The 144,179-nt window shown below is 38.6% G+C and overlaps 1 protein-coding gene and 3 long non-coding RNA genes across 6 annotated transcripts; 2 read left to right on the top strand and 2 right to left on the bottom strand.

Annotated features, from left to right (window-relative positions):
* The first annotated feature begins 69,051 nt into the window (after positions 1-69,051).
* On the top strand, positions 69,052-73,546 carry LOC127970095 (uncharacterized). The gene is made up of 2 exons (XR_008156521.1): positions 69,052-69,180; positions 73,219-73,546. It is a non-coding gene; the product is annotated as an uncharacterized LOC127970095 (long non-coding RNA).
* Positions 70,731-131,830, bottom strand: meis1b (Meis homeobox 1 b). Of its 2 annotated transcripts, XM_052572352.1 has the most exons (13): positions 131,183-131,830; positions 129,521-129,741; positions 128,266-128,407; positions 128,007-128,057; positions 127,561-127,611; positions 126,504-126,650; positions 118,358-118,469; positions 103,395-103,540; positions 87,665-87,741; positions 76,918-76,980; positions 75,929-76,014; positions 75,325-75,418; positions 71,718-71,867 (listed from the first exon to the last, which is right to left on the bottom strand). In XM_052572352.1, the coding sequence occupies exons 1-12, from the start codon at positions 131,192-131,194 to the stop codon at positions 75,360-75,362; spliced, it is 1,167 nt and encodes a 388-aa protein (XP_052428312.1). In that variant the 5' UTR covers positions 131,195-131,830; the 3' UTR covers positions 71,718-71,867; positions 75,325-75,359. The 2 variants fall into 2 exon arrangements, with proteins under 2 accessions (XP_052428311.1, XP_052428312.1); XM_052572351.1 differs by lacking the exon at positions 75,325-75,418 and having other exon boundaries at positions 70,731-71,867.
* Positions 131,831-132,532: 702 nt separating this feature from the next.
* LOC127969924 (uncharacterized) lies at positions 132,533-137,958 on the top strand. The gene is made up of 3 exons (XR_008156414.1): positions 132,533-133,465; positions 134,357-134,515; positions 137,823-137,958. It is a non-coding gene; the product is annotated as an uncharacterized LOC127969924 (long non-coding RNA).
* A 477-nt stretch (positions 137,959-138,435) lies between these two features.
* On the bottom strand, positions 138,436-143,082 carry LOC127969925 (uncharacterized). Of its 2 annotated transcripts, none has more exons than XR_008156415.1 (3): positions 142,854-143,082; positions 141,488-141,598; positions 138,436-138,554 (listed from the first exon to the last, which is right to left on the bottom strand). It is a non-coding gene; the product is annotated as an uncharacterized LOC127969925 (long non-coding RNA). The 2 variants fall into 2 exon arrangements; XR_008156416.1 differs by lacking the exon at positions 138,436-138,554 and adding an exon at positions 141,256-141,364.
* Positions 143,083-144,179: the final 1,097 nt, after the last annotated feature.

Raw genomic sequence — 144,179 nt, 5'->3', positions numbered from 1 at the left:
TTGTAATGTAAGCCTGAGTAAGTGGGGACTTAGCTAGTCCAAGTCTCAGCTACTCAAATGACCAGCTCAACTTATTCAATTTGTGGAGGTCAAAAGTTGATAGCACTGCTTCTCCTTTCTAATGGGAGATTTCTTCTTATAGCTTTGAATAGGCTTAACTTCATATCGCTGGCTCATTAAACAGATCCTAGCTAATCAAATAAGCCACTAATTAGCGGAAACACAAAAGCAGAAAATTTGGCGAAGGCATAGCTTGGCATTAGAGAGCTCAATTTGACACTTTAATGACAACATTTTATGAACAGGCATCCCAAGTCCCTAAGGATATCTATAATAAGACCTACTCACATTTTCTAATTACTCTTACAGGTCTCAAAGTCATCACAACAAATATGTGAACATGCTACAACGTGCCACTATCGAGGACTTGTTATTTTCATCCTTTTGGTGCGGGTTCAACGCGTCTTCATTAATTCCTTTTAATTGCAAATTACTAGTGCAAGGAATATTGATAATTGGACTTAATGTAATGCATTTTTTGCTGTATATTTACCATTATTCAATAGCTTCCTAAAAATGACCTTGTGGATGAAGTGGATGTCAAGAGAATGCTTTGGGAAGTAGGTGATGGCGATGGTGATGGTTCATCCCCAGTATCTCAGCATCCATATGCCCTTCTGGAAGCCTGGCTGTCCAGGCAGATGGTATGGACCAGGAATTCGTTTCTGGTGTTTAATTACGCTCATAATCAGGGGAAATAAAGATCAATTAAAACAAAAGAGAAATTAATGAAACGAGAAAGCCATAAGCATTGCACAGTTGTCTGGGCAGTCTTGAAATTTAACAGCACAACATAATGCTGGTGAAAATTCACATTCTCTGTAAGGATGAGTTATAAATTACGTTACAGTGTAGATACTGGCTACTTTTACAGTGGAAGGCCTTATGCACAGATCTTATGTCTGAACACATGCTGTGTATCATTTTTTGTTCCATTGTGCCATTTGACTGTGTTTCCATTAACACCCATCACTGCATACTTGCAAATGGTCTACTCTTAAACTACACACGGGATCACAGATATATTGATGATTTTTTTTTTTGATTTTTTATGTTCTTTACTACATCATAACAAAATGAAACTGTAAGACAACAATATAGAGTATTTGGTAATTTGTGAGGTATATGCAAGCACCTTTAACCTTCAAAAATGTAAATGGAAAAAATTTTAATAAATAAAAAAATCCCATTACCATACCTGAGTACCAAACCAAACTTTCAAATGAGCAGATATCTGATATATACTAAATTTAGAATCACATCTCAAAGAGGCCCAAATCAGTGTAATGCGGTTTGCTATCATGTATCAAGATCAGATTCGTACCAGATATTGATGAAATAAACAGAACTGGGAGGCAGTGTACATATGGGCATTCATTCTTGAAATGAATTCAACAGTGAATTAATGCAATTGCTGTTCAGCGTGCATTTGGAAAGACAAACATCATCTTCCTTATTACAACATGTTTTGATCTGGATATTAGCCACACTTATTGCTACAGACCTTGTAAGTCATCCCAGTGATATGATCAGCAAACACAGAACCCTGTCAAGTGATTTATGATGAATGTTCTGATGGAGTGCTTGCAGAATGACATCATTCTAAGGTATAATTCTTGGGAAAAGAAGGGGGGATTGGGGTTACAGTGAATAGTAATTAAAGGTGTCATTTTTGTGCAATCAGCAGCACCAAACAGAACTACAGAAATCGCAATTGTTTTCAAGTTTTTCTGACACATTAAGATGATATCAGCAAATATCTAACAATTATAATAATCACACATTAAGTGTTTGCAGGAAAACATTAAACATGCCATGCAAACACCTATATAGTAGCTGTTCTGTTCATTGCCACTTGTCTTTTGGATGCCTGGCACAGGTTCAGCTGCCCTCTACCAAGCTGTGTTTGTCATACGGTAGGGCCGTGACACCCACCTGAGCCAGAGAGACTGTCAGAGAGCTGTGAGCGCTTGGCCTGGCACACAGATGCCACCACACCGACTGCTATCTCGTCAGTTATAAATAGACCTTGAGCCATGCTGTGCAAACCTTCATCTAAACAGCAGAATCAAGAAACAAGGGAAGAAGACAGATTGAGAAGAGGTTTTATTGTTTAACCCAGATCACAAGAAACACCCTTTGACTTCATTCCACAGTGGAATAAATCTAATCAGATGGTTTCACGTATAGTCTGGCACTGTAGGAGTAAAGGCCAGAAAAGAATATAGTAGATTATAAAAGTAAATACCATATGCTTGGCAGGCCATTTTTTAATTGCATTAGCATAATTCCACCTTTACTCGGCTAATGCAATTTTTCACAGTGAACATTTAAAAGGATTGCAGATAACCACAGATCATTAAACAGATGAGGTGTTGAAGCTGCACATGGAGTTTTATTGTACTGCTGTACTGGCTGTGATAAATTGAAAGCAAATAAAAGGAATAGTTCATCCCCCCTAAAAATTCTGTCATTATGCACGCACCCTCATTTAATTTCAAACTGCTGTGTTTTACATTAAACATAAAGCATACATTTTTGAGTTATCTTCAAGAATACTAAGAATGCTTCATGTTGGCATAAGGCACAAGTGCACCATTTTAAATCTGATGCTTGAATAAGAAAGATGTAAGACGGACAACAACATTTTACCTCCACAAATGCCATCATATGTTTTCAGAAGACACATTAGAGCCTCTAATGGACTACTTTTAGGGTACTTTCGTGCTATCTTTGTCACTGTTTTCTTTGTTTTATTTTATCTTTGTCACTGTCTCTCTTTTTCATTGCATCATTTGTTTATCAAAATCATATTTAATAATTATTTTTAATTTGTTACACGCTTAATTTAATAACTATAAGGCCACTTCGGAAATGTAGCGATTACCTAACTGTTGTGTTTTAGCCTCAGGAAAAAAACGTGTGGGTTGAGTACGTTGGACATGTGCTCGCTAATGTCAAGCTAAACATGCTGCGATGAATGATTCAGTGTCTTCGACAACAGACTGCTAATCGTTCAAATGGTCTCCATGGCTACCAATTTCAAACAAAGGAACTGCAAAGGAACTATTTTCTTTTCACAACCCTGTGCTTCTGATCTTAGTCGCTTTGTCCATAATAAACAGTAACTGCAGCACGTCAACCCTCTGAAATCCCGCGGCCTTGGCTCGTCTTTACATACTCTCTGTTTTACTAAATAAAGCTTAAAGCTGTAGTCTCGCTCCTCCCTCGGCGGTATAAAAGAGGGTTTACATTATGGCTTTCGGCCTCTCTGATGTGCCTCGGAGGACTCGCTTGCACCGCACTAAAACTCTGCACACACTGTCAGGCCTATCCACTGCTCCGTCTAAATAATTCATTCATGCATCACTGCTCCTCAGACACTGTTTTTCAAATGGCGTAATGAGAAAAGCTGTAAAAGGGTTGATGGTGAAAAAGGCGGATCAAGAAGCTGAAAGACAAGCTGGCCCACGCAGTCTTTCCCATAGACTTAAGTGCTAAAAAAACAAGCGACTTCAAAAGGCTGACCTGCATTCCTCTGCGCAATTAGATATTTCTAATGTTACTTGTAAGGTGCGATGTTCAGTCAACCTTGCTGCGGTGAACAAAAGGCAAGGCAAAGGGGGACAAGAAGACTCTCCTTGATTGTCGATGTTTAAAGGTGAAAACATAAGGCTGTGCAGGGATGAATTATTTGGATGGAAGGAGCTGGCACGAGTTCAGAGGGCTTTTTTAAAGTAAACCAGATTGATTCTGGAGGACCGCGAATGGTTTATTTTCCTAGTCCCCGTGGTCTTTACACTAGGCCCACTTGTAATTGTCCTCGTGTTTCAGCTAATTCTCCATTTCCAGAGAGGAGATCGGGAAATAATTTTTTTACTAAAATACTATGCTTCCTTTTAGACAAGGATTCATCTGGTTCATCTGGTTTGTATTGCAAAACAACTCTGCTGCTATTGAGGTGGAATATTGGGTAAAGTCAAGGACAGATTTGGTGCTGTGGGTAGGTTTAAGGGTGGGTTAAGATGTAAGGGGTGGGTCAACAGTCTAATTATAAATGTAAAGCGTTTGTCTTTCAAACACATTAAAATGCACAAATTCTACTTTTTTTGTCATCTGATCCTTTTTCGCCTAATATATTTTTTTATTTGAAGTACCTTTGAGATTTTAAAATACATATTTTAATAATGAAGTATCATATTTCCATGTTCATGATTATCTGACATTGGTTATGGTCACATGACACGCAACTAAACAAATATAATATTCCTTTTTTTCAGTAAGTGTTTTATTTTTATTCATTTTAGGGTTAGGGTTAGGGTTTTAACAAAAAAAAAAAAAAAAAAAAAAAAATATATATATATATATATATATATATATATATATATATATATATATATATATACATTCATTACTTACTGATCAGTGGCAAGTGAGATTAAAGGGAAGTATTTTTTCAAAACTGCATGCAGTGCAGAATGCAGAAAGAAAGACCAGTGACCTCAAATCTAATAGAAACAAAAATAAAAAGTTATGTTTATGAAAATGATTTTTTTTACAGTGAAATCTTTGGGTTCCGCTTATAGTGTGGTATAAAAGAAAACAGAAAAAAAAAAACAAGAGTGTGAGTATTTCTAATTCAAGCGAGACATGCTTCGAAATGAAGCCAAGGGGAACAGCACTAGAATGTCACAAAACTTTAAAGATCGTCTATCTTTGGTTTCCTTTGTTCATCTCTGCTTAGCAAACGCCTGAACATGAAACCCAATGAGCCGTAGGAGCAGGTCTGTCAAATAGAGAGCCAAACCTTTCATGACAATTGTTGTAGACATGATGTAATAAGCGTATTAGAAGGACAGTTTTTTATATAATAGATGGTATAAGGCTTATCAACTGCGAAACACTTGGTGTTGCTTGAAAGGACTCCAGCAATTAACACATTGGTTGATCTTCCCATGCTGATGCAATGTAACAGCATACGCGCTTGAGAATATTGTGTTGCCAATGACCCATCGCTACATTTCCACGGTGTCTACTTTAATGTGTGTAATTGACTCTTATTAAAATTTCATCACTGGCTAATACGCTATGCAAATGCGAGTTTGGACACATAATGACGTCATAATAACTTTTAAAGTTAGCATTCGCTCACATGCACACTTTGCTTTCCCTGCTTTACCCAACAACGTTCTTGGTAGGGGGATGTTAGAAAGCATTTAATGCCACTGACTGTTAGATTGTAATCTATGTCAGATGTCTGGACTGCTTTTGTGTTGTAAGTAATATGTGTGATCATCAGTGTGCCAGAAGGTTCCAATCTGCACTGTGCCTCATGGGAAGAGGTTGGAGTAGTCAAACCCTCACATCTCCATCCTCAGTCTGGGGTAACAGCGCCTTTAAAGAGCTCTCCAACTGTCCTTAAGCTAACGGCCTTTAGATTGGTTCAAGCCCTGAGTCCAGGCAATTGCATCATTACAGACTGCGTTTGGTTTGGCCGAGGGGAAATGCATGTTAAGATTGAGCTGACCATGTGCAGTACACTAGTTTGTACTAGGCTAAACTATTCTACTTTCATGCTATTGCACATATAAGTTAAGTTTTTGTTAATTATATATATATATATATATATATATATATATATATATATATATATATATATATATATATATATATATATATATATATATAATTTATTTTTTTTTGTATAAAATGAGTAAAATTTTCTGTGATTTAAGTGATGTCATATGTCACACTGCAGCTGTGTACAACACTGGTTTCCTGGAATGGTCAGATTAGTGGTCAGTATACAAAACTATTTGAATGAATGCAGGCACTGACCAGTCAGAGCCAAGTATTTCAAGAAAGTATCTTAATAAATCTTGGTACTGGATGAATGTTCATATACCACAGTATTTGCATGGTACTCCAATCGGTTAATGTCTAAAACATAGTATTATCATAAATGGGCACAACACATTTGGTCCCATGGGTGGCCTTAACTTAACTATCATTACAAGACATGCCCTCTTACTGTTGATTGGCTACAAGTGCATTTTGGGACTTGGTCCGATGCTGTGGTCAAAAGCATTTTTTTTTTCCAAAATCGCTTAGTGCAACTTTAAGGCCACCAAATATAAAGTGGGACCTTTTTTTGTGTGTGTGTGCGCATGTTTACTATGGTTTTTCTTTTGCGCTCTGACACTGTGCTGTAGCTTCATTCAACCCATATGTGAAGGAAGGCCTTAGCATGTTCATGAATGTGTCTTATTTAAATGCATATTAAATGCAGCTTGATACAGTATGACATAGAAACAGAGAAATTTTGGATGGTTGAAATTAGCATCTCTGCGCTATAACCCACAGAGCTAATCCCTCCGGGTGTGTGGGCATCAGGAGACGCAGACAAGAGCGTACACACCAAGAGAGGATTACATATGTTAACGCTCATTATGAGCTGTTTTTGGCAGTTTTTAGCATATGAACAAGGAGATGAGAAAGCTGGTGGTGAGGTCATTTCAATCATGCTAGGATTTGCAGTACAGTCTTTTCTTTAATCTTCCAGAGATTCTTTGGCTTTTAAAAGCTGAAAGCGATTTCAGATGTTTCGCTAACTTCCTCCATTGTGCTAATTTCATCCTTACTCCCTCTCTTTATAACCCCGCTTTCTAAATACATGTCAACATGCTCAAAGTCAGCGAGTATGAACACTTAATAATTGACAGGCAAAGAGCATTTTTGATTAGTTAGTTTTCTGTTTGCATGCTTCCTTCAAGGCGTGTCCGAATTATCAAGACAAGCACACATGAACAGCACAACAATGTCAAAATTAGTAGTGGGCAAACTGGATTTGATTTGACTTCCAGATTTTATTTATTTGAGATGATTTTTGTACTGCTGATGAAGAACACTGATAAAGGTTGTAAGAAAATAATGAGTAATATATAAATGAATGATAAAATACATGAACTAAACATAAATTAAACACCTAATGTTTATATTTGCTTCTTTAATATATAGGGTGAAAACAGTATAGGAAATGCTGTTATATGTCTGAATTTATAGAAGCTAAGCACAGGACATCAATATAATGTCAGGGTTACTCTGGACATGATGTCGCACAGATGTTGCATTTTGGTTGAGAATGAAAATTGGGTTGATGTCAGTATTTGACGCCAATTTGATGTCGACTTAACATTGGATTTTGGTTGCACAGCCTAAAATCAACAAATATTAACAACGTCAGCTGACGTCGGTATTGGCCATCAAAATAACATTGACATTAGACATTGAATTGACATTGAATTTTGGCCACTCGATATCGCAAGTGAAATTTAGACTCACTGCGACGTGTTGTTGGTTACTGCTACTTACCTATCGTTTCTTTGTATTCTAGTTTAGTCTGTTCCCATGTTTTGACCTATTGTCTATGTTCGGATTACTCTTTTGTCTTGTCCTCCTGATCCTACCCTGCCTACACAACCTTATTATTACAGTCTTATGACGTGTGCCTGGTGGGTATAGTGACAGAATCAATAAATTGGCAACTAAACCCTGGGTAAATTTTATTATTTACAAATCTGTACTGTCAGTGTCATTGACTGGTCAAACGAAGCAAACAACGTGTTTACATAATGGCTCTAGCATTGCACATCATGTACCAAACGCACTATTAAAGTTTCCAGAATGGACTATAAAGTTAAGAATTCACTTGTTTGCTGCAATGACTGTTTATACAACACGCTGTGTTCCTAATGGGGAGTCGTGGCCTAATGGTTAGAGAGTCGGACTCACAACCGGAGGGTTGTGGATTCGAGTCTTGGGCCGGCCGGAATTGTGGGTGGGGGGAGTGCATGTACAGAGCTCTCTCCACTCTCAGTACCATGACTGAGGTGCCCTTGAGCAATGCACTGAACCCCCAACTACTCCCCGGGTGCCGCAGCATAAATGGCTGCCCAATGCTCTGGGTGTGTGTTCACGGTGTGTGTGTGCACTTTGGATGGGTTAAAATCAGAGCATGAATTCTGAGTATGGATCACCATACTTGGCTGTATTTCATTTCACTTTCACTTTTTTTCACTTTCACTGTTTCCATGTCTGTCCAAAGCATGGGAATGTGAGAGAGTATGTGATTTTGGATGCCATATTCCCAGACACGGTGTTGCCAACTTAGCAAATTTGTTGCTAAATTTTCAGACTAAAGTTTATTTAACTTTTGCAACTTTTGATAAGTGACTCAGACAATAAAAAGGCACACATTTTCCATCCAAATTACACAAAAAGAGGAAACCACAGATGCCTGGAAGCAGACACGTTCATTGTATTTCTTGCTCATAACTAGGAGCTTCCCGTAAAAACATGGGGTGAATTTTTAAGATAGCAAGATATCTTATATTTACACATTATCTCATTAAAAAAAAAATAAGCAGCTTAAATTAAGATTGTTCTGCTTCAAAATATGCTTGATTTTATTATACAATAAAGCTCTGGTATATGTGCTTCGATATTTGACGTTTTTGTCCTGCTTGACCTAGTAAACAACAGTGGAGGAGCCTTCGAGTAAAAAGCTCCCTAAATTTGCATGCTGCCCCATGTGTGTTTTCTGTATGAGGCTGTTTATTTGCAGAAGGTCAGGCTTTTGTAGAGAAAAACTTCTTGCCCGATGAGATAAGAAAGCAAATTGATCTATCATTTCTCCACGTCTCTCTTGCTGTCTCTCTGCTCCTGTGCGGTGTTGACTAGCAGGGACTCTCGTGTGAAATCAGCGGAATAGCGGCTGCTTGACTTGATTTATGACTCACTCTGGGCCCGGCCTTATCAGGTGCACACAAGCCCCTCTTTCTGATGCAGCTTGTGTCTGAATGACAATAGAGGACCAGCAGCATTATACTCCAGATTTTCCCCCAGCTTTCTGGACACCGCAGATTACATCTAGTTTATTGATTTACGGCGGCCATCTTGAGTCGCACACAGACCGAGTAGCTCTGTGCCATTGCGGCTATAGACTCATTTTCAACTTGGCAAACAGCATTTTTATGTGAACTTGCTCTAAACAATAAAAGCAACATTTGCAAGGGCATTCTCGCTGTAGTTATAAGCTCTTGTAAAGAACGGCCGTGGGTGGCTGTTTTCGAAACAGAAGGTTGGAAATTTTAGCGATAAAACGGCAGTCTCGGTACCATCCCGTGAGACGAAACGTTAATGTTTGATGATGGAACGGGGAAAAGCAAGAGAGAGAGAGAGAGAAAAAATAAAAGTGAAATCTGGGGCAAAGAGGTTTATTCTAAAAGCTCTGAAGGGGGAAGCAGTGCTCCACATTACTAAAGTGTTTCTTCCACTTTTTCCCCCACTCCTTGCTGTAATTGAATCATTGCCATCTGTATCTCTAGAGATAAGATATGTTATTTGGGAAAATTATTTAAATTTAAGAAATGTGTTAGCTAATGTAATTAAGTTGAAATTACCACAGCTGCACTTCTTTGTTGGAAGTGTAATTATGTAATCTAACACATTAAATGATGGAAATGAGCATCATTCTGGCGGACTTAAACATCGAACGCCTTTTGCACCCAGCTGAATGTGAATCTGCTTCTTTTCCGAAGATCGAATGGGGATGACTGGAGCAATTACTTTGCTATTAGGGAAAAACTGTAAAATCTGGCATAGCATTGTACTAGTAATGCAAGGATCATGGGTTTGAGTCTATGGAAACACATGTATACCAGTGGAGGTGAGAAAATTCCCCTTTTGTAGTTCATTTTAGTAATAAACTGACGTCCAGTTCTGTTTGATTTAATCATATGTACTATATATGAATATCTGACATACTTTTCAAAAAGCAACTGATACTGTAAAAAAAAAAAAAAGTTTGTTAATGCTCTGTTAATGCTCTAATAATTGAGTTGCACTGCAGGTGATTTGTATGTTCCACAATACTTTTGTGTTTTGTAATTGTGTTCAAGTTTATGTTTATTTTTGCATGCATTTAAACAAAAATACTGTAATGCAGTAATAATTAACTACAACAATACAGTTCCAATAATATTTCATGCAACCTTTTTATGTGACAAAATATACACAGAGTTTGGCTATTTTTAACATTAATGGTCACCTTCTTTCCCTCCATTATTCATGAAATCTTCTGTAAACACTTCAATGATCATTAAGGCTACAGAATCAAAGTTATGATTTAGACTGGCAGCGGTGAAGTTTTGTAATTACTCCATTTCCACCAGTTTGAGCCATTTATGTAAATTTGCGGACTAGTTATGATCGTGATCAAATTAGCAGTTTGATGAATTATAGTATTTGCCTTTACATATAGACAAAGTGGCTTTAATGTCTACTGATAAAATGTATATTGTACTTTTAATGCAGTGGATGTCCCATTAGAAACATCTTCCATGTTGAAAACAGCTGTCAATTATTACAATTATATACTTTTTTTTTTAAGGATTCTTTCAAAATAGAATTAGAATATAATAGAAAGTTGTGTCCTTGCTGAATAAGGGTAATTATTTGCTTGTTTGCATGTTTACTCTTTATTTGTTAATTGTATACGTTTTAATGCTATTTTATCATAGTTTCCAAATATTAAGCACCAACAATTTTTGAGCCCCAAATAAGCATTAGGATGATTTCTGAAGAAGCCTAGCGCATTTTTGCAGACGAAACTGACCTGTTTTGTTCTTTAAAAAAAAAGTCTCTGTGCTATATAGTTGTGAGTCTTTAACCGTCTTAAATGACACTGAAGAGTGCCTTTATTTATTAATAAAGACAGGGAGAGAGCATGCAAGCTGTTCACAGATCGCATCTCTCTCTCTCTCTCTGCAGGCATTGTTTGTTTGTGTAAGCACTGACACAGGCATCTTGCAACACTTCCTTCGGCATGCCATATTTGCAAACTCCCCGGCTCCCAGTTGCGTATGTCAAGTGTAACCCAATCTAATATGCCTGGCTGCCTGTGTTCAGATGGTCTGTTAGTGTGTGTGTGTGTGTGTGTGTGGGTGGGTGGGTGGGTGTCTGGGCGGCTGCCCGCTCTGCGCAGGCTGTGTGAAGGGCTGTCAGGGCTGGCTTCTCCTTCCAGCTCCCCCTTGGCTAAAGGAAATCACCCACACCTCTGCCACAAGTCCTGGACGCCGGCCGAGACACTGTCATGGATACGCACGTCAAATTGCCCTAGGATTAAACAACAACAACAACAACAACATATGGGCCGTATAACAGCTCCGAGAGGGAGTGGAGCTCCCCAGAGGGAAAGTGAATAACAGGAGACAAGTGACCGGTGCCTTGGCAGCCAGGGCCAGAGGAAGCTGGAAGAGAAAGCTCAATAGCGAGGGATTAGAGCGCAGCGGAGTGGGGATTAGCCACTGTGAATACAACAGAGGCTGCTGCGCTAATGTCCTCCTCACGACACACGTCGCAAAACGCACGCGCTCTCTCGTCGAGACGTATAGAACGAGCTCTTGTGAGCGGTCGGCTGAGTGGGAGGGTTAGCCTGCAGCAGATGTTGTTGGTTTAAGTGGGGGCATGTGGTGGTTTGAGAGGCATAACCCCATTATGAGCACAAAGAGTCCATAAAGAGAATACACTGACTCGCTTCAGAGCTCTGTTTTGAGCAAGGCCCGAAACCTGCGCTGATTTAGATGAGCGCATGTGGACGCCATCATACTTACCAGTGGGGAACTCAAAACATGGTGGAAGCACCATTTTATTCTCGAATGTCTTAGTGAATTTGGTGGTTGTGACTTCATATTTTTATAAGAGCCACCAATAATCTCAAGTGTCTCCTCAGCTCAATTTTTTTTTCTTTTTTTTTTCATAAAATTCCTTCAAGGACCAATTGTCTATGCTATATTAATTGTATAACTCCATACTCTTACTGTATGACAACAATTGTCATATTTGCGTAAATTCTGTTTTTATTTGTGTAAGGAATATGGCGATGAAGCAGAAGTAGCAAGAGTAATCTTTTTGCCTGCATTGAGATGTACATCTGATTGAATTAGATTATCGGCAGTCAACTTCTACGATTGGAGAAATCCAGCATACAGTACTTCAACAGAGATGCAATACACCGTCATAGTACAATATTTCAGGTTTCGTTTATATATTTAAAAAAAAAACAATGAGAGTGAGACTGAAGTCTAGCTGACACTGGTCTCCCACATTGGTCAGACTTTACCCAGTTTTCAGAAACTAAGAGACAGTAGGAAACGGAAAGGAGAACAAAAAGGGTGAGTGAAACGCTCCGACCGTAATTGCAGCTTGTAAATGTAATGAATTGCAGTATTGCTGTCAGCAGAAGGTCAGTGTGGTGGGCCTTCTTCACTCCTGTTGACATGTCTGCCGGGACATTGTGGAATAGATCCCAACTGCGCTGTTTGGCTTTGAGGCCTGGGGTTTTGGCAACCCTGGAGACATCTCTCCCTAGAGCGCCAAAGAGAGCTTACACAGAGCTCTCCAGACCAGAAAACAGAACATAGCAGTATTGTGAACATAGCAGTATTGTGCAGCCGTCCAGCTCCTTGTCCAATGTCCAGCGATCTTGTCAAAAACTAGCTTATCATCATCATCAGCCGTTTTCTTAGAACAATCCAAGAGTTATTCTTCTTGAATGATCTTTACAATTAATATAAGACCAGTTTAGCTTTTAATGTAACATATACACAACAAACTTACTGATCATCAATAGGGAAAAAAGGAAATAATTTTAATATTTCAGTTTCTCCTATAGACAGCAATGAGATTAAATGGGAAGCGATTGGGAAAAAAGCCCCTTGGTCCTCAAACTGTTCTCTTCAGAAAAAAGAAAAAAAAAAGAAAAAGATAAAAAAAAAAACATTAATATAAACAATGTCTCAAATTTTGCTCTTTCCAAGATACCAAAGACTATCAACAGCCAGTGATCACAAACTCATTTTCCCACTTCATACATTCATAAGAAGAAGAAGAAAAAATGAGATCTGTTGAATATCTCAATCGTTTCTCCTCGCTGAGATTATATTAAAAGGGAGAGTGAACTGAGACATTTGCTTAAATCTTTATTGATTCTCCTTTAGAAGAGATCTCAAACTATTTTTAAACTGTACTTTCATCTGAAATATTCCAGTGATCAAGAAGTCAGAAATCTCTATATGAAATCTCGGCAACACTATTAACTAGTTGCTTATTAGCATGCATATTACGAGCATTTTGGCCATTTACTAAGACTTATAAAGAAGATATAAATGCTTTATTCTGAATGACCACATCCCTTAACCCTACCAAAGACCTAAACATAACTACTATGTTACTAACAATAAATAAAGAGTCATTAGGAGTTTATTGAGGGAAAACTCTTGAATAACAGCGAATATATGTTCCCTAATGTAAAGCATTACCAAATTCTCAAATGACCATTATTTTGAGCCTGTCCTCCAACAAAAAACGACCATATACGTTGTTTGTTTAAGCACCTTATTACGACCTATATTTACGTTTTAAAGTTAAGCGCCCTCTAGCGGGTGTAAAAATAATGACAGCATCACGTTGCGTCTGTCGTCATGACATGATGTACAATGTCATTACTAATCAAAATGTTTATTTAAATGCAATGTGTGGGCTTTTTACACCGATCTCACAGTATTTCCTACATATTTTACTAGATGGCTTATTGTGGCTTATTCGTTCGAATGACCACACCTAACCCCACTCCTAAGCCTAACCCTCACAGAAATCATGCTTAATTATTATTTATTGGGCATATACATTTTCGTGCAGGTCTGTTCCCTGGGATCAAACCCATGATAGCATGATTACATATTAAGGTATAACGCAATAAACTACCAACTGAGCTACACAAAATGCAAATCAGAGTGCAAATAAAAGAGTACAAATCATTAAAATGAAAACGACCTTATGCCGATAGGGGCGCAATTGTAGTATACGCTCTGATGGGTCGTATTTCAGGGATTTGGACAAATTACTTATACGAGCGTATTGGTTGGAGGACAGGTTGATTCTTTTAAACACTTTGTAGGACAACAGTTGTCTTATTTGTACTTCTGTTCTACTTCTATACTTCTAATTTTGGGCTATGAAACATTTAAAGTGAGGCGATGTGATTAAGCTATTCTGAGCGATGAAAGAGTATCTGAGTGATAAAATTTCCTCTGGGCAGCTTTCAAACTGGAAAATATAAACCATCATGTGACGCTAAACTTTCATGAAGCACCTGCTGCTCGTTTGATACGCCAGCAAACAGTCATTCTTGATTTCAGTCTATTTTCGCCGTGTCTGTCCCTCCCGTAAATCAAATACTTTCATTCGGCTGTGTCCTTCATCGTCCTGACCCCTCTACTATCATCTGTCTTCGGTTTTACAATGCACCTTTATGCGTGTTTGTGTTTGCTGATAATGAGAATCCCCCTCCCCTCTAAATATGAGCGTTGACAAACAAAAGGCAGGAGCGTGTTCCTAAATTTCCTGCAGGGCCATCAGATGGGGATTATTATTGTTTATGTCTCTGTCCTGCTCGGGCCGCTCTGCCGAGCTGGACCTCGCCTCGCCCTGCCTCGCGCACCTCCATGATGGATGACCATTAAGGCAGCTTATTGAAAATAGCTTGATTTATAGCCTACCGCTGCCTCAGTCTAATGGCTTCATTTCTTTCTACTGGCACATGATGTCACAGCCAAGGTCATTGTAGAAACAGCCCCTTTGTTGTGTTTTTTTGCTCGCTGATGACCAGAAGAGGACAGGAGGTGGGTTATGGAGTGCATATGCTTTATTTGCATTTTTTTGCAGCGAGGTTGAGTAAAAACAAGGTATATTTTACTGTGTGCAGAATGTACAGTATGTATCAATGCATTTAATCATTCAGACTTTTTTCTTTTCTGTTTTCGATCACCTGACCTCTCTTCGCCTGCATGAGCTGTAGATGAAATCTTTTTCTTCCTGACTGAGGCTTTATGGTCTGGTTTGATTTGTCTATTACTCACGTCCCCTTTGAATGAGCAGCATTAAATATGCCCTGCTCCCATTAAGAGTCCGGTCAATAAAAACGCCATTAGTACCGTAAAACCGGCTGATATTATTGAAGTCCAAACAAAATATTTCATTTTCTAGATAGTTGGATCAGGCTTTATCAGGGCTCGATTATTCATCCAGGTCATTCATGTGAGTCGTTTGTTTTGTTTTTTGCAAAAAATCTCCCCCTCAGTTACTTCCTGAATTACATAATGAATATTCATGTTTTATTTGTAATAGTATTGCTGGTGATATAAAACTGAGAAACACTGTAATATTTAGAATACACTATTTGGCCACTAAGTTCGAGAAGTTTTGTGACTGTAAATATGAGTTGAGCTTGTAAGATTAAGTTAAACTAATTCTATGATCCAATGAATCAAACCAAAACTCTGATGGACTCTACATTTCTTCATGTATTAAAATGTGTATATGTGTGTGTTTGTGTGTGTGTGTGTGTGTGTGTGCGTGTGTGTGTGTGTGTGTGTATTAAGATTGCCAACAGACATTATCGGAATAGCCAATTATATCACACAGACTAATTCTCACTCTTAACTAGTTACAAATTAGCATGCCTTTTATTTTATTAATATTAGCTGTTTATAAGTACTTATAAAGCACATATTCTGCATGACCATATTCTACATAACTAATCCTACCCAATACCTAAACTTAACAACTACAAAACTAACTACTAATAAGAGGCAAATTAGAAGTTTATTGTGAGAATTTGATCTTAATTTCAAGTGTGACTGTTTTTTTTTTCTGTCTACGTTATTTGTACCAATCCAGTTTCATACTGTATGTTAACAACTGTATGAAAGTCCTCTTGATAAAGCTATTTTAAAGCAGTATAAGTCTTAACAAGGTGTCAGACGCATTGTGTTATCTGGTGTCAGTTTTAATGTGCATGCTGTTACAAATGAGGATCTTCATTAGCGCACAATTATCTTATTATCAAAGAGCATTAAAATAGCACCAGTTCACCAAGTGCACTTGTCATTTGGCACAGCCCTCAATTATAAACTTGACATATCCACCTAATCGCCACCCACATGCACACTGTTTAATTTGGCATCGTTTGTTATGATATGTATTGGCAAGTATTTAATGAGTTTCTTGAACTCTTTAATAGTTGGAATAGTTTCAGAGTGTGCGCAGAGGTGACTGTGTGGGCGATACTTGTGGATTCCCACATGGTGGGCAGTTTAGTAGCGAGTAAATCATTAACGGGTCTCGATGGTGTCCCGTCTCATTAGGTTTTTGTCAACCTTGGCTTAGCACTCTTCCTGGTGCTTTTTAATCACTGAATAAATACAGAAGCTCAGGCAGGGCTTGATTTATGGCAGGGTTTGTGCTGATGTTTGCTGGGAATGTCTAGCTCACAGACAGTTGTCCAACTGATCAGGGTCAAGGCCATGGCCACACTACCACCAGCTAGTGTTTTTACCTACACACCGGTTTAAACATATGTTAAAGGGACTAGATACAGACATATCTGAAATCTCTGAAAGTACAAAACATCTACAGAATACTAAAACTAAAGTCCTTCATTTATGTGACTACACACACACACACACACAAATTTAACAAAATATTTCTATGAAAAATAGGGCATAAAATGCCACCTAGGGATTTCAGTACAGACATTCAAATGAAAAGATGGGTCTGATTCACTGAAATGAATCTTTCCAATATTGTATGGTATAATGCCTGTATTGTAATGACTCGCTACAATAATACCATCTTATAATGTCTGTGTACTATGGTATCACCACACAGTACTTCTTGAAAGATGCATTTAAGCAGATATATAAATAAATAACAACAAGTTCACAGTAGAACATATAAACTGCTGGTTGTCATCTGTGCATTGTTCTCTACACAACAGACTGTGTGAGCAGAAGTGTGAAGCAGCGCTGGGATTTTGTTGTTTCCCGGGGGATGGAAGAGTGGAGCTGTAGCCCGAACCCACTCTTAAATCATGTCTGCTCACCAGGCAATTCCTCTGCCGGCAGGAGAACACTGCTGCTGATTTATGAGAATTCCCCATCTCAATTTATCTCTGACGCCAGGAATGTAGAATTCAAAACACTTTTTATTTACAAAAATGCCTTTGTGTTTGTTTTTAAAGTGTGGTGTGTGCATACAGAAAGGCACAACTACTAATTGCATGTTGTGCCAGTTTACAGATGCAATAGTATTTATTTCAACTATACAGTCATTGCCAGAAGGTTCATGCTGGTGGATGGCAGATGTAAAACTTTGCCCAGTTGGAATTTAAGTTAAATTGAAGTGTATTACATATAACGGTTAAGGTAAATGTGCACATATAAAATGGGCACATTAGAAAAATAATATATATATATATATATATATATATATATATAAAATGTGAATATTTAGAAAATTGCCTTTAAAGTTGTCCAAATTAGGTCCTTAGCATAAAACTAATTACTGTAGAATTAACCATAAATTAAGTTTTCATATATTTAAGGTAGGACATGAATATAATATCTTCCTGGAATATGATCTTTACTTAATATGCTAATGATTTGTGTAAAATAATAAAAGAAAAACTGACCATTTTGACCAATACAGCACACACACACATATACATACAATATGTATGTATATATATATATATATATATATATATATATATATATATATATATATATATATATATATATATATATATATATATATATAATACTGTAGTATTTGGTAGTGTCCCTTTTATTTTTAAGAAAATAAAAACACTGAATTTCAGTAAAACAAATCAAAATGCTATTACTAAGAATAAAGGCAGTTTATTAAAATTTCTTAAAATAAATGGGGGGGAGAAACTCAAAAGAAAAATATATTGACATGATGCAAAACTAATCTTATTGTTCATAAAAGTAAATAAAAGTGATTGCCTTTATTAACAATAGAATAAATCAATGAATATTTATTTGTAATACAAATTTGACCTGCTTGTGTTTTCATTTTATGTGAATAGCTGCACGTTGTTTTTACATGCGAGCTGAGACCCCTCCTCAGACATACAGCCACGGCGTAATGGCGAGCTTAAGATTGATGCTGTTCATCTGTTTGAATGGGCAGTAAAAAGCAGACTGCACGGTGACTGCCCTACCATCACTGCTCTCATCTCTCTCAGATGCTGTAAAAGCAGCGTAACACTCTCAGAGGTGAACGCTGATCTCATCCAGGCTCTTTGTGTCATTAACACTGCCCCAAACAAACACCTGCAGTGTTAAGTGCCTCTGCGAGAACCCCCACCCTCCACCTTTACATCTCTCATCTGCATGAGCCATCATCATCATCATCACTAACCTCCCGGTATCTGACAGACGGCAGCAGAGGAAGTAACTACTGCACTGCAGTGCTGTTTCTTTCTATAAAAACCCAGTTGACTAGTTTATGGTTGGTTAAAAGTACAAGGCATTTTTCTCTTCTCTCATAGTGGTTTAAGCTGGTCAGATGGGTTTATCTGCAAAAACAACCAGGGGTGCATTTCCCAAAAGCAGTGTTAGTCAATTATGGTTGCAGGTTCTCGTTAACAACATCACCTGAAACCACAGTTCCAACAAAAATTTGCGAACAACATAAAAAACATACATGGTTGGAACTAGATTTATTGTAAAACTCATGTTGACTAGTTTGTTATTGTCTCCAAAGATGAATTGAACTACGATGTGTGTTATATCAAATACACATGAGGTCTATATGAATAAGAGACCAGCATTGCCCATCTAAATCCAGTTAAGACCATCATGGAATTTAGGCTGGATTTCTCCAGCAGGACAGAGGTTTTGGATTATTAAAGAAGCAATAAGTGGTCTTGTCCTTTGTAAAGGAAGAGTGGCAACATAAAAAAGCAAATCATTACGAGCAAAACAAAAGAAAGGAATAATGTCAGACAGGAGGAAACGAGTTCGGAAGCTGTTTATTTCCCCTGGTAGCTGATGGGTCAGTTGCCAGTGGGCTTTCCTGGGAGCGGTCCAGCCTGGGCTCGTTTTGCATCTTTTAATATTGCATGCAGTTCATTTAGTGGATGGGCAGAAGCCCAGAGCCACTCCTCTCAGGGGCGTACTTCACCACACAGGGGAGCTCGGGATTGATGGCTCTCCACTCCCTGCAAGCTGCACGAGGCTACGTCTCCCCCACCTCTCCCCCCTAAAATGCTGCAAACATCCTTTCCCTTGGCTGCTAAGTCATCAATCACACTGCCACTTTAATTTATGTGCCACTTCTTGTTTCGGTATCATTTATTTCTGGGCCAGAATTTTGCAAGCTACCACACAGTCTTAGAGGGAGATGTTCCTGCTAGTAGCTAGAAAGAAATTGTAACCCTTCATTCTTAAAAATAAAGGTTTTTTATTGGTGTCCGGTTCAATGAAGAACCTTTAGCATTCATGTAATTCATCCATCCATGCTTTCCATTGTGCAAACGGTTCCGTAGAGTGGAAAAAAAGTTATGAAATGTTGAAAATATAAAGTTATGAAAGCACACTAGAAAAAGAAAAAGAAAAATAAGAATATGTTTTTTTTTTTTACTCTTCCCGAAAACCACCCCACCTCCACCTTTCCAGTATTGAGGCTCATAACAAATACAAATAAATAAAAAATAATACAATTTGTAATTGTAATACAGTTTGGTTGTATTGGCATGTATACATTTTAGAGACTATATACAAACAAATGCACACAAATGAATTAATTAATGAATAGAGTTTAAAAACAATAAATAAATAAAGGTCTTTAAGACTAAATAAATACTTTCAAATGTAAAGAAGCATAAATAAACAGCCAATTCTACTTCCTTAACTCATAGAATTAGAATCAGAAACAGATACTTAAATTGCAAACCTTTCTCACCACTGTTTTTACTTTTTACTTTTTAAAACTCATTTAGTAAAGCAAAGCAAGGTTATTGGTTTGATTCTCAGTAAGCACAAACTATTAAAATTCATACACTGAATGCACTGCATGAAAAAAATTTAGTCAGAATTCCAATAATTCTTCTCTGTTAGAAATTCCTTCACAAGCCTTTATTTTATACTGTTATGTCCATATTGGAAATAGTGTTTTAAATCTTGCAAGGGTATTAACATTGCATCCACTTGACAGGTTTCTGGTTATTTTGTTTCACATTCATGTTCTTTAAACTACAATACTGTATTTTTGGTCAACAAGTGGCCAAAATGTAGCTGTACACTGTTACTAGCCCATTAGTGGAAAAACAGAAAATTTGTATGTAGGCCTACTATTATATATAACTCATAATGAGTTGGGATTTTATTTTTTTCAGCGCTGTTTTCATTCTTCAAACACTAATTGTGTGGATCGGCCAGGGTCCATGCAGGGTCACTGTAATGTAAAGTCAGTGTGGGGTAACGTTTGCTTGCACTTCACTGATTTGGGGGGCATTCCAAGCCTCCCTGTGGGGTAACCTCAGTCTCGTTCCACTGCCGGCAAAGTCACGACCCCGACTCGGACCCTGTTGACTGAACTGCCTCAGTTCCATAAACACACACACAGATATGGCACCTCCTTCTCAGCTCCATGGGTGGCAGAGAACTGAATTTACCCACAGGCAAAACACCAAACTCTTACAACGTAATAAAACGTGACAGCTGTTTTACCTCATTAAAGCTCACCTCAGAGTGAGCAGCGCAAGGCTGCGTTTCTGAAGCTAAAGCTGGTGTTACTAAACGACTTCTTTTCACCAAAATGTAACCCCCATCTTCCGAGGTTCACATTATAATATCAGGAATACCCTTCCATTTGGCCGAGTTTGCAGTAAACACCATTGCCTGATACCAGCACTCAGCTCTATTAACTCCACTGACTTCCAAATACAGATGAGAAAGCTGTGGACAGCAGACACTGGAGGCTGTGAGACGGTATGAGTAACAAGGTAGCGTAATTCTAGGTGCTATCGAGATGTAAAACGTGGCTGCTCTAATCTGTAGAAAGGTCGGCCAGTGGCCGCAGGCTGCTCTTTTAGTTTACAGAGTCACAGGCACAATCAGCCTCCATGCCAAAAGAGCCTCGTCGTTAGCTTCTAATCTCCCGTGAGTCAAACCAGATAGTGAACAAAGCCGATTTCTGCACCCTGTTCTCTGGATCCATCTTCGGAGCACGATTCAATTATTTCCTTACTCAGCTGCTGGAATTAAGTTACAAGAGCCTGTAATGCAGTTCCAGAGACTGTTCCTGTCCAGAAAACACCACCAATCATCATGTCACAGCCTGCGAGTTTGTGTTGTAAAACTCACTTTGTGAGCAAAGGGTTCATTTCGGAGGCGGAAGAGTGACACCAACTTTTTAGATGCACGCTAAATGAGTGTTTTCTCTTTAAGCTGTATTGATTTTCATGTACGGTACATGGCGCCGCGAAAATGAGTTCTGTCCTGTGGTTTTGTGTTCCCTACCAATCGAATGGAAACTTGAGTAGAGGTACGACCAGGCCGTCTGGTAGACGTTTGACTGAAATGTTTGAAAACCGAGTCGACGAATTTCATGGAAGGACGCAGAGCCCTCGCAAGGACACTGTCACTCTCTCCTGAAGTCCACCACATCTGCTTCTGCTTGATTAGGAAAGGGTAAGGGGTTTCTGTAAACCATAAATACAGAGCCATGACTGAACGGGGAGTGCTGGATCAGCTGGATCATCCCCTTATCTGTTTAAAAATTTATCTGTGCAGTTTATCTGTAATTCTTTTGCACAGAGTGTCATAATCTCTCATTGCGCTATGTAGATCTTAGCGATAATAAGCTAGCTCAGAGTCCAAGTACTTGTTTGGCTGTGACTCCCACCGAGTAGGGGCTTCCTGTCCAGGGGCCTGGGATAGAGAGGCTATGAACTGACGATGACACTGAGCCGGACCGGTCCGCGTTCACCTCCACGCAGCCCATCGTGAAATATAGTCTGTACATAGACAGTCACTCTGAATAATAGGCCTGGTTGCTGTAAATGTCAGCTCTTTAAATCACGTCAGAGCTTGGCGGCCAAGCACAGAATGCTTCATCACTGCTTAAACTACAGACGGCCATTTATTATGTGTATGTTTATAAATCACTAAGGAGACCCCGCGTTCCTCTCGCCCGTAAAAGAGAAAGAGTGAACAGAGAGAGGGAGAGGAATAACATATAGGACTGGGTCTTTGGGGCTGAATGTCAAAGGAAATATGAGCGGGCTGGCTGTGAGAAAGATAACAAGCGCTGCATATTGGACATTGCCGGAGCACCACCTGGTAAAAGTTGATTAAGTGGCCGCCTCCGAGAGACAGCAGTGCGATGGAAGAATCCATTCTCCTCCTCCTAGAACCCCATTCTTTTCTGTTTTCTCCCATTAAAGGACTCATATCAAAAGGAATCAAGTTTTCTTGGCTACAATAAGAATTCTTTCTAAAAATGAATATTAATTTTGTTAATTAAAGTTTTTAGGTTGACTTAGTAATAGTTAATATTTTGACTAGTTAATTTAGATGATACCATTTTTTTTTTAGATAATATTTGATGAGTATTAAAGAAAATGGCTAATGCTTGCCCACATTTTCACTTTATTCAATGTTCATAGAGAGAAAATAGGGATAAAGTACAATGTACTGTATATTATTATTATATACTATATAATTATATATTATATTCTTTCATGAATCTGTCGCAATGTAAAAAAATGTTTTATTTTTATTTATTTTTCTACAGTATCCCTGAAATTCCCTTTTTTCCAGAGGTCTGCTTTCATCATTTTCTTTGCTCATTTTGGGGACACATCTGCAGATTTCTAGATTTAAGCATGGAAAAGAGCAGTTAAGTGGCTGTTTTAATTAGACATCAAAATTGACCCTATAGAGTTTCTGAATACACATGTCCTGTTTTGGCACAATTCATCAGTGCATGTTATTATGGGTATTTAAAGGGGCATTTATCTTGGTAATATTTCAATATATAACATAACTTGCTTCACCTCTAAAACAATATACATTTTTTGGCTGACATGGTTACTGGATAATGTTTTAGTAGCCATTTAATATCTATTTAATCATTCTTTTAGCGTAGCTAATGCACCCTTTCTATAGTAAACACACAGATTTAATGTCGGTTAACTTTACTGTAATAATACCACAATAATAGCAAACAGCAGTGTATTTGAAAAGCAGCATTAACATAGAGATGATTATTTTGTTTTCTCTTTCAGCCAGAATGGAATGAAGTCCCCTACATTTCCCCCCACTGATTATCCCGTTTCACTCTTAAATGTGCCATATCATAGAAATAAAACTTTTGTGAATGCCTTCTCATTTGACATAGTTTCTGAATTCATCAAATGTTTCAAAATAGTGGCTGTTTTTAAATCGGCGTCCCAAACAAGACAAACAGATAGTCCCACCCCAGAATCACGTCATTGCTAGAGTCAATGTCGCTCTCTCAGGCCGCTCAAACAAACAGCGTGCACCACAAAGCCACAGTGTTTACAGTCTATGGGGAAGTCACCCTACAAATGACTTAGTTTAACCCTTCCCTGCACATACAATACTAGTATAGAAGAAAGTATTTTAACATCAAAAACGCTTTAAGAATCTATGTTTTTGTAAAAGGATGCCAGCTGCAGACCCTCTGTGACTTCATAGCATTACCACAAATGAATGTATCCGTCTCTGCAATGCCACAGACATCTTAAAGTGCTTATGGTTTCTTTATAGTTATAGCTTTCCATTGCAACGTTTCTCCCTTTCTCCATCTCTTTTTTCGTCTTTTGGTAAGAACTGACTTGTGTGTGTGTTTTTGGTGCACAATTACACCAAACCAAACTTCCTCCATTTCCCTTCAAATCACGCCCCCATTTATTCTCTGCACGAACCGTGTTCTTTGTGCCCTTGGACCGGGGGAAAATAGCTGTCCATTCAAGGGGCAGGAAAGATGAAGTACACAAGTGAACACTGTGGCCACCATGTCATGTTTGTAAATGATCCTCTCCGGTCCACCAGGAAAAAATGCTGAGCGGCGCAGAAAGCCAGCGAGATCTGGAGCAGTGATATACAGTCCTCCACGTCTGAGAATTAATACACAGTTTAGTTCTGCAAGCCCAGAGAGTCTGTAATTAATAAAGGGGAAGAGATGTGCCAAGAAACAAGTTTATAATTAATCTCAATGTTAATACATCATGGCTCAACACTTAGCCTGTTTTTTGTCATTTTTATCTCTGCTTTTCGCTACGGGTGGTTCTGTAAATCTGAACCACCTTCGGGAAGCCCACCTTAACCCGTGAGCTCCACCCCTGAGAGCTCCTGGTTGAGACTTAATTGAGACGTATCTGTATTGACTGATGCAATCTACAAGTCGCTCATTGAATATGAAAAATTGAGTTTGGAAGGAGGAGGAAAAATCAATCATATGGATCAACATGTACAGGTTACGCCAGCATCTCCCTCCCCTCCCACGGTCTTTATTGGATATCTGCATGAATAATGGACTCCTCACAGACGGCAATTACCACCGCTGCTTCTTTATTAAAGGAGGAAGGATGGCTGCAATATCTGCCAGCCAGGATAGCCGCTGACCAATCAGAGAGCATGCTGAGGTCACCATGGTCACCGCGGTCAGTGTCCTCATTGTGGATGCAGCATTCAAGTTATCCTCTTTTCCGCTGTTCTACACCTTGCTTAGTGTCTTGTGTGACAATTCTTCTAAAACGGGATTTATGGTGAATAATAAAATTCCCTTGAACTATAATTGACTGTAATTTCTTACATCAGACATACAAGATCACACAGAACAATAAGTCGGAAAATGGATGCATTTCTTGAATGTCTTGTTTCTTATTATTAACTGTAGCTTTTGCCTCAATATAAACTTGTAATTTGCTGTTTATTTATAGTTAGTAGGGTATAGTTGTTACGTGTAGGTGCTGGGTAGGATTAGTGGATCTAAAATATGATCATGCTTAATAATACATTAATATGTGCTTTATACATACAAATAAACAGCCAATATGCATGCTAATAAGAAACAGTTAATAGTGAGAATTGGTCCCTATACTAAAGTATTAAAAAAAAAAAATTATGTTATTTCATAAAAATAACATGAATTATTGTTTTTTTATATATATATGTAAAAAAAAAGTGTCAACTGTGTCTGGTAAGAAAGTTTAGGGTTGCACTTTATTTTACAGTACGTGTACTAACATGTACTTATAGTGTATTTACAGTGTATTTATCTTAGAAAGTTCTGGTAACACAGGGTAACTACATGGGGTAGGGTTAGGTTTAGGGGTAGGTTCAGGGTTAGTACCTAGTTATTACATAGTTATTGTAATTACTATAATAGGTACATAGTATGTAAATGAGGAACAGGACTGTAACATAAAGTGCTACAAAGTTTAGGATAAACATCTGATAATATCTATTATAAGAATATATTGTCTGTTTAATTTTTAAGGTCAGAGAGAGGGTGAACAATGGGGATAAAACTACATTGTAACAGTTTTTGGTGAAATCAACTGAATTAAAATAAATAATTCAGTAATACAAAAAGTATGAAATGTGTGCTATAAAAAGTCACAGTGCAGTGCTCCGGACAGCAAGCTAACTAAATGTTTGAATTGTCTGGCTAGACTTGTCCTTGAGACTATACCTCACTTTTTTTTTCCAACCCTGTGTCTTTCCTCTCATTCTGTCCTCATGGCTAAACTCTAAAGAAAATATCTGCAGTATTTCAGCTTTGGTGAGAATCAGTCATCGGCCCCCACTGATCAATGGGAAAGAAAACAAATCTTGTCCAGAGGAATTTGGCTGTCCGACACCACTGCCTTTAGTGAGTTGCTCGGCTAATCATAAATGTCATAGCGCTGCAGAGGAATAAGTGTGAAATAACTGGTCTGTGACAAGCTAACGGATGGGTCGCGGGAGTCTGCTTGCATGGCCTTGCCCATTTGAACTCTGCACTTCCTGTGTGCACCCCTCTATTACTAATGGCCAAACTATTCCACTTTTATTTGTGTACACAAAAATATAGATAAGTGTGACATACTTGACTGCTGAATCCCATTATGGGCCGCCGGTCCGGCGGCTATGTTTTCTCTTGTGGTGCCACCACACACAAAGTGCCCCGTTTCAGTGTCACGGACAGGCACAGAAAGCACATTGTCTCTCAGTGCTTGGGAAACGTCTGCGTTGGGACATTAATAGCGACAAGTGTAATTTCCCCTCTCTCACTTCCTTCCAGCTGAGCCTTTGGGAAAGTCAGAGGATGTTACTGACTGGGAATGGAGGTTTATCTCAAAGGGACAGGGGTTCATTTACTCTGACAATGGGAAGTCATGATCTGTAATTGATGGGCTTATAGGCTAACATCTCCATTATCATTCCTCGTACTTATTTTTGTATCAATTCATGCATGTAATTGAGAAGAGGTGTGTGACGTCTTGTCTAAGCTATCGTACACTAACATTTACAGTAGGTGGCTTATTAGACTGGACTATGCCATGGTCAAATTCAGATTTCATGGAGTATTTAATAATTATTTCGCTTAATCTGCTTGACTGCATTAGGTTTCACCAACAAAAGTCATTCAGAAAAGTCAGTACAGGTATGCATACTGTAGCTCCCCTTGTAAAAGAGTAACACTTTAAACAATAGCAATTACATGACATTTATATTATTGATTTATATTATAAACTTTTATTTGTGTACACAAAAATATAGATAAGTGTGACATACTTGACTGCTGAATCCCATTATGGGCCGCCACTTATTATCAATACAATAAGTGCACTTCTTTTTTTTCACAAGAGATTTGTAAGCTAACAACAGTGCACCAACTGTATGTAAACATAACACATTCCAGTTTTACCTCAAGTACATGAAATGTATTTTCAGAGTAAATAAGATACTGTTACCATAAAGCTTCTGGTTTCCACAGTGAAACTCATTGTTTTGCAAAGAAAATGACTAAATTACATGTTTTGAGGTTGAGGAGTAATACAATAAGAGGACTGACAGCATGTTATAACATGATAGTGAGATTATGTGCTATACTAAAGAACTGCTGAAGGTTTCTATTGCTACTTGATCAGACAAACACACACACGAACCTTATCAAATGATTAGTTATGTAAATAATAGGTATAAATTATCATTGGATGAGCCACTTCAATTGCTGTTGCTGTTTCTTTAGAGCTTCTTGGGGTTCCAGGAGTTTGTATGTGTAAAATGGGCAAAAAGAAAGTATCCCATCATTTGTTGGTCAGGTAGGTCTGTCTTCCACGGCAAGGATAATGTTATACAGTGTATGTTATACCCTTGATCTAGCCAGGTAGATGAGGGTTTAAATGAGTCTGATAGCCTTTCCTGCACAGATGTAGAGTAAGGCACACCCACCCAAACCCCATAACACACACACACACACACACACACACACGCACACACACACACTACGTGCCCTTGCAGTGCTGGTGATCATTACTTTCAGCCTGCTCCCTTGTTAATTACCAAAGCCATTTTGACCTTGGCAACTGTTTAATTTGTTTTTCAAGAGTTGACAATTATTAAGGATTCCAATTCCAATCTACATGTGTGCTATGTGCGAGAAGTTACTAAAGACAATCCAACTGTAATGGAAGACAATTTAATTTCATAGCTGGAGACAATTATACAAGCTGTATTTAATTAAGAATATGGGTTATATAAGGCAAATAAGATGTCAAAACAATTAAGCACGAGTTGACACATGTCAGCCTATAGCTAATGTCTACAATACCTCACACATTCCCACAGAAATCTTACTTTAGATAATGTGACATTCAATCCGTATCTTTTATGGTAAAACTCAATCAAATATTTCTTATCAAAATATTTTGAAACCATTCATTTTTAGCTAATTGTTTCTATTTCTTGTCCTCCGTTTTAGAAGATGCACTTGAGACAAAGTCCATTTTTAATTAAACTACTTTAGTCTTCGATCACTAATGAAAACTCTTCAACATTATTATTGTATTTTTTTTTCTGATTTCCTGTTTAATATAGTCATTTCAGGTGAAACATCTTCAGCTAAGTTAAAAGGAAAACAACTGAGAACTAAATAAAGTCTCCTGAGCGATGAAAGAACAATGACAATTTCATCTGGGTTTTCCAGAACAGATTTTTGTTTTTTACAATTATTATTATTGTTGAAATCAAAGGAGATTATTATCTACCTCGTTCCTTTACAAGATACGCCCCAGACACACAGAGACAAGCTCGGTGGGATTATTTCATTAAGGCGTGTCAGAACCTGAATTTTAAATCAGTGCCTCCACCTCTTGTCTGTCTTAAGGCTAACCCTTTCTCTCTCCATTATCCCCCAGTTAAATCCACAGAGTTAAAGGTCAGGCCAGGCACAGGGGAGTCGCTTCTTGGCAGTGTTGAAGCGTCGTCTTTATGCAAGCTGAACTCAGTGAGGAGCCTCGGGCCCCTGTGCCGCCAAGTGGGCAGCCGCCAGAGAAGGAGGTCACATACATATTCATCAAATCGGACATGCACATGTAAACTTCTTTTAATAGGGTTTGACAGAAGAAGTTGTGCTTGCTGAACGTGTATGCATCTATTTAGATCACACAGTAGGTGACCCACTGACGGTGTGGCCCATCTTAACTCAAGCCAAGTCCCACTTCCTCAAGCACTATTGGAGACTAACTTTTATCAGCTAAAAGGGAATGAAGTCTACGTAACCCTAAATATCGGCACATTCCCACAATACATTACAACAAGGGCAATTAAATAATCCATCCAATCCAATGTCGAACTAAGCGAGGGAACCCTTAAAATAATGTATTTAATTGTACTATAGAGTACCTTAAATCTTAAAAGAATATATATATATATATATATATATATATATATATATATATATATATATATATATATATATATATATATATATATAAAGAAAAACTGTATTTGCAGATAATATTAGTGAATTAAACAGCCACTTCTTTAATGCACACTCATATTTTCATGACTTTATAGCTAATGACTAATGATGTCAAATGTTTTCATTTAAAGTACACTGGAATCATGTTTTAATAATAATTTGTCAGGCTTTCAAGAACTACACTTATTTTTATTTGTTGACTAACATAGTAATGCACATGTAAGTAATTGGTTATAATTTGAACTGTAGTGTTATTTGATTTGACATTTGAAGTAAATATGCATTGCATCTTCAAATGTGTAATTACAAATACATGACGTACAAGTTTTAATAGAAACTACTTTAAAGTATCAGTTTACCATAAATGTTTGTAAAACATAAACATTTACAATTTAATAAGTTTAAGAACCTTTTGTTCAATGGAAAGATTCCATGGATAGTAAAGTTTCTACTTTAAGAGAGTAGCTGCCTATGTATTCAGTGTATCGAAGGAAGTTTGCAGTTTTACGTTTTGAAAAAGAGCCAAGGTTTTGCAAATACTGCATTTAGTAGTCTACTTGCTATTACCTCGCGCTGCATTGTGCATGTTGGGACATTCGCATTCTGATGTTTTCACCAGTTAATCTGAACGAAGCATTAAATCGGAGAGCCTTCCGCCACCCCCATACAAAAAAAAAAAACACTGGAATTATTGTAAAAGCTCTCTGGTAATTGGATCAGATGAGGCAGATAATCAGTGCTGAAGTTTTTTGTTTGTTTTTCCTTGCTGGCCAAGCAGCGCAGTTGTGTTACAGCCTCCTGTTCGGCGTTTCAAAGATGAGGGAAGAAAAAGCCTTTGACGTGACACTCAAAACCCAGAGCATGAGCTGCCAACATTGACAATGCTAGCGTGCTCGCTGTCTCGCCATCATAAAGCAGTTTGTTGATGGTCTACCTGCCCTAGTCTGTCTGGTGCGGGACCGTAATACAATCTGTCTCATTCAGACAAGAGGAGACTGCCCCCAGGCAGCGTACTATGCCCTTAATCACGACAAAAGCTAAGATGGGACTTAGATAGCACATCAGCCTTCCCTCAGATTGCTAATTATGATATCATTTTTCAGCCACGGAGGCTGGAATGGGGAGTTCTCTGCTGGAAGAAGAGATTCTGAGCTCAGGGGGAGTCTGGGAGAAAAAGTTTACGGTCTCCAGCAGTGTCGTGTGCTGCAAATGATCCCTTCAGCGTAACCTGCATTTGCCACTCGTAGTCGGCAAAAGTCCTTAATCTCCCAAAAAAGCACTCGAGCCCTGACGTATTTTAGCTGCCTTCGCAAGGCTCAGAATCTCCCTGGAAGTAAGTCAGCCTCTGTAACACAAGCACTGAATCGGCCTTTGACAATGTAACCAATGTTGTAATAAGAGGGCCCCCCTGAAAAAATGATTTAATCATTTTTCTCTTTCTCACTTATTTTCCCAGCATGGGAGCTGAGCAGCATTCCAAAACAGTGAGGGAAAGACATTACAGCAGCCATTTCCTGAGAGCAGGGGAGGAAAGCTCTTACAAGGCACTTCTTAATAGGATCGCTGAGCGCTGAGGCCTTAAGCAGACTACTCGTCTCCAAACATCTTCAGGGATAAAATACAACCTTGATTTTAGACGGCATAAAACACCTTTCCCCCCCTTAGCAACAGAAACAGAGACATAGTCAAAAGAGAAAATTGATTTAGATCTGTTTCAAAGGAAAATGTGTCATTTTTTCAACGTTAATATTGCATCTTTAACAGAAAAATGTAAGATTTGTTTGAGAAACCTGTTTAGAAACAGGCATTATTTGCTCTTCCATTTGCATTACACAGAAACGGGCTAGCTCACCCAAAACTTAAAATTCTGTTTACGCACTCTCATATTGTCCCAAACCAATCAAACCAATTTTTCTGTGGAACTCAAAAGAAGATATTTGGAAAAATGTCTCAGAACTTTTTTGTACATACAATGGAAGTCAATGGCATCTTATATGGTTTTTGCTCAGTGGACAAAACTAAATTATTTTCTTTTTCCACAGTAGAAGGAACATCAAGTCACGATTAAAACCCATTCAAACCCCATGGACGTGTCTCCAGTGGACATTATTTCCACACTGAATGGAGAGGTTGGACAAGCTTGTGCTGAACCTGTGTTTCTTTGGAAATAAAGATCAGCCTTTGAGGACCAGTAGCGTCTCTATTCTTCTTCAAGCACATATTGTCTACTAATCCTGCCTTCATCAAAAGCTGACATCCACTTGAAATCTTTGATGTAGTGTGTATATATGCCACAAGTGGTCTTCGTGTTACAGTAGATCTCTTTACCCCGTCCCATTACTTACATGTTTGACAGGGCGACTTGCATTAGTCCGGAGCCGGTGTCAGGGTTTGAGTGGCACATTAATAGCAGCCCTTGCAAGAGACTTATTGTATTCAGATGACTGCAGAAACTGAGTACTTATACATTGTAATTATACACCTGATGCTGATGGACGACTCCAGTGTTTAAACAGGAGAAGAATTTCCTTTGTAAATTAACACTGCTCTAATTGCATCGTCCTTAAAATAACTGGGGCGCTGACCCTGGCCGGAAGAATCTGGCAGTGTGAACCTCTTACTGATTAAATCACTTTGCCCTTAATAAGGTCTATTTTTAGATGAAGGGTAAGTGTGTGCATATGGAGGGTTTCCCAGATCTATCACTCATAGAGACAGAATGGCTGTATAATACTCTATGGTAATCTTTATGATAATCCTGGTAATCACTTATTACAATGTTATTACCATTTCAAACTATCACTATCATCATTTTTAGGTTACTTTATACACTTTATTCTGTGTCTGTGCTACAGTGTAATTATACATCTAAGTAATAAGTAATATTATTAAACTACTTGTACTTACTATATGGTTAGGGTTAGATTTAGGGTTGCTGGCATGTAATTATGCATCATTTATTGTTATCATAATAATAAGTGCATGTAACATGTGTGATAAGGACACCTTAAAATAAAGTGTTACCCATTTTTATAATGAACTGTGTGAGTCTTTAAGTGTAAATAAGGGATATGACGCATTCTTTGACATAGTAACTGATTTGTTGCTATTTTTATTGGGCAAAGCTGATTTGTGTATTCATTCAGCGTGTCTCATCTCTGTGTCTATCCCGTGCTCATATAACCTGCACGATAATTCCATCAAACATCATTTATGCAAATGTAATTACTGCTGAAACATGATAGCTTGATGCGGGGAATTTATTACTCAGAGGGGTTTGACTCTAAACATTCAATTAAAATATTACGTTTCGTCAGATTTAATCAAAACATGATAAAATACAAGGGACAACTGGTCTACCAGGAAGGAGACGAGTTTCTCTGAGAGAGTTTTCCAGAGAAGTGGGTTTCTGTGCAATTCTCTGGTCGCATGCCATGTTAACTGGGGTGTGCGCCAGGGGACCGTGCCAGCTTTGGCAAAGGTCGAGACAGATGTACTACAGTGGAAACCGCTGGATTCAGACATACATCAAAAGAAAAGACCTGAGATCAGGTTTCATACTCATTCTGTCCACCTGCGCTTGCTTTCATCTAACAGCTTCAAAGCTGCTTTAATTTTTCTTAACATTCCTCAATGTTGTCACAACACAAGAACTTTTGCAGCTGAGCAACAAACAGCTTTGCGGGCACAGATGTAACTTTAAATTTGTGAGATGTCTCTTCCCAGCCAAATGAAAAAAACACAATTAGGCATGCCAACTGGTACAGTAATCAAAGGAGAAGCCCACCATATTTACTTACTACCCTACACACTGTTTCTGGATGTTTAACACGCCAGACTCGATGCTTACAGATGTGTTTCCCAGGCGATAAACCTTTCACTTTGGTAGGTGACGCGTGCTCAGAGGCAGGGGTGCTTGATTCACGTTGTCATATAGGCAGATGTCTCAGAGACAGAGACCTGAGGAGGTGGAGGGCATGAAGACCCCAACCAACCCCCCTGCTAACATTTTACAAGCACCGAGAGGTGAACTGTGCCACCTTTTTAATTACAATAGCTGTTTTTTCATGGTATATGCAAAGCAAAGCTTTGTGAGGTGATGAAACAACTGCAGAGTGAGAAGAGAAAAACAATTTATCAAGTTACCCCCTTGTCAAGCGCTCCCATATGTACCTTCCCAGGAGTCACTGCTGCTCGGTGCACACATACTGTAAGTTCAACTTCTGAGAAGTAACAGAACAAAAACATCCATATTCTGCTTTTCAGTGTGCATTTAATCCTTCTTTTTTATGTCATGACCCATGACTAATTATGTGTATTTAAGGTTGAAACCCAATCTCTGTCAAAATTGTGTTATTACTTTGGATTGCGCTATATTGTTTTACTGAGAAAATATCAATATGTTATGTTGGTTGCACTTTATTTTACAGTACGTGTACTAACATTTACTTATAGTCTACTTACAGTGTATTTATCTAAGAAAGTTCTGGTAATACAAGGTAACTACATGGGGTAGGGTTAGGTTTAGGGGTAGGTTCAAGGTTAGTACCTAGTTATTACGTAGTTATTGTAATTACTATAATAAGTACATAGTATGTACATGAGGAACAGGACTGTAAAATAAAGTGCTACCATGTTGGTATTAGGCTGAGATTAAGACACCAGCAATGTGGTAACTTTATTCTAATCAAAAATATAATTGAACATGCATGAATCAACATGACTCCTTTGGATTATTTAAATAAATGTAATTTTAGGTATAAATACCCCAAACTGCATAGTTTCAGTTAAAAATAACACACATTAAGATTGTGACTTAGTGATGTAATGTATAAATAATTTATATGTTTATAAATTATGGTGAAGTCTTATAGTAGCATGATTCTAATGTGTTTTTGCATTTCTTTTCTTTCTACCAGGGAGATAAGTTATTCTCATTCTTCTTGTAGAAGATAATGAGACACTTTGTCCTAATTTCTTAAAATTCACATTTGAATTGCGTCTCAAAGGACAATTCATCTAAAATGCAAAAACATTCAATGTTTTATGAATACTGTTTCATACTGATTTGCGAGTCATTTAGTAGTTTCTCCTCCTTTGCATTGTGTGTCTAATCCAGGAACATGACCTCATTTCTGTAGCTGTTATTCCCTGTGCTTCTTTGCAGCGTTTTCCACATTTAGAGCGCACCCAAAGCCCAAAGCTCACAGCTGAATGCAAAGGTCTGCGGCATAAAGATGGTGTACGGTGGGTGAATCCCATTAAAATGATGTATTAGAGTATATTTTAGGACATGCTCACTATTTATCGCACTTCTTGCTTTTTTAGGATCAAGTTGTCCGGCCATGGAAAACGAACAAGAGATTGTGGTGTTCAGTTCTAGATAAAATGTGAATATTACCATACTAAATCAACCAAAAATGGGCGGTAGGCCTCTTCTAAAGCCCGAACAGCAAGGAAAAGCAGTGCTAAATGTAAATAATAAAATGCACCTAATAACATAAATGTGTTCATACCATATAGGACAGTAATAAACTGATCAACCTATCAAAGAGTCAGTAGAAGGCCTATCACTTGATGTGCTTCCAAGCGTTCCAAGCCCAGCCAGCCTCCCACAGAGTAAAAGAGTTGTTTTCTTATTAATGATCATCATTTCCTGTCGGTTGTGTTCCAGTAACCTGAGTGCATCGCAATAACATTGATCTGAAGATCCTTTAACCGAGCACTTGATCCCTGTGCTACTGATAGTCAAACCATGTTTTATTCAGCTCTAATGAACTATTTTCATTTCAGATCATGAAACTATACACTACAGGTGCAGACATTATTCGACCAAAGTAAACCACATTTCTTTATTTAACAACACCAATAATGTTTAAAAAATATTAAAGCACTAATAGGATATTGTTTTTTTTTTTTTATCTTCCCTTTGTTCTGTATTAACCAGTAAGATTTGATAAGTGGTGGGTTTCTTTCTTTCTTTTTTTTTTTCATTTCTTAATTCAGAAATCTCAATTGTAATTTACAGAATATTCTACTTTATCTGTGATAACCCTGGGTCATTCATGTAAAATGGTACCATTTGTAGCATTAAGTTTAGTAAGTTTAAAGCACATTTTTTATAGATGCTATTTTAGTTCAGTCTAAGTGTTGAATATTGATAAAACCTTATTTTCTTCCCCCTACTTAATTTTTAAGTACTGCCTTATTTAAATCCTTACAAAATAAGTTAAGAATTTGAATAAACTTAGTAAATCACACATTACAATGAAAATAATGTTACTGACCTATGACTTTTTTAACTATTATTTATTTATATGTATGTTTGTTTATTCATTCAGTCATTCTTTCTTCATTCATTTATTACGCGTGCATACATTTGAAATGATTACTGATTTTTTTTTTTTGCATTAATAAAAAAAAAAAAAAACATTAAAATGATAATAAACGGTCATATTCAAATTGTATTATTTTAAAAGTCAAAGTTCTTTTGCATTACATCAGATAATTTCACTAACTTCTGTATCTTGCAAATATACAAATATATCAGTGTTATGTCAGTACAGGGACAAAATAACCTATACAAAATAACCAATACAGGGAATTCAAAAAGACAAAAAAACAAAGTAACTTACAAATAAAAAATGTCAGCATCTATTTTAATTTCCAGGCCTGTATATTTTATAAAACCAACTTAGTATATAACTTATACAAATATCTGAGGTGTGCATACTTATATTCGTTTCTCAGATATCCAGTGCCAATATTCAGTGAACTGCAGATGCCTCACAGGCTCAATGAGGTTTGACAGCCTGGGACGTTCATCAAAGCAGTGGGGAAGTCTCTGCACACGTCCTAATTACTCTGCCACCACTAATTAATTTACATCACCTTGCAAGTTATGAAACCTCTTTAGGAAATCCATACCTGAAGCTAAACATGAGGTTCACACTAATATAAGACCACACCATCCTGATCTCACGGCAATTCGTATTCATATTTTACGAGGTGGCTAATTCGTATGCATTCATACATCCTCACTCGGATGAATTCATATGGTTTGTGCTAAATCGTACAATTGGTAGGGATTTGTACGAATGTCCTACATCTAACCCCACCCCTAAACCTATCTGATACTGGGGTCTAGACAAATCATACAAAATCGTACGAGTGAGGTCACACGAATTTGTACAATTAGCCGAATACGTACGAATTGGTCATGAGATAGCGTTGGACTACACACACATACAAAATAACAAAAAATAAAACACAGGTCGCAGGCCAATACCCAAGATGCACGTATCTCAGTGCTCAGTTGGTCTGCAGGATGTCCCGGGCGCCAGACAGGCCTACGTGTGTCCGGGAGAGGCGTGGGGTGACTGGGTTGAGAGCAGCAAGGTCCATGTGGTGTTGTGTCAGCAGTGTGGACGCACCAGCTTCCTGTTTTTAGCGAACAGGTTCACAGCACAGCAGGAGAATGTGCACACAATTTCCACCTATCACCTTCTTTCTCACACACACATATCATTAGATGCTACACTTTAAAGTAAACGGAGGCAAAAGGCGTCGACACATTAAATTCGTTTTGGCGGTGCATGTGAAAATGCTCTTTGTGCACTTGCTTCTTGAATAAATGAATGGGTAATTGCACTGCCTAAGTCGTTGTGGAGAGGCTGATGGCAGCATGGCAAAGTCAATGTCGAAATAAGGTCGTTTTCACATACGGTGTCGTTGCCTGCTTTAGTCTGTCTCCGAGATCTGTCCACACCTTTGCAGTCTAAACGCAGGCGTCTTTTTGCGTCGGTGCCAAATCGCTGACAACGCAATTAATCACATCCTAATGAACATCCACCTCCCACCCGCGTTGCGTTGGCGAGCTTAATGAGCTTAAAATACGGAGCGCATAAGAAGGATAGTTTTCATTTTCTCTCCTGTAAGCAGCAAAATAAATGATGCTATGTCCACCGTGTTCTATGAAATTTCTCATGACCTCTTTTCAACAAGCCAAAGCCAGAGCGCCGCGTTATGAGCCAAACAGCACTGGCGAAAGGACGATGATAGAGTTGTTCATCTAGTGATACCCGGCGTGTATGATTCAGTAGTGTGGTGTTAAATACACAGTCCTCCACCTACTGGGACATCCAGTGGCTGCTACAGGGAGCCTTTATATGGGATCTGGCTCCACTGTTGCCCAGATAAGGCCCTGTTGGATGGCAAGGCCATGTAACTCATTGGTGTTTATACCTCTGATGTGGAGATGGTGTTACCTGTGCCGGCACAGTTCACTCCGAAGTGGTGATGACGGCTGGAAAGTAAGGGAGTCACTGAGTTATGCTGAGGTATTAAAGCACCTCCCTCATAAACACTGTGCTCATTTGTTCCTTTGATTCACCCCAAAATGGTTTAGAATGATGTGTGCCTGTTAAGGAATAGTCCACCCAAAAATTAAAATCCAGTTATTTTTTACTCATCTTTATTGCATTCCAAACGCTAATGTGCAACACATATTTTGAAGAGCAATAGATCAAAATGACCACAGCTGCCTAGATTTAAAAAGGATGAAACACCAGGAAAAAAGGTGGATGTGATACACTATATCGCAAATGTTGCAAGCCATATGATTGATATGCGTTGTTGTTATTTACTGAAAATCGTTCAAGTGTCATTCTGCACATTTAAACTACTGCATTAAGACGTGAGAACTAATGTTACCATGGTTTAAAGTGACTTGGAGTACTGTGTAAATTCTCTGGTATATGGATATGTTAACAGAAGGTAGGCTATATCAGGTTACTTGGTATTACCATCTGACATCATCTCTGTACTATATTGCTCAGCCATGAGCCCAGATATTTGTTATGTGCAGGGTCACACCTGCAGCGTTCTGATTTGTTAAGTGCTTTTTACATTCTTTCCCATTAAGCTGATGTGAACAGGGCCGCAGGACTGCCAAAAGTTCTCCCTCCTCAAGCCAACAGAGCAAGCGTGCTGTCAGCTTATCTTGTGCTGGACTTCAATTAAAACTCAGGAGGGCTGGCCAGAAATATGCTCTTGTGTCAGGCTAAGAAAAATCTGAGGGGTTGGGGGAAGGGGGGGGGGGGGGGCAGGTGTAAAGGTACAAGACTTTAACCTCCAGTACCCTTGTGATTTCATTTCGGGGAGATTTTGACAGTGCTGGAGCGATGCAGTGTGCTCGCTGTATATCTAAGCATATCAAACAGAGATGCATGTGGCAGAAATCTTTCATGGAATGGCAGCACAACCCTTGAACCACTACAAAAACAAACGTCCATTACGTCAACTGATATGATGTATATGCAACCTGATTATTTTGTTCTGTAAGGCTGAAGTGGCGCGCCGAGTGTGTAACTCCACTGATGTGAAAAGAAAAGCAAAGTTTACCTCACACACTAGATGGCTTTGAGTAAACTTGGCGGCCTTTTGGCTTGGTTTGTACGACACTACCCCTCTCTTTTCCTCGCAGTATACTCTTTTTATATTCAGTCTCTATTGATTTTAGTTTTTTTTTGTTGTCCTCGATTATTCTCCAAAGATCAGGAAGTGTGCCCTTTTCACAGATCAGGTTTTGTAATTATACACTGGTCATAACCAATTACAAAGCTTTTAAAAGCTTGATAACCTTTCATGTATTTTCTGGTTAAGTTCAGCTTGATCTTGACGCCTGACAATTAAATTGGGCGCTTTCATTAATCTCAAGTTGTCGTCTCTGTTTATGCAGGTTGTGATGATGGGTGGGGGTCGAGTGTGTATGTGTGTTTCTTTATAATTGCATCTGCCACCTCAAAGCTAGATGGAAAACCCACGGCATTACCTCACAGTGTCCTTGAGATATTTTCTGAATGGCTTTGAAATGTTTTTAATGGCAAATCACAGGCACCCAAATTATGCCTCGATGCAGAATAATCGTGATTGTTTTAAGAGCAGATCACTTTGAGTGATATTTCTTGCGAGGTTTTATGTGCATAGCTGGTCTCTCGATATTCCTAATGTGGTAGTGGTGTTGACGTCATTTCTTTTCTTTGCAGTCGCCTTCTTAATCTCTCCTACCTTCAGGTTTTCCTTTAAATTAATTTGATTTTCCACTTTCCGATCATATCTTCTTTCAGCTAAAAATGAGAGCGTACTTCGAAAACGGGAGGGTTTGAGGTGAAAAATCTCTTTGAAAAGAGAAAGTAGATAACTGTGTCTCGGTTGCCACTCTCAAGGGCTCGTGGGTAATTATCAGCTGTCATCATTTGTCAGATCACCAGGTATTTCCTCTATTAATCTTGTCATGTGCCCTCCCACATCTTCTCTTCTTGGATATGTGCTCAAAGTGAGGAATATGGGCCTGACATACTGGCAGTGGCTGAGACGGATCTTCAGCAGTGACCCCCCACCCCCTCGCCCCAGCAGGACGGGGGGGATTCGTCCTGTGCTCCAGGGCTGCTGCATGCTAATTTGACCCATTGTTTCAGGGTGACTGCTTTCCCAGTGCCTCCGAACAAAAGGCCTTTGCGCGGATCTCTGTTTCGCCTTGTTTAATATTTACATTTGAATATTAGCCTGGCTCCGGCGCAAAGATATCAAAGCTGCTGCGAAGAAAGGAATTTTGCTTTCTGCTTTTGACGGGAGATTTTGAGAAGGGATTTGTGTCGATGTTTTGAAGTTTGCAATGCTGCACAGATTCTCATTAGTGCCAACAACTAGTTTGGCATGAACGCTGAGATTTATTTGACAATGATTAATTGTAACGTATGAGTTAAAACTCATTATGTGTTTCAAACATTGGTCCTTTTTGTTTATTTATTTAATTTCTGCACTAGTAAAATGTACCTTAGTCAAATACATCATACTAATGATAAACACAAGTTAATCAAACTTTATATACAGCTACATAATTGCTTAGAAATCAACACACTCTTGTTGCGATTGATAACTATTTTAGGTATTTTTGGAAATGCTCTACCAAATCATGCAATGCAAATTTGTAAATTTTTCTGCATGCCTCAAGACATTGCCTTAAGACATTGATACTTTTCCCACCTAAAAATCAGGTGATTTTGAGAAACATTGTTCAAATTGATGTAATCCAGTTTGCAAAAATGTTAAATATTCTATATTTGTAATACTATATTTTTTTTTATTTTTGCAAGTTGGTTTGCATGCATTTTTACATAGTTATTTATTTGCGGAAAATTTTGAGAAGAGTTTGAGAAAAATAGGTAAAATTGAGTTTATAAACATTTATTATTATTATTATTATTATTTTTTTTTTTTTTTTTTTTTTTTACCAAATCAAATCATTGGTTGTTCCTTTACCTGGCTATTTGGAAAGCTTAAAGAAACAAAACAAGACTTTGAAAAGACTGATCAAAAAAAGTGCTTAATTTCATTTATTTTTACAAATAAAATCTAGTTGCAATCTACTGAATCCATTCAAATCCACTAACATAAACAGGAACGCTTTTGATTCTGAAAACTGATTTAAATTGCTTCAAATCAATCTTTGTATTCTAATAATGGCTCTTGAGGAGGATGAACCGTGTGCATGGCTGAATGAATCTGACAACAAAGTCTCATCTGAGGTTAGTTACCCACAGCACAGCCCCATGTTAATTAACACAAACTCCATGCATCTGCCGTGCCACGCTGCTGCGGACAGTACAGTGAACCCTATGCCATATGATTGTGGTGAGGCTGGCCGACCAATCACGGATCAGAATTTGTGCGTCTGGCTTCTTTAGGTCAGTGGGGAAGAAAAGGAGACGTCTAGTAATTAGGAGGCATCCACTATAGACACGTCTGCTGTCAGGATGGGTGCGAGAGGGTGGCGCGTGCCGTGGAGAGGAGTGTGTGGAGGCCTTAGTCATTTCTGGAACGCATCCCGAGGAGACAGATTTGTGGTGGGTAGATATGCGGCAATCAGAGATTATTGGTGATTACTATATATATAATTTTTTTTAGCTTTCTCTCGCATCTGCATAGCCACAGGAGAGCCCTGGAGCTGTGTGTCTGTGGGTTTGGGACATGTCTGAGGAATGGGCCACTTGCTCCCTCACCAACCCGTCTTTTATCTTCCTCTTGAACGAGTGGAGCAAGACCAGACTTGCTGTTTCATCTGAGGGCGGACAGGGGTCAGAGGTCACTTGTAATGGCTTGTAATGGCAGAACTGTAAGAGAGCACCGAGTGCCGATCCACTTCACTACCCTCCCTGATCTTTATAACCGCTGCCCTTCTCACACATATAACCTGGGCTGGGCGTGCGCTCGCTAATGGAGTGCGTGTGTTGGTCTGTGCTTAATTTAAAAGTCACCATCAAAAGATAACGCAATTTCAAGTATGCATGATCATACGATATTTGCATTTAATTATTATTTGTATTTAGGATCGTTTTTACCCGTCATCCAGCAAACATCTACTAAGCTACTTGTTGTTGTATGATTGCTGCAATTTTACCAAAATCCTGACCAAATCAAACTACCAAAGAACCGATTAATGTCAGAAACAGCATAGTACTGCCCCAGCTCTATGAGCTAAAAGCGAGGTACCGCTCCAGGTTCCTTTCATCCCACCGAACACTAAAAACAGTTCAACCCTACATAAGTAGAGTATGTTTATTGCTGTCAGCATGACGTCTGTGAGCGCACACAATCATGCGTCCTGCTAACGATCTGCGCTTGGCTTTCATCATGACATCCATCATGGCTTCATACAGTGAGGAGCAGTGTGTGTGCGGATGTGTGGCTTGTCGCGGCGCAGCGCTGTGGTGAGTTTTGACCGTTGCTGCCTCTTTCCTCTGTGGCTCGGTGTCAGGAAGCAGCTCTTCATCATGAGGCTAAGGAGAAGAAGACGACTAGAACGCCAGCCGTGAGAAATGTGCTCAGCTCTTCTGCACAGAAACAAATGGCCAACTTCAACATGTAAGCACAGGATCATGTATTTTAAAGTACATGCAGTGATGATGTCATATCAGATGCTTATACTGTAACTTTGATAAACACTGTGATGCATTCATATGTTAGACATTTTTAATAGCTGTAGTAAAGTCATCAAAACACAGATTATCATGGATTCATGATAATTATTTAATAACCAAAAATGTTTAAGATGTCAAAATAATCTATTTATCTACCAAAATAAATAATAAGTACATACATACATACATACATACATACATACATGAATTGGTTTAAATTTCATTATATATATATTTGGCATAGCATAGCAATGGCATAGCAATGATTGCATTTGATGAATGAAATATAAAAAAATTAGTTATTATATATATATATATATATATATATATATATATATATATATATATATATATATATATATATATATATATATATATGTATATGTATATATATATATATATATATGTATATGTATATATATATATATATATATATATATATATATATGTATATATATATATATATATATATATATATATATATATATATATATATATATATATATATATATATATATATTTTTTTTTTTTTTTTTTTTTTTTTTTACATTGTAATATAGTAGAAATGTGTTAGTCTAACCTAGCCGTAAGATATTGCTAACTTTGGATATTCTCTCAACTAACTAACTAACTAACTAAATATGTTTGGAAAGAAAGTACATAGCAATGACTAAATATAATAAATTGTTCATTCATAAGTTAAATTATTAATGAAAAATACGTTTTAAATGATTAAATGTTAATTATTAAAAAAAACATGGTAGTTTTGTAAACATTTGTTAGTGTGACTTAAAGTACTGTAAAATACTGTTCACTCTCGAAATTCTCTGCAATGCTTTTAAACGATAACTTTTACGATGTTTCTAGACGAAATAACCAATTATTTATAAATAAATGTACAAACAAACAAACAAACAAACTGAATTTTATACATTTTATTTAAAATATATAAAAAAATGCATAGCAATGAAATTTTATAAATTATCAATGCCCCCCAAAAACATGGGAATATGATAAACATTTAGTTAGTGCAACATAGCTGTAAAATATGTTTTATTAAATGAGAAGAAAATGCTTTAGGCCATTCAGCAGAGGAGTGCTCTTCCCAGCATGCTAGGGGTGGCAGTGGTGTGTTGATCCCAGGGGAGGTGGCTGTGTTTGGGGGAGTGAGCGCAGTGTTGTGGGATTGAGTTCAGCTCTGGCGCAGGAGGTGTGCTGCAAAGAAAGGCGATCCACATGATGCTGTTTTATTTCCCTGCGCAGACAATGGCTGTGGCCCGGGATGCGCATACCTGCTGTCTCGCTGATGGGAGTAGACATGACCTCCGAATGTGACACCAGAGCCTGCTGGAAAAGGGAAATTTAAATCTGCAATTACACCGGACAAATCCAGTCAAAAATGCAATGTAGTAAAGAACACCAAAACATAAAGATCCTTTTACTAATCCCCTGATGATGGATAAATGAATCCGGTGACCGATCATGTGTATCAACTGTCTATTATCATCCATTTATGCATGTTAATTATGTATTAATACATAAAGTTGCACAAATTAAAAAAAACTTTATTCATTTATTTAAATAAATAAAAAATATATAGTGCTTGCTAAGCCAAGCGCTACTGTACTTTGTTATTATACTTTAATTGGTAACACTTTACAATTAGGTCACATTTCTTAACATTAGTTAATGCATTATAATAAAATAAACGAAGAGTCAGAAATGTATACCCAAATGTTTTATTAATAAAGGTTACTGCTAAAAATATTGTTATTTATTGGTTATTCATGTTAGTTTACAATGTTTACAGATACGTTTGATCCAAAAACATATTAGTAAATGTTGAAATTAAACACTAATCATGATTAATAAAAACCGTATTGTTCATTGTTAACTCATTTAGTTTAATAATGTTAGCAAATAAAACCTTGATGCAAAAATGTTATGTCACCCTTTTATTGTTAGGGATCTGAACAAACAACTAACCCTAAATATTAATTTACTACAGACATGAATGAAATGTTAAATCATTAATCCTGTTAGAGATGTGGTGATATGTTTTTAAGTGATCAGACTTATGAGTTTCAGCTTGTGGATAATAAAAGTGGTGGAAAAACCTTTTAGCATGCAAGGTATTTAAAACATGGAATGTTTTTATAATTTTTATATATATATATATATATATAAAAATTCTGATTCATTATGCAAATAGATGTATGAAAACACACAACAATGCAAATATTATGATAATATCATTGTGGTTAATACAATTCTGAAGGCTCGAATTTTTTTTCAGTGGGAGATTTTCAAACTGTATTTTTTGATAAGTTTTAAAAGTTTGATTTAAAAACAAGAGAATGCATCAATTTTAATGTTACACCAGCAAAGGCAGGGCTAGAAGATAAAATAAAATAATAATAATAATGCACATACGCACAGAATGTCAAAAAAATTATAAAAACAATCCTAAGCAAATGCATAGCACATTTGTTCTGGAAATGTAGAAAAGTGTTTTCCTTTTATTCTGCCATCTTAAGTCTGTAAAAACTAAATGTAATTCATAGCTATTTGATGTTCTATCAATTCTATCAGTGCTGAAAATGTATGAGAAGCCCTGTAACAACACTCATTACAGGCCGTCTCCTGAAAAGGACAGCAGTCTCTCCATAAAGGTGATTTAAACTTCAGTTCCAGGTCTTCAAGGTCTTCTAGTGTGCTTGAATCAAAGCAATTACTTTTAGACAGTTCCTCTCTCTCTCTTCCGGCACTCATCGCTCAATACAAAGTGGTGACCTTGCTAACTGTGTGAATACAATGAATTCTAATGAGCACATTACAGACATCGCAGCCTTAAAAATATGTGTGTTTAAAGATCCACCTCTTAATCTATAAATGACTGCTGTATCGAACTTCATGCCGTGGACTCAATATTTACTTAAGCGTGTATTTTGGTAAACAGTAATTACTTTTCTCCATCATTTCAAGCATTAGTTTGGGCCTCTGATTGGTCTGATGGGTAGTGATGTCATGACAGGAAGGCTGTAGGGGGCAGCAGGGGCTTTGTCTCATGCACAACAACAACAGCAGCTCTCCGAAAGTGTTTCACATCAGGTCAGCCTCAGAGAAATCACAGATGCATTGTGGCAATGAGTGAGATAAGGCAGTGATGTGCAAGGAGACCCTGTGCAATGCTTTTCTAATTTTACTTATTTATTTATTTATTTATTTAATTAATTAATTAATTAATTGTATTTTGTTTTGTTTTGTTTTGTTTTGTTTTGTTTTATTTTATTTATTTTTTTATTTATTTGTTTGTTTGTTTATTTTTTTTGTTTGTTTGTTTGTTTAATTGTATGACTATTTTGTTTATTGTTTATTTTTATGTTTATTTTTATGTTTATTTTATTTATTTTGATTTTATTTGATTTTATTTTGCTTTGCTTTGTTTTTTTTTTTTTTGTGTTGTTTTGTTTTGATTTGCTTTGTTTTATTTCAAGAGGTAAACACCCATATACACATGAAATACACGTTACAGTATATACAAATTATCTATTTATTTGTTTTATGTATGTTTATTTATATGCAATATTATATTTTATATTTTATCCAATATTATAACTTTTTTAATGTCATAATTATAATATAAAAAAATAAAATGTGCTTTATTGTTTAAATTAATATTTTATTGATGCTTATTAATACTTTATTTATATTTGATGTTTTTGTGCCAGGGTAACATTAAAGCACCTTGAGATTTTGTGCATTGTGCAAGAGACAAAGAAAGCCCAGGCAGCAGGTGATGTTTATTTGCACGGTGAATCCAAACAAATGGTAAATAAGAAAAGGAAAACAAAAGAAAATCAATTAACTTTACACGCTGCCCAACACGTGCATTCACAGTTTAGAAAAAAAAGAAAGAAAAAATTTATATGGAAAAACAAAACAGTTGTATTTCAAAGAAGAAACAAATTAGCCAGACAATAGTGAAGGAGAGTCACATTTGTGTTGCGAGATTTGTATTTCCGTGATGATAAATCATTTTAAAAAGAGTACGAAATAATGGCTTGCAGTCAAACTGGAACTGTCACAGAATCTCTTCGGTGAACAAGGATGCCAAAGTCCCCTCCGAGCAGTAAAAATCATGACAAAATGCTTTTCCATTTATTCACTTTTGTATATGTGCCCTTGAGAAAACACAAATTAATTAAATACTCTGGGAGTTTAAAAAAAGCAAATAAATGTATTCCCTCCCCAAAAAAGATACAATCCTTCCTGGAAGCACCTCAGAAATTCATTATAGTTGGAAGAATGCTTGTTAGACTGATGGTAACACTTTAGTTTAGGGACCAATTCTTACTATTAAGTTGCTTATTAACATTCATATTGGCTGTTTATTGGTGCTTATAAAGCACATATTAATGCCTTATTCTACATGGCTATGTTTTATGTTTAATCCACCCCATACCTAAACTTAACAACTGCCTTACTATTAATAAGCACATTTTTTATTATTAATTATTACAAAGATTTGCCTTCTAAGACAGTTTTGTTCATAATACTTTCTGAAAATGAAGTCAGTAATGAATGAAGAAACCAATGTCCTTATAGGCTGCATGAGAGAAACAGATAAGTAACGTGTACTGTTAACACAGTTTGGGTCATGTTTGTGGGTTTGGGGGGTACCAGACATTGGATGTGTGTGCTTGTGTATGTGTGTGTGTGTGTGTGTGTGCACGCTGTAATGGCATGTGTAAGAGACGGCAGGCACTGCACAGGGAGATTTATGGGTTCAGGTCTCTGGCTGTATATTTACAGTCTCACGACCTGAGCAGATCCACAGTTCAAGAGCAGGGCTCTAGTCCTCCATATACACAAACAATCCAAAACCAGCGTATAAACCTTTTTTGTCTACAAATGCTATTCATACAAACAAGCCACTATGCTAATTTTCAAAGCACTGGGTCTATCCGTCATCATTAGAAAGGTCTGAATAATAATATCGCTCAGCTATGTTCATTCCAGTGATTTGATAAGATAATGCTTGCTAAAATGCCTATAAAGTATACAGGCTTTCTAAAACGCCAATATACGAACATCTTTATTGTGTGTTCGAGGGCAATATTCTTGCAGCATGATAAAACAAAGAAACATTTATCGACATGCACGCAGATAGACATTAAATATAAATAGATTTGCATTTCCTGAAGTGAACACAACAGCTTGCAAGGCAAAAGTGAAAATATAAATGAAGAGTTAATACAATGTAGTTTAAAAAGCAGGATTTTCTTTTTCTTTTTTTTTTTGTAACATTAAAAGTAAATATCACTTCATATATATATATATATATATAAATTATAGCCTGACAGTTTGGAACAAATCTCAAAAGTATATAAAAGCAATATAAAGGCAAAGAAATCAAATGCAACCCTGAACCCCTGAAGAGACGTGGTGACCGCTGACACTGAGCAGAGATATAGAGTCTGTCTGACAGCCGCTCTCCATAATCCCCTAATACACACAAACTCTGAAAGCAGGCACACAGGGAGACCCAGCTTACATCTCTATTTCTTTCATACGTTTACTCAGGCGCACACATCCAGAGAGTGATGGATTGGCGCTATGCTAACAGCATTAGCTGTCGTGCTGAGGGCAGACGGGCGGCTGAGGTTTTCAGTGCGAGCTGTGTCTGGTGAAGCCTGCAGACTCGGACCCAACAGTTAAGACACAGAGCATTAAATAACACAACAGATGCATGTTTATTTATCTAGCCCCCAGGCCAGCCCGACTGGTGAGTGAATCAACACCAGGGCCATTTCCATACGAGCAAATGGCGCATGTCATGGGTGGAGCAAACATGAATATGGCTGAGAGGGTTTTTTAATCAAGAGACAATGCTTGGTTTTTAAACCCCCTCCCATTGTGCTGGAGCCTACTCGCTTAACTCGCTTAATCTGAACGACTCTGAAAGTGATAGTTTTTACTTTTTATCTTTGTGTGTTAATGGTGTATTTCACCTCAGATGCTAAATATCATAGAATTCCCCTTTGGGGGCATTCTTAATTGGCATATTAATTTAGATATTAAATTGTGATTATAAATAAGGTTACTTTATAACAGTGTAGTTACAATGTAGTTACAATGTTCTTACTACATTGTTATATAGTTTGCCCCCAAGAAGCGAGCGAAATATGACACAATGTAATCAGAATACTGATTTAAAAAATGGAACAATTGAATAGAAAAAATAAAAAAATAAAAAAAACAAGGTTACATAACATTTTTGCATTTTACCATTTTTATGAAGATAATTTTTATGTGTTTATTAATCATTTTTCCTCTTAGGGACAGTTATCTGTAGATGTTTTACTATCCTTATGGAGACATGTAGTCCCCCATTGTGGGAAAAATCTGACCCACACATACATTTTCAAATTAAACGAATTAAAAATACTGCAGACTAATTCGTAAAACAGTGTAGTTACTATATGATTGAGGCTGGGTTCGGTTTAGTTGCTTATAGTTATGCAAAATGTACTGTTTTTAGCCTACTATAATAACTACATTCCGAATGTATAGCTGTGCCATGTTAAAATAAAGTGTTACCAATAATCGCTGAATGTTTCCTTAAGGTTTAGTTGAGAATTAGTCTGCAGTATTTTTAATTAGTTTAATTTGAAAATGTATGTGTGGGTCAGATTTGTCCCACAATGGGGGACTAAATGTCTCCATAAGGATAGTAAAACATCTACAGACAACTGTCCGCATGAGAAAAACTGATACTGATAAAACGAATAAACACATAAAAAAGGTCTTAATAAAAATGGTAAAATGCAGAAATGTTATAGAAAATATGTTTAGCTCAGTGTAAATCAATAGAGGTCTGTGTTATGACCTTATTTAGATAAGTAAACGTGTGTGTGTGTGTGTGTGTGTGTGTGTGTGTGTGTGCGTGTGTGTGTGTGTGTGTGTGAAAGTCTCTTTCACGCCACTAATCATGCCGTCGTATTCATGGCTTTCCTTTTCTTCCCACCTCTCTTCATGCCAGTAGAGCTCCCACCGTGGCCACTCACTGCAGCTTTTCACTTTGCAGACAAAAAGAGGCGACACGGTGCGGCCACGAATAATGCGGTCAAAAAATGCACTGAGAGGAATTGCTGTGTTTTATGAGCCATTAAAATTTTATTCATCCCACCACTGGAGCAGGTTTTGGCCAGGGGTCGTCATGCTTTAAATAAACTCAAGTGGCTCCAGCACTTTACCCCGGATCAGCATTTACTCATGCCTTTAGACTCAATGGACTGTTTATTAGTGCTGTTTGTTAAGGCAAGCATCAATATTTCTCGTACTCGGGGTTATGGTTATGAACAAACCCTTGATGCTGAGAAACATACTTTGTGATGTAATTTGTCCAACACCATTTGTGCTACAGACATGAATGGTCCTCGAATCACGTGGCTTATTGAGGTGTGCTGTTATTTTTCCAAGCAATCAGAATATGGCATAGCAATAGTAAAATCGTTTTATTTGATGGTTTGAAGGATTGTGTTTAGAGTCACAAACCTTCCCAAAAAAGTCAGATAGGTATCCCTTTCAGTGCTTGGCTTGCATGTTGTGCTGCTGACCCTCCCCTCAACTCTGACTCTTGACCCGCAGAGGTATCTGTCATGACAGGAGGCTACTTAACACAAAACGGTGCCCGCTTCCAAGGGAGAGTCGAAAACAAGGCACAAACACACACTGTGGATTCCTTTATACCAGCCCTCGGCTTTTGTTTTGGACTAAAGAACGTGTTGCCTTTCCCCCCTCCCTTCTGCTTTCTTCCCCTCTCCTTTTTCTTTTCTTCTCGTTCTTTCTTTTTTTTCCCTCCTGCGCCTAGCAGTGTTCTCGTTCCGCAGCAGGTAGTGGCTGGGAGCAGCAGGACTCTGGAAGATTGTAAGAGAGCGCCTTAATGAGCTGAAGGCCTCCTCGGCTGGAAACAAATGTATGCAAATGAGATGCACAACCCAAAAAGGATGGTGGTCCAAGAAGAGAAGACGAACTGCTGCTGACTGAGAGAGGAGTGAGTCTCCCCCTCCCCAAACCAGCACCAGGATGAGCTCTACTATCTCTCTCATCTGAGGAACTGGTAACAAAAGCACATTTTCTCATCCTCCACTGTAGGCAAGGCTCTTACCGGCTTTGGTTCAATGACACCCCGTGGAATTGTGCTTAACTAGTTCAGTTAATCAGAAGTCAGGCTGAAGCTGGATCTTGATTCCTCTAGATGTAATCAGATGTAGCTGGAATAATTAGAAATGCCAGGAGTATTCTTGTGGATAGAAATGCTGGCAGATATATGCTTCTGTTTTGCTGTATGTAATCTGCAAAGCTTTGGCACATTAATTTTGTACTTTTAATTCTGAGGCATGGTGAACCAGTGTTTACAACTGTGAAATTGTTACATATCTTATTTTTATTAGCTGACAAAAATGTGATTATGGCTATCATAAATAATTAAAGATGTTTTTTTTTCTGATTTTTGTGTACTTGATTACTTATTTATATGTTTTCATATATTTACACAGAAATGCATACATTTATAATAACAACAATAAATTGAATAAATGTAATGTGCATGTTTGATGCCAATCTATTTGCTTACGTTTAAGAAAATTAAAGCAGTGTCGTCCCTTTCCTTTCTAAATAAGAGCTTTAATTTCTCTTCTAATTGAACAGTTTTCTGAAGCGTGTCTTCTTCTCGTTTTAACCTCTTTTAGTTTTCTGGGCGGTGAGCAGATTTGAACCTTTTAACGTATATACTATTTGCATTTCCGTGCATATTTGTTTGTTTTTATTTTTTTTCTCCGTTAAACATGATTTGTAATATTTAAACGATTTTCTTAAAAGCTTTGGAATTAGGCGAACTATGTCTTTTCTCAATACAAATGTTCGTTTAATAAATACAGGCAATTGACTGGGGAAAGATTTAAACTGTAAATGATTTATTATTATTATTATTAGTATTATTATTATTATTATTATTATTATTATTTCGAAAAGACAGAATGTGCTTTACGTCCTGACAGGTGACAATACAGATGACGATCATGCCAAAGTCTATTACAGTATATATTGTAGCTAATATATTTATTTAAAATACGTTGTTATATGATTATTATTATTTAAAGATTTGACCCATCTTTTGAATAGAATAGAATAGAATAGAATAGAATAGAATAGAATAGAATAGAATAGAATAGAATAGAATGTTACATTTACAGAGACAATATTTGGTCAACTGCATGCCGAGATACGGATGATCATTATTTGGATAGAGCCATTCAGAATTGTGTCATTTGAAAGTGCGTTGGTCTTCAACAAAGTCTATATATGGTCATCGCGACCGCTACCATTATTTCTCGTTAAGCATCAGTCTTATTCGACTGCTGCTAAAGACAGGAATCGAGTGTCGGGTGAAGGATTCGTGAGCTGGTGTCCACAGAAGAGCTGCGCGCGCGACAGAAAACCAGAAATCATTAGAGCAGAATCTGATTCCCGTGCACGTGCCCGCGGGCACAGACACACAGAAAGAGAAGAAAAACGCAGCTTTAGTGAGAAAATGAGAGGCACCTGATGATGGCGAGTTTGACACGTGTTAATTGCTCAACAGCTCTCCTCATTAGGGATTTCGGAAATGTTGAAGTGCTGCAGGAGAGCTGATGTTTGTCCGCATCAAACGCGCTGCCAATACACGCGCTATTATATCAGTCACTTCACAGGAGCTGTTTTACATCACCGCGTTTTTTTCTCACTCGTTTTTAAAAATCTCAATATCACTAAACATCAGAACAGATACATGCTATACCCTAAAGAAAATCAACCATGGCTTTATTGTAGTAAAATGTAGTAGCCTAACCATGGTTTTAGGTGTAGCCTATTGATTACCATTTGTACAACCACGGTTTTACTACAAAAGGTTAAATTAATGTAAGTGTGGAAAAACAATGGTTAGTTTGTGGTCACCATTGTTTAACTATAGTGGTTTAATTTGTAGTAAAACCAATGTTAATTTCCGTAAGGGTAATGCTTTAATATGAAAATTAATGCTAAAATATGCAATTATATTGTTATTATATATCAATCAATCTATCTATTATCAATCTATGTGTTGTATTGTATGGTAATGTTGCACAGTACACCTTGTGCACTGGTTTCACGTGTAATTTTTCTAATGGCCGAATTCCTGTTTCTTGTTATCATGTATGTTCCCAGTGCCTGGTTTCCATTTGCCCCGCAACAATGAATCGTGTCATGTATTGGGATCCATTCCTCTGGTAAATTACTTGTTACCTGCTGGCATTTATTTATGTGGCTGTGAATTATAAAGCTTTGTTATTGCTCTGCCTTGGGTGAATTGTTTATGACACCAGTAATGGGAGTAATTGTTATTGTTGAAATGACCTGTCAGCTGGCCCTTGCAGCGGAGCTTGTCCCACTGACAGATAGTGACAGCAGAGAGGAGTCCTGGACCCGCACCTCTGATGAGTTCTCCGCTGATAATAAGGAGCGCCGGGCCCCTGATAATTCGCCTGTCAATGCTGCCTGCGCATCCCAGATCCTCAGCCAAATTGTTGTCATTCATTTTGACAAAGACAGCAAAAAGAGAGAGAGGCAGAGAGAGATTACCAAAATAAATTAATTTGTTCACACTTCCCCCATCTCTTTACCCGACTCGTAAATTGCGCTTTTCTGCTTGTCTCGGGCTTAGCGTCTGCTTCACCTGTGAATGCATATCTGAGCATTCACCAAGCCTCGTCAGGCTGATTTAAAACCTCTGTAGGCACAGACTTTCACAAATATCGGCCGCCGTGGCAGAAATAACAGCAGGCGGAGGGATTTTACCAAAGTTCAGGAGGTAGAATTTGAACAGAGTCAGATTTCCTTTGTACCCAGAAGCTCTTACTCTAGACATATGGCATTAGCAGGTCAGCCTGACTGTGCTGGCGGGCAGATCGACCTCAGAGAGGCTGAAAATCATAATCAATGTCAACGCAGTCCGAGTGGTGCTTACAGGAGACATATCAGTCTGCGTCATATCGGCCTTCCTCTGTGTTAAAACAAATCTGGAGTGTTTATGTGTTAAATTCAGTTTTCCGTTCAGTTTAAGGAGCATTAAGTGGGAACTGATAGTTTGACGTGACATGTCTGCGTCTTGCATTTCTGTTTTTCTTGCAGCCAGAGCTCACACTCATCAATACTGGATAAAATCACAAGCCGTGTGATCCATCACGTTAAATTAGGCCCCGGAGTTCCCAGTAATAATCTTTACTGCTTCCTGAACCTCTGGAAATAAAGGGAATGTTATTTATGGAATCATTTTACGTTGTCACTTCATTTGCTTTGAGTTTCTAAGATTCCCTTAGAATTTTGCATCTCTTCTTGCAATTGCTCTGAAAGGTCACCTAATCCCGTTTTTAACAATACGGTTCGCCTCGAAGAAAGGAATATTCCACAAAATCTGAAATGGAAGATTGTGATTAATATGATTCACAGCATGGAATCAGTTCTGCAGAGATGAATTCTCTGCTCGAATGGCAGGTGATGACAGAGGCTTGATTACGGCGATTTCATTTATTTGGGAATTCTAGACAGAGTGATGTCAATGCATGAAATAGCTTTCTTATCCCATTTTTATTTTTATGATTATTGAACTAAGATGTTCTTGAACTAAGAATGCCATTACAACACTCCCATGCTCAAAATAACCGTAAACACGGCACAGATTGCATCGTTTTTCACTGCAGATCAACAGTCCCCTCCTACTAATACATGCTTTTTTTTAAGCTTTCATTTTTTATTCAAATGGCACCATTAGCAATCTATTCATTTATCAAGGATGCAAAAATTAGGTTTTAAACAATGCCATTAATTATCGTTTCCAGATGCAGCACACACAGCAAAGTTGATTATGGTGATTTGAATATAACACAAGCCCACACAGATGGGGAGACTTTAGGAAAGAGAAGCCTATTTGAATAGGTTAGCAGACATTAATGGCAATAATGATTTATCCGTCCGGTCTGGCTTTTAATGATATTGTTATTCCACAGAGTTATGATGCACATATCCCAAACAGCAAATAAACTCTCCCATATTATATGAGCTCTATATTCTGCCTAATGATTTGTAAAATGTTCAAAATAAATAAATAAATAAAATCTGAAATTCATGATGGTATTCATATTATTTAATTTAGTGAGTTATTCATTTCTTGAATTTCAAGCAAAAAAATAAAATAAAAAAAAGATACAGCTATTCATAAAATTGTTATTCATCATTTGGGTATAAAGGTGCTGAATTATCATTTCCCATAAAGTCCATTCGGTGTGTTTATTAACTTTTTTATTAATCCATATAAGAAGTATTCCTTCATCGTGAGAATCTGAGGCACATGTTGAGTGCTGGACTGCGGTTGTCCATGTCCACATCTGTTTTTTATTAATAACACTATTTTTACAGAGAAGCCTCTTCAAGAGAAAAGGCCGAGGTGCGTAGGTGAGTTTCGTCGTCTGATGAGGCGTGGGGTCTCCACAGGGTCAGACACACCATGACACCTCCACCATCTGCCCCACCTCCATCCCATCACACACACACACACGCATGTACTTCCCTCTACTGCTCTACTGTCCCAGCAATACGCCACTGCATTGTGAGAAATAAACACTGGTGTGCTTTAATGCAGTGTTTATTCTTCTAATCCGTCTCCACTGACGTTTTCTGTGGGAAGAGCAGAGGCTGGTTAACCTCGTTGATCGCTGTTTAATCAGTGTGATATGGAAGTGAAGGTTGTTTTGGTGAGAGTTTGCCAGATGCTGTCATTGAGTTTTGCTCAGGGCAATATTTGGGTTATGATTTGGTGAAATTACTTAAAAGGCCACTGCCACGGCTCACCTAGAGATAAAAATCAGTGAAACATTGTAGCCTGTGATGATTAATATATACATTGCTATATTTTTCTCTCTTTTGCTCATCAAAGCTGCATTTATTTGATCAAAAATGCATTAATATTATAACCATTAAGGTAACACTTTATACTGCATGCTATTAATCATTAGTTAAGCATTAGGAAACAGTTAATTCATCATTTATAAAGCATTAATAGACATTTATAAGCAGTTTATAAATACAGATATAAATGCTTTATACCTGATTTAAAAGCATATCTATAATGTATTTAATAATTGTTTTTTTCATACTTTATTAATGATCAATTTATAATTTCTAAATTAAGAATAGCATTATTTACACACCAGCTATTAAGGAGTTGTCAGTGGTTCATAAGATCACTTAGAAATTCTAAGTAAATGGTTAATAAATTATTTAAATGTGCATTCATACATCTTTTTATTCAGACATATAGTAATAGTTACTTATAGTGTTAATAAATGGTTTATTAACATGTATTTCTACTGTAATTCAGGGTTAATTCAGGTAATTATAAAACATATGTAGTTGTTAGTTAACTATTTTTGTGAGCTCATCTAAAGTGAGGACTATTTATGCCTTGTAATGAAAAACAAAATGAGATTTAAAGGCTGTTAATATTTCTATGTTCTGTATCACTGTGTTGTGTTTGTTGCTGTTTTTTGTTTAGAAGATAACTGAGCCTTTAAATATCCTTTATAAATGCTTTACAAGGCATAAATAGTCCTCACTTTAGATGAGCTCATATAAATAGTTAACTGACCACTACTAAATGCTTCATAACTACCTGAATTTACTACATTTATTGTGATCTTATGAATCACTGGCAACTCCTAAATAACTGGTTTGTAAATAATGCTATACTTCATTGAGAAATGATAAATTGATCATGAATAAAGTTTGAAATTACACATTATAGATATGCTTTTAAATCAAGAATAAAGCATTTATATCTGTTTTTATAAACTGATTATTACTATCTATTAATGCTTTATAAATTATGAATTATCTGTTTACTAATGCTTAATTAATGATTAATAGTGTGTAGTTATTAATTGTGTTCTATTTTAATATACTTGAAAATATTTATCACCCCACATTTTTGAACAATAGTATATTTTAAAGTATATTAAAATAGACAACCATTATTTAAATTGCAATAATGTTTCACATTTTTCCGGTTTTTATTTATTTATAAAAATAATCTGTATTTTGATCAGATAAATGTAGACTTGGTGAGCATAAGAGACTTTTAAAAACAATCTTACTGATCCCGAACTTTATATTTCTGTCTAATTAAACCCATATAAAGTAGTTTTGGAAGTAAATTCATGTATTTGGGTTGATCTGTGATATTAGATCATATTTTTAACTTGAATATGTCTAGTTCAATTAGATTTCACCATCAGTGTAGATCAAAATGGTGCGTTAATAAGATCGGAAAAACTTGAGATTTGGTTCTTGTGGGCGTCAAACATAATATGTCAGAATAAGATTTGATTGTCAGTAAATAATAAGCTAAATTGTGTCTGTTGACACCGAAATAACATAAGACAGGTTTTTGAAATGGCATGAGGGTGATTAAATGGTGACATTTTCATTTTTGGGTGAACTATATTTTGAACCACTGTCATTAGTTTGATGGGGAGAGGCAGAATGAGGGCGAGGAAGACCGCTGGCGTGCTTTGTGTGGGAGCAGGTGTCCAAAGAGAGGCTAATAAACACCAGCTACAAGCTGGATGCTCACTCCAAATAATGTCTTTTGGCCATGGCTGGGCTATTGACGTAACAAGCCTGTGTTTCAGTAATGACGCCCATGTCGGGCATCAGTTACGGATCTCTCTGCATCATCTTTCAGTCGTTCCACGTCGACCTCACTTTGTTGTCATTTTGGATCTTGCCGTTTCTTCCTCGGTCTCACCTTGCCGTCTTTCTCTCTTTCTTCTCTCTCGCTGTCTCACGTCTGGATGCGATGCAGGCCAGTTGGGACTTAATCAGAACCAGATGGACACGGTGTCGAAATTGTCCAAAAGGGTCTGAGAACGTGGGGAGCTGTCAGGCCTGTGGAGAGAGTGGAATTCTTCAGTAATAAAACATGGATTTATCGCCCCTCTACCACAGTCATAGCCCTTTCTGTTAAAAGCCGATAGAGAGAGGGAGGCCACTGTCCATTATTCTCACAAAACTCTGGTGCGGCTCCGCAGCAAGGCCCAAACTAGCAGGCTTCAGAGAAGGCGCATTAACCGAGAGCTTTCGTGTCCCCTACTGAGTCAAATGAACCTGCTAAAATAGCCGCTTTTCACAATAAGCTGTGTAATTGAAACCAGAATGTGGAGGATTTGATAAATTGCTTGACCCTGTAGGAATGTTAGAGCCGTAAATTTTTAGTGCATTTTGGCTATGTGTTTGGGTAAATGCATGTCTGTTCATGTGTCTTTCGGCGTGTGAGTGCGTCTGTGATTTTACTATTTTTAATAATAATGGCTTTTCACTGTCGTTTTAGTGAGGGCAAGCATACACACACACACACACCGAAACCATTGTGGGCCTTAAAGCACCTTTCCATTCTAAGATCAAATGGTCCATAAATCTTCAGAACTCTATGGAGTTCCTTCACGTACTTGCTGGTTTACATTAAAGATCGAAAGGTCCTTGGAAGGTAAACCATCTGATGCATTTTGCTATATCAAAAGATTTAGGGGCACATTCATGCAAAAGGAAAATTGCATTGATCATATTAAAGGTATGAGATATATTAGTAAAATAAATCAAATGTTCTATATCATAGGGGAAAAAAAAAAAAAGATCATTGGGAATTTTAGGAATTCTGAGTGACAAAAACTAAAATGGACTTTATCTTTACATTTGTGAACAAAGGGTAAGTTAAGAAGATAAAATAAATAAAATTGTATTATTATTATTATTATTATTGTTATTTTAAATCAGATATATGCATGACCTATTTACAGTGTGTGTGTATATATATATATATATATATATATATATATATATATATATATATATATATATATATATACATATATATATATATATATATATATATATATATATATACATATATATATATATATACATATATACATATATATATATACATATATACATATATATATATATACATATATACATATATATATATATACATATATACATATATATATATACATATATACATATATATATATATATATATATATATATATATATATATATATATATATATATATAAAAAAAATCATAAATTCATTCTTATTTTTCCCACTACCTCAACGCCGCCCAAACCCGTTCGGGCACTGTGAGGTCAGCTCAGTGTAAACACAGCACACGGCACGATTTATGGCGTTTGCTGCGGCTACAACCAGAGGTCTGTATATTTTCACATCATAATTGCTTTTTGCAGCTTTTCAATCACTGAGAGCTCTTTTTGTTTTGTCTCTCACCCTATTCTAAGGACTGAACCATACACAACAGCCCAGGGGTATTTTCACCTCATTCTTAATTCTTAATTTCACCTCACATCTTAATTTATGCCATGTCCTTCTTTTTTTCGGAGTCAAGTGAATTGTGTAGCCCTGTGAAAAGGAGCATATCACACTTGAGAATTGGGACCGCGGGGTTTCTCACTTGTTGACAGTAGTTACCTGTGCCCTGGCAGACCCTTGGCCCTGGGATAAAATGGCTTCTATCATGGGCCAGACACATAAATATTTCCCTTTCTATTTTCCAAAATAGCTTTTAATTTAACAAGTTTTATGGCTCTAATATTAAGTGCATGTGTTTTACAAGACACCGTGTCCTCTGAGTCACCCCTAAGATTTCGACTGCTTTTTTACCTTATGAAGAAGAGGGGCGGGGGGGTTGACTGGGCCTCTAGCAGACACTCCCCTCTGCTCCCCTTGGCCTGGGCCTCTCCTTCTGAGGGACAGCCGTGTACAGAGTCTGGGATTAGGGGACGGGCAACTCCCTCTGTCCACACTAGTGTGTTCTGGCCCGCTGACCTCTCCCTTGGGGTTCCAGAAGTCCTAAAAAACCTCTCAATCACTGAAGTTCCTGCACGATGGGGATTCCATGTGTAGAGAGCACTTTAGCAACCAAACTGAGTCTCGGAATTGCAATAAATAAGACGCCTCTTAATTTTAACCATGGTTAGGATTATGTTTATAAAATAGCTCCCTGGTTATGGATTTATTACTGGGCCACAAAATTTTGAATGAAGGGTTGTGGTGGATTTGCATATTTGTGTGTGTGTGGAGAAAGAGGACCTGAATACTCTGTCTGTCCCCTGTAGGGACAAACTGATTGCTCTCTCTGTGAGGATTTAGTTTATTTTTGCTTTATGCTCACATGCAGTTAAATAAAAAAAAAAGGTATTTTGAGTAAAAGCATCTCAACGTCATTGCTGTTTTTCCAAAAAGGATGGAAACAACTACTTCACCCAGTAATGAGCATAATGAAATCCTGTCATCATGTACTCATCCTCTCAGTGTTGCAGTCCTGCTTCTTTCTGTTTCTTCCTGGGAACACAAAAGGAGAAACTTTAAAGAGTTGTATTGTCACTCTTTTCCACGAATGGTCAAAGGATGCAAAAGCACAGGGAAAAGTATTATAAAACAGTCAGGATGATTTATGCACAGTAAGTCTTCTTGAGCCATGCAAAAGGTTTCTATGAATTAAATAAACTGTAATAAATTGAATAAATTGTGAAGTCTATTAATGAATCATTCTCTTGAGTCAGATCAATTCAATATACCGTTTGATCCAGGTTAAAAACCAGTCTGAATGATCTGTTCATGAGTCGGTTCTCACAGTCTCAGTATCGAACAGCTCATTGGGGTGGAAGACTTTTAGGGAATGATAACTTAAAATTTGTACACAATATGTACTTGTGCTATGGATCATGTTCAGTGAACAGGTGTGAGTATTTGCTTTTTTTAAAAGAAAGAAATATGTTTAAATTATGCTGTCATTTTGTTATTTTAAATTATTCATAAAAAAATTTAAGTTATCTTTATTTAACTATGCAAAAACACTCACTGACCTTGTCTGGAAGGCAGCAAACAACACAAAGCAAAATGTTACAAACAGACAACAAAGACTTAAAGACTATCTAAGGACAATAGCTGAGTTATGCAGATTACTATATAATTAATATCACTTTATATATATATAACAATAAACTGTAAATACCTTATGAGATGGGGGTAATTTTTAACTGATCAGCCTTACTCCATATAGTATTTATATATAACTATATATATTTTTAAATTAAATATTATGGCATTAGTATTAAATGATAATCTTGATCTTGATGAAGAAATCAGTGACTCCGCTGTGACCTTGCAAGCAAATAAGTGTTAGCAGCAACTAAATCTCAATAATTGCTATATTAATATATTATTTTGATTTCCTGTAACCAACTGTTAACAAAACTCTCTTTTTTTATATAATTACAATATTCATTTTTTTTTTTATTTATAAAGTGTCTGCTGATTGCAAATGCATCATGAACCGAATTTAAGTGGGCTTGCAATGAGATTTTCAACATGCTTCAGTGTCAATAAAGCATTTGATCATTAATATTGATTTTATTTTAAATCAAAAATAAGACTCTTGGCATAAGTGAGGAACTGATAGATGCATTCATGAGAACATAAAAACCTGCAACCTGTATAAGATAAGAATCGATATCATCAGTGGGCAAATGAAGAATAAACAATAGAGGTTTTCTTCACAGAAAACAAACACCCTCACACACACACACACACAAACACACCAGAGCTCACATCTCCAGTGTGCTTTATTTACCCCTGCTTCTGAAATTCAGCATGTCATAAATCTACCCCTCTGAATAAGCCTGGCATGTTTGAAGGTTGCTGTGTCCATAATACCATATAACATAAGCACACTGCAGTTGATTAGTAGACATAAACATCAACTGTGGCCCGGACACAGTTTAGCACCATGCTACAATTCATCGGTAAACTGAACTGCTGCTGTAAGTGAAAAATCAAGGTGTGTTGTCCCAAGAGTGGACACGGACTACACCATCACAACATGAGAAGGGGAGAGATAAAGCAAGGGAGATATTTCAATTCAGATTGTGCCTAAGGTTACAATGCATCAGTATTAAAATGTTTCTGAAAAAAGGCTTCTAAGCCTATATTTTCCATAATGTGGATTGTGCAATGGAAAGGAAAACCTGCACCATAAAGACTACGACCACTGTCATGAAATGCTCATGATATCATAATGTGCTAGAATTAAACTGTAAAAATATCAGTGTCCTTTTACCATGTATAGGAAATTAGCACAACTCACAGGTGAAACTGCGTAAAGACGAATGGTAACACAGTCGGGGAAGAGAAAGCCATTTTTAATACAACGTCAGAGCACCAGATAAATCTAGAGCAAAGATGTACCAGATTAAAATAAAATAAAACATGACTCGGGCTGATGGATGTTGTATTTAATGTAAAATGCAGTCAAAAGCACCTGGCGGCATTAGACCGGTTTGCCTGTCCTTCTAACCCCTAAGCCAACACCCTTCACTTCAAATAATGCTTTTATCCCGGATCTGCGGAGGTGCAACTCAGGTTACTCATTTAAAGTGCTTATTATTTATCTTCGTGTTGTGTTTTACTCATTGACATCCCATTTAGCGTCGCTGACCCTGCTTATACAAACTCTAATAAATTCAAAAATGGTCTAGCGTGTAACACTAACATTCGTAGTTGGATCTCAGGCTAATCAATCACAGAGCCTAACAATAGCCTGCCTCGACTGTGGCACGGCGCACTAAAAGCTTTTATGCTAAATGTGTAGCCTTGTCCAAAGTAAAGTGTGAGGGGTGGGGGCAAAGGGTCCCTTATCAGATGGATTTGTTTCCTTTACATCTAAGTGGAGAGAGATTTATCTTGGACATAAACAGGCCGGGTCTGCAGGAATGGAGGTGGCACATCTTCGGATCAGCTCAAATATTTGGGCGTTCTGTTGCTAGCTCTCTCACACATCAATGAATGTCTCTTACTCACACTTCAGCTAATCCTCCATATTGCCACAGGTAGACGTTAAGATACTGCGGTAAGGGAAATAATACTAGAATGGAGAATTACAGGGTGTTTATTAAAATATATATATATTTTTTTTTTTTTTTTTTTTTTTTGGTGAAGTCAATCACTATCAAAATATTAAATTAATTCATTCAGTCATTTTATAAACATATACCCTAAAGAGCCATTTTACTTCTTCATCTGTCCCAAAAAATACAACACCACAGGAGCAGAACAACAACATACAGCGGCCGTGTCATCCATTTTTTATGTCCCCCTCTGTTTTTCAGTTTAAAGGGCTAGAAGAGGCTTTCCTACTTCTTTTAATGTTTAGTTTAGGGTAAGTAGCCGACGGGCTTCCCGCTGTTACCTGAAAACCTCCTCAGCAGAGTGAGTACATTCGTTCTAACTGAATCTCTTGTGCAGAGGCAGTCAGCCAGTCTGATAGACTACATTGCTCTTCATAAACTGTCTATGGAACATAAACTACACAGCAGAAAGCGTTGCTTTGGGTTGTGCAAGTTCAGGATTTAGACCTCTGGAAGCTTGTCTTACTGTGACCGGGTCACTTTCTTCACATAAAAGACATACAAGCAAGTTATTTCAAGTGCTCCAAACTAAGTATATTATTATTATTACTCTCTTACTCCAGAACAGTCTTAATCAGGTTTTTTTTTTTTTTTTTTTTTTTTCAGCTGTTCCAAGTTGTGTGTGATGATGCCAGTATTTTGGCATCATGACACCATGGCAGCTAAGTTAGTAATCCAGTCAAGTGCCCATCCCTGTGTTGCCTGAATGGGTGCGCCTTAAAATGCTTGTGTAAAATAAACAGTCATACTGGTATAAACTTGTGGCCTGTCACATGGTCTAACGCCAGATTCACAGTCAGACAAAATATAGGTCCTGTGCCCATAAGCTTACACTGAGAGACGGCTGAAAAGAAAACAAAACAGATGAATAAATGGATAAATAAAAAGATTCAGCCAGCAGGATAACATTCTGATGCCTCTGCGATGACAGAATATATGTGTATAATGAATGAGCACTGTCAGTCATCTGCTATAAAGATAATAGCAGCTTGAAAAGGTACTAATAAGATTGTACAGGCTTTGTTGCATGTTAATGATTTGAAGCTGCACAAAGAAATATAAACGAAAAAAAAAATCGTCTATTTCACCCTTGAGGTATTTGCATTCTCTCCAAATAATAGTTTCCCCGCTGCTTGCACGGTGTTTACAAGTGATAAAGTGTGAAAATGGCTCCCGCTGATTAAAACTAAAAAAAACAGCTGCATACCAAAACTTATAATTAGATTTACTTAATGAACATTGCGAAAAAATTTATGATAGCGTCCTGTGGATTCGCGCGTGCTTCTTCAATGCAACAATAATAAAGTATTTGTGTCTGATTCACGCACTACGACTTCAGGGTGGGAAAGTGAAAACACGCAACTCCGACAAACTGACAAGGTGAGAGAGCTTCTTGCTGACATTTTTAACCCGCCACGGATGTGTGGCTGATAATTATGCGCGCTGTAAGGAACAGATCCACTCTGGGTGTTACTTTGAAATCGCTACCGGATTTAATTCATCATTAGGAAATGGTTGTCTTACAACGGAGCTTGATGTGTGAATAAACAACTGTTTCATTTACAGCATTACTAGAGAATCAGCCCAGAGCACAAAGACGCCTTTTGCACAGAGGAAAAGCAGACCAATGCGTCAAGACAAACTAAACGCCTGCTAGGGCAAATGTATGTAATATATATAGCAAATATATAGACTATACACTTTTTCTTTCTTTCTTTTTTTTTCTTATTCAACTTTTTGTTGTCATGTGACAGAAAAAAAATACTAAAATGAAATATAACGTTAATAATAAAACTAATCACAAGTAAACCATTAATTGTCATTATGCTGTATTTGTCTATGGTTTTACCTTGAAAAAAAAATATTAGAAAACTTTATAAAAATAAGGGATGTATAGACCCAAGTTTATTAAAGGGACAACATTAGTTTAGTCATTTTTATTATGATGATAACACCATTTTTTTTTTATTACATATAAGCTAAATATTACTACACATTTATTTTTAAATATGCATGAAAACAACACATAGGCTAAAATACAGATTCTATATGTTTGACACACTTTATTATTGTTATTTTTATCCCATTCATCCTTATTTTTAATTCACCAAAATACATTATTATAATTGTTTCCCAACTCTCTATATTATTCATTTCTGATAAACATTTTAACATCTTCAGATTCATAGGCTACATTCCTAAATCTAAATCTAATCATGATCTATTTATGTACATTACCTGATTTTCTGTTTTGTGTTTCACTGATGAAAGTTATTATTTTTATTAATAGTAATGTTGCAAATTATTTTATTTTATTTATATTTTAATACACTGAATAAGTTTTTTCCCATAATCTAGGGCATTTAAACTGAAAATAAATCGTTTATAATAGGCTACTGTAATTCAAACTGCAATACTGAATGGTTCAATTTGATGTAAGGTTTTTTCTTTTCTTTTTTTTCTTTTTTTGCCATTCTTGGCTCGTTGTCCATCAGATTCTTGCAGCAAAACTGACACATCAAAAAGAAACGTTCCCATAGACCGAATTACAGCCTCCGAAAATAAATAAATGAGAAGGCCACTGGCCTCGGGTCAGAGGTTTATCACTCTTCTGCTATGCGAGTGGAATTTGTGACTCTCTGCCTTGTCTCAACTTGCAGCTCACATATTTACCTAAAGCAGTCGTGACCTTTTCACCTTCGGCTCCCAGTCATGTGACACACAGGGATTCTCTACTGTATCAGAAGTTTTTCTTTAGACTTAAGAAGTCCTTTTCATACATGTAAATACTTAGACTTGAATTAATAAGAAGAATTTTGCTTTCGTTACAAGATTTATTTTCTCTACATGCATTGCTTTGCATAATGCAATTGCACATTAACACTCTTGATGCCATTTAAATAATTATTTCCAGTTTTGCCATTGTGATTAATCTCCTCAAGAAGGGCATCTTCATATTGCTATTAAAATCATTACTAATCAAGTTATGTCATATACATACTGTGCTACTTTCAACATTATATAAGTGTCTGTTTTATGCTAGCTGAATAAATAATGTATGCAATCAATAGCCTTTAATTATCCTATATGAAGTCCGTGTCTATGTTTATTATTATTATTATTATTATTATTATTTTGCCTATATTTGTACGTTGCTATTTACTGTAGCGTATTACTTTACTTCCGCGATCGTGCAGAAGTTCTCATAACTTGATAGCTTCTTCTAGTAATGCTCTTTGAATGTTTGTTGCGTTTATCTTTCGCCCCTAACAGCAGATGCATCGTCCTTCACTGTCTCACCAGGATCAAAGCGACGAGAGAACATAAGTGGTTATTGTAAGCGAAACATAATACCTCATAACATAAAAGAGAGCGGAGAAATGATGCTGCTGAGTTCGTTTTGGCATTCATCGGGACTGTTGGGCAGGTGGGGGTCGGTGAGCTCTCATTAAAGCCTAACACACAACGGCTATTATTGGATCGGATCTCACCAGGTGAAGATGGGAGCCGAGCTGGCGCACATTTCACTGACATCCGAGGCTGCTTTACCGGCTCTTGTCCTTCGTAAGCCTCGGCAGTGCTGACCTTGATAGTGATCGAGGGAGAAAGTGAGAGAGAGGTTCAGAGATAATACGCGGTTCTGTTGCATGATGTCCGAACTGTAACATAGCAGTCCTTCTACTTTACATAAATACTTTTGCCATCTAAACAGTCCTTTAAGTAGACAAGAACGCATTCATGAATTGATAATAATAATAATAATAATAATAATAATAATAGCCTAATATCTGTGTTAATAAACAATAAACACAGACTGCAACTCCAATAGCTAGTTAAAATAATAAAAACAAACACTGTTCCACCATAACAAAGCTATGAGAACTCAAGTTATGAATCAGTATATATATATATGTGTGTGTGTATGTATATATATATATATATATATATATATATATATATATATATATATATATATATATATATATATATATATGTATGTTAGTGTGTATATATATATATATATATATATATATATATATATATATATGTATGTTAGTGTGTATATATATATATATATATATATATATATATATGTATATATATATATATATATATTATCTAGATCGATCGTATATTTTTAGTGCTGTTGCCATTCAACAAAACATGACAGTAAAAAAAAAAAAAAAAACCTTCCACTCCTGTTTAGTTTGTATTTATTTATTTTTATAAGGCATTTTGTGTACTGTCTTTTTATTTAAAATTATGAATTCGTGCATTTTCTGTTAAAATATGTGTTAATTTGTTTCTTTACTAATTCAAAGCTCTGCTGTCTTTATAGAGCTACGATAAGCCATTCTGACTCCTCTGAATGTGTTGCTGCATCAGCGGGAAAGCTCGTGCTGTCCGTTCTTCGCGGAAATGGCCGCATTTGTTTGATTCGTAATCTGACCAACCTCCCTCTGAAAGCTGAAACACGATATTATTACTTAATTTGGGTGCTTCGTTTTGGACTCTACTTCTTAAAGCCGCCAAGAGCAATTTGTTTAAAGCGTGTCACGTTGTGTTGTGTTTTTCGGGTCTGTTTCTAGCACAAACAAGAAGTAATTATTCTTGCCTTAAGTCCTCATAAACAGTCTATTCCAAATCTTGTGACTTAGTTGTATGTTGTGCTGTTATTGCACGTGATATGTATTTTTATCCAAGTAAACATGTTAGAATTATGTGACTTAATTGTCCATTATTTTTATGCTGTTTGATATGTCCCTTTAACACACACACACACACACATATATATTATTTAATTGTGGAGTACGAAGCTGTATAATAAGCGCTTACTGAATTGAACGGACAATAAAGCAATCCTGCATCTTCTGACCCCCGAATGCAGCCCGCTTTCATTGATCACCCCCTTATGAGATAATGCAATTACAAACATCAATAAGGAGCTGCGAGGGAATCATTACGTGGTGACAGTGATAGATGATAGTGCAGAAAATAGCGCGTTTCTCTCCAACAATCCTGGAGCCCAGGGGCTTTCAGGGGTGGGCGAAGTCACCAAGGAAACAGATGACATCCAAAATGGCCCTGCAGTTTTGGACACTCCATCTCTTCACTCCAGACTTCTCTCTAGTAGTCCACCAGCTGCCACATAACATTATTGCATGTGGTAACACTCTTGCAACCTTAGTGAAACAAAATTGCGCTTTTATACAGACAAATCAGGCATCGGTTTCTCACAATTCCGTCTTTTTATTGGTCTCTCAATTTTTTATAAATCGACCTGGCTGTTTATATTCATTTATTTAGGCTATGCTGTATTTGTTTTGAGGTTGGCCAGGTGTGATTGCCGAATTGTGCATTCATTTGTCTTGTGGGTTCTTCAAAACAAACAAGAAATTAAAAGACGAAGCGAAAAAGTGACATATATATATATATATATATATATATATATATATATATATATATATATATATATATATATATATATATACTTTACATATATGCTGTACATTAATAATAATAATAATAATAATAATAATAATAATAATAATAATAATACAATCGAATGAATTCTAAATAGCCTATAGTAGTTGAAATGCTGCTTAGGTTTTTAAAACACTTGAATTCTTGCATTGTTTGCAACTGCAGAAGTGTTTGAAATACTGTAAAATGACGATTCCAGATAACTTCAGTTGTTTATATTCCAGCACCCTCCACTAAATCATATGGTCTACAGTTTCTGTTCTGACATAGCCTATTTGTAAATGTACAGTGATTTTAACATTGTTGTTGTATATAGCTAATAAGTAGGCTAATACATTGTAATACATTAATCTTTTTTTTCAGAATCAAAATAAAATAGTAGCACATTAATAATAATGATAATAAAACAATGAAACAATAAATAAATGAAAAATCAATCACTGACACATACACTTCACGGAGTGGACATAACCCTGTAAAATATGACCAGAGTGAATGGAGAGTGAACTACATTTTTGCATCTGCCACTGCTACTGCCACGGCGTGCTGCGAAGACACATGACCCTTTGTGAAAGTTTTCAAATTGAAGCAAAACGACTTGAATACAGAGTACAGATGACAGAAACATGCAACAGCACAGCCCAGGCTGCTCTTTATGGGAGGCAGAAAGTCCTGTTTGGGCACCTCTGTGCTTATGGAACAAATTTCTTTCAGTCATTACTCACAGAGTTCAGTATGTGGTCAAAGCCAGACAAAAGCTTTCTTCTTTCTTCTTAAACAACAGATGGAAAGGCGTCGTCCCTATATGTCTTTTACTGCAGATAAATGAAGAAAATCAATAATTATGTTAATTTGCAAAAGTCACGAAACGCTTGTTAGGAAACTTAGGCTACCTACCTAACAGAAGAACAGGGAACTGATTTTTCTAAACTACTGTTATGTACAGCATAATTCCTGATATCTGTATTAAATTACATAGATTTAATAAAAGGTTAAGCTGTGCATTGGCAGTATAAAAATACACGCAATGCTTTATTACACGTAGCCCATTATTGTTACACACATATTGTTACACGCATTAAAATAGTTAATTACAACAGCAACAATAATAAACAATGGGTTCTTCAAAAAAAAAAAAAAAAAAAAAAAAAAAAAAAACAAGAAAAAAAAAGAAAAGAAACGACAATAAATACGATATATAGTCTATTGTTCATTAACATTAGCAGCTGACGACATGAGCACAGCAGGCCTAATATTTAAAGCGTGACAAAAACACTTCAATTGGCATGTTTATTATTAGGTTATTGTTGTAATTATTTTTACGCAATTATCAAAAATGGTATGCATTTTAGTAGGCTAGTTTACTATTCCAGTCCATAATAACTATCTGCATAAATTTCAAGATATAAAATATACATGCCCCTTAAGGACAGTTTCCCAGATCCCCTAAAGATGGCAGTCAAACATGGGCTTTATCTCCGCCCGTGTCTCCAGAGCACCGAATGGCGAACCGTTGAGGAATTCAAATCTGAGGAGCTGAAACGGTGTCATTAAAACGTCGCCTGTGTTCCTCGTTGCTTGAGAGCAAAACATTCAGAAGAGAAGGTAATAAAAACACAATGGCGATAGAAAACCGAGGGACGGGTTTAAGAAAGGGAACTTATTGATTTATTATGAGAGTGTAGTTTAACCTGGCATCACCCATTTAGTTATTAGCTGGGTAGGTTTTCCAGCATTCACCCAATATCACGTTTCTCTGTCGTGGTCGTATCGAATCCATCGTAAACATACATTTCGATTAGTTGTGTCTGATCTAGAATTATTTAAGCGTTTGGAAACAGTCGTCGTCTGGATAATGCCGTTTCAAGCGCTCTTGACGGAGCCATTGAGTGAGTGAAATAAGGCGTGAGGGGGAACTAATCTTCCCATTTAAGTGTTTGTGGCTATTTTATCTAAATGAATTTTAATGCTAAACGGGGGATAATTCTTCTTTTATCCGTCCCTCCACCTCATCTAGCCCCCGTTTGAGCCTCCTCCGAACGGGCCGCACATTTGTTGCACATTAGCGAACGTACGAGAGAAGGTTGAATATGGAGCATTTAGACAAACATTTCAATCTGCTTGCAACATTTTCTTTCTCTATATATGTGATATAGCCTATGCTGTCCTTTTCTTATAGTTGAACTCACCTTGTGTGTTTAGAGCCTCACGTTCAGACCATGTTCACACTCTGTGTTTTCTTGTAACTCGCATTACCTTATTATAATTAATAATCCTAGAACAAACAATTTGCAATTAAGTGTAACTCATAAAATAATAACTTCCTGTTAATTTGTGTTACTCAGAATTTAATTACTCTGTGGACACTGCTGAAATGTGTGACCAAAGATTTTTAGATGGGATAAACCTGTAAATTAGTCTGTAAGTAGCTTAGACACAACATTTGATTTAAACACCTACACAAGATCTAGGTTTATGGTTTTGATGTCTCAAATTTGAACACCTAGTTAATGATTTTGAGAATTAGATCAGGAGGTTTAATTTTGGATTTAATAATAAGGGTGGCAAAAGCATGTAATCCATGTTATTAAAATTAACATGACAAAAAAATGTAAAAATAAATAATAATAATAATAATAATAATGCTAAATAATATATTCTAAATTATATATATATATATATATATATATATATATATATATAATTATTATTATTTTTATAAGTTATTTATCTAATGTTGGATAATGATTCAAATAACCAAAATGTGTTAATGAGAAACCGTATCACACCATTTGGTGTCTGAAAACATTGTGGAATTAAGTTACCCAAAATATTGATAGTATTTGTAGTATTTTGTGAATGACTGGTATTCAAAACCTGAACGTTTGGGTCAGTAAACAGCCTCATATAATGAACCAGACCTATGTAAAATCAAACCAGGTCTGGAAACCCACAAATATATGAAAAATAGTTCCCTCCTCTTTTTACACAAAATTTATTCATTTACAATGTATACATAAACTCTTCAAATTTCAAACAAGTGATAGCAACATGTTAAACCAATATCCCCAAAAACAGGTTTGCTTAATCAAAAGCATAGATGAATCCCAAATCCCATTTATAATTTAGCTGAAAGTTTGATGGGTTGGCTTTACACTCTCTCTCTCTCTCTCTCTCTCTCTCTCTCTCTCTCTCTCTCTCTCTCTCTCTCTCTCACACACACACACACACACACACACACACAAATGCTTGTTTTTCACATTCAGCTTCTCACACATCCAGTAAAGTTAAGTGAAAATAATTTGATTTGGGGGCAGTTCCATTATGATGTACAAATTGGGAATGCAAAATGGAGGCCTCCTGAAAGACAGGAGGATGTGGCTCAGACAGGTGGATAGCACTCAGTTTCTTCCTAAGGCCATGATAGGTCATGGGAAATCCACCCTCCCGCAGGACAAAAAATGGCCTGGCAAACATGTATTCAATGAATTATTGATTTATTCACATATATATATTTTTTTTCTTGTTTAAACGCAAAGTGATTTATGGAGGAGGCCAAAAGTCTATGGAAATGGCACACACATAGTGTGGAAAGAAAAAAGTTCACATCCTTTTTTAAAAAAATCTATTAGAAACAACATAATATGCAGAACAATACGATAGCATTTACAATACTTTTTTCCCAGTTCTTATGAAAGTCCAATGCAATTTTACAACAGTATACAGTATGTCCTCATCCCTCCCCTTTAGAGGCTGATATAGTAATAAATTCAATCTTTCTTTCTCTCACTCTCTTTTTGTGTCTAAGCAAAGGGCACCTCCTTTTAAAGTGTCCCATAATGTACTGATATCAGGCTTTTTTTCTTGGTCCGAATCTATAGCCAAGATGCAAGCTCCTCAGTCTCGATAAAATGTCAGTATGTAATCGGTGCTTGGCAAGCCCCAGAAAAACCAATCGCAGCTCCTTGTCTATCTGTAGCAGTCATTTAAAGAATCCGTTTTAGTAAATTACTGGGCATGGATGTCCATGAATTGCCCTCCTATGGTAGGGTCTCCTGGATTGAACATAGGGGGGCTAGAGGCTGACATGGGCATGGCAGGGTGAGGTGGTCCTCCGTGCATTAACATCGCTGGGTGGTGGGGGTGTCCAGGGATGTAGGAACGCATGGGAGGGCCGTGCCGCAACTGAGCAGGGTGGTGGGGCATCTGGGAGGCGCCATAGCCTGGTTGCCCCATAGCCATACCCACCGGGCCGCTGTGTGACAGGTAATCCCCTGGCATGCCTTGTAGTCCTAAGGAAGAAGGGAAAAAAGAGAAGATTAGAGTGATAATTGATGATGCATTTGGAATAGCCAGACATAACATTATATATATATTTATATATTTATATATTTATACATATAATAAGCTCATCAAACCAATCGTTTCCTTTATAAGGAAGGTTTGACTCTACAATCACAGCACCAGAAAGCATGAAGCCTTTGAGAGAGGACTGTACTCTGTGATGAATGGGAAGAGACTTGAAGAAGAATCCGTGTAGTGGGAGAGGGTGACTCTCTAGGGACTAACTTACTGGCCTGAACATAGCACTTTACTGCTGCTTGCACCAGTGATCTGTACTCAGTGTCATATCCATCAGGTCTGGAATCCGCCACAGTCATACCTGACTAGTCAACCGGAAGGTTGTCCTTCACTAAGGTCAACCAGAAGGTCAATATGTAGCTGTTATTAGGCTTAATTTGCTATTATATTTGCTATATAATTTGCTCACCACTAAATAACCGTGACAGTGATGTGTTTATATTCTAAAAGGCATTGACTTTATATATATATATATATATATATATATATATATTTATTATCATTTTTACAACAGTCATTTTTCATCCATAAATCTACTCTCTCTCTGCATTTTAACAACATTCTAGTAAAGGTTGCACTTTCAAAATTATATAAATGAAAGTCTAACACTAAATGGCACATAGGTGGAAATGAACTGCTTTGTGTCCACGAGCCAAGTCTTTATGCCAGAGGAAGCCACAACAATGACAAATGAGGGAAAATAAGCCATGCCCTTATTCTAGGTTCTCCCCTCACTTATCTCACTTTAAACACAATGAGCAAAGGTCTGTGGCTTGCTCTGAGTGCCCCTCAGAGAAACGCCACCATTGTGCTTAAATTAAAGACGAAAGGTGAAAATTTACAAAGGCCGTCACTTGAGAGGCCTTACCTGGGTGCGTGCACGTGCCACTAGCAGAAAGGCCACTAACCCTGTGACAGCGGCAATACAAAGCAACAAATCAAACACAAGTAGAAAAAAGCTCTTTTGTTATTTCCCTGGTTGTAGGTCTTTAGGTTTCAGGTTCAGAATGACATATATAATAGTTGGTGTTTTGCACTAGCACTGAAGCGGTAATCTGTATGCCCCTGCAATTATTTACCACTAAAGGACTGACCCGAGCTTTTGAGGGGTCATCAGCTGTATTTGATTTCAATCCTTGAACACGTTGTTTGGTGAGGAAGGAAAACATCCAGTCTATCAGAAAAGCAATGCTTGGATGTGAAAAGGGCAGACGTTGCAAATGTGGTTTTTCACTTAATAAGTCAATCAATACATTGAGTTCCTTGCCTGTCTATTTTCAGAGGTGCCATGGGACCGAATCAACAGGGGATGTTTGACATGGACAATACAGGAGCCAAATCCCCGGAGACCCTTTACCCCCTTAAAAGTAAAAGTTCAGAGCAGAAAATGGGTACCTTGACCCTGCAAAAGGTTAACAAACTTCTGCTTAATGAATGGGAGGAATGAAATTTCAGACAAAGGAGTCTCCAGCAGAGCTTCCAGCTAACCAAAGCATACCAGCTGCGTTCAAGTATGGACAGGGAGGGTGACATTTTTGTCCATATGCCCATAATTAATGCTTTCTGCGCTCACTATTGTCTTGAAATTAAAATGAAAAAATTTTGGCCACTCTTGGCTAATTTTGTTGACGAAACACAAAGAGTGGTACAGGGGGGAAATGGTCATAAAACAGTTGTTCCCTTGCTTATCAAAGGCTAGTCCTCTTCTGCTTGAGTAACTAGGCTTTATCCACGCTGACAGGTGTATTGTTTTGGAGAGCTATAAGCTCTATAGTCGTCATGGGCAGAAAGCATAACGCTTTGCTAAGTAGGTTTAATTGGCTTTGGTTTTAAGAAATGTTGCAGTGTGACTGCTTGGAACACCTTAATTTCAGGTCTTGGGACTTCCCAGCAAATAACTGCTTAATCTTGCCTTGAGGAGAATTCCTCAACTAATGAAAATTGCTTATAAAATATAATGAAGCCTTGGTCTCTTAATCAAATAAGATAACGTTTTTTTGTAATAACCTATTAATTTAATTGGTCGCGAAGTATAAAACACATCACTTACATTTAATTGACCTAGAAAATATAGTAACAATATTTAAATTAGACAAGCTAGGAAATTTCAGCGATGAAGCCATAAAGACCAGGCATTCTTCACCATGGCGACATATTTCTGTCACACTCTGCCTCTTTTTCTTTCCTCATTTCCCCCTCTCGCTCGCTCTCTTTTTCCCCTCAACCCATCTCATCTAAGATTCCACACGCGGCCCAATTACAGAATTCGGTAAGCAAATTGAGGCTGTTTAAAGCAGGTTTCTCTCGCCTCTTCTGGGAACTATGGCAGCTGCTGTAAGCAGCCATTTGGACACCAGGAAACACTCTTGGTGTTTAGATACGCACACAAAGCTGGGACGTGACATTTTAAAGCACAGAGCTTGTGATATCAGCCCATGTCTCTTGGTTAAAGACAGTGAAGTAGAGAGTCTCTTTGACAACAGAGGTATTCTGTGCTTGGCTGTATTAATGATCGCTATTTTTGTATACTGAATAAGTCAAATCCATTTGTCACACCGCTTGTGATGGCATATTTAATTTGGATATAGTCAATTAGGCTGGACTAAGCTGTGTACCCTGCTGTGTACACCTCCATTTTGCACTCCTTCATCTCCCCTGCCTTTGCCATTAGTAATCCTATTAGGAAAGACAGAGAAGAAAATAGTGGACCAAGTCAGGGTCGATAGAAGCAGCTCAACCTAAAACATTCCATGCAAGACTGGCATAATTTCCAAATGTGTGGCTATGTATTTGGCTGCAGGGTGAGAGAGCGATTCTTTGTGCATTGCCTCGCAGGTTGGTGTATAAATGTAACTCATGCATCAACTGTAGGGAGACAGATTTATGACACTTTGGGGACATGCACTTTTCTCTCCTTGCACTGCTCCAGACTGCTTACATTTTGCCAATCAGTCTGTTGCTATGGTAACACACCCCTCCCCTTCTCCGACCAAAACCCCAATCTCAATCCCCTCACCCTCCATTTGCCTCTTTCCCCACACAGATATTCCTCCTCCTGCTGCTCTCTCTCTCTCTGTCTCTTTCGCCCACACTCATTTCCCCTTTTTATATATGACTCTATGCATTGTTTAGTAACATGGACAGAAATGTTCAGAAGTAAGAAAGGGCAGCACAGGTTGCACACGTACACAAGCAGACAAACTCTTGAACGTAGCTTGTCACCCACAAGTACAGGAAATGTTAGTTTTGGTAAGCAAGAGAAAGCAGCTTGTTGTCTGGAGGAAAAGAGACATTTTTGTTTGTCCCATTTCATAAAAGCAACTCAAATTAATCGCTGAAAACATGTCAGAAATTGTGGATGCTTGGTGACCCTGCTTTTGTACTTACTTCCCCCATTGCTTTGCGATTGGTTAACTAGAAGGTTACATGTAGTGCCACTGTCCCTCCATGCCCATATTCATGCCCATCCCACTCATAGGCCCTGGAAGGAGAGAAAACAATCGAAGAAGAAGATGCCGAAAGATGAGAAAATAAACAGACCACGGCTCAGAGACAGGAGGTCAAGAAACAAAAGCACAATTCCCAGTTTATTAAAAGAAAAGAGAAGGACACCATATGGTACAATACAAGTAAACAAACAAGTAAATAATGCATTCAAATGCTAAAGGTTGGAAGGAAGCCTGTCTTTGGATAAATCCTGAAGCTTAAGTGGTATGTGGGAGGGGATGAGTGGTTAGCAACAGTGACCAGTTACACAGGTTGGAAGAGGCTTAGATTTAGAGAAAAGAGCAAATTCTGGGAAGATGGGTATTAGAAAGCAAAGGTCTCAGAAAGGAAACATGAAAGTAAAAAGGGGTGTCATGCATTAGACCATACCTGAGCAAACCAAGGGTCTTAGAATCAGATTGAGAAAGGAGGTAATGCGGAAGAGAAAAAGGGGGGTAGTGGGAAGGTGGGAGATGTCAGAGGAGAAGACACGCCAAGGTCTTACCAGGTGGTCTGATTCCCATGTGCTGCTGGCCGTCCATCACGAAGCCTCCCATGGGTTGACCATCTGGGTTGTAGGGAGCTCCTTGACTTACTGCAGGAGGGCATGGTGAGGGAATGTGGAAGAAAAGAACAGTGGTCAATTAGTGCTTTTAATTAAGTTTAAGTCACAGGAGAAACATCATCTGTTAACACACATGCAGACTTAGGCATTTCACACAGTTTCTTTGGGTTTCATGAGAGATAAAACACTTGACAGAACATGCCCAATGGAGCTTAAGTACTGGAAACATAGAGCTAAGCTTATATTCTGTAATACAGGCAACATTTTTAGACAACCCCAAAAAATTAAGGATAACCAAAGTTATCTTTGTTTTCCTCCCCCAAACAAACTAATTGAGATGTACTTACCGTGAGTTCACACTTGTCAAAGTGTGTGTGTTTGTGTGTGTTGGGAGTTATTTGGTCAAAAACAACAGCTCATACCCAATGAATGCCTTTGAACTTTACTGAGTCTTTAATGCTACCATGCCCCCTGAACCCTATAACAGGTAATAAAATTTACAGCAGTCCAACAACAAGCCATGCACCAGGGGCACTGTTCGCTAACAGGAAGACTGAACTGGAAGGCAAATATGGCTACTTAAATAAAATAAAATCTAAAGTGAAAAAAGAAGAATTATATCCTCTGTACTTGACCGAACAACTCTACAATGTTCTCCAGTATTCTAAGTTGGATAGAGAAGATCCAGTTGTAGTTATTGTTTCAATACTTTAATCCATCGTACGTGTTTGCTTGCTTCCCTTCGTCACTGGGTTATATAGTGCCCAAGTCAGCGTGATTAGTGCTTTGGGTTAATTGGATGGATTTTAGTGGTCAATCATTGCTGACATCCAGGCTGGGCTAAGTATTTACCGGCAGGTGGGCCTCCGGGTGCATGGCTTGCAGGGGGCTTTCGCCTGCGGGACTTGAATACAGAAACTATGGGGGACTTGCCTGCTCGGTTGGACTGGTCGATCATGGGCTGCACTATTCTTCTTCTTGCATTAATGAACCTGTGAAAAAAACAAAAAACAAGATGCAACATATGACTGAAAAGTCACTGGAGTTTTTGCTATCTTTTTCTGTAAACACAGTCACGTCCAAGCCTGCTGCTGTCCAGATCAGCCCAGATAGCTAATCAGAGGGGTAATTGAGGGATTTTTTTCTCTAATCCTCTAGTACTCCAGTGGGAGTGTCGGAGAGTTGTTCCATAAAACAGAAATGTTCACAAAGCTTACGACTTGTACAAACTTGTGCTAGCTTAATATATATTGCCTACTAAGCGAAGTACACAATTGCACTTTGAAGAAAGTGGTGTTTTCCTTTATTTATGTAGTTCTTTTTTTAACAACTTTATTTTAAACCATTGGACCATTCAAACCCTGATGCCAGATGTAAGGCAGTTGATATGAACCAGTGTTGCATTGTCAAAGAACACAAGTACAAGCCATGTTTTCTTTTTCATTCTGTCTCCCTAGAGGGAGAATAATGAAACTAGGGGTTCAGTGAGGAGACCCCCTCCCGCCAAAAAAACCCGGCTGCTCTGCAATTCTGTATATTGTGCATAACATTTGTGACAAAAACATATTTGGCCCCTGTAGCTTCTGACCCCAGCCTCTTTGCACCATACATCGGAGTATTCTGGCCTTGTTGTGCCTAAATCCCCTCTAGTGACCCTGTGACCCTGGTCACCTCCAGCAGACTATGCTCAGGGGTTCCAACTTGATTTACGTCCTCCTGCTGTTACCACAGTTGGACACTTCCATTTCATCCTTTGAGGGGGGAATTAGTAGACTTTTAAGGAAACAATAGCCCCGCTACTCTTTTCAGGCTGAGAAAAGCAAGGGAGGAGAGCTTAGGGTGGAGTGAAAGAGCAATAGATAAAGAGAAAGAGCACGACTAACAGACAAAGAAATGTTCACATAGGCATCTGTTAAACTTCTTCTCTATTAATTATAAAAACGCATCGTTCCACCTCTAAATTTTGACTTTGTTTAGGTCATTGGAAAATGCAGCTGTAAACCACATGCAGTTTGGATAATTAACTTTATCACTATAGATATAATAAATTTTCACAATGTAGTTATTATTATTATATAAATTATTATTTATTATATAAATTATGCTTTATTGAACAATATTTAAGTGAGCCATCCATCCATACCAAGATAAATTGGATGTTTACCCATAGTAATATTACTGTAATAGATTGTCTCTCATGGTGTAAAACTAGATTTTTTTTTTTTTTTACATTTATTTTACCAGAGATCAAAATCTTTCTCATATCACCAATATCACTCTACGACATCACCAAAAAGTAAAAAAAAAAAAGATCAGGGGAGGAATGTACTGACATGGCACTGCACCATCAAATGAGAGAATGTCTGGAGTTTTATCACCAGCAGCGGGCTGGAGAGTAGGGGGAGTCTCAGGCTAGGCATTCCATTTACTGCCTTCATCTCAGGCTGGGGTCAAAGGGGGGGCACTGTTGTCTATCTGCTGACCTCTGTCGTTTGGATTTTCCTCCCTCGCTCACTCACTCTCCCTATGTCTTTTTTCCGCTGGCTTTTTTTTTTTGTGGAAATGGCTATTTTTTTTTTTAAAGGTATCTTAAGCTTCCTCTCTCGTTCATTCTTATATCTAAGGCCAGATGCTCCAAAAGCTGGAACAAAGGACAAGTGCTACACAATACCAGGCAGGGGGATGGAGAGGTGGTGAGGGTGAGGGAGGGGGTTTAGGAGTGTGAGGAAAAAGAGAAAGAATGGTCATGCTCTGTTCTGTGAGCCAGGCGGACGCCCTGGCGCTGACGGTTAAGAAGGCAATCAAAAGGAGCAGAGAACCATACGGGCCAGGCTAAAGCTGGAGCCTCCATTAGAAGTAAAAGTTCACCTTTACGCGACCTCTCCACGCTATAGGACTGCGTTTATGGCCTGTTCAGTTTCTACTTCCCATAGGCACACAATGAAGCCAACTATTCAGCCCTGCTTGGGACAATGGGGGGCTATTTTAAAGCAAAACGCCACCAGTGGCACCTCCAAAGTAGAGTAAAAAGAGGAGGGTTAAAAATACACAGCTTTACTAAAAGGATGAGGAAAAAAAGACTGAAATGCGAGTTTATGAGCCAAATGAACCTGGACGGAGGCTTGGTTCTTCTCATTCTGTTAGCGCATGTTTCGTAATATGTTGGATCGCTATTGCTCATTCCCGCTTTTACAAACAGTCGATCTGATCTCTGTCGGGTCTGCCAGGGCCTCTGCTAATATCCCACTCTCATTACAAACACACAGGTGTAGCACAAACGGCACGTGAAATGGCCAATTAAAAGCAAGAAATTGTCTTTTTCATCAGCTGCCTTTGTTGCGTGACCAATTAGGGAATAATTTAATAAGCATTGCTGGAAAGATTCAGATTGAAGATACAAAAGGTTATATTTCAGTATGTCTATCTAAATGCATATGAAGTACGTCATTTTTCGAAGAAATGCCCCCTTCGTTTGCTCGTTCCCTCTCTCTCATATGTATACTGTGTGAGGGGGCGCATGCATGACTACGAAGGACCAAATTCACTCATGAAATCGCATTTCAACACACTCAGCTACATTTACATGTATATTAAAAACCCACAAACAGGCATATCAGTAATACCGATGGAATAGAATGATCTGATGATTTGGATCTGCATCTGTGGCTCTACAGGAATCTTCAGCAAAAATATGCATTAACTGAAAAGATATAAAAGATGTTGTGGTTTTAAGATAATTAACAGTTAAAATTATCGATTTAGTCATTGTGTTAACTCTGTGTTGGTATGTAACTCGCAAAAAATAGCTACATACTACAGTTTAGTAGTGTGACAATAGCTCAGATGTTTTCAAAACATTGTAGTTTTACAGTTACAAGTTGCTTTGTGAAAATGCTACATAGTCGTTTTCAATGTTGCACTAGATTGTGCACACACATCAAACTAAGTAATATTCATGCATAAAGTTATATCCACTGATTTGTTCCATCTAAAATAAATAAATAAATAGCTGAGTCCCTCTGTGACATTTTTAAATATATATATATATATATATATATATATATATATATATATATATATATATATATATATATATATATATATATATATTCAAATATGAATAAAATTATTTCATAAAAGCTTATGTTCATTACGAAACAGTTTAAATTAGTGTGCTTTCTGGGTTTTGGCCATGAATTTATAGGTAAAATTTAATGCTGTCAACCTAATTGAGATTCAGAAATGCTCATTCAGATTCATTGAGTTTTTTTTGCCAATTAAAAATTCTAAAAATTAAATTATACTTAAAAAAAATACATTCTTATATTGGATCATCAAATAGTAAAATAAGATTGCTTTCCTAATTAGCTACAATGTAGTTTGTTTTGTTAGCTTGTAATGTAAATAACTACTTTTTCAAAATTATAGCTCAACTGTAGTTTAACAATTTCAAATAATGTGTAGCTTGTATCTTGGCAAACTATTTTTTTTTAAGTAGCTTCCCCCATACCAGTTAACATGATAACTGCTATAATTCAACTAGCTAATCACACAATAAGACCCCTCTGGTGAAACCAACTTTATTATCAGTATCTGCTCTGGAGATCCATTTACTTAAGTAATTAGTCATTCACATGTTGGCATGCCTCAAGGAGAAATTTCATAAATACAAACATCTCATCTCAACCTAAAGTCAAAAAATTCCACCCTGGCTCCTCCTCTTTCCAAGTCAATCTGGGGTCAGTCGCTATGGCCTGCCTGTGCTTAAATAAACTAGTCCAGCTGTTTGCTGCACAAATTCCATTTACACTGTTGTCTCCCCCCAATTCACCCGACTCACTCACTCGCACACACTTATATATATTTACATATATTTACACACTTCTTTTAATCGGCATAGCAACCCAGGCCTGGATGCGTGGCGTTAACCTGTTCCATAGCATGAGACAGACAAGGGGGAATGGGGCGTACATAAAGGACCAACTTCCAACACCCAAATGCATCTCTCACCTCAGACAGTTCCATTCAGCCACATCACACCCCTCTTCCTCCCCTCGCACTGCATATTCCTGCCATTCTCACCCTTTCGTTACGTTCTTAATAACATTGCCTCCCCCTCAGCCCCTCTTCTTAGACTGGCCTGCGTTGGTGGAATCCCATAAGTAGAACCAACTCTACTGGGTCTAGGGAAGCAGGAGCCATGAATGCGAACTAGTTGTTAGTACAGTGATGTCATTCTTCTTTATAAACTTAGGCCAAATCTCAATTCTACCCCATAGCCCTTCCCATTTCCCCTGTCTCATTTCTCTTTTGGTTGAAGGGGTTAGGGTAGGGGAAGGGCTAGACAGCCCTTCAAATTAAGATTTTTCAGGACCACATGTCAAACTATCACAGGGGTATGAATTATCTCGGCAACATGGCTGTCTGGGTGAACAAAAAGACACATAAATGTAAGTATGATGTTTTTTGACAGCATAGTAGAGGTGTCCCAATCGTTAAAGGAATATTTTCACCGCTACCCTTTGACACTCTGTTTCAAAGGACAAGTGGAAGGGGTATGTGGAGGGGTCGGGGAATAAGGGGTATAAAATAAGCCTTACAGCTCATCTGAGGTGTGGTGCTAGAAAACCACAGAAACATAGGCATGTGTCTTGACATGTTTGCAGATTTTGTTGTAGTTTCTTACACCAGCTAATCCCTAACTTGGTGGCTTTCAGGTTTCTTGCATGAAACTGTGAGATCTGTATAGTTATTTTCATGCCAAACACTAATTTGGGGAATTCAATCTCACATTTAAATCTGGTCATCATCCCGAAAACTTTGCAGTGTGTATGTGAGATTCCCAGACTTTACCAGGATTACCTGGTACACTCTAGCAAGGCAAAACAGCTTTCCCAAAGAAAATACATGAGATGTAAAGAGGGCTTTTGGGGAAGTCTCAAGTTAGGGTTGGCCTACTGCACCAGCCCCCCTCCAACAGAGGCTGACCATTAATTCAGCAAACTCACCCTGGTGCACCCCCACAAGCTCCTCTCACCAAACAAAGTCGAAACCTTTTCCATTAACAGGGCTGTGAAGCCCACTCTAAAGCCGCTTTTAAAGAGTGGGGCCGCCGCCTGGGGGCTAAGGAACACATTTTATAAACACATAGCCGGTCTGTGAGAAGGAGAGAGGGGTGTAGCAGAGATTGTTATGAGTTGCTCAAAAGATCAACCCAGCCAGGAAGACATATGCAGACTTCAGACCAGAAAACCTCCAGCTTTAGGCAAGAGCAGACCATTGCTGTGATCAACCCCTGTTGCAGCATTCAAACGACCAATGAAAAACAAAGCAGAGTGCAACTGCTGCGATGAGCTGGACATGTTTCAGAGACAGTTCCCCACTCCTCTGGAGCCGGGGACTATGAGGTCATTCTTGGCATGAACATGGCCTGCCTGCTCTCCTCTGATTCCCCACCCAGCCCAGAGAGAGCAAATGAAATAGAGCAATAATACATCAGAGAGGGAGGACACCATCATATGCCCACTTTACAAACACAACATTGAACCACCCTCCATTCCATGCTGCTGTCTATCTCTGAGGGCTCTTAGTGCAGCCTGATGAGAGGCAAACGCACTGCCCCTCTGTCTGGGCAAACATGCAAACTAACAGCCGCACAGTGTTGGGATGTCAACTGGCAGCCGTGTGTGTGGCAGCACGTGGAACATTAGAGAGGAAATGACATCACGGCGGCAGGTTTAATGGGGCCTCCGCCTAGCTGTCACTGTGGTGGTCTCTGCCGAGTGCTGTAGAGCTCATGCTGGCACCGCCAGTTCTATTAACACACAAACATGACTTAACACGTAATCTCTGACTGGCATTACTAACCACACACCAGGGACCAGGAATTTTCCTGATTAAAAAAATATATATATATTTTTACTTTACCACCTGATGGTGCAGTAATTTGAATAACCAGTAGACACCATAAATGAAAGCTTAATATTTGTGGTCTGACAAGTTTAGTCACTATGCTGCTTTAACTTTCCCAACAAAAACTATGATGGCACCATGCTGATATCACATTGGGTATTCTTTAATATAAAGTACCATGGCATTTTATGATTCATGCACCGTTATATTTAATAGTTAAGTGTTGCCATGATGTAAAAAAATAAATAAATGTTTCCAACCAATGACAGATAGTATAAATATATATTTTTTTATATTTATACTTGTGTTATACGTAGAGAATGCATATAATAAAGTGTTTCTCGCTCTACCATGTATATTTTTGTGGTTGTTGTTGGAGGGGTGAAGTTCAACGTGACCTTGCAATCACTGTAATGCTAAAAGCTCATTAGCTAATCAGTGGTCGGCTCGCTAATCAGCGGTCCAATCTGTTCCTAGATTTATAAACATAACCAATATGCTCTAGTGCAGATCCACCCTCCGTCTGTCATGTTCACATTCCCCCACAAAAGAGCGGATAATAAAGTAGAGAAAAGAAGAAAAAATGTAGGCAGTGCCTGGAGCCGGTTGTGATGTAAGACAGAGGGGGAGAAAGAGGGGGGTGCACCCTTGTATGGTTCACAGACTCTGTACGAATGCATGCATACACACACACACACACACACATATCCTATGACAACTTACTGCCAAAGAGCAATCCATGCACATATATCTCCACATACAGAGATGCATTATCTCCGAAACAAAGAAACTATTTTAACCGCACTGGTCCCGTTTACACTTACGCGCATACATGCACACACGGCCCAACACACATTACAAAGGACTTCACATGACTAAACGCACACACATGCATGCACACAAGCACACACACACACCGAACCACTCCAACTTGTCTGCTGTTGACACAACACAGAGTTCAGGTCTGAGCAAGTGTTGAAATTCCAGTACGGCAGAATTGTTAAACACTTGAGAACAGACTGAGCCCAACTGTGCAGAAAGGCAAACAATCCCTATATCAATCCAGCTTCATGGAGCTGAGCTCTCCACTATGTCTCCATCTCCGCCTGATGTAGCAGGGGATTTTGAGGGTGTAGGTAGGGCAGCATGCCTGTGTCTCACTGGTGTAAATATGTCTTTTGTATGGCGGTTTGACCCCAGGGTGTGTTGGTATTTCGTTGAAAGGCCATGGATATTCACGCTAAAGCACCTTGACAGGAAGGCTGTGTGAAGGCCGCTCCGGGACATGGGCTATGGCTCATCTCACCCAGACCTGCTCGCATCCTTTGGGCCGGTGTTGCGTACACACACACTCACATATCACATAAGTACGCATGCTCAGCTTGAGCAAGTAAGTTGTCAGTGTACACTACATCTAGATTTATTGATTTAGTAAACACACACAATCCAAAGAAAATTGTTACTTCCTAGATGTTGCTCTGTGATAGACTTAATGGAGTTCCTTGCTAAATATAAATTTGTCTTGAAAATAAACTTTAATCTTTGCTGTCAAGCAAGTCTCCATTTGCTTTCCATTTAAATCTCATCATGTTGTAGGAGAAACAACTGATATACCACACAGATCTAAATTGTGATTTTGCTTTCATATAGGTAAAACTGCCTATCCAAGATACCTAATGGGTCAGGGGTCACATTTCCCCCCAAGCTATAACAACGTTGCCAGATACTACACACGAAGAGCTCATAGAGCAATCATCCAGAGCTTTTCTTGAACAAGTTTCAACTTCTCTTGACTTGGGCGGGCTTGGCTGTCAGATAAGTGAAGCATGCCAGTCATCCAGTTCTCTCTCTTTATTTTTTTGCTCTCACCACTTTTTTCTCTCAGGCACAGAAACCTGATCCAGGGTTTGTGGACGCTGTCTCTCTAAAGTAGGCCCGCCACACTTCACTCCATGCTTTTAAGACGTTCATAAAAGCCGCCTTATTGACAAAACAATCCATCCCTAAGGTTTAAACAGCATCTTTAAAGGGATTATTAAATTCTGTCAGGAAGGGAAGAACAGGCAACAGGTGAAACCCGATGACCCGCCCATTGATTTTACATCACTGATCTTTATGGAGTGTTCTGAGAATGACTTCTCTTATCGTCAAAGGCTAAAACTTTTGTTTCTCTCTACACCTTTTTTCTTACTCTATCATAATCTCATGGAAAGTTTTGCATTTGTATGTGGAACAACTGACTGTGCCTTTACATCATTATGGGGTTATACATAATCCCTATCAAGGCTCTGACATCTCCCTCTAAAAAAAAAAAAAAAATCCCACAGTCGATGCCTCCTTGATGCCACATTCGCTTTACCCCATCTTAGGCTGTCTCTGTGTGCTCATGCGTGTCCACGGATGCGTATGCGTCTGTGCTCATGTGTGCGTAAGGGTGCCCATAAAGGTGTGACTAAGTGTACGTCTATTGCATATCATCCAGATTTGAAGAATAGTTTTCAGACACTCTCAATTCATGTTGACTAAACAACGCACACACCCATGTCGGTCGATTGTTAAAATGTAGACCCAGATTTTCAGCAGTCCCTCATGTTATGTAAGCGCCAATAATTCATAAGTGATCCACACCCCACGCGGCCTTTAGCATTTTTTATTTAATCCCCAGCCTGCAGATTCTCAGAGTCCTCATCAATAATGGAAACATACATGTGTGTTAACAAGTCTATGAGAGCAGGGCTTAAGGAAGCCATCATTTTCCGTTGATCTCCTGTTTAGCTCCATCTGTTAGCTGTTTGTTTGATGTCACATTGTGGTTTCCACATGTTCACCCTGAAGTCCTATAATCAACAAATGTTTGTTCAGAGATATGGCTAAATGATATGGACTTACATGCTAAGAAAATGAATGGAGCGTCTCTTTCCATCTGTTTTCATACACACTTTCCATGTCATCTGCACCCTTACACACATATCTGAACACATCCACACTGATGCACACAATCTGAGAAAAGGCTGCAAGATCCCAGCATGCAGGGTTTAGCAGCTAATACCGCTTAAATTGACCACCTCTGGCTCATCGCTTACACACTTGCTCAGACAAGTGCTCTTTCTCCCACATCCACACACACAGGCAACGTGACTATTCTTCCAACATACACCAACCCTGCTAAACAATGATTTGGCCCAGTAGCCAAATGCTGGGGTAGGACAGGATAGTGTGTGAAGTAATTGCCTGTGTTTTCTCTGCTAACTAATATGGATGAAAGATTGATCTCCCATGGGTTGTTGTGAGGTCACAGATATTGATAACCCCAACAAGATTCCCTTGTGTCCGTCAGCCTGCGTCCCACCGATAGGCCACTTTTGTAAATGAATCCTCATTCTTAGTCACCGGATGTCTCCAGGGTACAGAACCGAACAATGGTAAGGATTATGTTGTCAGAAATTACATTTTGTGTAATGGGTTTTAATACATCTCCCATCTCTCTCACTCTCCTAACATCTGGTGTACATAGCAAGGGATTGGTTGTTAATAACCTTGAAAAGCCTGATGGAATAACAATGTTATGTAATCAGGATACAAAGGTATCTTGCATTACAGTTAAATGTGATATCTTTAGCGATGCATTTTGTAAAAATAATGATTGCTAGCATAATTTCTAGTATTAAAAATATATAGTACCACCAACAAGTATTCTAGTACAAACAACTTTCAGATGGGCATTCCATAGCACTATCCACAGCAGCTACATTAGACTGTGCCCATTCTAAAAACCAGTTTCTACAGTAATTGCAACTGCCACGTACAAATGACAAAGATGCTTAAGTTATTTTTTTTTTCATTGCAATGACAACAGTTGTAAAAACACTTCAATGTATGCATACGTGTTTTCTCGTTCTGTAAAAATGGCTATGCATATATGTGATCTAGTCTCTTTTGCTTTTCTCTTGTAACTTAAAACTAGTTTAATATTTCATATTTGGCTATTTGGACGATTAGGCTACTGATTGCCTTTATGAAGTAATTAATAATTTATGATTTCTAATTTGTATCAGAATGCATTTTTTCCATCCTATGCTAGGAGTGCTTACATCAAGGCCGGTTCATTCAGCAAAATGGATTAGGGCATGTAATCAGATCCTTGGCAATATCAATTTCTGACACTTAGAGAACAAGAGTAGAGTGAGTTTGCGAACAAAATTTTCTGTGAGGGTCTGGCAAGAAGAAATATGTGGCGAAGGTTGTTCTTTGTGTTCTTACATCAAACGTTCCGTTCTTTGTTAGTTTTCACCTCCCCACTCCCCATCTCAGGCCATTCATTAGACACGGCTAATAACAGTAAGTATGTGCTGATAGCCATCTCTGGTAACAAACACAACCCTGTGAAGGTTTTGTCAAACTTTACGGAACTTTTAATAGCGGAAATTAAGAAAATAAATAGCCGTTTAGGCTGAGACAGACATTGAGTCCTGTGTCACAGTCAGCATGGGACAGACAGGTTTTGAGAGAGGCGTAAGAGTAGCTGTTCTCACAGGGATTCATATTTGTATGAGTGAACAAAAAATTAAAAAGTCTGAAAAATCCTGGCGGCAATATCCCTTTGGGTGAATTGATTTAAAGGGAGATGAGGCGATAAGTGGGAGAACGATGGGATGGGCGAGCGAAAGCGGGGGTAGGGGAGTGTATTAATTCAAATCATTAAGAACCGCTTGCCAGGGGCGAAGCTATTGATTGCATGTAAACACAAAAGTACAATTGACTTACCAGTTGTTCACTTGTAGTATAGTAAGCCCGGTGTCTTGTGCCAGTTGCTTTTTCTGTTCTTCTGAAGGGTATGGGTGCTAATAAAAGAGAGAGAGGAAAAAACAACAGGAAATTACATGAGAAATAAATCAATTAATGAGCAGTGAGAGAAAGGTCTGAGGTACAGAAGGGAGACATTGCTCACACATTTGTGTAGAAAAGTGGCAAAGCAGCTGTTAATTAGTGTGAAAAAGTGAGGTGTGTCTATTTCTTAGAGTCATTAATGGAATATGAAATTGTGTAATTAATGGCAGTGAAAAAGGCAAGCCAATTATAAAGTTAAGTGAAGTGTGGGAACAGAAACAGTAATTAGAGTGCTGGGCCGTGCAACCCCACTGAAATGTATTCTAGTCATCTTGCTGCCATGAATACATGATAGAGAATGGATATTTGAAGCTTTGTGTGAAATACAGACCACAAATCTGGCATATACCTCTTCTTTTTTAATCATTGTGAGATTACCATCATTCTAGATGATTAGCCAGTTAGCTAAAATGTAACAACATGGGTGATACTAGTAAGGTGAACAGTTATCAATACAGCTAAGTTAAGAACTTGATTTGTGCTGATCCAGCTGTTTGAATAAAGGTGAGTTGAGATTTGCTTGATTTATACTAGCGTTTTATTATGAAGTATTGAGTTTCACTATCTTTGAGTCTTAACAATGTGCTGTTCATGAAAAAGACAAGACAGAGCCTGTGTTGAGGCCCCTGCTGAGCATGTAAAATGGGAGGTACATTGTGCAAAGATGTTTACACCATATTTATACCTAGTTAGAGAGAGAGAACACTGTGTTTCGGTCATAAAGCATAGCAATAACCCCTCTACCGTTCTGTGGTACAATATTTTCATATAATGCTTTGTTAACAAAATAAGTGGACCTAGACACCTCCAGTATTGTGGATGGCACAGTGCACCGTTTGTCTCACTGTGCTAACAGATTCAGACCTTCTAAGGCTCCGTCCACACGGAGACGGAGCTTACCCCAATCCGATCTTTTTTTTCCTTGTCTCAAGAAATATCCGCGTCCACACGAAACCGCATAATGATGTAGTATACATACATGTAGGATACACTAAAAACAGAGAAGAAGACTTGGACTATGCTCATAAACCTTGCGTGTGGTACACAAACGAACATGGAACAATACATTTATTAATCAATGTTAATGTTAGTTAATAAAAAGACAATCGTTCAGTGTTTGTTCATGGTTTTTTTTGCTGTTACGTGACGTAGAGGTGTCTGACTAGGGGGGAGACGTGGGCTGATGACGCCATCGTTTCAGAAAATATACGGATTAGCCGTCCAGACGAAAACGCAAAGACGGCGTTTTCAAATTTATCCACTCTGGGACCCGGTTTAAAAAATAGCGGTTTCACCTTACGAAAACGCCGGATCCATGTGGACGAAACGCCTATCCGATAAAAAATTTGTGCGTATTCACAGAAATGCGTGTCCGTGTGGACGGGGCCTAAGCCCATTACCAAACCTTGCAAAATCTGATAGAGGCTTTAACTTGGCGTTGGGATACAAATTAACCAAAGTGACAACAGATTGCTGATAAACACAGAAGTTAGCAAATCTCTATGGCAAACTGAATGTTTTCTACTAGTCCTCAAACCATAGTGAGTCAACATCCCTGACACTGCAGCAAAGTAAATAGGAGCCAAGTATGTCACAGGGAAAGGACACTTATGAATATAGTTGACTTTTACTTATGTGATTTAACGTATGGCATTGCAAAGGATGACACTGGCAACTGTGATTCTGATTCACCCTTTCAGAGGTATAATAAGAACAAGGCTTCCAAATGAACAAACAGAAATATAAAAATGGTTGGCGCCATGGGTTGTCTGCTCTTTTTTCAAGCAATAATAAATTGGAATGTCTTTCATGTTGCTGAATGCATGTTTATTTACTGGTACTGCCAGAGAAAGCGAGCTGTTTTCCTGTCGCTCTGTCATTTTCATGTGATCCAATTGTAGGTAATTGGAACAAACTGTGGATAATTTCATGCAGAAAGTTATAATTGTAGTGTCGCCTCCAGCCATTTCTAAATAGATTTTTTTTTTTTTTTCCTTATCATATGTTTCAAGTGTCCATCGTAGTAAACCACAAAGATGAGGTTTGTGTGAAACCAGGGCCAAGACTGGAAATGTGAGAAAACAACATTCCAGCCTCTCTCACTGTCATCTGATCGTTGATAATTGCTGATAGCAGGCCTTTGAGCATCAAAAATGTAATTCCAACTATAATCATAAAATCAATGTATAGGTCCAACGTCATATTTATGTCATCCCTGCCCTGCCCTGTTCTGTACTTCACCAAATCATCAGAGAGAGAACAGTGGTGATGCTCAACTTTACAAATGAACTGTGGAGGTAAAAAATGACATTGAGTGTGGCATGAAGGCTAGTCAGCCCTGTAGTGAAGTGAACATGTCTGGGCAAAAGAATCAGAGGCCTCATGACTTTTAAGGGGAAAGCTGTGCCAAAGGCTATGTAACAGCACAACTACTGACTTTTGCTGCCGGCTTACAAAGAATGGCTCTATCTCTGGGCCGCTGCAATTCCAGGTATGAGAACTGGGGCCGGATTAGATTCACACATCGTTGTATTCTGCTCACTACCTCTCCTACACAAAATATTTCTAAGGACAGCAGGTTAAATTCTAGCTTGCTTACACTCAGATAACATGATTTGGAAACAAGAAATTCTCTTTTCGCCAGATCATTTGCATACAAGATTCTTTAGCAATCCGCTATTTTGAAACTATCTCTTCTACAGCTATGTTTTGTCAGTCATTACATGGTCTTAACTTGTGAAGGAATGGGTAACTAAGAGATTCATTAAAATTAAATATAGAATGAAGAATGCATTGTACTGGCTTCGCTTTCAAGAAAAGAAGTGGGAGGAGGACTGTCATCTAAGGCAACTTGTTAGACAACTTTACATAATGAAATGTTACAACAATGCACAATGGGGTGGAGAAAATGAACAGTCAAGTTTCAGCTCAACTTAAATGTAACCTAATCCCGTCCTAACTTCTCATTAAATCCTAGAAACCCCACACAAAGACCTGTTCTGTGATTGACAGGTGGCTCAGACCGTGAGCATTTAGCAGTACCCAAACAGGATTCCTGTACAAACGCCAACTGGGTCAAGCTCTTCCGCCCACAGCATCGTACGTGCCTTAGCCTTGTTGTCAAAATGACCTCAAGGTAGCCACACCTGTATTAGAGCAGAATGGGGCAGCAGTGACTGAAGCCCCATTTACACTTATTTACTTGTCATATCTGGAAAACATCCAGATATGATTTATTCACTTTTAATTAATAACTGCTCATACAAAAGCCCGTCTGTTAACTTCAGTTTATATGTAAATTGTCCAGTGTCTGTCTATTTGAAGTCATGACAGGTGATAGATAAATTATATGGCTAAAATAACTGGGATATTATTTTTGTTGATGTTTTGAACCTTACTGTATGTGAAATGCATACATTTGTAGAATGACCTTTTTTTTTCCCCACATTCTTTACAAATGTTCTTCCATTCTGTCTCTTTGAACAATGTTCTCACATCTTTTCCATCCTGGTAATACTGATGTATTTCATAAAAGTGGATATGTTCGGAAACCATTTTTTTTTCTTTGTCTGGTTCTCCAAACACCAAATTATCCCTATGTGTCAAAACAGTGTGATTTAGATTCTGGTTTGCTGAGAGAAACCAACAGATTTTATAATAGTCAGAGTGCAACTGAGTATTTTTTTTTCTTTTTTTTTAATCGTCTTTGGCAGCGGTACTGGGTGAGAATTGTTTTCTCAGGGTCTTGTGATGCTTTAGTGAGAAAGCAATAATACTGCCTAAAGAACAGATGGAAAATTTCAACGCATCCTCCCTGTTTCCTTTCGCCTATCTTAATGATACGTCTTGTCCAAATATACTACTCCTTTCATCAGAATTTCCAGCCTCTTTTGCACTGGTGGATACCAAGCCAACAATGTCCTCCCCATGCTTAGTTCTTCATCATGTATCTTATCTCTGTGTGTGTGTGTCTGTGTCTAGCAGTGAATCAACAATAGTCCCTCCCAGTCATCCTACACAGCCCCCTCAGACAGGGAATGGCGGGGAAGAGCGTAGAGTCCGTGTCCTATCGTCGAGATAAGAGAGGTGAACAGGTCTCTCCCATTTTCTCATGTTCTCTCCGAGCCCAAGACTGCTGCTCAAAATCGAAATCAGACTTTCCCCCCAACCCTTGGTTGACTCTGCTCTCTTTACCTCCAATTCTAAGCAATGGACGAGAACGCTGTTTTGAATACAGCCAAGATATGAGGAGTCAAGTGGTGTCAGGAGACCTTTCCGTGGGAGAGGGTAGAATTCCAGTATTTACTGCACTGTACCCTGAAAGCTGAGAGGTACAACCCAGACTATGAGAGCAGAAACATGAGAGGTGTGTACTCTTGATCTTTATGTCTTTGTCGGGAGAGTTGTGTATGTAGAAGAGGGAGGAGGAGGTCTGGATGAGCTCCAGCTGCGCTCCTTATCAGGTCCTGAGACAGGACTCTCTGGTTCACTGTGAGGGTAGAACTATTTTGGAAGTACCTTTCATCTCTGTGTTTTCTTCATCATTTTGCTTCCTCCGCAAAAAAAAAAAAAGCCAGAATCCCAGCAGTATTTCTTTACCCGTCAACTCCCATGCTTGGCTAGGGCCACATACTGAACACATCCTCCCCCCATCGCTGTGGACACGTCTTTTTGTGTTCCATTTAACCAGTTAATTACAATCAGCCACAACCCCCTCTCCCCCACTCCGCTGCCTTCATTACCCACATTACCGTTATTATCGCTATGTTCTATTTAAGGGAACATTTCTTTCTATCCTGTGTGATTTGGATTAAAGAAGCTTTCCACACAAGATTAACTTAATAAAATAAGTGTGCGTCGAACATGGTGCTTATTCTTCACACAGAAAAAGAGTGGGGAGGCATGGCACAAAAATGAGGCATGCCCCATGAGTCGCAGAACACGGGAATTAATCTCCATCTGACAATGCCTCCACTGTGTGCCTGTCTCACTAAGCAACATGCTGTCCAAATAGTAAATACATTGCAAGGGCAACTCTGGTCAACAGGTCCTTTCAAGGTGAGTATGTATGGGTTAATTTCAGATTTCCTACTGCTGCCTCGGTTCCATATTCCTTGTGGCTAATCCCCATGGAAGCCAAGATGCCCCTGAGGAATGCCTGAGGCTTGATCCAGGGGCCATTTTGGCCAAGGTGTCTACTGAGTATCATTTCAACATCCCATCTCAGAACCAGCCACTGTACGAGTGGGCTGCGTCCACCACTCTTCCATGGCTTGGCCCTTGAGAAAACAGGATTAGGTCTGAAGTTTAGTGCTCCACCTACTCCAGCTCTGCTAGCATTAACTGCACCACAGTCACATCTTCAGGCCTTCCTCAGATAGGGCCACCTACATCATTCAGCCCAAATCTTAGGGTGGGTGATATTTGGCAATGAATATTACTGTGTCACCAGAAAATCATGCACTCGTTGTCTTCATCAGTAAAACGCACATGAAAGAAATAATTGCCGCTTTGTTGGAAATGTATTTTTTATCAGAGAAAAGTGTTATTTCTCAAGAAAGCAAGTCTTGACTTCAGAGATATTTCTTGGCTGTGGAAGAGTTGAGACATTTCAAATTCCTTTTTGTGTACGTGGCATAAACATAAAGTTTTGTCCTTCATTAAGAAAAACAAAACATGATTCATATGGAAAACTGAAGACAGAGAGAAAGAGAGAGAAAAAAGCAAAGCTTCTGTAACCCAATTTCTTCCTAAGACTGATTCACCAATGAAGAAACAACAAAAGAGGGAGAAAGATATTAGATTTAGAAAACAACTGGAGGCCAGGGCTTAAGATGCCCTGGCGGAGTTTGTGAGTGGCTGGTTTACAGAAAATGGGAGTGCTTCTTTGGGACTGCCACTAAGTTTGTAGCGAGCTAAGTCAACACAAAGCCGGCACATGAATTATTCAAACGCAGCATTTTTAGAAATCCTTGTACTACAACAAGCTAAAGCTGTGGAAATTCACCCATGGAAGTGTTTTTTTTTTTTGTCATTTAATCTCTACTTCTGATAAAAGAAGATATGTTTAATTTGTTTTCCAGCTTTTTAATTAGTTATTCCGTTTTTAAAAAAAAAAAAATATTTTTTGTTGGTTTAGGGAAGAGGGTGTAACACAAGTGCTTTTGGGTAGGCAATAGGCACTTTCGGTTTGGAGGCAGCTAAGGACAGAATGTAAGTCTAAAATTAAAGGATGGGTGTGGGCTGGAATACAAATCAGATCCATCCATATCTGTGTAAACTTCCAGGCCCTCAATGTGCTAAATCAACATTATCAAATTTGAGCTAAGAGCTTTGCATTCTAAAATGCAAAGTGCAACAGGCAAAAGACAAAATAACACATATCTGGACACCCTGATTTGTAAGGCACTTCATTTGAAGACAGTGGCTTGTATTTGAATAGCTTTACATAGAGTAGAGCAGAGCTATATTTTTCATGGGGTGGCCTATAGCTTCAAGCGCCACCAGACACTGCAAAGAGGTAAGTCAGGTTCAGGCACTGATCTAAAGTCAGTCGCAGTAGGGTAAGCAGCCTCTTATTCGCTCTCATTACAGATCCCAATGGAAGGGTGGGGAGTCTGTGTTTAAGGGGGATGCGTGTTGTTCCACACCTGCTGTTCACAGTCACACGGTAATAAGGGGGCCAGCCTGCAAACACTGACTGGAGCTTGGTGGACTGCGGCTGATGAGCCCGGGCTAATTCAGGGGTGATTATGTAGTTTACTGGACCACTAAACCTCTTTAAGCTTGTAATTACAGCCTATTTGAGGAGGGAACATTCAAAGGCAATTCAGCTGCGCCGTGCCGTGCCACGCCGACCGCAGCTGGAGGTGGGTTGCCGGCATTCGGCGGGGGAGTCTAATATCTGCTGGGATGGGGATTTTAGCACAGTCATTCAGGTAAAATCATGGACAAAGAGGTACATGCCACCTCTGCCGGCCCTGTTCCTGAGAGCGCCTGCCAGTGGCTTTGCTTGACACACAAAATCAGAGCAGCTTGTGATCATTTAAAGCTGATAAAAACCCAAATTATTGTTTTAGTTATTGTCAAGAGTGCTGCCAGTGAAATGCAAAGCAGTGCTATTAATGCATGCTTCAGTACACAAGCTACTCCACCCTCCTGACTCCCAGTAGCCAAAACTGGGTTTGTTGAAGGTGGGGGCCGAGTGGCAGGAGCGGGAACTCCTGGTGCATTAAATGTTAAGAGAATCAGGTTACCATATTGCACCTTGACCAAGGAATCCTTTCCAATGCCTTTACTCTCAAGGAAATTATCCTTTAGCTAATTCCACTGAAATGCAATACTCAAAGGAAGCAATTTCGGAACTACAAAAAAAATTCTAATAACCTGTGCGATATTATTATGTTATTATCATAATTACCCTTTTGCCCTGGCCATTTTAATTAATGTTCAATGAAAGGCCTGAGGGGGAGGAGAAACCTGGTCACGGTTGGAAAAGCGTTAAAAGAAGCTAAAGGCATTTTACAATTGTTCCCTTATGTAATTTCACTGTCTCCATAAAATAAGGGCAGAGTGAAGTAAGGAAGAACAGAGAAACGTATTTCTTTTCTCCTACCTCTTCTTTCTCCCATTCTCTCTCTCTACCTCTCTTTCACTGAGCGGAAGATGGATCTTTCTCCATCGTTGCACAGCTTATACAAATCAATGACTTAATCTGTCGTAACAAACAAGTGAGCAGTGCCTTGCCTCTTTTTGGTTCCTTTTTCATCACAGCTAAAACACTCTGCTGATAACAGAATGAAGAATAAAAAGGCCCATGGACCAACACTCTCATCCTCTCTGTTAGTGACCTCACTTTCTATTAACGTGTGAATCTAATCTGATGAAATGTGGTTCAAGACACACATTGCAGATTCCTCACACAGAAGGGAGTGATCCCCTGACTGCACGCAGCAATCTCCATGGGGACGACATGGATCAGCAGGTGCTCTCAATGCAACTCCCATGCAGCCATGCATCCCTTATTGAGACAGGAAACACCATGCACTCAGCGTGGCAGGAAAAGGTCAAGATCCACTATCGGAGCTAAATGGAGAGAATCCTATTCAATAGTTGAATATATGCCAGGTACTGGATAAAGTTAAGGCAAATAAGACAAATCTAAGAGGTTTTAAGTGTCTGAGACCATTTCCCCTTTGTTCATCGCCTTGGGAAATCAATGACAACAAAGACAACGGCACTTTAAAAGGGTCTTGGATTCAGTGCACAGGACATGCTAGCTCCATTAAACAATTTATGCACTTACGCATGATGGTATAAAATAATTGAATTTGTCTCCTCGCCAAGCCAGCACACTTAATGATACACTATAGACTATAAAATGCTTGCCCTCTCTTTTTTTCTCTTTCAGACCACTCCGCTTGGCAAAAAAAAAAAAAAAATGGAATGGGAAAACGCAAAATAATGCTGTATCAGTCTAGGTGTGTGTGATACTGATGCAGAAATTAGCTTGTGTGTTTTTATATGTGTGTACTGATTTCCAGACATATTGCCAGACAATTATTCTGTTGATGCCCTGTGACTTCTCCACAAAGGGGGAAAAAAGCCCCTTCAAGAAGCCTGAGGGTAGTGCCTTTTCCTCCTGAAGAACTGTTTGTCCCCAGATGAAAAGCACAATGAGCTCAGAGCAGCACGCATGGCTGAGATTACAAGTAGGAGGAACCGAATTGATAAATTAGTTCAGCAAACGTGCAAACTGATTACCACGTCTTTGCTGCCATATAATCCATCAGGCATACACTGGCGAGCACATACACACAAACAGAGAGAGCCAAGAGTATCTGGGACAGACTGCTGGAGCTCTGCTCTGTGGGGGAATGCTTTGCAGTGGCTGTAAGTAAAAGGTATTGAGCTGCTGACTGCAGGCGTAAAGATCCCTGAGCACTGAAGATTACAGCATAGCTAGGGTAATTCAGCAAAGCCTGGTCTAAATCAACACACGTATAACCATCTAAAAACACCAATGGACCTTTATAATACCATAGCTAAACCCTGGCCAACTGGACACCTCTGATTAAGATGGATTACAGAACAGAGCATGCTGGACTGACACCCAAAGTTTCAAATTGGCAATGCTGTAGAATATAGACTTGCACAGACATCTAAACATTGTTGTCTCCACTGTCCTTATGTCACCTCTGGCTGTACCCTCTGCCATTCCCAGCATTGGCAGTTGTGGATCAAGCATCTACCATAATACCTGATTAACAGCCTCCCTAAATGCCCTATTTGTCCATCCCAGTGACAACTTAACTAACACTACTGTGGTCACCAACACTAGGTGCATAGTGGATAGCTAAATGGAATGTACTACACTTCAGGATACTTATACTTAATTCCTCAGTTGGCTTCTGAATTTATTTGACAGACAGACTTCTCAGGAGGTGGTGAATATTAGAAAACTTTGTACCACACCTGAGCTTCAAGGTTCCTCTACGGCCGACAGTGCGTTTTAATGGGATTTACTCAGAAACTAAAACAGAGAGCAGACTTTCTCATGTTAAGGCAATGGCTGGTATGCAAACAGGATATCATTCAGGCCTAGCATGATCTCACACTAAACAGACTCTAGCTGCTAACTCTTCACAAGTAGCTGATAATGAAATACAATACTGTTATAATATAGCAGGCCAGCGTATAACTTTCTGACAACGTAATGAATCTGCCAAGGGGTGCATGTTCACAAGCTGCATGGATGGAATTCAGTGAGGCCCACCTGTGTACTTCTGGAAAATGGAGTACATGAACACTATCTTCTCCGATGACGCGGCTGCAACAGTGGCTGACCCTCTGGGCATTATAAAATTGTCAGGTTCTTGAGAGCAGTGAGGAAGACTTATAAGAGAGTAAGACTGAGGGACAGCTCTTATCTGGACCATTTATGCTCTAACTGCCTTTCAGGGATGTTACAGAGGAAGGGAACCAACTCACTGCGTAGGGACGCAGAAAGAGCGAGTGGTGTCAATTAAACATGGCTCTTTCTTTGTCCAAAGGTGCAGCTGATGTAGGGGACGCCATGGTGGGCTTGGGTAGAAAAAGATCTACTGATGTGGTGCTCATCAATCATGGCACAGATGGCTTGTGAAAGGCCGTGTCAGCAGTGACAGATCAGCGTCCATCCACCTCTCCTTGCACCATGTGGAGTTTACCAATTCGATCCATTCTGTCCATGACACACCAATGCCTTTTATGCTGTCACCCTGGAAGCCTTGCCAATGATGGATATACAGTCTTTTTCCACCCTCTCTCTCTTTCCCTCTCTGGAGGTGAGGGGTGGGGGTGCAGGGGGTTGACTATCCACAAAAGCCAAGCCCTAAAGAGTTGCCTGCCCCACATCCCAGGGGCCTGTCAGTGGGGTAATTGATGATGTTTTCATTACAAGATGTGGAAGCAGGGGGGTACATCCTGCCTCAATGGGCAGCCACAGCCCTAAGATTGACTCAGCTGCCTCTTCTTTGACACCAACTTTTATAAAAAGCATCAAGTCATTGCTTCCAAATGTCTCACACACATAAATAAACATGTATCCTCTCTCTCAAACAAAAACACCACAGAGACCAAAACAGCTACAACAGCTGATGTAGAGTCCCAGTTGGCTGCAGGAAACACGGTAAAATGACAAAGACACAGTTCAGAGGAACAAAGTACAGAAGGCGGCAATATTATTATTTTTTATTTTTTTCAAAGATCCAACAAAGCTTGATCCACACTGTCTGAGGAATTCCTTCAATTTCAATTTTGTGGCGCCTCCAGTACTCACTGCTACTTAGATGAAATTAAGAAATAACCAGTGACCTTAGGCTGCTAAATTCAATTTGCAAATATCAATCTGCATGGACTTTCTGCTCTTGTTAAAAAAAAAAAAAAAAAAAAATATATATATATATATATATATATATATATATATATATATATATATATATATATATATATATTCACTCAGAGCTCCAGTTTCTTAGGAGTGACTGGCTGTGGTCATTTGATTTGTGTTGAGGTTTGGAATTTTGTAATAAAGGTGAGAGAAAACTTGAGAGTAGTGCCACACTAGGGTTGCCATGGGTGTCCAGTGCACTGACATCCAAGGGCTTAGGCAATAAACAACCGCGGACTAACAGCATCTGAGATCTGGCTGGCCTCTGACCTCTAATGGATGTCAACACGCAGCAGTACTCCATTTCGCAGACAAAAATTAGGATGTTATGTAAAGTTAAGCACTATGAATAAGACTGCATTTTTATTCAGCTTTTTAAGAAATGTGGGTCTGTCTTTTTCATAGTAATATAATTAGAAAAGCTCATATTTTGCTATGCAGTACATTTACACCACATATATTCCATATATGAGTTCCTAGATTTTGATTAATGTGGGAGATATGTGAAAGTAAATTAACTTGACTTAAAAAGTAAATTAAAATGGACATGTAGGAAAATTCATGGCTTTGTGCCAAATGTATGACTCCCTGCCAGTGTTGTTTTAAAGTAAAACCGAGAAGTCCAGCCTCTTGAAAACCCCTCTGTGTTTTCCAAGCACTATTTTTTTGAGGAGTTCATATGCTGAACATCTGTAATTTTGCCCAGGAAATCATCAGCAGGCCAACTCAAACCCGACTCTCTCCCCCCGACTCCAGCCTCCAACTATGGGGCAACAAATTCAGCCCAACTCCCCAAAGAGGACACAGCCCGCTCCCCCTCCAACTCAGGGCCCTCTGCACGATTCAGTCTATCGAGTGCAGAAATGAATTATAGCATTTTTCACACCTGGTTCTGCTCAAAATGCTACACAGTTGAGGTTTGGCAAAATGTGCTCCCAGCGAGTAAGAGAAAAACAAGAATGTTGCCTCCACCAGAATTGTTACATGTGTGTGAAGAGGGTGCTAAATTGGAGCCTAATTGCATTAAAAGCGATTATGCCTTCCAGTTTCATTTCGAACACGAGCAGCACGTAAAATGGGGGGTGGGGGGAAATGGGTGATTGCATATTGTGCTGTGGTTTGCTTTTTACGAGCTGTGATAGAGGCTCCCTCCCGTTCTCTGGTTCTGTGTACAAACAGAATGAAGCTTAGTGCCTGGCGTGCCAGCCTAATATTTGGCTGTTCCAGGCTCGGTCCTCACTGTGGCTGCATAGCAACAATCTGAAGCCTGGCTTTCATCTAATTACTCTATCACATAATTTAGCAAATTGCCCTTTCACTAGGGAGCTGAGTGCAAAAACATAAGCACAGCGGGATTTGGGGCAATGGCTTCCGTTTATTACTCATTTCTTGTTAAATTAAACAAGAAAATACTGTTTGTGAGATAGAGGGTGAAAATCAGGAGGGAACAAGGAATGGGAAGGAGGGGGGCAAAGAGTCCAATTTCACGGCCACAGGAACAGGAAAGCTGCTCAGTGCACCCAGCATTCCTCTCCAGGATGCCTGGCACAATCACACTATCTTTGTTCAGATAAAATAAAAAAACAAACAACAGTTAAAGCAGGAAAAATAACAGAAGTTTAGGGCCACTTGTTTTGTTTTTGTTGTTTTTGTTGTTGTTTTTTTACTTCACCACAAAGTTTATTGGAATGTGTTCACACCAGTTTACAGCATGCTAAAACACTGAGTGGCAAGCAATTAGCTAGCATCTCTCTCTTTTTCTCCATACTATTCTCAGACCTGCAAACGCCCGCTTCCACTTGCCTCGCAAGTCGGCTAATAACCAGGGACTGAAAACAACTGATTAAAGTGCAGCTTCAGGGTGTTGCTACCCCATAAGCCTTCACCGTCTCCTCTGTATCTCTCTCCGTTCCGCTTATTGTTTTCCTCTCCTCCTCTCTTCCACCGAATGGCTCGTCAGAATAATCTTGTACTGCCACCCACTTCACGCTTCCGTCTCAGCACAATGGCTTCGCTGGTTGATTCATGTGACATGCAAAGAGTGCATTCTTGCTGCGGTTGGGCCGTGAACTGCGAGACACATATGTAATCTATATTTCTCTGAGACAGAAGGCTATCATCTGTGTGTGTTGTTTGTGCCGCTTGCTAATTGCCACTGGCTTTATCTCCAAGGGCCAGACCTGAAGACTGTTCCTTCAAACATCAATCCAGAGGAAAAGGGACATCAGAGGTTCTGCAACTACCTCTTCAATCCCATGCTTTTCCTCACATCTTTTTGGCCCCACTTGAGGCTTTCTGACATCCTTTAAGTAAAAAGCAGTTGGAGACGTAAGGCGAGACGACTGCATTGTCCGTAAGGTCAGTCATCTGTCCCTAACGTGACTTGTGTTGTTTTGTTCCTCACACAAATGCTGTGCTGTCAGAGTGAAGCGTTCGGAGCAGGGAGTGAAATAACTCTAATTTCCCAAGTTTGCTGTAAGGAGTGCTGTGAAAACCTATTTACATCAGAGACTGAAAGTCTTTCCATTTATGTTTCGATCTGAATCTCTGTTTTTGTGTTAAAGTCAATGTCCTCTCTCTCTTTAGGTCTGTCTCTCAATCTATCCCTGATTTTCTCTCACACTTTCTTCTCAGACAATCTTTTAGCAGGAACTCTGATGCCATTTTATTGGTTTCTCTATTTTTTTTTCCATCTCACACACTGAGTTTTAAGCAATGTTTACACTGGCAATGAGATGCACAGCAATAATAAATCATTTTCACTAAACTGGAGTTTTTTGTAACATGGGCAATAGCAATGGTTGGCGATACAGTTAAATAGTTCAACTTTGTATGAATAAACTTGGATATATTTATGTGACTACTACTGAGAGTACAGAAATGGATCTGCAGCCTGATGCATCCTGCTTGCTACGGTGCAAAAAATACTATGTCTGAGTGCTTAAATGTAATAGCACTTTTCTTTCCTTTCCTTAACAATCAACATGATTTAAGATATACAGAGCATGAATGAAAAGTTACATCAATACGTTTAATACTTAAGGTTTAAACAATAGTAAGATAAGTGTAAATAAGCCTTACCTTAACCCCACCTTACCTTTACACTAACCCTAACCATATATATATATATATATATATATATATATATATATATATATATATATATATATATATATATATATATATATATATATATTTATATACTTTCAAGCTGTCCTAAAAATATATATATACTTTCAAGCTGTCCTAAAAGGGCAGTCAGATTTAGCAAACTTCCTTGTGACAACTTTGTCCTTAAAGTATAATTCAACACAAACACTTGAGACAGAACAAGCCCTCAATGACACACATATTGTCCACCATATTGGTCAACCAAGACAAACAGGAAACTAAATCAGTCTGTGCTTTTGTGGGTATTCCACACTGTTGTGTGTGCGTGCCTGTGTGAACTCGCAAATGGCTTTCTTTTCACACACCTTTCTCCTGGGGCCGCTAAAGGTGGTAGTTGGTGGGGGTTTGAAAGTATGTGTGTGTTGGGGGCATGCTTGGGGCAGGTGAAGTTCTGGGGTGCTTAGGCGCATTTCTGTGGCACAGATGTAGGAATGGAGCCAGCATGTGGGGGCTTTTGGCACTGATCAAATGGACTCCCATTTGACTCCAGGTTGGTTAGAAACACATTTCCTTTCAACACGTTGCTGAGCCATAATAGCTACTTCAGTCATAAAGCGTAAGGCAAACAAATGAAGGCTTAAGTAATATGTTTATTGAAAATACACCTACGTGAACATTTTTACTGTCTTTAATTAGGAGACATTATTATTATGAGTTGTGCAGAGTGTGCATGTGTGTATGTGAGCGAGAGACAGGCTGGAAGAGGTGTGTTAAGCCTGCGAGAAGGGTAGATATATGGAGATAAGTGGTGTCTTGACAGCACTCCGATTACTTTGTGGTAAATGAAATAGAGGAAGTGAAATCCATCAAAGCAAGAGGAAGAGCCAACCACATCAATGGCCCATGCTGCTCTATCACTTCTCTATAGCAGGTGTGGACAGCCACAATAAGAGAACTAACCACCAGTCCCAAAAACACATTCAACTAACCAGCTAACTCAGTTGTGATCGTGACTTAGATGTTCAATTTCGCCAAAAAGTATTTAGATGCTTACACCACTTGGTTTAAAATGTTACTACAACTACTATAGTATTTATTTTGAACATCATATAATTTGTTTCCCCACAGCCTAACAAAATTGGTGTGATGTTTTCTTATAAAATTAAATGACATCCCTACACCTTGAAATGTCACGTTAGTGCCCAAATATTTTTAGGACCACTGTATGTACCTTTTCCCTATCTCCAGTCTTCAGACGAACAAAAATAACGAATAAACAAAAAAAGTTGAATGAATGGAAAATGACAGCTTACTTCTGTATCATCCTATCTCTGCTATCTTTAGCTTGAGGCTGTTTTTTCCCTTTTTCTTCTTTCTTGGCTTAAAACTTAGTGTGTGGTTAAGGTTAGGCAAGATAAAGTAAATTGTGTGTGTGAGCAAGCATGTGCATAGCATTAGCACTACATTTGACCATTTCAGTGGCTTTGAAGTGCAGCATGCAGTATGAAAGAAAGTAAAAAGCTCAAAGAGAAGCAGGAAGAGGAAATATCACTGTACTGAACTCACTGTCAAGTGCTGGAAGAGCCATGCCCTCATGATGTTGGTCGCCACTTTAGGAAAGATCCCACGTTTTTTATTCCTCTTCTTCTCTTTGTCAGGGTCATCATCGTCTCCTGTGCTGGGTGATGCCACACTGTTGTCCAATCCGTCACCTTTCAAAATACACACCACGTACACACAGGAATCATTTAAATGGTCAGTTTCTCACTCAACACTCATGCAGGTCTTGCATTATTATTATTAAGTTTTCCAAAAATTAAGTAACAGGGTAAGTTGGCAACATCAGTGCTTCTGTATTATAGCTTTGAAGCATCACGTCTGAATGCATTCATTTTTAATACTTTTATAAATAGCCCCCATTTCTCATCCCCCACACAATGCTCAGAGAGAGAGAGAGAGAGAGAGAGTACAATGGACTTGTAAGGTCGCATTTTCCCCCTGCCTTCCAACACAGTGAGTCACCAAAGAATTGAGAATGACAGAGAGATTTAGTCTTCATTATCCCAGCGAAATATTGATTGAAGCTCGCCCCAGTGTCTTTTTACCTCAGGTGGGGGAGTTACACATTATGAAAAAGAGGAAGGGGGGGGGTGGATATGGCTGCCGCACAAAACGGCATCTTTCAAATAGCTGCATTTTAATAACAATGCTGCATGGGTGCTTGCAGCAACCTGTGGGTGCTCGATAAGGCTTTATAATGGGCAGTTCAACATACCAGAGCAGAGGAGTTGGCTTACGTCGCCTTTTCAAGGTTCATGTTGCCGGTTTGTTTGCATATGCTGATTTTATTCCGATCCCCAATTATTGAACGTATTCTCCCTCAAATACAGCCCAAATATGCCACCGAGAAGACTTCTGATAATTGTTATTAAGAAGCCACGATTCAGATAATAAACCATAAAAGAAACACGAGCGAGGCAAACAACTGCACACTGCAAGGGTTTCAATAGCGGAGGCACAGGAATGGAGAGAGTAACTTATTGATTACGTATAAAGCACTTCCAAAATCCCCAGTGCTATTCATGCAGAGAGATTATGGTGGGTTAACTCTTTCTCTCGCTGTAGCTTTCAGTCAGTGACATAAGGCACCTGTATCATTGATAATTAATGGAAATGTCTGCAGTAATCCGGTTGGAGATAATTTTTTTTTTCCCAGCTCTGTGCATCAATAGAATAATCAAGGGTCTAAAAGAGTCTTTGCTCCCCATTACCTCAGGCAAAAGAACTCCTGAAAGCATGCCTTGCGGGCACCTGAATTATATACGCCATTAGGAGAGCGAAGTCTTTCTACATTCCATATAAAACACTCTGCCAACCTTCTCTGCCTAGGAGAGAAGCCCCAGAAAAGACTGAGACTTTTAAGTGAAGTCTTATGTAGATACAATGCCTTTGCCTTTTACACAAGGGCACTTTCCCTCAGTCAGTCACTTACTGAGAAACTGACCAGAGCTGAATCACCATCCCCAACACACAGACACAAGAGAAAAATATATGTATATATATAAGATGTCAAAGGAGAGTTTCAATTACATCATTAATTGTTGTAAAAAAAATCTAAACAAAAAACAACCCTGGCTTGGAGAGCAGTTTGTTTTCCGACTGTTTTTAGGCAAATAGAACTTCCCAACTCCCATCTGGGAAAGCAGTGGCACCGCTGGTTTGTAATCTAAGACACCATTTTCATTAGAAGCAAATGCTCCAAATCCGGTGTAAAGACTAGTTTGTGTTCAGCAAAGCCTAAAATAATAAACCCAGGGCTTGTCCCATGTGAGTTAGCAAAACAGAAGCAAACACTGGATATCAGGTCAGATGGAGGAAGAAGAAGGGGGGGTACGACAAACGAGTAAAAGAGGGCAGGGGGCGTTTGAGTGATGTCTGAGGTAACTGTTGCGTGTGTGCTCTCTTGAGCTTTTGTCTTCCGCCTCTTCCAGCCATTTTGAACTATTTAACCTCCCTTCCCCAATATTTTTCCTTAAAAACTGACCTTTGTTGGCCTGGACCTTCAAGGCAAACGAGGGGGAGAGAAACGAAAGCTGTCAATTTTATTGGGATTTCCAGTTTTGATGCAATTTGATACCAATTCAACTCATGTCTGGGACTCATGTAAAACGGTTTACAAGCAAAAGAAGATTTTTCTGACTCGTTTCTCAGTGTTTACAGACTCTGGGGGCTATCACAGGGATATGGGCTTTCTCAGGATACCTATTTTAGTGTGTCAGGAAGCAGTGTGTGCTTACCACTGTCAATTTTATTGGTTTTCCCATTTTCGATGCAGTTCAGCTTATTCGTCTAGGGCTAATTTTGCATCTATATTAGCACCAGAGTGTAGGCACAGGCATATAGCAGTTTTCTATACGACACTGTTGTGTCAAAATGTCAGCCCGTTGCCGAGCTTCTGCACTCTTCCCGCGCCAAATGAAGACGAGCGATGGCGGCGAGACTGAAAAGGTGGAAATAATCATAAAAATGATGCTAGTCCATAAACAAGCTCACAGCCTCATTAGTCCAGCAGCAGGCTCCACTGGCAGATTTATGCGCCTTTTCGCTGATGCCATGAGGAAATGCCACGGGCGAACTTTGGCCAACTGCTAATGGGTTATGACAGCGTCTTAGCAACTACTGCAGGGAGGGGGGATGCTCGGTCCGGTTTGCCACAGACAGAGAGGAAAATGTCATCTCATCTGGCCATGTGTGGTGGATTCTATGCAGCAATTAGAGAGCAGGCCAGTGACTGGAGCAGGCCAGAGGCTGAGGAGGATGCCCCGCGGCTAACCAGGGAGAGAATTTTTTATGACCCCCTCGTACACGCGCACACAGCCTGTGACGCTCTAGCTGCCTGGCTGCTGATAAAATCAGGTTAGCTTCCCAACATGCCTTTGTCAGCCAGCTCTTCTGATTGGCTCATCTGCTCCATCTCGATTCCAGTCTCCTGCTCTCTCAATCTCTCCAGCCGTCTCTCTCTCTTTCTCTCTCTCTATCTCCACCACTCTTTCTTACTCACTCAAGGCGCTTTCTGACATTATCAGAAAGATGTGGGCTAATCTGTTATGATCTGATTACTCAAAAAGGACACTACCTGTTCCTCTCGCCTTGTGCATCCAAAACTCCAAAGTGTCAGCCATTTTTCTGCTGCTTTACAAATTAGCAGAATGGCACTTCCGATCCATCGGGCACATTTCCATGTCACTATGTCAAGCGTTTATTTTCATGCTACGATGAAGTTGACATGACTTTTTGAGATTGAGATCCACTACCTCTGCTGAAAAGACTATCTTAGGCTGGATGGTTAGGTCTAGACTGGGGGTTCCTATTAATCCTATAGAACTTTCAGAAGTTAAATTATGCAGCGTTTTTACCAATAGTGGCACCAAATTGAATAACAAAAACAACAGCATTGGATGAACCAATAGGGTGAGTTTGGGCGTAGGGCTACCTGTTTGTCCAAGCAATGGAAACAGAGGAGAGTTATTTTTGGGAACATGCTTGGCATGTTGCATTTTCAAATGCACGTTATAAATGACTCAAATCCATCTCTGCTCTGTGGACCAGCAGTGCTGTCGATCATTGTGCTAAACCATATAACATTCTCATGCATTGTTAAAATTAAGTAAAAAAGTTACTGGCGTGTAGCACACATATACTCATCAACACTGATTTTTACTTGCATTTGGTGCTTGGGGAGTGTTAATTTTAGGCCCTGGTTATAAGTCAGGCTGTCAAAGCTCATGCAGTACAGCTTCTTGCCCAGTTTTAAGAAGTGTTTTGACAAAATGTTATTGGCCATGGTCTGATGGATGGGACCAAGGTGTGGAAACAGATTAGCTTTTGCTTTACACCACATTTTGGTCCATGGATGATTTCTAGGGCACCTCTGGCCTCTCCCTGTGGAGGGAGTCATCCGACCTGTGCTGCTCTCTCCCTTAGCATTCAAACACACCCTGCACTACGGCTTTCCTGGTCTTGCAAAACATCAGCCTTAAGGGCCTGCCATCCGCCTTCTTTTCACTATGCACACATTCACACACTCTTCATTCTAACACACACACACACAGAGTTGCATATAAAGAGAGTGGGCGAATGGGAAGAGGGAAGGGTCGGGGAAGAAAAGATAAAGCCGGGTTCATTGTATTCAGGCCATTCACATGGTTAGAATGGACCAGGCAGCGGGGGTTCCCTTTGCATGGGTCACAAGCGCCTCCCACCTCAAAAATATTCTGAACATGCAGGAATTCCTGCGGTATGATTCCCAACAAGAGACACTCAGATTAGCAGGGAGCTTGCCGTGCACGCTTGCCCCACCATACATTTTCTGTTCCTAAAATACATACAAACATTAGTAGCGGTCTGCTGACTGCAATCACTTGCTCCTCTAGCAAAATGGCCCGAGCTCTTCTAGTTTTTGACTTGGAAGGATAAATATGAAGGAAAGTTGAGGGTTTAATGAGATGCGACATGGTGGCAATGTGGCAGATCTTTAGTTTTGTTGACTCTTTTTGCCTCTTGATCACGTGTGTCTTGTGATATTTCCATGCACAGCTGTGCATATTTGTGTATTTATGCTGAACTTGCTAAGATAACTAGTTTTTAGATATATAATTATGTCGAAAAAAAAAATTGCTCTGTAAATACTAATCTGCGGAGAGTCATAATTACAATCCGTAATTACTCTGGATTCATTTTAAATAATGACAGTAAATAATGACAGTTTTAAATAACTGCAGGCATCTTAAATAATGACGGTGCTTTTTTGCCTCTCTGTTCTTATGCATATGATGACAATGACAGATCTGTAATTCATAATTTGGGGGGGAAAAAAGAGCATAATTACAAGTCTTTCAGCCGTACCTCGTGTGTCTCTGTCATCCCCTCACAGCAGGGCTAACAGAGAGGGTAATAAGTGCATAATGTGTCTCATATTCGGTGTTATAATTCTTCTAATTAAACTGAGTTACCCGTGTGAGTCCTATAGCTGAGAGCTCCTCATGCATATTCCCAGGTCTCAGGGATCAGGCGGCTGACATACCCACAGGTGATGGCAAAAATGTCATTGCAAATGTTACGGCTCTCTTTCGTCCGTGTCTGTGTAGGGGTCACTTCCACTGAAGCCCCCGACACGTTGGAAAGCGTATGGAGGCCCAGGGGCAGAAACACAGCATTAAACTGAGGTCTCTCTCACTCTCTCCCCTTCCCTTCCCTCCTCCTCTTCTCATTCTTCCTCCAGTCCGTGTTTCGAGGGGGGAAACTGGTCAAATGAAAGTGTAGGGCCCTGAGTTTACCCTTTCATGTCAAGCACATTTACTGTGTAACTATTGATTTTTCTCCTTTTGTAATTTTTTTTTAATCTGAAGATATAAGGCGGGCAGAAAAGGCAGGCTGGTGAGGTTCAAACGGGAGCACTTTAAGAGTCCTCTGATTCCACTGAGGCAACACACACACACACACACACACACACACACACACACTCACTCACTCACAAAGAGTATACATACTCTATTCTCCCTCTCTCTCTCTCTCTCTCTCTCTCTCTCAGACAGCTTTTGACACCTTCTCCAGGGCCAGCTTTGTTCGATATCCAGGCAGACCGGATGGCTGAGAGGAAAGTGTTTTTTAAAAAAGGAACATGCCTCACAACAAAAGCTAAGAGCCTTCGCTGGCTCGCAACAACAGCACTACTGCTGCAATCTGCCTGGAATTGAACTCATCTGAGCGCTTTTAAACTGCTCATCATCTGCTCTAGGTGAATTTGAGACACATACAGCCAAATAAAGAGATGACACCCCATCTTTTGACTCTATAAAATATGAAAATCAATTGGGTATAGCAAATTTTCAATACGGGTAACAGAGGGGCCTGGAGACCTGTTTTTTGGTATATTTTGGTAATGAACGAAAGGAATCAGAGCCGTGTGGTTAACTGCGGCGGTCTTCATTATTGGCTTCTGGCAGATAATTTTCCACATGGCAGTTATCTAAATGACTCAGGCTGAGATAAGTGCTCTAATGCACAGGGATTTTCCCCAACTACGGCGTATCGCCATCCATTGGGCTATAGTACAGTAGATAATGTGAGGGTATTTCACTTCTACTAATAGCCTGCTTGGCTTCCCTTGCATTTGTTAAATGTAGTTAACATCGAGAGTGAATTGCATGGCAGAATTACACACAATGAGCCCCGCTTATAAAGAAAAGGGCAGCACTTTTATTACTGAAAAGACGGAGAATAAATTAAGTCATCTGACAGTGAACTGTAACATCAGATTGCTTTTCTGTCTTTGATAGGCGGCTCTTCATTCAGTTTGGCGGATGCATTATGTCTCAGCATACCAGAGATTAACGAAGACCCCTGTTTCACCTAAGGAGTTTAAAAAAGCTGGAGAAAGCTAACAGATAGCACTGCTAATCATCTCAATTGCATTAAGATTACATTTTATAAAAACATTTTATTAACTGATATGTTAATATTGCAGTGCTGAAATCTGTTTAGTACCTTTGTAATACACTAATAACCAACCAAAAGCAGAGAGTCTCAGCATGAGACAAAGCTCATCACAAGCAGCTTTGCCACAAACTGAGTAGGGAAATACTAACAAATATAGAAGGTGCTCAGTGTCATTCACATCAGTACTAAATACCATCATGCTAACACACATGAAACTGAAATAACTCAATAAACAATAATTTAACAAGATTAGGTGTAACATTCAACCCTCAGAAAAAAAAAGAAAAAAAAATCAAATTTGAGATGTAATACAGGGATTTCTTGGAATATCAATTTACAGTTTTTGTAATGTCTAATTCAGTTTTTCACCAAATATTGTAGGGGAAATTAACCGTTAACCAATTAATAGGTTTTTACTGTAGCATTTTACTGTATTTTACTGTTACAATGTGTGTATATATATATAACACACACACACACATTTTTGTGAAAAGTGGGGACATCCCATAGGCGTAATGGTTTTTCTACTGTACAAACTGTATTTTCATCGCTCTACACCAACCCTACACCTAACCCTAACCCTCACAGGAAACATTGTGCATTAAAACTCATTCTGTATGGTTTATAAGCATTTTGAAAAATGGGGACATGGGTTATGTCCTCATAAGTCACCCTCTCCTTGTAATACCTGTGTCAAACCCATGTCATTATACAAAGTTGTGTCCTGATATGTCACAAAACACATATGTGTAGGTGTGTTTGTTGTATAGATTTACATACTGGCTATAACAATCAGAATACAAATCCTATGTTGGTTGGCTCTCGGTAGAGAATTAGTGTAGTTAAAGCAGGGGTTAAAGGACTCATACTGACAACCAAACCTTGACCCCTCGGTTCTGAGAAATGGTTAAGAATACAGACATAGGAAAAATAAAGACACAGGAAAAAAGTAATTCAAGGATGAACATAAGGGGGCATTTCCGTCTTTCCGTCCTTCATTCAAAGTGGCATATCCATTAAGCCTACACATATTGCAATCTAACGAAGGTTTTAATTTCACCCCTGTCAGACATGCTGAGGCCACAGGAAGTGGAGCAGAGGGAATGTGGGGGAATTGTAGTTCTATCAGCTTGGGGTGAACTAGGGAGATAAGGCTTAGGGCTGGAAGTGACGGAAACAGAGCTGGGCTGAACGTCTGCTTCCTGACAGCTACAGAGCAGGGGAGGCTGGACGTGGGTGATACCATTACATCTCGGCTGTGCAGTCCTCTATTGAAACCAAACACACACACTCACTTACACATATGTTCACAAAGAGCAGGAACAATTCTTGGGACCTTTCTGGCATTTTTTGGTTATCAACCAGGGAATCTTTCTGGTTCCTGCCATTCTTTATCTCATTTGGGCTCCTAGGGCATGGCTGGTGATCAGGTTACCTCTTGCATAAAAAAAAAAAAACACGTGCATGCATGCTTGCACACACATGTATTCACTCTCTCTCAAGCACACATTAAGACAAACACACCCTCTCTCCATACACATACACATACACTCCCTCTAAAAGCATACACACTTTTGTTTGTTTGTTATCTCTCTTTCACTCCTTAAATCTTAAAAAGGGCTTGAGGAGGTCTTTATCTTTTCCCCTAAATCCCTTCAGCAGGTATCCATGTCAAAAGAACAGGGCTGGGATCTGGGAGAGGATTGTTTAGTAAGGGTCAGTCCTGGGTCAAGCTTTTGGCCTGTTGTTAACACAGCCCTCCCCCTGGTGCTTTTTGCACCGGTCTCCATCTGCACACCTTCGTCCACCGTCACTCCAAACCTCCAGAACCCCAGCAAATAATCCTTCTCTGTGAGAAGTCTCTGGTGACAAATACAAAGGTCAAATAGCTTTAGCACACAGTGCAAGGGAAGCCAAATTCCCCAAATATGGAGCTTTGGTGGTGTTTGCTCGCATGAAATTGGCTTTCTGGAGTTTCTCCAAACAGGCCTGGTAAATTCCTTCATTCTTTGTTAGGCTTCATGCATTAATGGTCTTTTGTGACGGAGTTCTGATGTGCCCAAAATTAATAATTTGGTCTCAAGTCTCAACAAAAATTGCTATTCATTGGGGTAAATTTATATGTCAGGAAAAACAGCAACTGACACACCAAATGCTCTGGAAAAGTCAATGAATTTGAAGAGGATGACATATGGAAGAATAAACGGACTGTCAGAGAATCAGTACATTTTGATCCACTGCCAAGCATCTCCTAGTCATATCTCTTCTGGACAGCTCACGTATCTTTGTAACAGTCCCTGGACCTCACACGCACAGTCCTAGTCGCTATCGGCAGGAAAATATTCCTCATGCAGTATTATCGGTAGGGCAGCATATGGCAAACTAGCAGCAGGCATCTCATCCTCATCCTCTTTAGAGGCTAAAATTAGCACAATACTGTTTGTGGCTTTAAGCTGGACTCGAACCCACTGTGATACCGCTAATAAAAAGACTGGCCTCCTGCTTAGAGAGAGAATGTACATCCCTACAGTTCACTGGAGGATTATCCTGTTGGGATAATGTTTTTTCCTGCGATGGCTACAGAAAGATTTATATTTTTAATCTAATTTTATTTGGAAGCAATCTATCAGGCGCTCTTCGTTGTTGACTAAAATAGCTCCTACAAGTCAGTGGGGATATTGTAGAAGAGAATCCTCAACAAGAGACATCTTTTTGGCAGAGGATAACCCCAAAAAGAGATAGCTAATCTCTTTATCAAAGCCCTAAATAAACTAAGGTGAGTGCATGTGACACAGCCACACAAGAGCACCTGATTAACGAAACAAAGAGTTAAAGCCTGTTTGTTTACTGTCGCTCACTGTTCTTCGGACTCCCTTCCCAAGATCCCCTTTATCCCTCCCTTCTTTTCGTTTCCTCTTCACCTCCCTCCTTGGCCTTCCTGCCCTCTCTATCAGGTGAGCCAAGCGGTGATAGCATATCTCTTTGGATTATATCAGCTCTTTCCTGAAAAGTTGGATGTGTGCATATCTGATCGTGGCCCGGTGGGTGCGCACTGCTCCTCCCTAGTCGTGCTGAGTAATGTTCACTCCGGTCTTCTACAGCAAACCTAATGCGTTGTGACACGTCAGTGATGAGCTGCACTGATTTCTGTCAAATTCACATGAACCTCTCCAGCACAGATCAGATGACGGGGCACGGCATGGGGATTTTCCAGACGGAGCAAAGGGGTTTCCCAGCTATTAGAGGCAGATCAGGAAAGGCAACATAAATTGCGAAACATAACATGATCCCTCTTAACAGTGACCATGCATCTGACAAATCAATGATGAATGAAGTTGACATCTCAAGTATTTATTGGAAAAATAGCTCTTTTTGCTAGCTATATCAATAATTATCATCATTCTATCAATGACAATGTCATAATTCTATAGTTGCTCTGATCTTACAGTAATGTTTTTAACCAGAACATCTAATGAAGAGAGAAAATATATAAAAGAATTACAAGTTTGAGAATGTGCAAGCAGATGAGCAAAGATGACAGTGAGTGGCTGTAAAGGGAATATTTAGCAAACACCAAAAATCTGGTTTTGGCAAGAAAAAGGATTGGTTTTGAAGGACTTCCTGTACACATGGAGACAGATGCAAAGTGTCTACATCATTAACACACCACAATTATAGCATTTGATCTAAATTTAACATCTGCTTCCCACTTAAACTGAACATCACATAGCAAATGAGTCCAACCCGAAAACTCCCTTTCCCTGGGGCTAAACATCCTTAAAGGTGAGGAGTGTAATTTCTGCACTACCAGTGGTACCATAGAGAATGTTTCAAACACTCCCCTGTCTTCCATTGTTAGAATAAACAAGCAGTCCTGCCCCACATCATAGCTTCAGACAATTGTGGATTGTTTAAATACTTGCAATTCTTTTAGGTGCCACTAGAGGCACAGATATTGCCCACTTCAAAATGACAAGAAGAGATGCAACACTGTCATATTAAACCAAACTTTCATATCAAAGAATTTAAAAAATGAATAGAAGAAGAGAAAGATGTCAACAGTGCTATAACCAGTCATCTCCCAGAGTTCACATGATCGTGGGTGGGGGGAGAGAAGTACTTCAGCAGTAGTTAAATCCCAGAGCAAACAGAAGAGCAAACACAACAGTGACACTTTATCATACCAGCTTTATGAGTATTATCTGACCAGAGACAAGGTGCTCAATCAGGCTATGGATGCTAGTTAAAGGCAATGATTAGAAAAGCAGAAGAAACAGCTGATATATGGGGAAAGGAGGGGGGCAGGTTGTTTGCTTGCACTTACTCACTTTTCACTCTCCTTTTCCCACATGACACAGGACATCATCCTAATCCCAAAGGCAAACTGCCCCTTGGTCTGGGAACCGGCAGCATTTCCCCTTTTTTTCACCATATGACCGCAGTGCGTACACAGAGTCTTATCAGGAGTGGGGCCATAAAACAATTGGCGCTGATTATTTTCAGAGAAAAAAAAGTGGTAGCTTGTTGGTTGTGCCATCACTACTGAGATTCAGTGGGGTCATAAACACGCCAGTCGTTCAGATTCCCCTAGGCTCGCCATGCTGGAGCCTTCCCATGGGTAACCTAACAAAACTACAGAGTGGCTCTTGAGGACATGGCTCTATTCGTGCCCCTCACTGACACCGGCTGGCATCGCCTTGACTTTCTCGTAATGGTTAAATTTAGCCATTTGCAGGCACAATGTGAAATTCATGAGAGCATCATGCAAAAGGGCTTGAAAGAGAGAACATGATGTGTTGTGTGAAATAAAAACTGCTCTTTGATTCCGTACTTCCTGTCAAGCACATGCATTTCCAAACACTTACTGGAATTGGCATCTTGCTCTCTTTCCTGTGATCCCTTGCTTTCTCTATGCTTTCCCCTCTCTCTTTCTTCTCTGCTCCTTCTGTGGGTGTGAATGATGTGATGTGTGATGTGAATGAGAGAGAAAAACAGCAGGGGCTGCTCGGGCCGCCCGGTGCTGCTCTTAGATCCCTGCACTATAAAAACCGCACACCTTTTATCAGCCATTATGCCTCTGATTTAACCAGATTACTCCACCAACGTGCTGCCACTGATACACAGGGAGCGCAGAGAGCATTCAGCCTCCCCCTCCTGTGTGCAGCACTTTTGCATGCACAGAGGAGAATCTAGTGAGGCAGGAACAACCACTGACTGACTACACCTGAATGACAACATAGAGCTCCTATTACTCTTTGAAGCACAACAGTCACACACACCAGGCACGATTAAAGCTAAAAAACAAAGTCAAAGAACGAGGGCATCCAGACAGCAGTGAGCGAGTGAAGAGGCGTCCTCTTAACAGCTCAAAGTGACTGAGCTAAACAAAGCCAGGACCCTGCTGTAAAATCAAAAAGGAAAGTGATCGGCATTGTAGTGCACTCAGCAATTGAGGAGAGCACTGAAAATAGCACATGAGAAATGCAAAGGCATGCAGGCGGCACTCAGAGACGGAAAGAAAGCGCGAGAGAGAAAGGGGCTGGGTTCTTCCAGTCTGCTGGACAATCGTTGCAATTAACGGGTGACTTTGACAAACACGTGAGGCGGGAGCTCTGTGGGCGGATCCAGGCCTCAAGGTTTGTTGGCATCCTGTCAGAGGCCATGTCTGCTGGTCAGTCTCAGATGCCAGCCAATCGCAGACCAGAAATGGTGGCCAGGAGCCAATGAGAGCCCTTGCTTAGACTGACCTTCACACAGGCCGGTAGCAAACTGACCATTAAGTCAATGTTGACAACAGCACTCACCACAATCAATCCAACAAAATAATGATCAGCTTGATGCATGACGTTTAGCTGCAGCTGTTCTCGACAAAAGCAAAAGTACCAGACGAGTCCATGTAACATTACAGCAGAAGAATTTTTCACACATTTCAGTGGGTTTTACTGTACATTGACCTGTTTACACCGCAGCCGAATGGTCCCATTCGTCAATAGTAATTCCTGACGAATTCGGTCGAAGTAAATGCACTTCTTAACTCGCTTTGAGTGACTTGCTGGAGCTCCCAAAGTCTTACTGCAGTACAGTTTTGGAGTCCACGGCTCTGCATGTAAATTTATGCAGACAATAACAAGAGCCTCACAGGAACTATTTGACTTGGCACACATGGGGCCTTTTGCAAATGGGTCCTGGTAATTGCTGATACATATCTGACTCCTGTAGTCATCACCTTGTTCCCAGACCCTTTGATGAGGCAGAGGAAACCCAAAGCCTTTCAAAACACTCAGCATGATATCTGCGTATGCGAGAGCATGTCATTTTCCACATGCCCTGCCCCTTTTTGGTAGAGGTTCATATCGCATGCGATCCTGCTGCACCCCAAGGGTGTCTCTTTTAATCTGGGTGGGCACTGGCCTTGCCAAGAGTCCAGAGTGAGCAATACAGGCCACAATAATGATTTGTTTTCTCTTAACCCACTGAGGGTGGACGCTCAGAAAATATGGCTTCAAGATACAATGCAAGAAGATGTCCCCCGAGAGGGCGGCTGTTAAACAAAGGCGGGTGCATACAAGCACACTACACTAATAAACGGGGTCTAATTAGAGATGGGACGTCCTGAGTCTCTGCTGGACCCCCCTTAAGGGGACACTCGCACTTTGATGGGTACAGAATCACGAACAAGGAAAATGCTGTCCTCAGTCATACTGAGAAGCTATTTAGGTGCGGTATGGAAAACATGGTGCGGATGGCAACCACTCAGCTATGGTGCCAATCTCTACATTGATGGGTTACAGATGTACTATGCTATGCATGTGGGTACAATGTTCCTATGCAGTTCGAAGGCGTATCCATGTTTGTTACGATGCTGTTTCTGTATAGAAGCCATTCTCATTTCATTCACTGACGTTCTTTGGTTTTAAAGATGGAGGAACAGTGCAGTAGCAACAAGAGCCTTTATACAGAAGTTGTACAGATATTTGTAACATAGATAGCTTGTTAATGCTAATTACAAAGCTTAAGCACATAGAAAGAAGCGCAATACAGGGGGGTGGGAGTCTGAACACGAGTGAGGGGACCAGTTGGGGACATATTGGCAGGAGTTTCTTGGCCAACAGCAGAATAATAGTCTTATTGGGATTATGAAGTCACTCCTTACAGAACATGCTAATACGGTTAGCAGCACTGCTTTACACAATCAGCAATTAACCCACATTAGCATAATACTTCCACTAAACCTTCACTGGTGTGAATAAGACTGAAGGGGCTGAGGTGTTTGGGACATTTGTTCACGCTGAACACACTCAGCATACGTCTAGGTTCATAGCTCAGCCTCCTCCCGCTAGCATACGACACGACAAACACTCATCCAAAACACCAGGGTGAGGGTACATGAGGGGAGGAAGGAGGGGGTGAACATTAAAAGCCTGGCGATAATTGGAAGTATGTGAAAAATTACGTGTCACTTTGGTCAATAAAGAGCAAAGGTCACCACAAGCAGGAGCCCAAACTCGGCACAAAATGTGCTCATTAAGGCATCCAATCAGAGTGTTGTGAGCCACCAGGCCATTAGTCATTGGTCATCTGACCGACTGGGCCGGGTTGGCCTCTTTCTTATTGCTCTCCTTCTCTGTGGAGGGAGAAAACCGGCGCTGGTATATAAATCGTTGCTCAGTCATCTGGAACATAATGTGGTCCTTTCTGCTCTCATCCTGCTCTGCCTGCTGGCTGTGCAGCCCTCAAACGGCAGCCTTGACATCCCTTTCAATAATAAATGAAGTTGCTTTTTGCCTACAGTTTGTTTGAAACCCTCCTCCACCCTTCCATCCGGCACCTCTGACACTGGTTCTCATTGGCTAAACCACAGAACTAGCCAATCACAGTGCCAAATAGTAGATGACTTCGTTTAAAGTTTAAGTGAAGTTGGCTTTCATTGGCTTTTATTCTGTTGAGAGAGAAATCCTATCAAGAAAATACCCAAGAGTTTTTTTTTAAGAATATTTCATTTCTCTTTGAAAGTTCCAGAATTTTCATCTGGAATGTAACAGAATGCATAAAAGCCCCATCAGTGTAAAAGCTCTTTTGTTAGACTGTCATCACCAGTGGCTTTCTTCAGACACCCTGTCCAGATGGGCCCAGAGGAAGGTTCATTAATGCAGTCTTATCACAACCAGCTGATGGACCTACGCCACATGACCAGCCAGCAGCAGCCTGAACATCTGCTTTAACTCTCTCCATACACATGCTTGGCTTCAGATGGTAAGCTGGACACATCTGCACAGTCAGTGACATTTCCATAGAAGCATACTTACTACACTGCTCCCTGGAATACTTGACTCTGATTGGTCGATGCTTCAATCAAGTATTGTGCATAACTTCTACCTAACTGTCCTAGTTTCTGTCCTTTCACTCTGTGGTCTTTTTAATAAAATCAAATCAATATCCCCTGACCTTTTTATTTATTTAATTGATAAGTAACTATTAATGACTGTACATTATCCCTTTCATTTGCATCATAGGGTGTCTCAGATCCTTACCTTGTTCGCTGCTGTTGTCACCGCTGTGCGATGTGTGTCCTCCGCTGGATGGTCCTGGTGTTCCTCCGGAGCGTGTAGAAGCTGCATCGTCATGGTCTCTGTTCCATGAAGTCTGTGCGGAAAGGAAGAGAGAGACAGAGAGGGAATAAGGCACACAATCAGGCATCAGATCACAGAGAAACACACACAGGCTACAGTCCCATGCTACAAAGACAGCTGGCTTTATCAGATGTTCCTCATTTGATTGTTTTTCATCCTCTTGCCAGGCCCTACAACCTCACACGACAATTCAGTTCTGCACAGTTTAAAAGAACCATTGAACCAAACCCTGTGAGCATTCTAATGACACCACACAGTCGCTGGCTTCCTTATACGCGTTTCTCATCTCACAGAGCAGAATGCACAATTGCACTATTTTAAAGACCACACATTAAACTGTAAGTTAAAAAAATTAAATTGTATTACCAGTGACAGGATATCCATAGTCCAGAAATGAAATATAAAAACAAAGAAAGAAGAATTAGCAATAGCAGCTAAGATGTGCATGCCCGACCATTCACACTTGAGATCTCTGAATACAACAAGAGCCAGTCAGTCGCCACTCTTATATCTCAGAGCGAGGGAGGGTATAAGTGTGTGCGTGTGCGGCTGTTCGCTGACCTAGCGAATCAAAATGAAATCAAATAAAAGCCATTCACCTTCAGGTTGGGAAGAGGAGGAAGAAAAAAAAAAAAACAGAGAAATCCTATTGACAATTAAGCTTAGGTGTATAATAGAGCGAAAGTGTCAGCTGTTGGACGGATGGTATGTGGCAAATGGAGCAGACATGGGGATAAAGAGAAGTGGACGGCACAATGACGAGCCGGGGCCTGCACACACTCAGCCCCATGCAGTGTCTACTTGTACTATAGAACAAAACAGATGTTGCCTCTTATCACTGGCTGCCTCCACAAAAGTAACATTAACTGAGGGAGGAAAATATGAGATGAAGGCCGCAGCATCTTTTCAGATGTAAAAAGATGCGCATCAGAGATGAGAACTCTCAATAGCAGGCCCAGAAACTATTTTGTTTTTGCAGGTTTTGCAACGTATATTCACAGTTCTCAGGATTTTAAACGTGCCAAATATAGTTAAAATACTGTATTCTTACTGAAAATATAATCAAAATATTACATAAGCAGATTAATTGCTTTATTAATGGTTTTGCTCCACAGATTGTATATTACTACATATATGCAAAAACATAATTATGTAAAAAAAAAAAAGAAAGAAAAATAAATTAAATGTATTATAAAAATAAAAAAAATATATAACATTTAATATATATATAACATTTTATTTATACAGTACCCTTTGAATTAAAAGCACTCCATGAAATAAAATTCTCAAATAATCCAGAAATAAAATAAAAAATCCTAAATTTTGAAACAATCCAAACTGCATTTTATAGACTTGCCACAAGACTCCTAGAAACTTCAGGCATAATAGTGCCAGCCACTACAGATATGTTTTTTTTTTTTAATATCCAGGAAAAAAAAAAATGGTGTATTCTGCAGCATACCAAAAGTATGCCGTAAGAGGTAATCTAGAACACATGCCCAGGGAGCAAACAGTTAAAACTGAAATTGCCAGTTTCTACAACCCTTTGTAAAAGAAGGAGAGAGAGAGAGAGAGAGAGAGAGAAATGGAGGGAACTTGTTTATTCAGAGCTTTGTGGAAAAGAATGGTACAGCACCCTGGAGACCAAGAACCCCAGAGCCTCCACACGTAAAAAGGATGTTTTTAACACACAACAAATCCCACTTGAAAATATAATTAGAATGAGGAAAATAGCAAACTATTGCATTAACTGTAATTGAACAAAAGAGCAGCGGGGCTTGTGGGAGGCTGCCGCTCGGCCCCATGGGAATGGGGGAGGGTCTCGGCCGAGGGTGAGTGACATCTCCAGGGTGCACTCCAGTCTATTTATAACTGCCCCAACAATCTTGTCCACCACAGATCTAACAGCTAATTAATACACAAAAAAATGGCCAAAATGCAGAGCAATCCACCAGCGAGCAGACACCCAGAGGAAACCGCACAGGCGCATAAGCGAAGGAGTAAATATGTGGGCCAAAATGAACAGCGGGTGGAGGCGGTGTGGATGCAGATGGTTACGGGAGAGATGAGTGCTGTGGCGGAGAGAATGCTGTCCTGCTGCACACAACAACACACTTGATATATTCACTGTCCCTCTAATGAGCTAGCTAGGATTTATTCAGTCCTGTTTTTTTTTTTTTTTTTTGGGGGGAGGCTTCGTCCCCTCCCCCTCCACATGTTTTCTCTTCCCTTGCTCCTTTTCTCTCTCCCTCCTCATGTCCTTCTCTCTCTCAAGTGCAGGATGTAGATTAATTCAATGCTTAATTGTTTAGTAAATTCAATTTTCCACATTCTATTCTGCGTAGCTTTAGCTAAAGTTCTTAAATCTGCAGTGCGTAGCCCAGGGAGCAGCGTTTGTCATCTGTGCCTTTCCCTTTTTTTTTTTTTTCATTACCATTTTCTTCCTCCACCACTTAATTCGCCATGAAAAGATTTTCCTTGCTGGAAATTCTGATTCTGCTATGATCGGTGAGGCATTCCAATTCATTGCATTTTCATTGTGTTGGGTCTTAGATGGAAGCTCTCTTTCTCTGCACATTATACACGCACTCATGCAAAGAATATTGGGCTTCCAATTCATTTATAATAATAAAGCAAAATGTTTCAGGTTACTGTAGACTTCACAGGGGAAAGAAAACTCATAAACAGTATATGTTTACAATTTCATGCCACAGTGACTGCTCTCTCTCATTCCTTTTTTTTTTATTTTTTACACAGACCCACCAGTGTCACATTGTACTATTTTTGGTTTTGGCTTTATCTAGATAGCACAACAAAATGGACTGAGAGAGAGAGACACACACACACACACACACACACACACACAGAGAGTGGGAAAAAGAGAGAGAGTTTTTATATGCCTCATCAAACAAGATTAGCAAGGACACTTGAACAAGCTCACTAAAATACTCAAGCTCTGCTGGGAAATACTTGGGAAGCACAAGATTCACACATGAACTTTGCCCAGTGGATTGCAACCAAAAACTAAATCTGTTCAGGACACTTGTTTATTTGTTTACTCTGGCTCGTTGATAAGGCTGAGATCCTCAATGTTGATAACAGACCACGTGGCTGTCGGTTCAACTCTGTGCTAAAACATGAATGCTTCTGAAATGAATGGATGTGGTAATGGCATGCACAGAAACAAAAAAAGGGAGGATCAATGCTAGAACAGTTCGATCCCCTTTAAAAAATCTTATAAAAGAAAAATGGAGCAAAATTGGGGAGGGGGGAATAATTGCTGGGAAAAAAAAAATCTTCCTGGATGTGGTCTACAGAGAAAGCGAAATCTTTTAAAATGGCCTGTGGGTGAGATCTCGCTTAAAAACCAGTAGAGTCACCCTTAATGGCACTGTAGGATAATCACACATCTCCTTTAATTACAGTAGCTTTCACATCACTGGCTTAAAAACGATTCATAGTGTGATCCTCAAGCTTAATAAATAAAAATAAATAAAAAATACATAGTTGACCATGCTGTTAGACAAATTATGTAAAAAAAAAATATATATATATGTGGAATTGCAAAGAAGTTTAACTACGGAAAACGTATCATTTTGGGGGAACGTTACACACAAGCAACATTATATGCTTATAAATAGTATATATATATATATATATATCCGGCTAAATTTTTTTTGAACCCAGAGCACCTCTTTAAAGTAATGAGAAAGTGAGATCCCTCGTTCATTATCTTGACAACTGTTGGCTGCTGTCAACGATTCAACAAGTGATATAAAGAACGGACACGTGACTATTTTAGTGGCACGGGAATATCAAATTGTGGTTACTTCGATCAGTTAAATTGAAAACAGGCATTACGCATTAAGTTAACTACTCTTTTTAACAAAGACTATTGATTATAGCACAGTGTAATTTCAACATCGCCCAACTTGTGGACTATCAAAAGAAGCAAATAATCTACACTTAAAAAGACAACACTTTTGGTTCACAACAAAAACAAAAGCACGTGAAATATTACTTCACTAAAAACATAGTGAATAAAAATGATGTACGCACAGTTCTCATTCAAAAGAGCAAAAAGATGTTTTTCTTGAGCACAAGTGATACATTCAACAGTGAGGATATAACAACAACTAAAAGAATCTCTCATGACAGGGAAACAGTGACATTATTTATGCAAACCTTTAAAACAGGTCCATATATTCTCGTTCAATAAAAGCTGAGCATTTTACAAAATACAGTATATATATACTATATAAATATTGGGCCTGATTTAATATATATATATATATATATATATATATATATATATATATATATATATATATATATATATATATATATATATATATATATATATATATATAAAATCAGGCCCAATATTTTGTATCACAAATTATTAAGCACAAAAACAACAAAACTGCTGGGTGGCCTCTATGCAATACATTAATAACATAGCTTACTCTGTAATAACACCCTTAGTTTTTAAATTGGCCCTGAACAAAACAGAAAGGAAACTGCAAACAGAGAAACTATTCAGCATTTCAATTATTTCATCCCCTCTTCAGGCCGCATGGAATAATCTAAAGAGCCCTCGAGTACTGAAGTCTTGAGCACCGCGGAGGTTTTCATGGCGTTGAGTTCATTAGCAAATGGCAGTGCCTCGCTGCAATTAAAGACAACTGTGCAAACGCTGCAGCCCATGGACATGCATTCAGACTCTTTACTTTGCCTTCAGTGAGCGTCAGCACAGAGCAAATACGTCACAAACAAGTTACCATGAGCCAGCCAATCAGAACACAAATTAGCCTGGCTTTGCACTGAGGCACAAAAAGGCAATAAACTTGTCTAAACTAAAGATAAAGGCATTACTCTGATGACATTTAATGTATTTGTTGGTAAATGTTGTATCAAAATCAATGATTCATGACTTATTTGACTTAACTAGTTCTGTAACACAGCACACTTTTTATTTTCAGAATTGTAACAGAATTTAAGTTAAAATACTAGTGATTCTTTAATCACTTTAATCTAGGATAACTTTTTTAGACTGATAAAGAAAATGAAAGAAAAGAAAAGGAGAGAAAATGGAAGAATAAGGAAAAAAAACGAATACTTTTAAGATAACTTTTCATACTTTCTTTTTGTCTTCTTGATAAAAAAATGCATAAAAAGTATTAAATCAGGAACATTCTATTTTGTACTACTTCCTAACAACATATTATATTTTTATTTAATAATTCTAGTTCATTTATAATCTCAATTAAATTAATGTTTTATAACAAAGAATGACTGTCAGTTCTGTGGTCACTATCATCACACAAACCATTTTAGAGTTTTATATGCATGAATTTATTTATTTATTTTATTTTTTGTAATATTAATATTTTAGTTTTGAGTTGAGTTGAATGAAAATACCATGTGAGCATGTGTTTTTACCAATACAACCAAACCTATCCAACTTTCTCCAACAAGTCAATAAAGCACATTATAGCCTACGAATTACACATTATACAAAAATACAAGTGAAGGCTCCTCGAGCTTGTTATCTTATAAGTATTCCAGTATGAAACATAGTTTGAAACATAGTTTTAAAAAGTTTAACCATTATATATGTAGCCTAGGCCTATATATTTACATACTACAGTAGCGCTCATATTGTTTAATATTATACTATACTTAATACTAGATTCATATAGCCTACATGTAAAACTATTTTCCCCTGTAGTGTGGTAATTACTTAATGTGACGTGCTATCAAACAAACAACAACTTAGACAAGATTCCCCGGAATGAAGACCGCAGTGAAGGGGTTAACTAGCTGCTAACTAGTCCCTCCGCTCTTATGGCACCTGAGGCTCATATGGCCGCGCGTTTATCAGCGCAGTACGAGGAAAACAACGTGATCCGAACTGGCTCGGCCACATTCACCAGAGAGAGAGAGAGAGAGAGAGAGAGGGGCTCTGACTTTTTCACCCTTTAGCTCTGCCCCTCTTTCTCTTCACTCGATACTTGCAAAACAATGCTAAGCTGGAGTTGAGACATTATTGATACGATGCTTCGCTGCACGGAGGACGAAAACACAGCACAGCGCTGGACCACGGAGTTTAATCAATTCTATGTATATTTCTGATTTTCTTATGCTGCAGTAGGCCTATTCCTGCTGGAATAAATTGGCCTTTGAATAAATGAACCGCCTCTCTCCCTCTTGTTAACATTGTTGAGAATTTGCACAAAGGAGATTTTTTTTTTTTCTAGTCCAATTCAACTTTATGCCCGAGGGCATATATTAAAAATACATATGGAACGAGATAATGCATGAGCGACGCAAATTCGTTAGGGATGTCACCGCCTAGCAAACTCAGAAATGTAACCACAAAAAAAAAAAAAAAAAAAAAAAAAAAAAAAAAAGAGTGTGAGAGAGAGAGATGTAAAATACATATAGGACCTGAAGTCAAGCTTTAACTCTGTAGCTGTTAATCAAAAAACCGCCCATACGCATCTAGTTTAAACTTATTTTAATGTACTTTTATTTAAGTTTAAAACCTCTTTAAAATTTCAATGAGTATCTTTCTAACTAGAGGCATTTTTTTAGGATTCTTAATAAAATAAAAACAGATTCTACCTCGCAGTAGCAAACTTCTAAAAAGTTAGTCAGCTTACATTAGGCAAACAGACTTTCACGAAGACGTAAATACTTAATACAAACCCTAATATTTAGGTGTTACGCGTCAAGAAAAATAAATAAATAAATAGGGCATGTCTTTATCTTAAACTAGCCTAAATTAAAGAACTGTATTGGTGGCTTTCAGCAAAGCATAAATTGCTCTTATCAAGCTACGTACCCAGGGGTCTTCATATAAGCCTAATTTATTTTTATCGCTTAAATTCATCTCTTCTCAATAATGCATTTAGTCAAAAATGATGACACGTGCTCTCCGATAAACAAAATTGACATTATGCTGTTTAATGCTGGCTTTGAATTAGATGCATTATCTGTGCAGATCCGCTCATTAACATATCCATTAACACAGCCGAGGTAGAAAAGACTAAAGCAGCCAAATGTCATTTTATTGGAGGCTCTGTCCGGTAATGAATGGGACAGGGTTTTCTCTCCCTCAGATATAAACTGGTGGCCGACGCAGTCATTGGAAAGCCACAACTGGTCAATGCTTTACTCGATCACTCAGCCATATGGAAGATGACGGATTTAAATTATTTAGCCTAATCGCTTCATTACTTGTTATACTGGTGAATCTGCTAATCCCCTTAATATGACCACTCGTTTATTTATTTATTTATTTATTTTAAAGAAGTGTCTCTACTACATCTTATATCATTATATTTCAAATATATAGGCTATTTAAATATTACGCAGCGTGTCCAGATGAAAGCATTGAAGAACGCGTAAAAGTTTAATTGAAAGTGCGTTATTGTTGAACGACGTCAAAGGATCCTAAGGACAAGAATGAGCTGCCGCATATTAAAAAGGCATAGAGGAATATTATTCCACACATTTTCCTATAAACACAAAATACTGCATGGCACAGTACTGCTCAAACACGAGCAATAGCGCTGCTTCTGCTGTTCAAAAGGCTGAGAGCAGAACACTGCGCGCGCACTCGTCTGAGCAAAAACACTGACAAGGCAACTAATGAAGCGTGAACAACAGCAGAAAACCAAAGCACCAAATCTCTAAATGTCTACTATAGATATGTCTCCATTTGGTTAGTTATAGATACCACAGATAGCCCAACTGTTTGGTTTGGTTAAAAAAAAGGCGGGCGAGAGAAAAGAAGAGGGAAAGGACTAAATTAAAATCGACAAGAAACAGGTCAAGTTTATGGCAATGCTTTCACGAGCTAATCTCCTCGGGTCAGTTCCGGGATCAAACCGTAATGAAGCAATAATGGGCCACATTATTCCAAATTTTTCAATCCGATGGAATTTAAAAGCCTTGATCGTATGCAAATAACGGCGAGGCAGAGAAAGTGACCCAAAAGACGAGCTGAATGGCCAGAAAAGAAATGGACCCCTGCACGTACCTGATCAAGGGCCCCCGATGATCTTGTAATTTCTTCGCTGTCTGATTTTGATCCTCCTTCTCTGTCGTCTATAACCAAGTCGATGGGCATCTTTCCCTTCAAACAGCTGATGTACCGATGACAGAAATTGTCACAGAGTTCATGTACCTATAGATACAAGGGAAGCAAGGAGGGGGGAGGAGGGGAAATCACAAAGGGTCATCACAGCGAACTGACAAGTGCATCCAGAACTCCTATTGACATGGAAAACCTTTCCCAGTGGCCTTCTCTGATAGCTATCAGACGCATCCAGAATGAGAAATAACTTTACTCCCTCTCAAAATAGAGATATCGCCGAAAATTGACACTGACAAGACGACTCACGGGCTACGCCGTATTCAACACCCGTGTAAAATTCATCTGCTCCCGGGGTTGTGGCCATTAGAGAGATGACCTGCTTGACTGACATTTAAGGTAAACTGTTTAATTTCGTCTAGTTATTTCATTACCGCCTTTTTACAAGGGAATAATATGGTGGATGACATTCAGTGACGAGGGGAGAATTCTTCTTTTATATCTGAATGCTCAAACTATAGTTTCGCCCGTGTTTTCTCAACACACATAACCCTGAGGCTCATGCAAATATCTGGAGATTTGGAGCCAGTGTATTCAATAGTGTAAAACTATATGCTTTGGCGATAAATCACTTGCTAGCCCTACTCTCGACGTGGAAACAGGAGTTGATAAAATTCCTCCAAAGTGTAGTGCTGATATCAGATAAGCGCGCAAAACGTGCCATCAACGTGCTCGACTGTATTTCGGAATAACGTGTATACGTGTACAAAAAGCGCTACCGGCTACGTTAGGTGGCACAGCATGCAGAGAAACATTGAAATTACTGCTATGAAATATCTGTGGCCGTGGTAGCAGGTTGCATTGTAATTAAACTCGGAGGAGAAATAGGCAGCGTGATTGATTTTGACACTAATTACAACAGACCAGGAAAAATACATTTATGCAGATGAGGCCCATAGGTTTTTTAAGAGAGGAGCGGCCAATTGGGGTAAACTTTGATTACCTTTTCGAGCTCCAAAAGATGAAACCGTAAAACTTGAATGGCTTGTATCATCTGGGGAAAATTGACAATGAAGAAAAAAGTTCACTTTAAATGTGACGAAATAAACAGGCCCAAGACAGTTCCAAACAAATGAAGTGATTTATGACATTTTGGATCATTTGTGACTTGAGATCACTTTCTAGACAATGCACAGCAATTAAGTCAAATTATACTTCATTTATGGATAAATTATCACTTTAATCCATGTTTTAATGAGAGGGACGTGTGTCCTCCGACAACATAAAGAATTCATGCATTACATATGGATAAAAAAATATCCATAACAAATAGCAATGCAATCAAAAAATCTGACAATTCTGTCTAAGGAACACTGTCTGAATATTTTATGAAAGTTATACATTAAAACTCTTGGAGGCAAAATAGAAAAGATAATAATTTGCACTCACCAAATTATCCAGCTCGGGATTTGATGAAAATAGCGGCTTTTCTGCTCGAATCTGAGACGATATGCATGTAAATAATAAAAAATTGTGAGAGAGAGAAAAAAAAATCTTTAAAAAATAATAATAATCAGCCCCCGTTTTCTTTTCTTTTTTTCTTTCTTTTTTGTGATTATTATTATTTAAAGTTACAGAGACCTAGACATCGCATCAAGTGCGCAACAAATTAGGCAAAAACTTTTTGCGCCATAAAACTGTTTCTGACCTGTTTTGCAAACACTGCTATATCCTCATTGAAAGACTCTGATGAACACACATCTCCCCCAGCCACACCGGGCTCTCGAGGTGTGCAAGTGGCTAATTCACATTTCTCAAAAATCAGTGCTAGAAGTGGGAACAGCGGGTGCCTGGAATAAAAAACACAGAGGTCAGTGCGGGGAAAGCTCTGGATTAGCACATGACATTTTATAAGAGTTTACCAGAGTTTTCAGTAGAGACCGTGTACACGGTCCCTACTGAAAGCATTAGAACAGTCTAATTTGCATCTGAGAAATTTAGATTTAATTAACTTTTTAATTCGTCGCCAATCAAAAGTAGCGTAGCCTTACACTGCGCCACGATCACACATCTATCTATATATATATATGAAATGTTTACTCGTAAGTGACAACACAATAATCGACATAAACGTACATTATAACGAGCTTTTTACTTGTGTTAAATACTGTGTCGGATCACATGTAACTTAGATTCCTGCACGTATTATCAAAGACAGCAGTCAATATAAACAGTGGGCTACGAGGTCACAGCATCTAAGAAATGCTCACGTTTAGTCTAGGCCAAGCATACAATTTAAGCATGGTTTAAATAGTGGGCCTATATATTGTGTAAACTTTTAGGGACGTATCTAATTCATAATGAATGAGAGTAAGTTATATGGCATGTTCTGCGTATTAATCGCTGTTTTTAATACGACAACAGCCTTTATATACAGCGCTGTGATGAGAAGCCTTGTGCTCGAGCAGTAGCTCCGCACACACAGATATGTTTGCACATTTTATGGTCTATGTGGAAAATATCCTTTATGGTGTTGTGACAGTGTATGTTGTAATTTTCATGGTAATCACTTTGCGCAGCTGTCCAAAAATATATTCTATCCATTTAACTAATAACTAGGCCTGAAGTTTTAACAATGAAAAAGTTATAGCTTAAACATAACATTAAACGTTTTTTTATTATTATTATTATTTATCAACTTTTAATTTTGAAGTTTAAAACTAAATACGAGTAAGATTTTTAAAACAAACTAATATTAATAATAAAACGCTGTCAAAAAGAAAGGCAAAAAGAACAAACGGTGGACTGATATAAAAGTTACTGGGGAAAACTTTTAGGGAAAAAAAGTAACTTTTAAAAAGAACTTGTATGACGCCTTAAGTTCCCAGTATGTTTTACAGAAACTATTACAGGTCAAATAATGTGTTAATCATAAAGAATATGTCTTGGCTATCTACACGTACCCGTAAATGGAGTCTTTATCTCTTTTGAGAGCGTCATTGACGGATGAGCCCATGCCAGGCGGCATGGCGTTGGTGTGGGCTGTGTGCGGGTACTGGTGGGAGTGGAGCTGGGGCCCGTGGTTCAGGTGAACGGCCTGCATGGATCTGGCGGCGTGCGGGTCCCCGTACATCGTGCTCGGGATTCCTACTCCGTCCATCCCATAGTGGGTTATATCTTCGTACTGCACACACACACACGAAGGGCAACATTCCCATGTTGTCACTTTTACCTCTTACACAATATATTCATAGAAAGAAAGAAAAAACACTAAAAAAATATAAATCGAATATTCTCGGACAAAACAGTATGGCTTTTGGGAAATGAAAACACTTTGTTCTGGTATTACAAAGTTATTAAATATATCAAGTGTAAAAGCAGACTATCTTGTGCTTTTAACACTAAAAAAATATAATAATAAATTATTATTTAAAAAAAAAATCTATTGTGCTTTTTCAAAAACGGACTGAAACATACAGACTTAGTATACAGCGTCGGACACACCAGCATGGAGTACTGAGCTAGAGCTTTATTGAGATCATCACACACACACACACACACACACACACACAATTATATGTATACATATCTCACGACTGAGCATTGGTGTGTTGTGCCACTTTTTGTGATTTATTTTTTTATTTTTACAAATGCAACTGAAGTAGTAATGTCATTTGCATGTAATAAATGTGTATTATATAGGTTATTATACCCTACTGTTGTCAAACTAAATTAATTAAAAACTAGTTAATTATAAACTATATTTTGGATTAGTCTAATTAAACACTAATTTACATTGTCCAGTCGAGCCTAACAGTTCAATTTAATATTTGATTAGTTTATTTAAAATAATCAGTGACATAGAAAATTTATCATTATTATTATAAGTTTCATGATATTTTAGAGAAAGTAAGATGACGAGACCATAACTTGTTTAAACTCTGAATCAAGAGAGTGTACTTGATTTAGTTACTTTCCCCATCAAAAGCAAAAGGTCGTAAAGTTGCGAAGAAATCTACTCTGTGGTTGTTTACATTTGATTACAAATGCAAAGAAAAAGTGTCCAACCCGTAAATGTCAACTTTACGAGTTAAAGCGCACAACTAGCCTATGTATCATTGGAATGCTGTTTGAATAGGAGACTATTTTGTATAAAATACGTAAACAATATAGCTGAGTTGAATTTGTTGAACTCCTTAATAATATTCCTGCAAAATGTAATATTCATAACATGTATTGTAATAACTTTTAGTTTTGAGAGTAAAACTATTCCAATAGTTGTAAAGTTTTTATTATTATTTTATTTTTTATTTTATTTTTTGTCCCCATGACTATACTAAAGAAACTTAAACAAATGCAGTGCATATAGAAAAACTATGGTTTAAAACATTAGGAATTGCTCCCTGTCAAACGTAATTAGAGAGTGTTCTGTTAAAAAACATTTTAGTGTCTCAAAACTAAGACACATGCCTGCATGTGAGCGATGTAAAGTTGAACGTTACAACACAACAGGCACGCAAAAGAAGAGAAAGTTTGACTGCGAGTCTGAATGTCATCGGCCACGTTTCAGAATTTCCAACTGCATTCAACAACACGGAGTCGAAGAAAACTTTCGGGATACGTACCCTCTGCGCCATCGCCCTCCGCACTCCCTCGGCTTCCTTTAATCAAAAATATATCCCCTATGAGGCCAGGGTGAATAGGAAAGAAGCACGCAAATTCCAAACTTGGGATATGTTTCCCAAAAAATCCAACTGCCTCTTTCAAGCGAGCGATGAAGCCAGTCCTTCACCACAAGTTCAGCCAGGCGCGTTCAGCGAATAGGTCCCCTTCGCTTTCTTTCCCGTGGACAGCGACAAGGATCGCGCAAAATCTTCTTTTCCGAAGCAGTATGAAAATAGCCCCTCAAACAAAACTAGCGCATCTCATGGCTTTTTGCCACTCCGGCTGTCAATCAATCAAACGCGAGCTTGTCAAAGTGCTGAATGAATGATGATCCTCCGCGCGCTTCCACTGGTTAGCAGCCCTAACGAGAATACTACTCGAACGCACAAAAATGAAGCTCTCTCTCGTTTCTTTGATCAGTCTCGGCTCCTGAGTTGATTTTTTATGCAATAGCTTCTAAATGAGATCAAGAGGAGGTGGGCTGATAATTCTGGCTTAGTTTTTCTTAAAGGAGCCACGATCGATGCTGCGAGCTGCCTTTCCCCGTTTGTGTACAGTGAGTGTGTGTTGAACGCGGCTCAGCAGCTGAATCTGGACCAGACTGCTGAAACCCGGAAGTAGTGGGGGCCATAACAGGTCGCGTCTTGCACAATGCGATGGGCCACATCAAGTTCCAAACAAAGCAGGGGGGTGAGATGTGTGGGACGCAGAAAAGCGCAGCCCACTACTACCACGATTCAACATGAACCGAGCTCTAGGTTGCTCTGCGCTCGTTATGCGTGCCAAGACACGCAATATATAAAGTCATGTAGGTGTTTAGCTATATAAAAACAATGCTTTAAATATAGCTACATGTGGAAAGTGGGCTCTTTCACAGCAGGTCACTGTTGACACACTGTTTAATATCACTTATTGATCAGAGTATCCAAATGGGAGAGCGTTATTTACAATAGTCCTGAAACTTGGAAACCATGTTCAGTGTGCGTAATGAGGTTTTCCCGCGCGCCCGTGTTTTACGCGGAAGCCTGTAGAAATTAACTGCACTAATAATACGAACTATTGTATTTTGCCATATACCTGTGTGCTTTACATTTCACACAAACATCATTTTTCAGAAACAGCATATGCTGCGTTTCATCAGTGCTGCGTGCGCTCTCAGCCAAAACACCCCCGCCATTTGTGAATGGGCTCATCCACTTACTGTAGGATCTAAGGAGTTTGGTGCAGTGTCCAATGAAAGCGTGCTACAGTGTATCAAGTCGTCTATTGGTTCAAAGAATGATCAATCATTAATTTATCGGTCGATATGCTTCCATAAATGAAGAAAGGGTGGAATGAAAATATTGTAATCTGGAGGGAAAATGCAGTCTTTGTATTCTGTTTTGTTCTAATGCTACTCTCTCTCTCTCCCTTTCACACACACACACACACACACACACACACACACACACACACACACATAACAGCCTACTCACTGATAAAAGATAATAATCATTTGCAATATTTAAATGTGATTGTATATTTACTTATTTATTTTGTAGTTAAAATGAAAACCGAGATTGTATGCTACAATGATATTTTTCTGTTTGTTTGTTTCGTTTTGTTTCCTCTGACCAGAACTCTTTCGTGTCATCATATCCCTATTCTTATCGCTCCAAGTCCTGGATAGAACTTTTAACAGGCATTCCAGTAGGTTCAGTGCCAGTCTCTACAGTGCAACATATTCAGATTTACAATTTGGAGAAATGGTTTGTGTTCTGGTAAATTTAAACAAACACCTGCCTAAATAAAGGAACCTTTCTGTTGATATAAATAGCCTAATGCACATTTCATAAAATGCTCTAATGAAATAGCTGAATAAGAGGCTTTAGACACACACTGACTGTTGTAGGCTGAAGTGCACCTTTGTGGGCAATACAACTGACCCGGTGACAAGGTGTGTGAAGTTTTTCTGAGGAGCATGTGTCATCGATCAGAAGCGATTAACGCAAGGAACAGTGTCTTATCAGCTGCCGCGAGCATCACACAACCCTCGCTCCGCGCGGAAGAGCAGCGGATCACCGCGCACATTTACAGGCAAGAAATGACTATCAAATCCCCAAAGCGCTCGGCAAACGAAGGGTGCGAGTAACGCGGGCGAGGGATCTGATGTGGACTTGTGAAAGGAGGATTCATGCAACAGATAGACAGATATATGCCCAACTCGACGCCGTACAACAGATAAACACGCTCGCGTTAAATAGGTAAGTAGGGTAATGTCTTTTTCAGGTATACGTACTATGACAATAAGGTTTAAGTTTATCTAAATTATTCGTTTAATTTCAGTAGAGCATGTGTTGCAGATTTAACATATATTAGAGTTAGTTGTTATTTAACTCAAGTGTTTTATTGATGTCTGTGATCTCAACATTAGTTTTGTGTCTGTCTCAATTATGTGAGAAGCAAACGGGATGGCATGAAAGCTGTGCTTTCCCAAACGCTTAACTGCTGTCACAGTACCAGAATAGCATTATAAAGTAATTAAGTTCCTTCAATTAGCATCTATAAAAGCACGCTATAGAGCACAATGAGGGCAAGGACTTTCACTGTTTAGGTTGCCTTTTAGTGAGGGTCAGCAGATTGCAGCACGCATCAGTGAGTTAATGCCATCATTTCGGATAATTTGGGTTTAGAAAGAGATGTGGATCTATGGAGGTGAAATTAAATTGGGAGTTTAAAAACAAATCCGACTGTTTACCGAGTAAATTGAACTGTGCGCCTGATGCATTATCAAAAAGGAAAAAAAAAAGAAAAGAAAAGATAAAGCATATCTCTGCATCAATTGCGACATTTGTACAACTGTGCAATGGGATTGAGTGTGCTTAAATTGTTTTATATAACTTAATTTATGTTGTTAATTCAAATATAATTAGGGAAATATGTAAAAACCTACACAGTGCATAGTAAATTAAGTATAAAATGGCATATAAAAAAAATGCCTATTTTTAGAAGAAAGGGCCTTTAAATAAATCCATCTAACAGAAATTCATTTTAGTCCTAATCTTGAAAACAAGAACGTGTTGGGACGCATCAAGTCATTTGGATGTTTATTACATTATGCCTCAATATTTGTTATTCATTTGAATCTTTCTAAGTCGCTATTGAAATCAGCAAGCCGCTGTGGTTCAGAAGTCAAACGGAGGTCATCCTTTATATCCCCCCGCAGCAATCTGCGACCAGGGGCCAGTCAGCAGTGAACCCTGCCATCTCCACTCCTGACAACTGCCTCAAAGTTACAAGACTATCGGGAATGGGTAAGACGCGCTGGGATAAATCAGCAGGCTACTAACTTTTTCTTGATCTTGCCACTGCCTGGTTATAATGCTCTTACAGCGTGTTTCAAGTGCTCGTCAACTGTGAAGTGTGTGAATATTCAAATAATCGTGTATCTCTTTATTTTAAGAGTTGCCTTATCCAAGCGCGCAACAGAGACGCTTCAGACAATTAATAGCTAATAAAATAATACAAGGGAATGAGTATTTACTAATCGTGAGGAAAATTAAATTCATTGACCTCACAAGGTTACACATATAATATGATGACAAAACTGTAAAACTATATAAAAAAACTTTGGCCAATTTATATATTATATAATTCATACGTTTTTTAGGCTATACGTACATTGATCAGATCAGGTAAAAAGTCGGAAGGAAAAAGACACTGGCTAATATATATATATATATATATATATATATATATATATATATATATATATATATATATATATATATATATATATATATATATATTACAGGTGTAGTTGAAATGAGGAAATTTAACCTTTACTTACATTTTATTAATTGGGAACATTAAGAAGAACGCGCTATTTTGACTGAGTACTTATGTATTTTAAATGTACATATTCATAGGTCTAATAACAATTATTAATGAGTGTTGTTCTGTTTTATTTGGCGTTGTGGTTTAATTTGATTTTAACTGTGTTGTTGTTGAATTTATGCTTGCTTTATTTGTGCTTAAATGCATTATTTTAACAAACTTTCATATTTGAGAAATGCACTGCAGGCCTATTGGATTTGCGATCATGTAAACTACCACACAAGATCCAAAAGAAAAACATATTTATCGTATGCAAAGGCTTGCAGTGACCTGTATGCTTGATCATGTGCGCCTTCTGCTGGAAACATACAGAATTTTCTTTCTTTGTTTCTTAATGAGACGGAATGACTTCTCTGACACGCACAAAAACAGGCGAAATGAACTAAAATAACCGTTAAAACACTAACTCTTAGTTTAATTATAATGATAATCGATTAAGACAGTATAGGAGGCTGTATAGGCTATGTATTAATTAATATATACAACATGACAAAGTATTTGTTTGATGACGGATCATATGGAAAAATCTAGGCTTAATCATCTTTACAAAATGTTTATTCTAACATGAATAAAAAATAAAATAAAAGTCGTTTATCAAAGTGGTATGAGATGATACTGTTGTGCTTTTGGATAATGTTTGTTTCACTTCACTTTTGTTCGCGTTATTAATAGGCTAAAGCTAAAATGAACTAAATAAATTGCTCGTTGTCTTCCTGAAGTTTCTGTCTGCAAATTATGTTCTACACAAATTATATACGACAGCGTTTACTTAATTTCCTTTAAGGTTTAAGTATTGTAATACATTTTCTTTGCTACAGATAATTACTAGATTTTACATTAAGAAAGATGCATAGCGAAGTCTCCAATAAATATCAGTAGATTATTAGCATAAAAAAGCCATTGTGAGATATCAGTATATTGTTACATTATAAGAGCACTGTTAAAACAACATGTTATTAATGAAACTCACTGTCAATGTCTTGATAATGATATTTCTATTAAAAACAACACACAAACACTTGGACTTGGATTTGTGTTTTTACTATTAACATCAAGCTTTGGAGTCTTCACATAGGATGATTTCTGAATTTGTCAGCTTGCCCTTTTGACACAGTTGGGATTGGAAAATACCGTGTCTGAGTCTCCGAGAGCGTGGTGTGCTCTCTCCCACCCTTTCTCTTGGTCTATCAGCTATAAGTGCCAAAACATTTGTCACTTGAGTTATTATTTCAGGTGTGCTAATGGGCTCCGAGCCACGAGAGAGGAGGAGAAAGTGGGGGAGAGAGGCAGAAGGAGAGGGGGGAGTTTGATTAGTGTGATTTCATTTGACCGAAGCCTGGCCACAGGCTGGCACAGCCCAGAGGTGAAAAGAGTAGGCCGCTGCCCTCAATGAGAGATAGCGCGAAGGGGAGAAAGAGAACGGGAGCGAACGACGGAGGGTTTGTCGTTCTCTCCCGCCTGAGCCAATCACAAAGTGCAGGGATGAGTCTCACACCTCCAGAGGAGGCTGTGAATTGATCAGCACCTTTGAGAGAAAGAGAGAAGAGGGGGAAAAAGAAAGAGTGCTTTTGCGGAGGACGTGTGAAGACCCATATATTCGTGCAAGGACACAGAGAGGACCAGCACACTCTAATGAGCCACACGCTGAGAGGGTGTCTTAAAATTAAGACCATCCCAGCGTACTTCTTGGTCATCATCACATCTGCCTCCTTACATTCAGAGCTTCTGCATACTGAAGACATAAGCCATGTTTTTAGATGTACTTTTCTGTACAGCCCCATCAATGCCAACTAAGGGTATACATGAGCCTGGACTGTAAAAATGAGAAATTTAATCAACCTCATGAGGTTACACCATCTCTGAAAAACCTTTAAAATGGCTTGACCAACATAGTTTTCTTTCTAGTGTTGAACATTTAGCCTTGAACCATATTATGCGGTTTGATATCTAAAAGTGAGTATCATCGGACAAGAATGTGGATATGCACATTGCTGCGAGAAGAGTCATCAATGTCATTTTAATTTAGTCTAGTATCTGTCAAGTTAATTTTAGTGCACTATAGAAAACAAATTATCTCAATGGCAACAGACAAAGCCACACACACACACAAATTGATACTAATAATAACAAAGTTCTGTGGTAACACTTCATAATAAGTTTTCATTTGTTAACACTACAAAACAATGAAAAATACTTATGCATTTATTAATCTCAACTCATATTAATTACATCATTTAAATCCAAAGCTTTATCTGTTAATATTAATGAATGGACCTGAGCTAACATGAACTAACAATGGACAGTACTTTTACTAACATTAACAAAGATGAATAAATCCTGTAATGTATTGCTCATATAGTTAATATTAGTGAATGCAGTAATTACCGTTAACCTCATTGTAAAGTGTTACCACTTTGATTTACATTGCTTCTTCTTTGATTTACACTTTACTACTACAATTTCCCTTTAATAGTTCAAATTGACTGATGAGTATTAAGGGGAAGGACATCCTCATCTAAGGAGATTTTCATTGGACAAACATTTGTATACGCACATAAGTTCAAGAGGAGTCATCGTCATGTATTTATTTATTTATTTCTGCCAAATTGGAATGAAAGCCAGAAAACTTGATATTTGATAGATGGATGTATAGTTGGATGAATGCATAAATGAATGAATGAATGAATTAACATCTACTATTATGATTTCCCTTTTTCTGTTAAGTTTGATTGATGAGGTGGCTGTTTTGAAGTGAAACAGAAGACCTCACCTGTGGATCAATATGAGGAAAAAGGTAGCCTTCAAGTCAACCACGTACTCAATCAAGCAAACATCTCTGGAGTGGGTCATTAGCTCTCGAAGCACTCGAGTCCCCAGGCTAAACCTCAGAGCTGTGCGGTGTAAAGGAGGTTGGTGAGCTTGTGTCTCTGGGGGCCACGCTCTTGCCCTGGGGTAGGCCACAATCGCTGGGGCTTCTGACCCAAACACTCCACACTTTGATTGTAGACGCTCTGGATTAACAATAGACTGAATGGGGTCTGACGCTGTGGGTCTCTCCGAATCTCTAAAGGAAACTTAAACCACAGTGAGAGAGGTGCTCCAAAGCGAAACGGGCTGCTTTCAGACAAACATTAGCTTGGCCATCGCTGGTCATGTGTATGTGTGTGCATTGATCTGCAATCACATGCAAAGTCCAAAAATGTATGAAAATAAACATTTAAAAGTAGTAGTTTCAAAAGGCAAAAACCACTATAATTTTAACAATGAAAGTAACTGCGGAGAAGTACGTTTAAATCATTTAAATCAAGTCAAATGACACAAACACAAACAAGTTTTTCTCACTCTCAAGGTGAAGCTCTCATGCCACGGGAAACAGGATTGCATTTGTGAACAAATGGTCTGGGAACAGGAGCGCTGAGCTGGGCCACAGGGAATGTGGTTTACACTGAGGTGCTGCTGGAGAGAGAAGTTTACACCACTGTCACACGCAGCACCCCGTTAAATGAGTTTACAGCTCACTTCAACAAAACACAGCATCAGATAAGGTGATAACTACAGCACGGCAATGCCACAACACCCTTTATACATATACAGGAAACTGACAGCTGAGAATTGATGTTATAGCATGACCTCAAAGAGTTACCGTTCAACAGTTTGGAGTGAGATCACTGAGATTTTGAAAAGTTGTAAACGTTTCTTGTGCTCACAGAGGCTGCAATTATTTGATCAAAAATGCAGTAATACTGTGAAATATTATTAGCATGTAAAATAATTGTTTACTTGTTTAATATTTTGAATTCCTGTTATGCAGAGCTGAATTTTCAGCATCATTACTCCAACTGATTTGCTGCTTAAAAAATAAACTTTTATTATTGTTACCAATGTTTAAAACAGTTGAGTTGCTTAATATTTTTTTGTGGAAACCATGATACATTTTGAAGGATCCTTTGAGGAATAGAAAGTAAAAAAAAAAAAAATAATAATTTAATAATAGAAATCCTTGGACACATTTTAAATATCTTTCCTGTTACTTTTGATCAACTGAATGCGTCCTTGCCGAATAAAAATAGTTATTTTCCTTTCCTCAGCCCAAACTTATCAAATGCTAAAACGTGTATTGCAACAGATTATGTACACTATCGGTGTGTAAATATACTTGAATTAATAAAAAAAAAAAACAACTAACAATTAAAATTAGTGAAATTAATAAACAAATCAGTCAACAAGTGTTCAGCATGGGATCTCCTTTAATCCTGTTAAGTAATGCATCCTTGCATTGTAAAGTTGTGTTTATTTATTATTATTATAATTATTATATATATTTCTTTTGAGTATTTTATCATTTCTATGCATCCACTTTTCATTACGGATTTTACCATTACTCTAAAATGTGCAAAATAGAAATAATAAACAATGAGTGTGCGTGTCCCAACTTTTGACTGGTGGCATATGTGATCTGACATGGCGGAAAGTAATCTGGAGCGAATGCTGGACCACTTTGGGGGGGAATGGAATACAAAACTCCAGTTCAGGTGCAGGCCACCGGTCCATGTAGGACCGAATTTAATTATTGATTTTCTGAGAAAGTGGCATCAGTTACCTCAGCAGTTACCTAAGCCTGCCTCTTAAGCAGAATAAAAGGAAGGTCAGGGCATGTGGAGGTCATTCTGCTTTACTGAGGAGCCGGCTCGGGTTGGTAGTAATCAGGGCGAACTATAGCCATTATCAGTTACACACGTTTGATCGTTTTTTTGTTTTGTTTTTTCTGTTAAAATATTTCTAGATGGACCATTTGGGGACAACATTTCTGGTTCTATTGAAACCCTGCATCTTAATCAGTCAGACCAATAGCGTGAGTTTAGGGCGGGACTGTCTCTTTGAGCAACCAATCCTGTTATTTAGAATTATTATCTGCAAGAATAACACACTTTGCCTTGAAATTATTGAATTTGCCTTGAAGTCATAACATCGAAACAAATTCTGAAATAATGTGTTTACGGTAAGCATAACTCAGATGGAAACTCAGCAAAAGACCGAAGATGTCCCTCCATCAACAGAACATACATCTTCCGTTGTTTCATTTCATCCAAACACCTGGCCGGGCGAATTAGATTGTGCTGGCGTCCTTGTGCCTTACTAATTGAACTGTAAACCCCTGTGCAGATCCATTCATTTTCCCCCATGGCTCCCAGCGGCTGATTTATCTCCAGTGATGGTGGTGTGCATCAGCTAAAAGCAATCCTGTAAATCACAGGCCTCTCCCTCGCCGCTTTCATCACTTCATTAATTCAAGATATCATTACGGCCACTGGTGACATAACTCTGAACAATGGTACACGCTTAAGATATTAATCTGCACGCTGCAACAAAGAGCCTCTCTGTCTCTGGCTGATTTAGCCATTGCTTATTTTACGCTGCTGATTTACATTGGGTCGGTAAGCCAGGCTGATTTGGCTTCTGTCACTGAAAGATAACAAGCTGTCAGAGTTTTACACCCCTATAGTGATTGTGTGGCTTTACAAGAAGGTTGTTACGGGCATGAGCTAGCCGTGTTTGTCATCTGTGACTTTGTTGACATATAGATGATATTTTCTTTATTAGAAAATATATTCTGTGTTTTTTTTTTGTTGTTTTTTTTTGCAGGTAATGGAAATATATATTCAAAAAAAAAAAAAAAAAAGTCAAATACATATTTAGCTAGTGTGAATGGGACTTATTATACGACAGGTTGTTATTTATTTTCATGAACTAATGTGCCTCGTGGAAATTTTATTAAATGTGTCATTAAAGTATTTCTAGGCTATCGTAAGCACTGGTTTATATTATACCGTGTTATTTTAGTATCATATGTTACTATTTTGAGTTAGATGTTATTGTCATAATTTCTTTTATACTTTCACTTTAATTTTAGTTAAGGTTTTAGTAATGTTGTGTGTTTCTGGCATTTTTTTAAAGTATAAAATATAAAAAGTATATATATATATATATATATATATATATATATATAGAGAGAGAGAGAGAGAGAGAGAGAGAGAGAGAGAGAGAGAGTTTTACTTTTTATTAATTTTAGTTTAGTTATTTTAGTAATTCATGTTTAACCAAATGAAGATGACAAATGCATGCCTTTGCATATAAAAATATATGCAAAGGCTCAAATAAAAAGAACTCAAATAAAATATAACCTATAAAATACAGAGCAGCCGTTGATCTTTACCATCGGAGACAGTGTTCATAAACACACCCCAGCAATCTCTCAGAGCTCCAGTCTGTGACAACAAAAATACACATTTGAAGTCATTTTAAAATTTGGGGCTCCTACCAAAATAGAGGGGGGGGGGGGGGGGGGGTTCAAAATCACAGGATGGAGAATAAACATTTTAGAGACTGACCCCTGACCCTTCGGTGTTGGTGTAATGCCTGGTGTGGGTGGGGGCCCTGGAGCCACAGTGAGGGCCGTTTGTGTCTCCATGGGCAGGATCAGGGTTCCCAGACCAGCATCCCTGCAACATGAGATCCCTTGATAAAGACTCGTACCTGCATTTACGGCACGGTAAAACTACACTCTTGTTGTTCTGTCACTTTACAACACTATAATTACACTTGAACAACACATGGGTTTCATTTGTTCCTCCAGTGACGATAAAAGCAGAACAACAGACACAAGGCTTCATCGTTGAAGGTGGGTATGTGAGTCTCTACATGGAATTAATGTGCAATATACCATATTAAATAAATACATAGATACATAAATAAACAAAATGCAAGATAACATATCCAGCCCGATGTCATGGCAATTCGTCCATATTTAACGCGGTGGCTAATTCGTATGAACTTAATCGTACAAATTCTTGCGATTTTTGCTAAATCGTACATATTTTACGAGTTGCACAATTTGTATGAATTTGCACGAATGACCTACACCTAACCCAGCCCCTAAACCTAACAATCACTCGAATCAAACAAAATCGTACGAGTGAGGTCTTACGAATTAGCCACTTCATAAAATACATACGAATTGATTATAATAGTGTTGACATGTTTCCATAGTGGGTATAATGCAAATCTGTGTTTCAAATAAATGTATGTGAGTTTACTTTCACTGTTCTTTATTTTCTATTACTATTAAATTATATATTGTATAGTACTACCATTATAGATACACAACATCTTCAAAATTTATTTTATTTATTTATTTATTTTTTAATGCAAGGATGCAAGGATGCATCAAACTTTAATTTTGATCAAATGAAGGCAGCCTTGGTGAGACTTTCTACAAATCCCGCACTTTTGAACAGTTTCAGTTTAAGGTCTTCTGTATATTTTATTATTATTAATTGATCACAATTATAAATGTAAGATTTTTATTTTATTTTTATTTTTTTCAGAAGAAACTTTATATTAAAGTTTACAAATCCTAAATTATTGTTTTCTATTCAACTTTAAAATAACAGCAGTGACCTCATTGAAACATCTACACACTGAATGCTGAATGTTTAAGGTATTTTTTATTGTGTTTATTTGCACACTTTTTTGCATCTTTCTATGCATCTATAAATGACTTTACACTGCAAAGAAGGAAAGTGTGTAACTGTCATGTCAACAGAAGCCAAAAATATGTCCTAAAAATAGGCTTATTTCTTACTTCTGATTTTGGCAAGAAATATGACCTGGACGTATCCTTGACGGGATTCTTGTCAGGACATTTCTGCAAACTTGGCTCCCACAAACATATATTAACCAAAATGCTTCCCTTACCAGACAATATAGCATCTGCTTGGGTTACTTCGTGATCTTTCATTCCCTGCTTCAGCTCCTGATAAGGAACACGCACCTTAAGATGTTTACAAAGTTTTGTCTGAGCCTAATTAAGCCACATCTAGTCGAATCGGGTGGGCAACTGCCAAAAGCACTCCAGTCCACCAGAGCAGACCCAGCTCTCTCCACAACGGCCTGGCTAACAAGCCCCAGAAAGACACTATGTAAACACTCCCCTCCAGTGCTCTCCAGAATCAAATGGTTTGAACTATTTGAGCAATGCTCTCTTAACGGTTTCATCCAGCAGACAGCTATGCCTTAACAGTGTGTTTAGGAACAGCTGTCCTCAAACAGAGCTGGGGGAAAATCCACGTCATGCTGCTATAAAGCACGCTTCAAAACCAGGATGTAAGGACATATTCGAGTTTAAATGCGATAGGAAGTTCAAGAATAAAGCGAATATTACTAGGGTAGGATTTACTTTGAAATGATTGGTGGTAACTTTCACAAATAATGACAGTAAGACATTAAATCATAAAGACTGAAGACTTTTTTTTCAGTGTAGTCTCAATGTCTATGTAGTTTCCACAAAATGAACCAGGCTGATCTTTAGTGAAAGAGAGCGGCACCCTTTTTTCTGTAGTGAACAGAGCAGGGGGGAAGATTCATTAACGGCACTCCATTAAATTCTTGGGGAGGATTGAGCCTGAAGGGCCGGGGTCGCAAAAAAGAGGCGAGGGGCACTTTTGGATGCTCTTGACTAAAACCTAACTGTGTCTATTTGGCCTCTACAAAGGCCATTTTAGGGAAAGCTGGACTCTGACTCCACAACTTCAGATTAGGTGGAGTGATAGGATTAGTCCTTAATGACTCGGTCTTTGAAGACAAAGACAGCCTCCGCAAAGAGGCTTAGATATGGAAGAATTAACAGAGCTCCACCAGCGCTCTCCTCTCTCCCTCTCATCCTTTCTCTTCTCCGGACTGTCTGTTTGCTCTGCAGTGCAGGTAGAGGTCAGAGAGGGCACAGGGTGACTGCACAAAGCAGTGGTCTGTTTTAAAGCAGCTGTGAGCGTGTCCACTAAATACTACACACTAAAGCTCCAGAAACATTTACAGATGGGCCTGCGCTAATAACGCAAGCTGCCGAACTCCACTGCATGTCTCAAATGTTGCACTGTGAAATGCATGTCCTTTACATATAAAGTGGCCACAAAAAGTCTTTGGACTTAAAGTTAATGTGATTCTCTACAGCTGTGGTTACTTTGAAGTCATTGTAGGAAAGTCATCTGTTGCATTTGTGTTTAGATGCAACTTTGATTTGATATT

Source organism: Carassius gibelio, chromosome B13, assembly GCF_023724105.1.
Source record: "Carassius gibelio isolate Cgi1373 ecotype wild population from Czech Republic chromosome B13, carGib1.2-hapl.c, whole genome shotgun sequence".
In the NCBI taxonomy this organism is placed as follows: domain Eukaryota; kingdom Metazoa; phylum Chordata; class Actinopteri; order Cypriniformes; family Cyprinidae; genus Carassius; species Carassius gibelio.
The sequence above is the reverse complement of the archived record's forward strand: the minus strand, read 5'-3'. Positions and strand labels throughout refer to the sequence as shown.

Bases quoted from the DNA above. Each gene is read 5' to 3' on its own strand.
- meis1b (XM_052572351.1), bottom strand. The intron at 128,058-128,265 runs GTCAGAAACAGT...ATATCGTCTCAG, and splicing joins TAGCAGTGTTTGCAAAACAG to ATTCGAGCAGAAAAGCCGCT. The intron at 71,868-75,928 runs GTAAGACCTTGG...CTTCTTCCTTAG, and splicing joins CATGGGAATCAGACCACCTG to GACTACAAGGCATGCCAGGG.